This window comes from Rhinoraja longicauda, chromosome 17 (genome assembly GCF_053455715.1).
Source record: "Rhinoraja longicauda isolate Sanriku21f chromosome 17, sRhiLon1.1, whole genome shotgun sequence".
Classification (NCBI taxonomy): domain Eukaryota; kingdom Metazoa; phylum Chordata; class Chondrichthyes; order Rajiformes; family Arhynchobatidae; genus Rhinoraja; species Rhinoraja longicauda.
The window spans coordinates 16,663,275-16,787,965 of record NC_135969.1 but is presented as its reverse complement, the minus strand read 5'-3'; the positions used below and the strand labels follow the sequence as shown (position 1 = coordinate 16,787,965).

The 124,691-nt window shown below is 47.9% G+C and overlaps 2 protein-coding genes across 5 annotated transcripts; one reads left to right on the top strand and one right to left on the bottom strand.

Moving 5' to 3' along the window:
- The first annotated feature begins 3,712 nt into the window (after positions 1-3,712).
- Positions 3,713-37,351, top strand: c17h3orf18 (chromosome 17 C3orf18 homolog). Of its 4 annotated transcripts, none has more exons than XM_078414222.1 (5): positions 3,713-3,953; positions 25,266-25,626; positions 27,963-27,988; positions 31,945-32,071; positions 33,736-37,351. In XM_078414222.1, exons 2-5 carry the CDS (start codon positions 25,420-25,422, stop codon positions 33,814-33,816), a joined length of 441 nt encoding a protein of 146 aa, XP_078270348.1. In that variant the 5' UTR covers positions 3,713-3,953; positions 25,266-25,419; the 3' UTR covers positions 33,817-37,351. The 4 variants fall into 4 exon arrangements, with proteins under 4 accessions (XP_078270348.1, XP_078270344.1, XP_078270345.1 ...); XM_078414218.1 differs by lacking the exon at positions 3,713-3,953 and adding an exon at positions 4,774-5,135; XM_078414219.1 differs by lacking the exon at positions 3,713-3,953 and adding an exon at positions 4,781-4,859.
- Positions 37,352-57,478: 20,127 nt separating this feature from the next.
- Positions 57,479-121,323, bottom strand: LOC144602003 (uncharacterized). The gene is made up of 5 exons (XM_078414687.1): positions 121,207-121,323; positions 118,180-118,263; positions 116,263-116,313; positions 79,936-79,974; positions 57,479-58,329 (listed from the first exon to the last, which is right to left on the bottom strand). The coding sequence occupies exons 1-5, from the start codon at positions 121,321-121,323 to the stop codon at positions 58,273-58,275; spliced, it is 348 nt and encodes a 115-aa protein (XP_078270813.1). The 3' UTR covers positions 57,479-58,272.
- Positions 121,324-124,691: the final 3,368 nt, after the last annotated feature.

The following is a 124,691-nucleotide window of genomic DNA, read 5'->3' as shown; positions in this document are numbered from 1 at the left end:
ACCAAATAGGGCACAAAGACTCACATATCCGCATACGGACGGGCAAACCTCGAGTACACAACAGAGTACGCCGATGGATCGTATCCTGTTGCTGATCACCTGGCACCGTTTGCAACACAGTCCAATGCTGGGGCTCTTTCCTCTGGAAGGGCACCCAACATGGTCCTTGAAGGCGTTTCTCCTTCGTTCAGACCCGCGCCATACCCCCTCCCGTGCGCCAATCATTAGCCCGTCCTCCGCTATGTTTCTGTACTACCAGCAGGTGGTCCGCCCAAGCATTGCACTGTTTTGCTCAGCAAACCCAGACATAGCCAGTTATTTGGGAACATCTATTTGTTTTCAAAGGGTTTGTAATGGTATTCTGCTGATTTAGTTGACAACTCAATTTTAGCTGACATGGTCTGTTTAACCCATACAATACAGGAATCAAAGTTGGGAGAGATGGAGTGGGATGTGGAGGAAATGGGAAGTGCAGAAATGGATGAGGGAGGAGGAAGTGGTGAAGGTCGAGAAGAGAGAGGAAATGGGTCGGGGATTTAAGGGCCTGTCCCACTTAGGCGATTTTTTAGGCGACTGCCGGCGACTGTCAAAGTCGTAGCAGATCGCCAACATTTTCTTTTACCCGACGACAATGACAAGTCAGGTCAAGATTACACCGTCTTCGGAAACATCGTGAAATTCCCACGCTTATCAATGCTTCTCCGGCGTCCTAATTTTCGTTGAAATCACTGACAAGTCGGTAATTACTTGAGAGTTTTGAAATATAACATCTTGCCCGGGTTACTTGAAAACCAAGCTTCACGGTAACAAGGCATAAACTGGATTGACTTCCAGTTTACTAATAGCAGTATAAAGAAATTTCATTTTAAAAGTGGTTAAATGGATTTTTGTGCGTAGTGTGGGCATTCTTTGAAAATGTACGGGAGATGCATATCTGGTTTCTGGGTTGCATATCTGGGTTGGGAGCCTACTTTAAGTGTAATCGCTGATGGCCATAAACATCACGAAAATTCCCAAGCTAACCTGACCGTCAGACTGTCGCCTTCAATCTACCTGTCAAATGTCCTGACGATAAATAAATTGGTTAAACGCAAATATTTTATGCTATCTTCAAATGACTTTACTTAATTTAATATTACATGCTTCTAAATGCATCTAAGAGAACCTGTCAAACCTGGGGACAGCATGTGACAGCGCCCGCAATAAGCAACGATACCTGGCGACAAGCCAGCTGTCGCCGAGAAATTTCATACTAGTTGATTTCTCAGCGACGCGCCAAGATCCGCTACGATTCTTTGAAGACTCCTCACGATCATGCCCGCGACACCCCGGCGAACTGTTGGCGACAGCCTTGTCACCAGCAGTCGCCTTAAAATCACCTAAGTGGGACAGGCCCTTTAGACGCAGCACACAGCAGCATAGACTCGTTGGGCTGAATGGCCTGTTTCTGTGCAATACATTCTGTGCAAGACATATATCCTCCATGTTCTGATATGTTTTAATTTTCTGTCACACAATAAATATGCAATCAAATTGTGGAACATTTTATTTCCCTTTCTCCCACTCCATCTCGGCACAGTGGTGCAGCGGTAGATTTGCTACCTCACAGCACCAGAAACCGGGTTTGATCCTGACAACAGGTGTTGCCTGTACAGAATTTGTATGCTCTCTCTTTGACCGTATGGGTTTTCTCTTGTTGCCCCGGTTTCCTCCCACGCAGGTTTGTTGGTTAATTGGCTTTGGTAAAATTATAAATTGTCCGTGTGATCGCTGGTCGGCATGGACACGATGGGCTGAAGGGCCTGTTTCCATGCTCTCTCTGTAAAGTCTAAATCTCCCAACTCTTTCCCCAGACTAGACTCTCTCCAAGACAGATTATCAGCTCATTAATTACATTGCTACATGAGGACATTTATTGCACGTGATTTTTTTTACTGTTTCGTCCCATTGCAAAGGTAATTGCTTGCAAACTACTTCATTAGCTGTAGTACACTTTATGATGTGAAAGTGCCTAGTGAAATGAAGGTAAAAGCAGAAAATACCAGAAACACTCAGCAGGTCAGGCATCTTCCGCTGAGAGAGAAACATAATCAGGTCGTAATTAGATGGCATGACATTTGTTTCCATACTTTACCTATTCACTGAACCTGTTAATATTTGTGTGTTTTTATGATAGCATAAATGCAGCTTATAATGTTTAGTTTAGGTCATTGTCATGTGTACTGTGGTACAGTGAAAATCTTTTTTGTTGCGTGCCATCTAGTCAGTGGAAAGGCTATACATGATTACAATCAAGCCGTCCGCAGTGTACAGATACAGGATAAAGGGAAAAATGTTGAGTACAAGATAAAGTCCAGAAAAGTCCAATTAAAGATAGTCCGAAGATCTCCAATGAGGTAGTGGGTAGGTCAGGACCTCGCTTGAGTTGGTGATAGGATGGTTCAGTTGTCTGATAACAGCTGAGAAGAAAGTCTCTGAATCTGGAGGTGTGTGTTTTCACACTTCTGTACCTCTTGCCTGATGGGAGAGGGGAGAAGAGGCAGTGTCCGTGGTGCGACTCGTCCTTGTCTATGCTGGAGGCCTTGCCGAGGCAGCCTGAGGTGTGGATGGAGTCAATGGAAAGGAGGTTGGTCTGCGTGATGGTCTGGGCTGCGTCCACAACTCTCTGCAATTCCTTGTGGTCTTGGATGGAGCTGTTTCCAAACCATGCTGTGATTCATCCCAATAATACTGCATACCTTTATTTCATTGCCAGCCCCGTATTTGTGTCTCGTGATGACATCATCTAAATCATTGTGAAATACATTGAATGGTTGAGGTCCTCACTCAGATTCTCATGGAACATCGATTGTCATGTCATACTAACATCTGACTTGGATCATAACCAGCTCAAAGAAAGATGGTTATTGAGAATTGATAGATGGAAACAAAAAGCTGGAGTAACTCAGCGGGCGAGGCAGCATCTCCGGAGAAAAGGAATAGGTGACGTTTTAGGTCGAGACCCTTCTTCAGACTGAGCAGGGGAAAGAGAAACAAGAGATATAGACGGTGATATAGAGAGATGTAGAACAAATGAATGAAAGATATGCAAAAAAAGTGACTATGATCAAGGAAATAGTCCATTGTTAGCTGTGGTCTAGGTGAAAACGAGTTATACAGACAATGAAACTCACCAGGATGACAATGAAACTAGTACAACGACTAGGGTGGGGGAGGGACGGAGAGAGAGGGGATGCAAGGGTTACTTGAAGTATGAGAAATCAATATTCATACCGCTGGGTTGTAAGCTGCCCAAGCGAAATATGAGGTGCTGCTCCTCCAATTTGCATTTGGCCTTACTCTGACAATGGAGGCCCAGGACTGAAAGGTCAGTATGGGAGAGGAGTTAAAGTGTTTGGCAACCGGGAGATCATGTAGGCCCAGGCAGATTGAGCATAGGTGTTCAGCAAATTGTTAGCAATGGTTGTTGGGAATCATCGTCTCAGCTCTTTGACAACACGTCAGAAGTTCTCCAGAGTAGTATTCTTTGCCCAGTGATCTTTAGTTGCTTGACTGACTTGGTGGGTCGAGGGGCCTGTTTCCACTCTGTATCTTAATACTAAACTAATCTTTCCTTGTCATTGTTTTCAGCTGATTGTACCACAGATTCTCCTGCAGATGCATTAAACGCTGTGCGAGCTGCTGCTAGACTTGTGAAATATTAATGGGACAACTAGCAAACCACAATTTTAATGTTTGTAAATTGCAGCAAACTTGTACTGAGACAATCTTGCCTATAATCTGATAAAGTCTTTACGCCAAGATAGACACAAAAAGCTGGAGTAACTCAGCGGGACAGGCAGCATCTCTGGAGAGAAGGAATGGGTGACGTTTCTGGTCGAGACCCATCTTCAGACTTTACGCTACTCTGAATCAGCCATGGAGCCTTTCTGATGGCTCAACTGATTAAGACGGTGAGTTATTAAACCCAACGTCTCCCAGTTCATGCGCTGGTGTTGCACCCAGCGTAGCTCACAGCAATCGCAGCCGCTGCAATGGTATTAGAATTGCTCTCAGCTCCTGTGGGCTAGAGAGGAGAGGAAGGGTGGGGGGGAGGTGCAGGCCAGGATAACACGCGGATTACTCTGGATAATCAGCAACTGTTGCTGGATGCGCACGCTGAGGGATATTAGTGTCGTTCCCCCCGGTGGCACTCTGCCTGTCAAACAGGCTGGTGTGATTTGCCAAATACCCGTGAGAGTAAGGTGGCAGATGGTACGTATACCAGCGTCAACAATGGAGCAAGAGGGAAGTGACGGACTGTTTGTGTTTAAAATAAAGGTGCAGATTTAAATATTTTGATTGTCTTGTGTGTGGTGTGTGAGTGTTTTTGTGTGTGGTATGTGTGTGTGCAGAGTATGTGGTGAGTGTGTATGTGTGTGTGGTGGTTGTGTTTGTGCTTGCTGAGTGTATGTATGAGTGTGTGTCTTGTATGTGTCCTGTGTGTGTGTGTGGTGTTTGCGTGTGCGTGCGTGTGGTTGTGTTTGTTTACGTGTGAAATGGAGGGCAGTGGTTATATGTAAAGGAAGGCAGGTGACATTGCTATTGAGTCCACCATGGCACACCACGGCCTCCCCACTGACAGCGAGCGGCAAGCTGCTGCAGCAAGCAGCTCCTCTACCCTGCCAGTCTGCAGCCCGATCTGTTGACTGACAGCAGCATTATCCAGCCGTGGATCAGCTTGGAGGGAGCAGCTTGCATTGGGCAGCCAATCAATGGGTGGGTGGGCAGGCTCTGGTGCTTGGAGTGGCTGTGTGCTGAACAGTGTCTGCAGAAAGAGACCTTGACAATTCAACAATTTGATGCACTGCATTGTGAAGGTGAATCAAATAATTCTGGCATTTAATTCAGCGAGCCTGCTACCCTTCGTCCTGTTAAATTGCATTTATTTAAAGCAGCTTTTCATTTCAGCCACCCTGTGATGGTTTGAAATTGTGTTGCTGTCTGTTCTTTTTTTTGCTTCTTTTAAAATCAATTGGGATGTGAATATTTAATGGGACAACAGCCGTTTTGTACCTGGTCTTTCTCAAGATGTAGGGCATTGTTTGGTGGATAATGCTGAAGAGAATGGTTGATCTCTGTAAACAGTAGCAATGGTGAGTAACAACAGACTTATTAAGTATGAAATGCAGCATCTCTTGCTCTATCTCTCGCCACAGCTAATCCTCAAGCAAGATCCCTTGTTACTAGGCCCCGATTTATAATGTTATAAAATGTTATAAAAGGGAACTGCAGATGCTGGTTGATACCAAAGATTGACTCAAATTCCGGCATAACTCTATGGGTCAGACTTGTAGATTTTTATTTCAGTCTCATGTTGTAGTTTCACATTGTAGGAGGAAGAATTAAAACATTCGGAATAGATCAGTTAAACGCAGAGTCTCTTTCCCAGAGTAGGGGAATCGAAAAACAGAGGACATGGGTGTCAGGTGAGGGGGGAAAGATTTAATGGGTACCTGGGAGGAAACTTGTTCACACAAAGGGTGATGGGTAAATGGAACCAACAACCAGATGAGTTAGTTGAGGCAGGTATTATCGCAATGTTCAAGAAACATTTAGACAGTTACATGGATAGGAAAGGTTTAGAGGGATATGGGCCGGTGCTATTTTATGCACTGATGTCCATCGGAATGGGAACGTTAAGCCAAAGGGCCTGTTTCCACACTGTATGACTATCTCAGTCTTAAAGTAGGAGAGGCATTGATAGGTTAGACAGTCAGAACCTTTTCCCCAAGATGGAAGCAATCAGATTTTAGATTTAGAGATACAGCGCAGAAACAGGCCCTTCGGCCCACCGGGTCCGCGCCGCCCAGCGATCCCCGCACACTAACACTATCCTACACCCACTAGGGAGAATTAACCTACAAACCTGTACGTCTTTGGAGTGTGGGAGGAAACCGAAGATCTCGGAGAAAACCCACGCAGGTCACGGGGAGAACGTGCAAACTCCGTACAGTACAGCAACCGTAGTCAGGATCGAACCTGAGTCTCTGGCGCTGCATTCGCTGTAAGGCAGCAACGCTACCGCTGCGCCACCGTGCTGCAATCAAATTCTAGCTTTAAGACGAGAGGGGCAAAGTTTAAAGGAGATGCGCGGGACATGTTTTTTGCACAGAGTAGTGAGTGCCTGAAACGCGCTGTGGGGGATGGTGGTTGAGGCAGATATGATAGGGGCATTTAAGAGACTTTTGGATAGGCACATGGATATGCTGGGAATGGAGGGATATGGATTATATGCAGGCAGATAAGAATGGTTCTCGGTATCATTTCCGACACAGACATTGTGGGCCTAATGGCCTGTTCTTGTGCTGCACTTTTCTGTGTTTTATGTTCTACATATAACTTTACTTGCTCACCATGCACAAGCTCAGTTATTGCTCCCACAATCATGTAAGGGCAGCCTGGTCTCACTGAGAACAGCAGTGTTCAACTATTGTACCTTTCTCCACCTACTACACCAGGGACGGGATTGACACTCTGCATCCTTACTGTACTTCCCCAGGGCAATATAGAATGGAAACTGGCCATTCGTCCCACTCAGTCCCTGTGGATCATCAACCACCCATTTACACCATTCCTACACTAACCCCATCTTATTTTCCCCACATTCCCATGAACTCTCCTCACGTTCTAACACACACCCCTACACAAGGGACAATTTACAGTGGCCATTCGACCCAGTCACAAATACAATGTTTGTATTTCATGAAGCGAATGTATTCCAATACGATTTTGATCGGGAACTAGAGAACCATTTTAAAGTTTAGTTGGAAATTGACAGACAGGAAAAAAAGCTGTCTTGGGGGAAAAACAGTTTAATGGAAATATATTTCCAAGTAATCTCCTTGCAGTAATCAGAGACCATTGTCTCTTAAGAACAAATGATGTTAGTTACTCCTCAGGTGGTCATGGAAATTGACAAGCAATTGCTTCTATTGACAATTGAGCAATGATAATCTATTGAACAATGTATAAGTATTGGGTTATTATTGTCACACGTAACAATGTGCAGTGAAACACATTGCGTGTTAACAAGTCAAAAAAGTTATGCATGTGTTCAATCAAGCCATATACAACTACAAAATGTAGTGCAAAGAGAAAAATACCAGGTGCAGATTATTGTGAAAGCTTTACGGTCTTACATTTACAGAGAAAGTGGTTCTCTTCTGCTGCTCCGGTTTCCTTCCACACTCCAAAGACGTGCAGGTTTGTAGGTTAATTTGTTTCCATAAATTTCTATGTTGTCCCTAGTGTGTAGGATAGTGCTAGTGTACGGGGTGAGCGCTGGTCGGCGCGGACTCGGTGGGCTGAAGGGCCTGTTTCCGTGCTGTATCTCTAAAGTCACTGATATCCCAATGGGCAGCATGGCAATGATGTGATACCTTCAACCTCTGCACGGGTCCTAGTGGGACCTGCACATGTACTTCTGAAATGTCCTCCTTTGGGGAACGTGGCTTCCCATCTGCTGCAGTTGATGGAGCCCTCACATTTCTTCCATTTTCCACACATCTGTGGATCATATGTGGATTGTAATCATGTCTGATCATGTAAATATGATTGTAATCATGTAGTCTTTTTGCTGACCAGACACCATGCAACAAAAAAGCTTGGGAGAGGGGAGAAGAGGTAATGGCCAGGGTGTGACTCATCCTTGATGATGCTGGTGGCCTTGCCGAGGCAGCGTGAGGAGTAGAGTCAATGGAAAGGAGGTTGGATTGTGTGATGGTCTGGGCTGCGTCCACAATTCTTTGCAATTTCTTGGAGTCTTGGATGGAGCTGTTCCAAACCGTGCTGTAATGCACCCCAATAAAATTATTTCTATGGCGCACCTGTAGAAGTTGGTGAGAGCTGTTGGGGACATGCTGAACTTCCTAAGCCATCTAAAGAAATAGAGGCGTTTGTGTGCTTTCTTGGCATTGCTTCAACATGGGTGGTCCAGGAGAAGTTGTTAGTGATAATTACTCCTTGGAGTTTGAAGCGTCAATGCAAACTGGGGTATGTGTACCTCTTCGCTTCCTAAAGTCGATCACTATCTCCTTTGTCTTGCTGATATTGAGAGAGAGGTTATTGTCTCGACACCAGGTCACAAGGATCTCAAACCCCTTCCTGTACTCCGTCTCATCATTATTTGATATCGGGTCCACAATGGTTGTGTCGACTGTGAATTTGTAAATTGAATTAGATTTGTATATGGCTGCTCAGTTGGTGTACATGATCTGAAACTTTGCTGGTCCTTCAGGGTCTTTCCTCTCCACTGGAATCACTGACCCTGCAGCTGGTCTGACCTGGTGACGATGCAGCTGGCAGGTTTTGCACTGTTTGAATGGAAAACTACCGACAGCCGATGCTCCAGTGTTAGACTTCCTGAGCACAGTCAGAATGTCAGCACTGGGGATCCCTTGGGTTGTTTGGGACTTCAGGGATTGCACTATAGGCCCTCAGGATTGTGATCTGGATTGCATTCAGATGTGATTCAGGATTGCATTCTGAACAAAAACGATGCACCAGGTAAATCCTCACACTTGGTCTTTTCCTTCTTGGACAGTCCTTGGGGTCAATGATGAGTTGCTTCCACTATATATAATTGTAATCATGTATAATTATGATCATGATCGTAATCATGTAAATAGGATTGTAATCATGTGTGGTCTTTTTGCTGATTGGTATAGCACGCAACAAAAAAGCTTTTCACTGTAGCACGGTACACGTGATAATAATAAAGTCAACTAAACTAAATTAATCAAACCTTATTTTCCTTTCGTGAATTCGTCCACCATCTATTCAATCATGTCAGGCTTTTCAAGATGTTCTGTTATTACATCTTTCATTATAAATTGCAGCTCCTTCCATGCTACCAGGCATTGGGTTCACCGGTTGACAGTGCCCCATTTTCTCTCTTCATCCTTTCTTAAAGGGATGGGATTTGCTATTCACAGGAAAAATTCCAGGGTCTCGAGAAGTGGGAAAGATAATATTCCACCTCGTCCAGATCTCATGGAGACCAACAGGTCCCTGGGACTAGTATTCTTGCAAGCTCACCCACATCTCTAGTACATGTGGTCCTGCTATAATGTGTGATTCCATAACACAAATTGGATATAACACTGGTGATGAATTGGAGAGCACACTATTACCCGGGCTGAATTAGTTATAATGTGATTCACTCGGGAACTACAGAACCACTTTAAAGTTACTTTGGAAATTGATGAGCAGAAACAAAGCTGTCGTGAAAAAATAACATTTGTTATTGTGAGCCTGAAACTCTCTATCCTGAACCCACTTTCCCCCATTGACACAATTATCTTTATAACCCGATTTTCCCGAGTTCTGGAGTAACTCAGCAGGTCAGGCAGCAGCTCTGGAGAGCACGGATAGATGGCCTTTCGTGCCGGGACCCTTCTTCAGACTGTTCTCCAGGCAAGTGGCAGTAACTCAGAGGATCAGGCAGCATTTCTGGAGAACATCTCAGGAGAGCATTCTGAAGAAGGGTCCTGACCCGAAACGTCACCTATCCATCTCTTCAGAGCTCTTCAGAGCTCTTCAGAGATGCTGCCTGACCCGCTGAGTTACTCCAGCACTGTTCTCCAGAGATGCTGCCTGACCCTTTTGATTTGCTTCCACTTGCCTGAAGAAGGGTCTCGACCTGAAATGTCGCTTGTCCATGTTCACCAGAGATGCTGCCTAACCCGCTGAGTACTCCAGTACTTTTTGTGTCCTTTGGTGAGTTCATAAATGTACCCAACCTTCAGGCCTACTGATATTTCTGGCAATCTTTTATTTTCTTTTGTGTTTCAGTGCCTTAACAAGTATATTTATTTTGCAATATTTCTTGAAATTTGCATTGCATATTTAAACTTGCATTACTAATTTAAAAGCATTCCCACATCATATTGTTCAATGTGCTCTTCCAAAAATCACAGCACTCCTTTCATATTTTCAAACTGATTTTGTTTAGATTTACTTCACTTTCAAACGCAATATAGAATTCTATCATATCATGATTCCTCTTCCCTCTTGACAACGACACCGTCAATCAACCCTGAATGAACATTGACCTCCGATTTTAGGTAACTTCTAGTAAATTTACCTCCCATTTCTCCCCTGCCCCCCTTTCTTCTACCCCCCCCCAACAATGTTAGAGTTAGAGTAGGTGCGGCTGCTGTGACACTGAGGTAGAGTTGCTGCCTTACACCACTTGCAGCGCCGGAGACCCGGGTTCAACCCCGACAACGGATGCTGTCTGTACGGAGTTTGTACGTTCTCCCCGTGACCGCGTGGGTTTTCTCCGAGATCTTCGGTTTCCTCCCACTCTCCAAAGACGTACAGGCATGTAGGTTAATTGGCTTGGTGTATGTGTAAGTTGCCCCTAGTGTGTGTAGGATAGTGGTAATGTGCGGGGATCGCTGGTCGGTGCAGACTCGGTGGGCCGAAGGGCCTGTTTCCGCGCTGTATCACTAAACTAAACTAAGCCAAACTAAACAGACTATTCCAGCTAAAATTGAGTTGTCAGCTAAATTAGCAGCACCACATTTCAAGCCCTGCTTAGGAAAACAAGTGGATGTTTTTGAAGAATGCTTAGGCTAACTGGAAGGACCAGCAAATCACGAGGCCTCCAGCAAGGTCACAAAGATAAGCCTTTGCCTTCCGAGGGACATCTGAGACTGGCTCGGCGTCTGATAGGACACATAACTCACGCCATTATAGCACAAAGGAGGATAGCTGGTTTTGACCTGTTGTTCTTTGAGATAAAGTTATTACATAAGTGCATGCTTCCACTGTTGGGGGAGCTTCACCTTCGTGGAGAGAGAGAGAGAGAGAGAGAGAGAGAGCTTGGACAATGGTGCGTGCTGGTGCCAGCCAGTGCAGACAGGAGACTCGAATGCGCAGGGGGGAATGAGACTTGTTATTTTGTATTGTTACTTTATTGATATTGTATTTTACGTAGTTTGCTTTAATAGTCTTTTGTGCTCTTCAGGATGTGCTTTCTCCATTCATTGATACAAATCCTGGCATCCTGCATATAATTTGTTGCACCCCACTCCCTTGTGCCTCACCTGGACTCGCACCTATTTATCCTCTTCCCCTGCACCTTCCTCTGGCTTCACAATTCACAACTCTCCAATCTTTTTTGTCTCACACCTTCTGTTTTTCGTCTCTGGCCTTTGTCCAACCATCTGCCTATCAACCCCCCCCCTCCCCTCCTGTGTCCACTATTACCCGCCATGCTGTGTCCTGCCCATCCTCTCTCCCAACTTTCCTTCCCTCCCCCTGCATTCAGACTGAAGGAGGGCCCAGGAATGTTCTCCAGGAATGCTGCCCGACCCGCTGAGTTACTCCAGCACTTTGTGCCTCTATCACCTTCACCCAACCCTTTGTTATTGCACAACGCCAGATCCAAAGTAGAACCCTCATAGTTGGTCCCTCAATATATTTATGTGGATAAGCATTCTGTAAACATTTTATGAATTTCCCTTCCTCCTTGTTACAGCAAGTTTTGCTTCATCCAGCAGATTTGAAAGGTAATCCTTTTACTGATTACCGAATTACCTCTGCCATACGCTCCTCTAATGTACTGATTTATGCCACAGCTACTATTAGATTGCCTATAAATAACTTCATCCAATTCTTTCTGCTTTTTGCTTTCTCCACGTTTGACCCAAATTATTCTTCCAGATCGTGGGCGGCACAGTGGCGAAATTTGGGCGGCACAGTGGCACAACTGGTCGAACTACTGTCTCACTGCGACAGAGAGCCAGGTTCCATTCTGACCTTGGGTGCTGTCTGTTTGGAGTTTGCACGTTCTCTCTGGGACCTCGTTGGTTTGCCCCGGTTTCCTCCCACATTCCAAAGGTGTACGGGTTTGTAGGTTAATTGGCCCACCGTAAATTTCCCTTAATGTGCAGGGAGTGGATGGGAAATTGGGGTAACAGGACCAGTGTAATCTCATTTTCCCAACTACTCGTAGAGTCATAGAATCATACAGCGTAGAAACAGGCCCATCGACACCAAATTGCCCACACCGACTAACAAGTCTCACCTACACTAGTCCTACCTGCCAGCATTTGGCCCATATCCCTCGAAACCTGTCCTATCCATGTACTTGTCTAAATGTTCCTTAAATGTTGCGATAGTAACTGCCTCAGCTACCTTATCCGACAGCTCATTCCATACGCCCACTACCCTTTGTGTGAAAAGGTTATCCCTCGGGTTCCTATTAAATCTTTCTCCCCTCACCTTAAACCAATGTCTAGACACAGTCAGTTTATAGTCAGCCTTAGACCATAGTCACCTATGGTCAGACTGAAGAAGGGTCTCAACCCGAAGCGTCACCCATTCCTTCTCTCCAGAGATGTTGCCTGTCCCGCTGAGTTACTCCGGCATTTTGTGTCTATCTTTGGTTTAAATTAGCATCTGCAGTTCCTTCATACACATCTTGAGGGATTGGATAGGTGAGATGTAGGAAAAATGTTGCCGATGTTGGGAAGTCCAGAACCATGGGTCACGGTTTAAGAATAAGGGGTAGGCCATTTACGACTGAGATGAGGAAAAACTTTTTCACCCAGAGAGTTGAGAATCTGTGGAATTCTCTGCCACGGAAGGCAGTGGAAGCCAATTCACTGGATAAGAGTTAGATATAGCTCTTTGGGCTAACGGAATTAAGGGAAATGATGAGGAAGCAGGAACAGAGTACTGATTTTGAATGGCGGTGCTGGCTCGAAGGACCGAATGGCCCACTCCTGCACCTATTTTCTATGTTTCTATTAAACCTACGTCTTCTGTTTCTCGATTTCCCCCACTCTGGGCAAGAGACTCTGCATCTACCCGATCTATTTCTCTCATGATTTTGTACACCTCTATAAGATCACCCCTCATCCTGCTGTGCTCCAAGGAATAGAGCCCTAGCTTGCTCAACCTCTCCCTATAGCTCTGAACCTCGAGCCCTGGCAACATTCTTGTAAATCTTCTATGCAATCTTCACTCCCTACACATGGGTGATCAATGGTCAATGTGGACTCGATGGGCACAGGGACCCGTCTCCATGTTGTACCTCTGTTCAAATCTCTGTGTTCATTGTCCCTCTTGACCAAATGCATGTTGACACTTCCACTGGAGGGCAGTGTTGGGAAGAGTTTGGAGTAGAAACTACTTGTAATGATCAACCCATTTGAGCCTCAGGATTTAATTTTGAATTTTATCAGCCTGAGACAACAACCACACATACTGTAGATAACTAGCGAAGTTCCTCACATCTGCGCTTCCAGGGTATTTGTTATGCAATGCAGTAAATCCTTATCTTTGCTGGTGTCTTTGTGCACTGGTTCCTGAGTCACTCGGCACTTCTGGGACCTTGAGCCATAATTTTAGCTCAGCTCAGTGGAGAGATATAGTGTGGAAACATGCTCTTCGGCCCACCGAGTCACCCATTCACACTCGTTTTATGTTATCCCATCTTCACGTTCTATACACTTAGGGCAATTTACAGAAGCCAATTAGCCTGCAAACCTGTAGGAAGGAAATGCAGATGCTGGAGTAACTCGGAGGGACAGGCAGCATCTCTGGAGCCTCGTCACCTCTGGAACCACGTCACCCATTCCTGCTCTCCACAGCCTGTCTCGCTGAGTTATTCCGGCATTTTGTGTCAGTCTTCAGCCTACAAACCTGCATGTCTTTGGGACGTGGGAGAAAACCCACACGGTCACGGTCACAGGGACAACGTGCAAACTCCACGCCCGGACAGCACCCGTAGTCAGCATCTAAACCGGGTCGCTGATGCTGTGGGGCAGCAGCTCTACCGCTGCGCCACCGTGCCACTCAAAATGCATGTTCCCCCACCACATCCAAAACCCAGGATTGAACCCGGCACCTTCAGATCTTTAATCTAACGCTCTCCTCATTTTCTAATTTTCAATGTCATTTTCATGTGGATTTTGCTGTGCTGTGAAGACAAAGGTCCTTCAGCTGGTTTTACCCCCCCACCTCCCCACCCCCCCATTGAGGATGCAAACTGCTGGAAGGGTGCAGATTAGTTCCCTCCTTGGAGTGGGAGGGGGAGGGGGGGGGCGGAATCAAAGGCACGGGTTACATTAGAGTTTCCACACAGAGAGCTCTCCTTATAATGTTACGAATACAAAATATGAGAGGCATACATATAGAAAAGTACAGCACAGGAGTGGGCCCTTCATCCCACAAAGCTTGTGCCGGCTGCACTAATCTCATCTGCCTGCAAGTGATCCATATCCCTCCATTCCCTGCAAATCCATGTGCCTATCTAAAAGCTTAAACACCACTATCATCTGCGACCACCACCACTCCTGGCAAAGTGTTTCAGGCCCCTCCACCCTCTGTGTAAAAAGGATTTGCTCCACACACCTCCATTATATTCCCCCCCTCTCACCTTATAGCTACGCCCTCTAGTGGAGGACAGTTCCACCCTGGGATAAAGGTTCTGACTGCCTATCCTGTCCATGCCTCTTATAATTGGATACACTTCTATCAAGTCTCCCTTCAACCTCTGATGTTCCAGAGAAAACAATCCACCCTCTCAGTGAATGGTAGGGCTATGGGAAGTGTTGGAGAGCAGAGGGATCTAGGAGTGCAGGTGCATGGTTCCTTGAAGGTGGAGTCACAGATTGATAGGGTGGTCAAAAAGGTGTTTGGCACATTGGCCTTCATCAGTCAGAGTATTGAGTATAGAAGTTGGGAGGCCATGTTGCAGTTGTATAAGACGTTGGTGAGGCCGTATTTAGAGTATTGTGTTCAGTGCTGGGTACCACATTATAGAAAAGATGTTGTCAAGCTGGAATGGGTAAAGAGAAGATTTACAAGCATGTTTGTGTAAGGAGGAACTGCAATAGCTGGAGTAACTCAGCGGGACAGGCAGCATCTCTGGAGGGAAAGAATGGATTTACAAGGATGTTTGTGTAAGAAGGAACTGCAGATGCTGGTTTAAACCAAAGACTGACACAAATAGCTGGAGTAACTCAGTGGGACAGGCAGCATCTCTGGAGAGAAGGAATGGTATTGCAAGGGCTAGAGGGTGTGAGCTATAGGGAGAGATTGAGTAGACTGGGACTCTATTCCTTGGAGCGCAGGAGAACGAGGGGTGATCTTATTGAGGTGTATAAGATCATGAGAGAAATAGATCGGGTAGATGCAGAGCCTCTTGGCCAGAGTAGGTGAATCAAGGACCAGAGCATGCAATACTTCAAATGCAGTCTAACCAAAGTCCTCTTGGGCTGCATCAAGACTTCCTGACTATTCTATTCAATGCTCCTTGCAAAGAAGGCAAGCATACCATATGCCTTCTTAACCACCCTTTCTACTTTTGCTGCCACCTTTAGTGAGCCATGAACTTGGACTGTAAGATCCCTTTGCACATCAATGCTGTTGAGGATCTTGCCATTATCTGTATCCTCTCTCCCTACATTCAACCTCCCACAGTGCAACACCTCACACTGGCTCGGGTTAAACTCCATCAGCCATTGCTTCTGCCCGTTTCTGCAGCTGATCGGCATGGATAGGGTAGACAGTCAGAACACTTTTTCCCAGGATAGAAAAAGCAAATACTAGAGGGCAAAGCTTAAAGGTGAGAGGGGCAAAGTTTAAAGGAGATGTGTGGGGCAAATGTAATTACACAGAGGGTGGCGAATGCTTGGTATGTGTTGCCAGGGGTTGTGGTGGAGGCAGGATCATTCAAGAGACTTTAGGATGGGCACATTGATATGTATGGAATGGAGGATTATGTGTTCTGTGCAGGCAGATAAGAAATGGTCTTGACATCATGTTCAGCATGGATATTGGGGACTGGAGGGCCTTTCCTTGTACTGTAGGTTTTTTTCTAGTTTGGAGATGCAGCACGGAAACAGCCCCTTTGGTTCACCGGGCTTGGCTCACCAGTGATCACCTTGTCACACGAACACTATCCGACACACTCTGGGGGCCAATTTACAATTTTACCAAGCCAAATAGCCTACAAAAATCTGTACATCTTTGGAGTGCGGGAGGAAACCGGAGCACCGGGAGAAAGCCAACGCAGGTCACACGGGGAGAACGTACAAACTCCGTACAGACAGTGCCCATGGTCAAGATCAAACACAGGTCTCTGGCACTGTAAGGCTGCAGCTCTACTGCTGCACCACTGCGCCACCCTACTGTTCTATGTTCCATGAATCCCACTACGTTTTAATACATCAAGCTCCCAATTAAAAGGGCACATTGAATGCTTCAGTCTTCAACCCCACCCCCCCCCCCCCTCCCAACCCCAGGAGTGTTTATCATCCCTCAGTTATGTAGAACCAGCGTGGGTCACAGTTGTAGTTTAAGCCCCAATCAGCTATTGCAGTTTTCTGTAACCTCCGCTGATTTATAAATTGCACCTCATATATTTATAGAACAGAACCGTTAAAGAGCAGCTCATTTTTCAGCTCTTCTGGTGCCATGCAGCTAAATTAAAATCTGGTGACAAGCAGGCACAGTAGCGCAATGTGGGCTCTCGTTCTGTGGCCAGCCCTCGGAAGCTCGCAACTTCCCAGTCCTGTTCCAGAGACCTGGGAACAAAAATCCAGGAGGGTTGGTTTTGGGGAAGAGTTCTCACTCCTCTACATAGTAAGATCCCACGGTTATTGGTTTTTCAGTTTAGAGACCCAGCGTAGAAACAGGCCCATCGGCCCAGCGAGTCCCGTCAACCAGCGATCACCCCATACACTCACACCATCAACCAACGATCACCCCATACACTAACACCATCCTGCACATGAGGGACAATGTACAACTTTTACCAACACCAATTAACCTGCAAACTCGCACGGCCGCAGTTCCTGTACTGCAGCAACTCTATCGCTGTGCCACTGTGCTGCCCTTGTATTCTGCATGTTTGTTTTTGCATCACAGTAACCAACACATCACATTAACCTACAAACCCGCCGACTTTGGGATGTGGGAGGAAATCGGGGCACCCGGAGGAAACCCATGCAGTCAGAGGGGGAACGTGCAGGTTCCACACAGAGAGCATCCCCCCCCCCCCCCGAGGTCAGGATCGAACCTGTGTCTCTGGCATCGTGAGGCAGCAACTCTACCTTCTGCACCACTGTGCAGAACAAAGGAGGTACAAGGAACTGCAGACGCAGGTTTACAAAAAAACACACAGGGTGCTGGAAAAACTCAGCAGGCCGGGCGGAATAAGCGAATAAACGTATTTTTATATGAAAAGTTCTGATGAAAAGCCATTAACCTAAATGACAAACTCTACTTCCATCTCCACATATACTGTCTGATCTGCCATTGTCTGTGGTTTCTATCCATGCAGTATTTTACCTTTGTACTTTCACATACTCTGCAACCACCGAAGCATGCCCCCAAGGCACATTTTAGTCAATGAAGTGTCGTCATGTTTTTAATGTGGGACACACTGCGGCCAATTTGTGTTCTGCAATGTAATAGTAACTAGATAATCAACTTTAACGATACCGACTGCTTGGGAAACTTCTCGGCTCTTCCAGAAAGTGGAATCCTCTGTGTTAGTCCAGAAGCTCATTAAGGGCTCTTAGTTCAAGACATCATTCCTTTGCACTAATGTCTTGTTTTTCATTTTATTGTCTTACAGAATTTTATGCGTAATAAAGCTTTACGGTGAGAGAGCAAAGGGCATAGTTTTTAAGGTGAAAGGGGCAAAGTGTAAAGCAGATGTGTGTGTTTTTACACGAAGGCGGGTGGGTGCCAGGGGTGGTGGTGGAGGCAGATGTCTAAGAGACTTTTAGATGGGCACATGGGTGTGCAAGGAATAGAGGGGCATCGATCATGTGCAGGCAGAGGAGGATAGTGTAGCTTGGCATCATGTTGGGCACAGACATTGAGGGCCAAATGGCCTATTCCTGTGCTGTATAGTTGTATGTATAGGCTTTGCTTTGTGTGTTTGCCCGAGTCTATGCGCATGTGATGCGGTGCAAGCAATAATTTCATTGTACCTATAATTCATTCTGGCCTTGGATTCATTTCACTCCTACCATTGGGAAGAAGGCACAACCTGACGTCCAGGTTGAAGAACAGCTTCTTCCCAGCACCTGTAGGGCATCACTACACAACACTCACCTCAGCTATGAACTTCTATGGACTCTCTCTTTGATTGCACTTCATGACCGTGAGTTTTATTTTGCACCAGCATCGTGGTTATTAGTTCACAGGCCTGTTGTGCCTGTTGTGCTGCTGCAAGTAAGAATTTAATTATTCCAATGTTGGTACATATGACAATTATAAACTTTTGGCTTGACACTGTACTTACGCATTATGACATTGAAATCAAGTATGTGTAGGAAGAAACTGCAGATGCTGGTTTGCACTGAAGATAGACACAAAGTGCTGGAGGAACTCAGCGGTTCAGACAGCATCTCTGGAGAAAAGGAATAGGTAATGTTTTTTCTGAAGAAGGGTCCCGACCCAAAAAGTCACCTCCTCCTTTTCTCCAGAGATGTAGCCTGATCCGCTGACTTACTTGAGCAATTTGTGTCAGGTTTGTCGGTTAATTGGTTTCTGTAGTGTGTAGGATGTGAAATTGGGCTAACATAGAACTAGTGTACGGGCGATCAATGGTTGGGGTGGACTTGGTGGGCCGAAGGGCCTGTTTCCGCATTGGATCTTTAAACTAAAGTAAATCGGAGGAGGGGAGTGGATCAACTTCTACGGGCTGAAGACTTGGCCACTTTTGGTGGATCAAAGCATCAACTCTAAACAGGCCAGAAATGCAGGAGAACTGATCTTTCAGTTGAGCTGGAAGAAGTTAGAAGGAACAAAAGGCTCTGAGATGTGACCTGTACTGGTCTCCCCATCGTGAAGAAGAAGTGACAAAGGGTTTTGACCTGAAACGTCACCCATTCCTTCTATCCAGAGATGCTGCATGCCCCACTGAGTTACTCCAGCATTTTGTGTCTATCTTTGAAATGGATGAAAGCTTGCTTAAAAATAAATGGGTGACTTGGTGAAGCAGGTTTTTCTTTGTAAGTTCTGAGGAGTTGTGATGCATATGCAACAGGGGGAAGGTGGGGGTGGAGGGTAAGGACACTGGGCAGGCACTAACCCAGGCCCACGAGTTGTTGGTCTGTATTTATTGTTTTCCATGCGGGACTTGACTGAATAAGTGGCAGTGTTTTAAAGACTGCTGAGGGGAGGCAGCCCACTAAAAGTTAATAAAGTACATCGGATATAATTACAGCTCCGAAGCAAAGAAAACCCTTTCATTTTTTAACAAGATACAAAAACGTACACCCACCACAGCCGAGGTCTGTTTCCCCTTCTCGCACAAAAGTAAATTATTCCCTGCAACCAGCACCTACCAAACAACCCCAGAGAGGAAATATTAAGGGAGTGTGGAAGTCTGTGTGTGGCGAGTGCAGGCTTCATTTCTGATTATTTGCTAATTGTACCCTCTCCCTCTCTCCCCCTCTCCCTCTTTCCCCCTCTCCCTCTCTCTCCCCCTCTCCCCTCCCCCTCCTCCCCTCTCATATTTTTCCCTCTCTCCCTCTCCTCCCATCCTCTTTTTCCCTCTCTCTCTCCCTCTCCTCCCATCTCTTTTTCTCTCTCCCCCTCCTCCCATCCTTTTTTCCCCTCTCTCCCTGTCTCCCTCTACTCTCATCCTCCTCTTTTTCCCTCTCTCCCTGTCTCCCTCTCCTCTCATCCTCCTTTTTCTCTCTCTCCGTCTCCCTCTTCTCCCATCTTCTCTTTGCCCTCTCCTCCCATCTTCTCTTTTTCCCTCTCTCCCTCTCTCTTTCCATCCTCTTTTTCCCTCTCTCCCTCTCCTCCCATCTTTTCTTTTTCCCTCTCTCCCTCTCTCCTCCCATCCTCCTTCTCTTTTTCTCTCCCTCTCCTCCCATCCTCCTCTTTTTCCCTCTCTCCCTCTCCCATCTCTTTTTCCCTCTCTCCCTCTCTCCCTCTCTTTCCATCCTCTTTTTCCCTCTCTCCCTCTCCTCCCATCTCTTTTTCCCTCTCTCTCTCTCCCCCTCTCCCTCTCTCCCTCTCCCATCTTCTCTTTTCCCCTTTCTCCCTCTCTCCTCCCTTTCTCCTTCTCGTTTTCCCTCTTCCCTCTCTCCCCTCTAGGCTATTTGTGTTTGGCAGAGCTATTGTGCATTGCTCAATGCATGGTGCATTTTGCAAGCTACGGCCAGTTGCATTCCGTGCACCAATTCCAATGCCCATTACTCCTGCACCTCAAACCCTGTTGAAGGTTTCTTGGCGAAAGGGGTGGGAGAAGCAGAATTGGTCTTGACACCGTTTTTACAAAAGAGATCTCTGACCCCAATGTGCTATATTGTGTCAGGCTGGCCGAAGGAAAAAGTGCCTCTTCAAAATGAGAATAATGAAGTGACTCATCATGTGTCTGAAATCCATTTCGTCTCATTCTTGCTTACAGGGAAGGCACCGATTTCCCCAGAAACTTTGAAGAAAAACAGAATAGTTGACTGAACAGGCAGCTAATTGACGCTTTAAATAAAATGACTATGGTCTTGTGGTAAAGTTACTCAGGCAAGCAATGGCATTTAATTGCTTTTACAGTTGAGTGTGTTTTGTTTGTGTCTGTGAACCAGACATTCGAAGAGGAAGCCCTTGCCCATGTTTCCATGTCGCACGGCCATGGGAAGGGGCATTAATCCGGGGGTAGTGCCTCATCTCCGTTGTTCCCTTCTGCCTGCCCAAAGTGACAATGCTTATAAGTACATGTTCATATGTTATAGGGGCAGATTGAGGCCATTGGGCCCATCAGGTCTGCTCCACTATTCAAGCTGAGTATGATAAGTTTCGAATCTCGACCTCATTCTCCCCACAACCCCTGACACCCGTACTAATCAAGAACCTCTCAATCTCCACCGTAAAAACAGAAATTGACTAGGCCTCCACAGCCGTCTGTGGCAATGAATTCCACAGATTCACCACCCTCTGACTAAAGGAATTCCTCCTCATCCCTTTTTTAAAGGTACGTCCTTTTATTCTGAGGCTGTCCTCAGTCCTCTGGTCCTAGACTCTCCCACTAGTGGAAACATCCTCTCCACATTCACTCTATCCAGGACTTTCACCATTCGCTTGTTCCCCTCCTGTGCCGCGAACCTTGGGAGGTGCATCAATCTGAGCGGCACAGCGGCAGAGTTGCTGCCTCACAGTGCCAGAGACCCAGGTTCGATCCTGACCACGGGTGATGTCTGTACGTGGTTTGTATGTTCTCCCCGTAACCGCATGGCTTCTCTCCAGGTGCTCTGGTTTCCTTCCACACTCCAAAGACGTGCAGGTTTGTTGTTTAATTGGCTTCGGGGGTGTAAATAGCCCCCAGTGTGTAGGATAGTGTTAGTGTGGGGGGGGGTCGCTGGTGGGCGCGGACTCGGTGGGCCAAAGAGCCTGTTTCTGCATTGTATCTCTAGTCTGAAGTTTAAATTCTTTTAAATGCCGCTAACGTATCTACTTCAACCACCACCATTTCCAGGCACTCACCACCCTCTGCGTTAAAAAAAAACCTTGCTCTGTGCATAATTTGTAAACCTTGCCCCTCTCACCTCAAAGCTATGGCCTCTAGTACTTGATTTTTCAATAGACAATAAGTGCAGGAGTAGGCCATTCGACCCTTCGAGCCAGCACTACCATTCAATGTGATCATGGCTGATCATTCTCAATCAGTACCCCGTTCCTGCCTTCTCCCCGTACCCCCTGACTCCGCTATCCTTAAGAGAGCCTTTTCCACCCTGGGAACAAGATTCTGACTGTCTGCCCTCTCTATGCCTCTCATAATTTTATACACTTCTATCAGGTCTCCCACATAACCTCCGACATTCCAGGGAAAACAATTCAAGTCTGTCCAACCTCTCCCTGTAGCTAATATCCCCTAATCCAGGCATCATTCTGGTAAGACCTTCATACTATAAAGTTTCAAGCAGACTGGTTACTTGATTCAACCATGTCATGTGAAAAATGCCACCCTCTGCAGCGCGATCTCCCAAAATACACTTGTTGGGATTAAATTCCAGTAACTAACCATTCGCCAATATTTGCCAATGTGGGAGAAATTGGGCATTTACAAATAAATAATGCAGTTTTACTGAAAAAAGCACACACGGTAGAAAGGTTTTTTATAGACCTCCTAATATACTGACTCCTTCAATTAAACACATAAAAATCCACAGCCCCCACTCTAATGGAGCATTTAAGTTGCTCACCCACTTCATCTGCTTTCTGTATCTTTACTCAATAACTGTCTGCCGGTCACCACATGTGCTTTAGTTCGGGAACTCCCACCAGGCTCGCGATGGGGCCGGGGCCCAGAGGGAATTCCCAGCCACAAGGAGGCGGCACGGTGTCGCAGCGCTAGAGTTGCTGCCTCACAGCGCCAGAGACCCAGGTTCGATCCTCACCACGGGTGCTGTCTACATGGAATCAGGACGATCTCCCTAAGACTGCGTGGGTTTTCTCCGGGTGCTCCGGTTTCCTCCCACACTCCAAAGACGTACAGGTTTGTAGGTTGATTGGCTTCTGTAAATTGCCCCTAATGTGTCGGATAGAACTGGTGTACGGGGTGATCGCTGGTCAGCACGGACTCGGTGTGCCAAAGGACCTGTTCCCAGGATGTATCTGTAAGCTAAGCTAGAAACGATTTAAACACGCCACTGTGACTGAAAGAATAGCCATGGTGGACTTTAAAAGGGGCAACAGTAGAGTTGCTGCCTTACAGAGCCAGACCCGGGCTTGATCTTGACTGTGGGTGCTGTCATTTAAGAGGCTTCTCTGGTGATGTGGGACTTCAGGCTTCTCTATATCCTGCCCGATGGTGGCAGTGACAAGAGGGCACGCCCAAGATGGTGGCAGTGACAAGGGGGCACGCCCGAGATGGTGGCAGTGACAAAGGGGCACGCCCGAGATGGTGGCAGTGACAAAGGGGCACGCCCGAGATGGTGGCAGTGACAAAGGGGCACGCCCGAGATGGTGGCAGTGACAAGATGGCACGCCCAAGATGGTGGAGATCCTTAATGATAATTTTCTTTACTTTACACATACAGCATGGAAACAGGCCCTTCGGCCCAATGGCTCCGTGCTGACCAGCGATCACCCCGTACACTAACACTCTCCTACACACTAGGGACAGTTTACAGAGAAGCCAATTAACCTACAAACGTGTATGTCTTTGGAATGTGGGAGGAAAATGGAGAAAGCCCACGCAGTCACAGGGTGAACGTACAAACTCTGTACAGACTGCACCCATAGTCAGGATCAAACCCAGGTCTCTGGCGCTGTAAGGCAGCAGCTCTACCTGCTGCGCCACCGTGTCACCCCTTAACTCACCTGTGTTGCGATTACAAAGGTGTGTTGGGTCCAGGACACTTTATCCGACATAAGAATGAACCCGGGGCTAATGAAAGATCAGTCGGTGGCAATTCCTGCGATAGGCGAGTGAATTTTAAAAAACTTGACAAAAGTGAAACAATCTGGGGGTGTTGAAGGAGCACAGTTGTTAAACACACACAGCAGCTGCCTGGGGTTAGGTAATTGCTAGCAGTAACACAGCTAATATTTTCTCACAAGTTTAAAGTTACACGGCCAGAAGTTTTGCTGTTGTCACAGTAGAGTTTCGGGCGACACGATTTTCACCCTGAGTGGTTGAGATGTAATTGGACTCAAACCGGGAGCACGACCACACTTCCTCTCGCTGTCGCTCCCCTGGAACTTAATCGGCAGTCAATGCAATAACAACGAGGAGAAGTTAGATGTTGCTTGAAAATTGTCACTACTGGTAGATTTGTTTTTTGGGGGGGGGGGGGGGGGGGGGTGGTGAGAGGGGATGGTTGTTGGAGTGCGGGCAGGTGCACAGAAATAATAATAATGATGATATAATGGGGAAGAGCTGAAGGAGGCCATTTGTCCCAACATGTCCCTTTGACAGAAGTCTGCCGTTACCCACTTGGTCTGCGTGACTCGGCAGTGACGTTGGCGCAGCGGTGGAGTTGCTGCCTCACAGCGCCAGAGACCCAGGTTCGATCCTGACCACAGGTGCTGTCTGCAAGGAGTTCGTACGTTCTCCCTGTGACGGCATGGGTTTTCTCCGGGAGCTCCGGTTTCCTCCCACAATCCAAAGACGTGCAAGTTTGCAGGTTAATTGGCTTCTGTAAATCGTTCCGAGTGTGTAGGACAGAACTAGTGAACGCGTGATCGTTGGTCGGCACGGACCCGGGGGGGCCGAAGGGCCTGATTCCATGCTGAGGAGAGAGGGACGCACCGCTGGCAATCAGAACAAGGTGATGGCTGCAATGGGCCTTGAGGCCAGCTGTGTCTTGCACTGTGTAAAATGGCACCAGAATCTGGCGACTATTACATAAGGACTCGGCGAGCTATTTCTGTGCATGGGGTACTTAATCAGGGATTGTATATATGTACGGCAACAATCTCACTGGTCTATATGAAAAAAATGTATTTCAATGTACCTTGGTATACATGACAATAAAAGAAACATTGAACATTGTATCGCAGAACTAAACTAAACTAAACTACACTAAATGAAATTAAGTAAACTACATTAAATAAACCTATTCTTTCCTGTTCGATCCGCCAGGTATCTCACCCACCCTGTCTCCAGAAATTCATCCAGTTATCGTCCCAGCCTATTCCTAATTCCTCTCTTCCATCCTTAAAATCCTTGGGAACCAGGAATTCCACCTGCCACCCTCATGTGCTGGGCGAGCGGAAAATCCCTTGGGATTTGTGCAAGGGCCGCACAACGATCTCGCACAGCTGTCCCGCATATTTGAGATGCAGCGCAAGCGATATCTGCCCCTCCATGTGTGGAACAGCCTGGTGGCTCTCACATATCCTGCTGTTCACTGCACCGGGCGTCCCAGTCGCACAGTGCAAGTGAGAATCCGTGCACAGGAATATGTGCCATTCACTAGCCACCTGCCCATCCTTCAGTTGGAAAGGACACCAAGATCACTGGGTTTCCCTTGACCATCAGTGCAGTTTGTGTATGTCCTTACAAAGCAGGGGACCATTGCTGCATTTGGACGGGTACATGGATAGAATCGGATTAGAGAGATATGGGTGAAACGCAGGCAGGTGGGACTAGTGTAGATGGGACATGTTGGTCAGGATGGGCAAGTTGGGCCGATGGGCCTGTTTCCACACTTGCATGACTCTATGATTCTCTGACTCTTAAGCGTTTGCTTTGTCATGGAAAAAAGGTGGCAACTTTCTTCCATCTTGTTTTTCAGGGAGGGGTGTGATGTTCAGCAGGAGATCACGTCAGCATGTCCTTGCCAAGAATGTACCTTGGCATCTGTTCGGTTGAGCTCCACCACAATAGTTGGAGCGATTCTAGAAGATGTAACTGGTGACATTCAACGTTGACTACAACTACAGGCAAACATGGCAACTCCCATTTTTGGTGTGACGCTCGGAACAGAGCGCATCAACGTGACGGACAGAATAACATTGCAGACTGCCACCATGGTGACCAATGGTACCAACACAACTTCAACAGCGCTGCCCGATGCAGAAATGGGAAGGTCAAGAATAGGACTGGTGCTTGTTCCAGTTGGAGTGATCACGATAATAGCATTAGCTGTGGCCATGGTAAGTCAGTTCATTAATTGTGCCTCAAAACACTCGTGGAAATGTTTTTCAAGGTCAAGGGTAAAATCCCGACACAAAGAACTGCAGATGCTGAAATCTTGAGCAAAACACAAAGTGCTGGGGAAACTCAGCAGGTCAGGCTGCATCCGTGGAGGCAACATTTTGGGACATTTTACCCTTCTAGTCTTTGACATTTCCATCCTGGGGACAAAAGGTTCTAATTGAATAAGTGAGATATGTTACTGGGGAGGATGCCATGAGTCTCTTTGTAGACAGTACATAAGTGGGCTTTGACTCCAGCGACTCCCAGCCAAGGGTTCTGATATTCACCCTATCTATGCCTTTGTGGAGGGAATGAATGGGTGACGTTTTGGGATGGGACCCTTCTACAGACCGAAAAAGGGTCCTGACCCAAACCCATCGCTTGTCGATTCTCTCCACAGATGCTGCCTGACCTGCTGAGTTATTGCGGCACTTTGTGTTTTGGTTGAGAGGGAAACTTAGTTTTTTCAAAGAGGCGCAATTTGCAAAAAGGTCCATCCAGCATCACCAGTTCTGAGAAAACTCAGGGAAAAAATGCAGATCTTAGAAATCCGAGGCCAAAGCAGACAATGCAGGAAACACTCAGCAGGTCAGACAGACCCTGCTGAAAAGAGAAATAGACTTAACTTTCGGGTTACCCTTTATTGAACGAGGAAGAGGAAAAGGAAAAAGAAATTACCAAAATATTTTTTCTCTCTCTCTTGTTGCCAGTTTTGAAGAAAGGTCTCTGACCCAAAACACTAACGCCGTTTATCTTTCCGCAGATGCTGCCTGACCTGCTGAGTGTTTCTATCATTTTCTGCTTTTGCCTCGGATATCTAACACCTGCGTTTTCTCCCCCCTGTTCGCTGGGTTCTAATTCTGGTTGTGTTTATAGCACTGAAATATGAAATATGAAATATGAAATATGAATGTTCTGGTTTTGTCTTTGGTTACCATTTAGTGCATGCTGTTTTACACCCAAAAATTATTAAGCTGTCCCCTTGAATTTTAAGAAAATAACTGCAGATGCTGGTACAAATCGATTTATTCACAAAATGCCGGAGTAACTCAGCAGGTCAGGCAGCATCTCGGGAGAGAAGGAATGGGTGACGTTTCGGGTCGAGACCCTCAGTCTGAAGAAGGGTCTCGACCCGAAACGTCACTCTTGAATTTTAATCCCAGCCCGCTCCATTGACCCATGAAATTGGCTGTCATTTAGTACATAGAACAGTACAGCAGAGGAACTGACCCTTCGGCCCACAATGTTCGTACTGAACATGATGCCAGGTTAAACTCTGCCTGCATGTGATCCATATCCCTCCATTCCCTGCATATCAATGTGCCTGTCTCAAAGTCGTTTCAATGATGGTGAATCTGTGGAATTCATTGCCACAGCCAGCTGTGGAGACCAGGTCTTTGGGTACTTTTAAAGCGGAGATTGACGGGTTTAGTTTAGTTTATTGTCACGTGTAACGAGGTACAGTGAAAATAATTTGTTGCGTGCTAACCAGCCAGTGGAAAGACAGTACATGATTACAATTGACCCATTCACAATGTACAGATATATGATAAGGGAATAATGTTTTGTGCAAGGTAAAGCCAATAAAGTCCGATCAAAGATAGTCCGAGAGTCCCCAATGAGGTAAATAGTACTTTCTGGTTGCGGTAGGATGGTTCAGTTGCCTGATAACAGCTGGGAAGAAACTGGCCTTGAATCTGGAGGTGTGCGTTTTCACACTTCTATACCTTTTGCCCGATGGGAGAGGGGAGAAGAGGGAATGGCTGGGGTGCGAATCATCTTTGATTATGCTGGTGGCCTTGCCGAGACAGTTTGAGGTATCAATGGAGTCAATGGAAGGAAGGTTGGTTTGTGATAAAATGCTTTCTATGGTGCATCTGTAGAAGTTAGTGAGGGTTGTTGGGGGCATGCCGAACTTCCTAAGCCTTAGGAAGTAGAGGCATTGGTGTGCTTTCTTGGTCACTGCTTCAATATGGGTGGTCCTGGAGAAGATGTTGGTGATATTTAATCCTACCTAGAAATTTGAAAGTTTTTGATCAGTAAGGGCGTCAAAGGTTACAGGGTTAAGGCAGGAGAATTGTGTTGAGAGGGAAAGATAGATCAGCCATGATTGACACTGTGGAGAGAACAATCCAATTTATAGTGTTGGCCAGAATTTGCAGTATATGCCATTATTTTGGATTGCTGGTTCTTGGCTCTCTCATTAGTTATGCTCTGTTTCTGTGGTATATTTTGTCCATGATTATTTTTCTTGCTATGCTTTCCACTAAAGACTAATTTTCCTTGCATCTAGGTTCTGTACATCAGGAAGAGGAAGAGGTGAGTGTGTTTGCTGCATCTTAAATCCGATTGAGTGCGCTTTGTGGATGTCAGCATTTTTAACCTGCTTGGTTTACCCTTGGCCTGCTAATTACTCCAAGGATATTACTTTGGGAGGACAGTAAACCCTCGTTATAATGGACCTTGGGGGGTGGGGGGAGGGAGAATGGTGTCCATTATTGCCGATTGTCCGCTCTAACCGAGTGGTTGCTGGTTGATACACAAAAGAACACAAAGTGCTGTCGTAACCTGGCAGGTCAGGCAGCACCTCTGGAGAACATTGATAGGTAGTATAAGAAGATAACTGCAGATGCTGGTACAAATCGAAGGTTTTTATTCACAAAATAAAAATCTTCTTCAGACTGAAGAAGGGTCTCGACCCGAAACGTCACCCATTCCTTCTCTCCCGAGATGCTGCCTGACCTGCTGAGTTACTCCAGCATTTTGTGAATAAGAACATTGATAGGTAACGTTTCGTAACGGTCGAGACCCTTCTTCAGACTCTCGGTCCGGAACTGGGCCTGGAATCCAGGTGAGTTGTCGGCCCTGGCCTGCTGGCGGCCGGGGGAGAGACGAGGATCGGCGGAGTCACTGGTCGTGGCCGGTGTGCAGGTGAGATTGAGCGGCGGGCGCGGTCTGGAAACGGCCGAGGAAGCTGCGTGGCCCAGCAGTGGTGTCGGCGGAAGGTCCAGCCTGGGAGCGGTCGGTGCGAGTCGGGCTAGGCGCAGGTAGCCCGTCCATAGGTCTGTCTGCTATCATCAAAATCCATTATAAAGAGGTCTGTTAAAACGAGGGTTTACTGTAATTGAATTTAACTCTGCTTCCAGTGTTAACAAATGAGAGATGACAAACAGACAACAAGTCTGCTCCCCTGGAGGGTTCCCAAGTAGTTCAAAGTCTTTGTTTTAAAGTTAATCTTGGAAACCAGCCGGCTGAGTTTCAGGCTGGAGGGAGAAGTGTAGGGTTGTTGTGGCAATGATTATAGAGTCATAGAATCAGACAGCAGGAGAGCACGCCATTCTGCCTGCTATGTCCATGCCTGCGGACACAGACCTATCTATCTTCCTACACTAAAGGACACAAAGTGCTGGAGTGCAAAGTGTGAAGCCGAGAACAAGGCTCAAAGTGGGAAGTTGAGTTCATCTGGCAGCAGGTACTGGCATTAATGATCTAGTCTAGAGGGTGGCACCATGGCGCAGCGGTAGAGCTGCTGTCTTACAGCGCCAGCGACCCGGGTTCGATCCTGACAATGGGTGGTGTCTATGTGGTGTTTGAATGCTCTCCCTGTGATCGTGTGGGTTTTCTCTGGGTGCTCCGGTTTCACGCCACACTTCAAAGACGAACAGGTTTGTAGGTTAATTGGCTTCGGTAAAATTGTAACATTTTCCCTAGTGTGTAGGATAGTGCTAGTGTACGGGGTGATCGCCAGTCGGCCGAAAGGCCTGTTTCCACGCTGTCCTTCTAAAGTCTAGATTCCTTTATTTGGGGAGTCCCAGGCATCTAAGCGTAAAGCCCACTCTCCCATCAGTATTGCGCTTCTCACCATTCCCTTCATCTGTTGCAGAACAAAGAGAGGGGAAAAAAAGAGTAGAGAGGTTTAAAATGAATGGTGGCTCCTTATTAAAACCAGATCTCTTTTTGGAGATAATTATTTCCCTGATTCTGCGGTTGGAATGGATTTAGCATCGGCCCAGCCTCTGACTTTTAACGGCTTGTGGTCTCGTTCACAGAGCAGGATGTCCTGAGATCCCGCACGGACTTGCCTCCAACTGAATTTGTGCAGCTGCCTTTCAGTTTGCAGCCAACCCGGGACGAGCAGAGGCCAGGGTGACTGACACATCCTCGCCCCGGGGACTTGTGGTTTGCAAGCTCTGCCCTGCTAGGGTGACATTTACTTCCATGCGACATGGACCGCAGAAACCGCTGTCACTTGTGGCTGGCCTGTGTCTCTCCCTCTCTCTCTCTCTCCCTCTCTCTCTCTCCCTCCCCCCCTCTTCCTGCCAGCAAATCCATTCATTAATCTGCAGACACGCGTCGGATGCCATAAGGGAGGGAGGGGCCTCTTTCCCCCACCACTCCCCCCTCCTCTCTTCCTTTGGCGAAGGTCCATCTCGCCTTTCCTCCCCCATTCATGAACATACATCATTTCTAGATGAAAGAAGAGCCTTCAAACCTACCAATTGCTGCACAGTGTGAATTCAAATTGTCAAATGTGGGATAGTTTAAAATTTGCATGGTTCCACCTGAAGCTTTAAATGGCAGTGGGAGTGGGAGAGCTGGCAAGGGTAGGGGTGTGGGGAGAACTGGAACGTATGGACTACAAGAGATTGAGGGAGCCTAGGAACAGGGGTGTGAGATCCTGCCAGGATTGGTATGTCAGTGCTATAATTGCACAGTAGCGCAGCTGGTAGAGCTGCTGCCTCACAGCGCATGGTTCCTGGGTTTGATCCTGACCCCGGGTGCTGTGTCTGCATGTGTGGTGTTTGCACGTTCTCCCTGTGACCGCGTGGGTTTCCTCTGGGTGCTCCTGTTTCCTCCCACTCCCCCAAACCGTGCAGATTTGTCCCTGAGTGCACAGAGAGTGCATGACAATGTGGGATAACATGGAACCAGTGTGAACGGATCTCTGGCACTGGTGCTGAGGTCTGAAGAAGGGATCAAACCCAAAATGTCACCCATTCTTTTTCTCCAGAGATATTCCCTGAACGGCCGAGTTACTCCAGCACTCTGTGTCTCATGATTTGAATCCAACTTCTTGAAGAGTTGCGGCCAGTTTTAATGTCTTTGTGATTATCATAAGCTTGATCCTGTAACCTGGTGTACATCAAGCACTGTAACTATCCAGTCAGTAGAGCACTGCTCAACAGTGTTAAGCTCATTAATTAAACAACCCCAGGGACTTGAGATCAATACATTCATAAATATCCAGACAACACTATAATAGGTCCAGCACTATCTGTCTAAATCCCCACGCCCTCATTACAGCTCTGGGGGGGGCAACAGTATAATGCTGCTTTACGGAGCCAGCGGGCCGGGTTCAAACTTGACCAAAGGTGCTGTTTTTGCTTATTCTCCCTGCGACCGCGTGGGTTTTCTTCGGGTGCTCTGGTTTCTTCCCACATTCGTAAGACGTGCGGGTTTGTAGATTAGCGGCAAGAAGTCTGAAGTCTGAAGAAGGGTCTCGACCCGAAACGTCACCCATTCCTCCTGGCCTGAGATGCTGCCTGACCCGCTGAGTTACTCCAGCATTTTGTGTCTACCTTCGGGTTTGTAGATTAATTGGCTTCGGTAAGTTGTAAAATTATCCCTAGCATGCAGGTTAGATTGCTAGTCAGCCTAGGTTTAAAGGATTGGGTCGAAAGGCCTGTTTCTGCGCTGTACCTCTAAAGTCTAAAATCCAAAGGCCTGTTTCCGTGCTGTATCTCTAAAGTCTAAAATCTAAAGGAGGTTGTCTTGTTGACCCTGCATGCATACAGGCAAGTGTTGACCCATCATGCTCCTGATATATACCTTGTACATTTGTTTTACTTTTTGAAATACAGTGTGGCAACAGGCCCTTTGGCTAACCGAGTCCGCACCGACCAGCGATCCCCTGGTACACTAGTTCTATCCTACACACTGGGGGCAATTTACAATTTTCACCGAAGCCAATTAACCTACAAACCTGCACGTCTTTGGAGTGTGGGAGGAAACTGGAGCACCTGGGGTAAACCCACGTGGTCACAGAGCAAACGTACAAATTCCGTACAGACAGCACCCGTAGTCGGGATCGAACCGGGTATCTGGCGATGTGAGGCAGCAGCTCTACCGCTGCATCACAGTGCTGCACGTACCGTAGACGGCCAAAGAAACCAAAACACCATAAAAATATTGGTTTCCTCCATCATCAGGGCATGGAAGCCAGTTGCAAATGGTGTAAAAATGGTTGATTACTGTTGCACTTTTGTCGCCACCAGGCTGGAGAAACTACGCCACCAGCTGATGCCAATGTACAACTTTGACCCCGGCGAGGAGCAAGACGAGCTGGAACAGGAGTTACTTGACCACGGACGAGATGCAACCTCACAGGGGCTACAGAGCAAGGTGAGGCTGGCAAGCAAGTGGAGGCGTCATCGATCATACAGCGTGGAAACAGATCCTTCGGCCCAACTTGCCCACACCGCCCAACATGTCCCATCTACACTAGTCCCACCTCCCTGCATTTTAATATTAAGATTTAATAGGAACCTGAGGGGTAACGATATTTACACAAAGGGTGGTGGGTGTATGGAACGAGTTGATGAAGGAGGTAGTTGCGGCAGGTACTATGACAACATTTAAATACATTTGGACATGCACATGGATTGGAAAGGTTCGGAGGATATTGTCCAAATGTGGGCAGGTGGGACTAGTGCAGATTGGGGCATAGTCAAGTCAAGTCAAGTCAAATTTATTTGTCACATACACATACTCGATGTGCAGTGAAATGAAAGTGGCAATGCCTGTGGGTTGTGCACAAAAATAATTACAGTTACAGCATATAAATAAAGTTAATAAGTTACTAAACATAGCACAAAAAGTGTCGACAAAAATTTAGTCTCTGGGGTTATCAAAGTTGACAGTCCTGATGGCCTGTGGGAAGAAGCTCCGTCTCATCCTCTCCGTTTTCACAGCGTGACAGCGGAGGCGTTTGCCTGACCGTAGCATCTGGAACAGTCCGTTACTGGGGTGGCAGGGGTCCCTCATGATCTTGCTTGCTCTGGATCTGCACCTCCTGATGTATAGGTCCTGCAGGGGAACATCTTGGTCAGTTTGGACAGGTTGGGCCAATGGGGCTGTTTCCATGCTGTATGACTCTATGACTCAAGAACATCCTTGTCATCTTGGGCATCCCCTTCATGGCTTGTTGATCAGAGACTGAGCCCACTCCATCAGGTTTGCTTCATCTCCCCTGGATTCCTCCTGAAGATGGTGCCTTTTGCTAGTGCATGACTGCTGGGCATCCACTGGCACAGTCTGTTGTATGTCATAGAGTGATACAGTGTGGAAACAGGCCCCTTGGCCCAACTTGCTCACACCGGCCACTAGTCCCACCTACCTGTGTTTGGCCCATATCCATCTAAACGTATCCTATCAATGTACCTGTCTAAATGTTTCTTAAACATTGCGATACTCCCTGCCTCAACTACCTCCTCCAGCAGCTGATTCCACACACCCACCACACTTTGTGTAAAACAAGTTACTCCTCGGGTCCTTATTAACGTTTAGTTTAATTTAGTGATACAGCATGGAAACAGGCCCACCAAGTCCACATCAACCATCGATCACTCGTTCACCCTAGTTCTGTGTTATCCCACTTTCGCATCCATTCCCTAGACGCAAGGGGCAATTTTACAGAGGTTGATTAACCTACGAACCTCCTCGTCTTTGGAATGTGGGAGGCATCCGGAGCACCCGGAGAAAACCCACGCGATCACCAGTAAGGCGTGCAACTCCACACTCAGACAGCATCCAAGGTCAGGATTGAACCCTGGGTCTGTGATGCCGTGAGGCAGCAGCTCTACCCGCTGCGCTACTATGTGCGATCATTGGGAATTAACAGAGGAAGCACGAGTAGGTTGGCAGTGGGGATTAACAGTGAGGGCTTGCCGTGCCGATTCGCAGTGAGACATGGCATTGTGATTGAAAGCGTGCAAAGCACTTGCCTTAAAGCCGGGAGGGACATGGATATTCGTAGAGATTGCTCATTCCCCTCTTGCTTTCTCCAGATCTTGATGCCAAGTCAAGCGTCCTTGCAGAGGCCCAGTAGACTGGTGTTCACTGACGTAGCCAACGCCATCAATGCCTGAGCAATACTTCAGCTCCAACACGGATGGACGATACATATGTGATCACGCGGTGTGCCTCCAGTCCTGTGTACATTCCTATGGATGCCTGCACCTTCTCACGGACGTCCAAACCAGTTGTGGGTCTCGGCCACTTGGGGTAATTTTGTGTGTCCTTAAGTTTCAAGGGAAGTTTTGGACCACGGCTGGCACCAACGAGGACATGTCGGGCCGGGTCCAGCGAGGTCCACTGCGCCGCACCTCTCCACAAGGCAACTGGTTTCATCCACCTTGGTCATTACCAGGCGCTAGGGGAAGGGAGGTAATGTTAAGCTCACCAACCGCCCTCCCACCTCCTCCAGCCCACGGGGGAGGAAGTCCTTGCTCCCATTGCCACTTGGGTTGCAATGGTCATTTGCTTCCCCTGCCAGCCCAACTGGTGGTCGGATGGAGCAGCGTACCCTGCCCAAACCCTGGCACTGCTGTGACTCCTGCTGGTGCCGTGGGACAGGGGAAGCCTGGCTCTGAGGAGCAACTGGCCCGACCAGTGTCCTCACGCTAACTGATTTAAGAAACAGCCTCTCACCTTGCAAGGTCTTCAGGCACGCACATAACACTGAATCTCCAAAGTCTAAAGTCTAACACCAGCATCCTGCTGTTTCATTCACCCCTTCGCACTCTCCCCTTCTCTTCCTCACTTGCCCCTGCCCATCTCCATCAAGCCCCTTTCCCTTCACTGCCGACTGCAACGTCACCACCTCCAACCTCTGCAGGAGATGCCACCATCTCCGCTGGCATACTGCCCACCAGGACCAATCCAACGAGACCTGAGCAAAGATAGACACTCGGTGCTGGAGCAGCTCGGGCGGGTCAGTCCGCATCTCTGGTGAAGATGGATGGGTGATGTTTCGGGTCGGGACCCTTCGACAGAGCTGAGCAAGCATTTTTTAAACAGCTCACAGGTGAGACGGAGCTACACAGCATGGAAACAGGCCCTTCAGCCCACCTTGCCCTTGCCAACCAAGTTGGCGTCTTCAGTTAGTCCCACTTGCCTGTATTTAGCCCAAAGACCTCTAAACCCTTCCTATCCATTTATTTGTCCTAAAAAAGTCATAATTGTGTCCGCTTGTATAGCTTCCTCTGGCAGCTCATTCCAGATATGGACCACCCTCACTGATATCCCTGGGTTCCTAAAAGTAATGACCAGAGTTAAAGCTACTGCTTTTTATGTTTGGGTGACCACTATCTGGTATTTTACCACCAACAACTGGTTACATTGAAGACAGACACAAAATGCTGGAGTAACTCAGCGGGTCAGGCAGCATCAATGGAGAAAAGGAATAGGTGACGTTTCGGGTCGGGATCCTTGTTCAGAAGAAAGGTTCCGACCCGAAACGCCATCTGTTCCTTTCCTCCAGAGATGCTGCGTGACCCGCTGAATTACTCTGGCATTTTGTGTCCCTCTTCGGTGTAAACCACATCTGCAGTTCTTTCCTACCTAACTGGTTATGTTGACGCTTGTTCTCAGTGAGGTGCATAACTCACGGCTGTGCTTATATTGTGGCCACATTACCAGTGGACCCTCACTCCTTGGTCAGAAGGTTGTGGACCTACTTTAGTTTTTTAAATCTGGGCTGGCGGGATGTACTGAGGTCTGGGGAGGGCGCAGAACTGTCAGAGGTGTTGTCTTTTGTTGAGACTTTTGAAATGAGACGCCATCCGCACAACACACTGCCGCGGTGAAGAAGAGATGGGGTTGCTATCTATCACTAGGAGTCTGCAGCTATATTTACTTCTCAATCGCCAAGCCAGATAAACTGCTCGTTATCACATTGCCACCTGGTTGTACTTGCTCTGTTCAACTCGGTGGCTCCGTTTCCCAAGTTGTAACGGAGGCTCCACCTCAGAAGTACAGGCCCATCACCGGGTTTCCCGGCAACTGATGGTCCGGCACCTCCTTTAATCCAAAGTTACGAGAGCGCGCTTGAAATGCCGAGGCCGGGTGAGGCGGCCGACCTCAACCTCATCAAGACTTCCACTGCCGGATTTCCGCTCGGCGGGTCAAATTTGTCTCCGGGGATCCAGGGCTCTGGAACTGCAACCCGGCCGGAGTCGGTGGATCCGTTCCCGTAGCTGACCTCTGAGCCCACTTTGCGGGCCGCTACCGGTTTACTCCTCTCAGAGACTGTGGTCCGTCAATACTGATAATCCGGCAAGGCTCTGGAACCAAGGGTGCTGGAAAATCGGTGGTGGACCTGTACTTCATTTAGGATGTGTTGAAAACATAACAAGCACTATATAAATGCAGAATGTGATGCAAATTGACGTAATCAATGCAGGCATCAATGATATCTAATTTGATAATATCTAACAACGACGCCTGAATCTGTCTTGCCCAGTTACACCATTTGTTTCTTTAAAATCAGATAGTTCTGTTGGATCTCATGGTTGGTGACAGAGCCAGCATTCATTGGCCATCCCTCATTACCCTTAATAAGGTGGTGGTGATCCACCTCTCAATTTGCTGTAGTCCCTTTGTGTTGTTTGTTACAGAAGATGCCCCCTAATTTGCCCCAGTTTATCCCTTTCATTGTTGTGTGTGGAAAAGGCTCAATGTTGACCAAAGGCAAGGGATGGTGGCTTATTCCACCAGGATTTCACTCTTGACAATCGCTGGCCTCTAAACTCAGCATCGCAGTAGCCACCACCATCCGCCCACTTCCCTTGATAGTATCTCACTAGTCCAATCTCCAGTCACCCATCTACGCCATGGAAACACACCTGGAATCAATGAGACCCCAAGCTTCTTCATTTGGCTACAAGGACCACGCCTTCTCTGAGCAGTGACTGGTGCTGCTGGTCTTTGATGGTCAGGCATGGCTCAGTTTGATGGTGGCAACCATAAGGCCCCAAGGCCCAGAATCATAGTCTTCTCAAATTCGACAAGTTGTTTTCTCTGATAGACACAAAACGATGGAGTAGCTCAGCGTTTCAGGCAGCATCCCTGAAGAAAAGGAATAGGTGACGTTTCGGGTTGGAAGCCTTCTTCAGATTTGACGTTTCACATCGGAACACTTCCTCAGTCCGACCCGAAACGTCACCTATTCCTTTTCTCCAGAGATGCTGCCTGACCCGCTGAGTTGCTCCAGCATTTTGTATCTATCTTCCATATAAACCTGCATCTGCACTTCTTTCCTGCACAAGTCGGTTCCTCTTCCCAAATGCAAAGAAGGTTGTGCTGGGCTCAGTGGCAGGGAAGTTGGGCTGGTGGTGGAGACGGGGTCGGCCGCTGATGATATGTAGGCCATACAAAATTCCTTGCCTACCAAATGAAAGCCTGAGAAGATGGAGGTCTCTATAATATATGTATATTCTCCCTTAGAAAGTGGGCTGATTATCTCCAGGTTTTGTCGTAGCTCTGAGGGAAAGGAGAAATTGGAAGATTACAGGGCTATTGTACCAGCACACAACACAGTGATACATCATTTAGATACCTGTATCTCAGCTTTGTTGATCTTAGTCCACTTATTTATCTTCAGTACATGTAAGTCAGTGTATTTCCCAATATTAAAAACTGAAATAAATCTATGGTTATTCTTGAGCCATTGCCTTGTTTAAGTGTGTGCTGTGTGTTACTGCTGGGTTTTGGGTCTCGTAACACTGTGCTGCATTTCCTTAGCAAAGTAACATCAAGTTGACCAGGAGTACATCTGTGCTTCATAGAGTCATGCAGCATGGATATGTGTTCGTCCCACTGTGTGCTCCCTCAATGATTCAATGGCACTTTATTGTCATATGTACTGAGGTGCAGTGAAATGCTTTGTTTTGCATACAACCTGGTAAAATCATACATCAGACTACAACTAGGCACTACACAAAGAGTCAAGTACAGACAGTTACAATGTACAAAAAATTAATCGAACAGTTTTATCTTCCGACTGCCGCCGCTCGTCACCACGGACGGCTCGCCCCATCTATCTTGTCGGCCCTCCTCGCTCTTGGTGGCCCAGATCCCCCCCCCTCTCGGCGGTCCCCCCCCCTCTCGGCGGTCCCCCTGGCTCTCGGTGGTCCCCCTCCCTCTCAACGGCCCACCTCCCTCTCAGAGGTCCCCCTCCCTCTCGGTGGTCCCCCTCCCTCTCGGTGGTCCCCCTCCCTCTCAGAGGTCCCCTCCCTCTCGGTGGTCCCCCTCCCTCTCGGTGGTCCCCCTCCCTCTCGGCGGTCCCCCTCCCTCTCGGTGGTCCCCCTCCCTCTCGGAGGTCCCCCTCGCTCTCGGCGGTCCCCCTCCCTCTCGGCGGTCCCCCTCCCTCTCGGCGGTCCCCCTCCCTCTCGGCGGTCCCCCTCCCTCTCGGCGGTCCCCCTCCCTCCCGGCGGTCCCCCTCCCTCTCGGCGGTCCTCCTTCCCCTGGCTCTCGGCGGTCCCCTTCCCTCTCGGCGGTGCGGGTCCCGTCGGCGCCGGTGGCTCGGGACCGAGTACGGAGTCCGCGGCGGGCGAGCCGGGTCTACCGCTGGTCCTCCGTTGTCGGTCTGTGGCGGGAGAGCCGGGTGATCCTCAGTCCTGTGTCCGTGTTGAGCGAGTCCTCGATCCGAGGCGGGTGAGCTGGGCCTGTTGGTCTGCTTGGCCGTTGCATGCTGGGACACTCCCACTGTAAAGAGGAGTCAGTGAAGTCCACTGTAGGATGTACATACACGTGAGAGCGGTGGGGCTCAGACAAGTGCTGTGTGGTTTATTCAAGGTGTCTTCATGAACTCACTGTACTTCCCACTGTTACAGCTCAGTGAACCGTTAGGCAATGGCACACCTCTTAAAGGGTGCGAAGCTTCAAAACAACAATTAATGCAAAAAATCAACATTACTACTTACCCTTTCTTAGAAAAATACATATTTATTGTGGGTTTAGATTTATTATTGTCACGTGTACTTAAGTACAGTGAAAAGCTGTTGTTTCCATGCTCCAGTCTCCTCCCAAGTCTTTCTTTCTTTCGTATGTCAACTACAACAATCAAAAGTGGCAACTGGTGCTTCAGAGTACCGTAGTTGACGCTTTGCTGCAAAGTTTGCCAGTTCTGTAGAACTACCCAGGATGGATGACATAAAGCAGCTCCCACCCCTCCTCCAGAGTACAATAGGCAGAGTAAAGGGGAGGTTGCAAGGTGCAGAATAGAGTTCTCAGCATTGCAGCGCATCATCTCCAAAGATAACGTCTAATGTCCACAATAGGGCAGAGGTGAATTGGACAGTACCCAAGCTTCTGGCAGGATAACAGAGGGGAAGAAGCTGTTCCTGATGGTGCAAACATTCTGCCGGATGGGTGTGGGGAGAAGGAGAGTGGGACAAGTCTTTGATTATGTTGGCTGCTTTTCTGAGGCAGTGTGAAGTGTAGAAGGAGTCAATGGTGGGGAGTCTGGTCTGTGTGATAGACTGGGCTACATCCACAACTCTCTTGGGCAGAGCTGTTCCCAAACCTAGGTGTGGTGGTAGCTGACAACACACTTTCTATGGTGCATCTGTAATCATTCGTAAAAGTCGTTGGAGACATGCCAGATTTCCTCATGTGCCAGAGGAAGTAAGAGGGATGGGTGTGCTTTCTTGGCTGTCACTTCAGTGTGTTGATCCACGACAAATCTTTGGTAATATTGACTCCAAGGAGCTTGAAGATCTCAACCATTTTGATTTCAGCACCATTGACGCTGATTGGGACAGCTATTCCACCATGCATCCTGAAGTTACAAAATGGGATCAATGTAGGATTAGTGTAAATGGGTGGTTAGTGATTGGAGCGGACTCAGTGGGCAGAAGGGCCCATTTGCGTGCTGTATCTCACTTTAACCTTTTCCATGCTGTGTTAATATTTATTATGAATATGAGGGTGGCATTGCCAGGGCCAACCTTTGATACCCGAGAGAGCTGCAACTGAACTGAAGAAGTACTGAAGGTACTGTCATGTTTGGTAGACACATCTCAAGGGCCTGATCAGATATACCCGAGGACATTGCGGGAAACTAGTGTGGAAAATGCGGGAGCCCTGGTTGAAATTTACAAGTCGTCCTTAAATGCAGGAGAGGTGCAGGAAGACTGGAGGGTGGAAAATGTTGTGCCTCTTTTCAAGAAGGGCTGCAGGAAAAATGCTGGGAACTATAGGCCGGTGAGCTTAACATCTGTTGTTGGTAAGTTACTGGGGAGTATTCTGTGGGACAGGTTATACGGGCATTTGGATGGGCAAGGGCTGATAAGGGATAGTCCGCATGGTATAATACATGGAAGGTTGTATCTCACAGATCTGATTGATTTTTTTTGAAGACATGACCAAAAAGGGTGATGAGGGCAGAGCTGTAGATGTGTAAGGCATTCAATAAGGTTCCGCATGGTAGGCTGCTCCGGAAGGTTAGATCGTATGGGATCGAAGGAGAAATAGCTGAATGGAGAGCAAATTGGTTCCAAGCAGAGGGTAATGGTAGAAGGTTGCTTCTCGGACTGGAGGCCTGTGACTGGTGGTGTGCCTCAGGGTTCTGTGTTGGGCCCGTTACCGTTTGTCATCTACATCAATGATTTGGATGAGAACATACAGGGCAAGATTAGTAAGTTTGCTGATAATACAAGTTAGTGGTTTTGCTGATAGTGAAGATGGTTGTGAAAGATTGCAACAGGATCTGGATCGATTGGCCAGGTGGGCGGAGGAATAATTGATGGAATTTAATACCGAAAAGTGTGAGGTGTTGCATTTTGAGACATCGAACAAGGGCAGGACCTACACAATAGACAATAGGTGCAGGAGGAGGCCATTCGGCCCTTCGAGCCAGCACCGTCAATCAATGTGATCATCGCTGATCATTCACAATCAGTACCCTGTTCCTGCCTTCTCCCCATACCCCCTGACTCCGTTATCATTAAGAGCTCTATCTAGCTCTCTCTTGAAAGCATCCAGGGAATTGGCCTCCATTACCTTCTGAGGCAGTGAATTCCACAGATTTACAACTGTCTGGCTGAAAATATTTCCTCATCTCTGTTTTAAATGGCCTACCCCTTATTCTTAAACTGTGGCCCCTTGTTCTGGACTCCCCCAACATTGGGAACATGTTTCCTGCCTCTAACGTGTCCAATCCCTTAATAATCTTATATGTTTCAATAAGATCCCCACTCATCCTTCTAAATTCCAGTGTATACAAGCCTAGTCGCTCCAGTCTTTCAACATACGACAGTCCCACCATTCCGGGAATTAACCTTGTGAACCTATGCTGCACTCCCTCAATAGCAAGAATGTCCTTCCTCAATTTGGAGACCAAAACTGCACACAGTACTCCAGGTGCGGCCTCACTAGGGCCCTGTACAACTGCAGAAGGACCTCTTTGCTCCTATACTCAACTCCTCTTGTCATAAAGGCCAACATGCCATTAGCTTTCTTCACTGCCTGCTGTACCTGCATGCTAACTTTAAGTGACTGATGAACAAGGACACCCACATCTCTTTGTACTTCCCCATTTCCTAACTTGACACCATTCAGAGTAAATGGTAGGCCTCTGGGTAGTATTGTAGAGTAGAGGGATCTAGGAGTACAGTTGCATGGTTCCTTGAAGGTTGAATCGCAGGTAGAAAAGGTGGTCAAAAAGGCTTTTGGCACTTTGGCCTTCATCAGTCAGAGTATTGAGTATAGAAGTTGGGAGGTCATGTTGCAGTTGTAAAAGATGTTGGTGAGACCACATTTAGAATATTGTGTTCAGTTCTGGGCACCATGTTATAGGAAAGATATTGTCAAGCTTGAAAGGGTTCAGAAAAGATTTACGAGGATGTTGCCAAGACTAGAGGGTGTGAGCTGTAGGGAGAGCTTGAGTAGGCTGGGTCTTTATTCCATGGAATGCAGGACGATGAGGGGAGATCTTATAGAGGTGTACATAATCATGAGAGGAATAGATCGGGTAAATGCACAGTCTTTTGCCAAGAGTTGGGGAATCGAAGACCAGAGGACATAGGTTCAAGGTGAAGGGGAAAAGATTTAATAGGAATCCGAGGGGTAGCTTTTTCCCACAAAGGGTGGTGGGTGTATGGAGCAAGCTGCCAGAGGAGGTAATTGAGGCTGGGACTATCCCATCGTTTAAGAAACAGTTAGACAGGTACATGGATGGGACAGGTTTGGAGGGATATGGACCAAGCGTGGGCAGGTGGGACTAGTGTAGCTGGGACATTGTTGGCGGTGTGGGCGAGTTGGGCTGAAGGGCCTGTTTCCACACTGTATCACTCTGTGACTCTATGACTCTGTTACTGCTACCTGCCTGATGAAGATGCTGTTGAGTAGGGAGTTCTTGGAGTTGGACCGAGCAACAAGGAAGGAGCGTTGGGATTGCCACAGAAAATGGAAAAGGTGAGGCAAGTTACTGAAGTTTCACATTTAACGGATAAAGAATTAACCATGATTCTCACAGTGGCGCAGCCGGTAGAACCCCTTCACAGTGCCAGGGACCCGGGTTCCAACCTCACCTCGGTTGCTACAACAGCATTTAAAAGACACATGGCCAGGTACAAGGATACAAAGGTTTTGAGAGAAATGTGCCAAACGCAGGCAAATGGGACTAATCTAGGTGGGGCATCTTGGCTGGTGTGGACGAGTTGGGCCCAAGGACCTGTTTCCATGGTGTGTGACTTTATGACTATGAGCCAGAGACCCGGTATTAATTCTGACCTCGGGCATGGTTTGTGTGGAGTTTGCATGTTCACCTGGTGACCGCGTGGTTTTCGTCTGGATGCCCTGGTTTCTTGCGACGTCTCAAAACATGCGAGTTTGCAGATTAATTGGCCTCTGTAAATGTGCTGCTCGTGTGTAGGGATTCGATGCAATAGTGGGAAAACATGTGTGAACTGACGATCGATGGTCGGTGCGAACTCGGTGGGCCGAAGAGTATCTCTAAAACTAAAACAACATAGAAACATAGGTGCAGGAGTAGGCCATTCGGCCCTTCGAGCCAGCATCGCTAGTCAATATGATGATGGCTGATCATTCAAAGTCAGTACCCCCGTTCCTGCGTTCCCATATCCCTTGATTCTGTTAGCCCTAAGAGCTCTATCTAACTTTCTCTTGAAAACATCCAGTGAATTGGCCTTCTGTGGCAGAGAACTCCACAGATTCACAACTCTGGGTGAAAAAAGTTTTTCCTCATTTCAGTCCTAAATGGCCCACCCCTTATTCTAAAACTGGGACCCCTGGTTCTGGACTCCCCCAACATCGGGAAAATTTTTCTTGCATCTAGCCTGTCCAATCCCTTAAGAATGTTATATGTTCCTTTTAGATCCCCTCTCACCTTCTAAATTCCAGTGAATGTAAGTAAGCCCAGTCGATCCATTCTTCTATTGTTGAGAGCTAAAAATCTTGAACACTTTTTAAAACGTGAAGAAAATGCGTGGAAATATAAAAAGAGAATGCTCTACAATACAAAGAAATATAGTTTTATTAAAGATGATATAAAGATAAAAATCAGAAAAAAAGGCTTAAAAAACTTCACTTTAAAATCATACACTGTAGAGGAACAGACAGACAAAATTATCTCCCAAAATATATATCTCAATTCTAATGTTGTTCCATCTCATTCAGTGCATTTCGTAATTAATTCATTGTATTATTGCGACACTTTGTGGTTGCTGAGGTAATTTGAGGTCTGGCAACATTTTTAATAAAAACAAAAGCATCACCTCAGAGGTAGTAAACAGATCCTGCACACAGCGTTAGCGAGGGTGGCCGTGTTCACATGAGAGCAGGAGACACAGCTCTAACCAGGTCTGTAGGGACTTCAAGTCCTTGCCTGTTCTGGAGAGGTTGACTGAAAATGGCCTTGATATCAAGTTTTGAGGAGGTGCGTTTCATTTATTAAACCTCCTCTTTGCCAGGTTTTCCTTCAGCCCTTTGGTTTTGGGGAATGCAAAATGTGTTTTCAGACCAAAATGTAATAAGAAGGAACTGCAGATTCTGGTTTATACCAAAGATAGCCACAATGTGCTGGAGTCAGCGGGTCGGGCAGCACCTCTCGAGAAAACGGAGATGTTATCCAGAGATGCTGCCTTCACCCACTGAGTTACCCAGCACGTTGTGTCTATCTTTGCTTTCAGACCAATTATTTTTTTCAGATCAAATGCAAGTCCCTCCTGCATGCACTAACGAGTTCTACCAGTTTCCATCTCTCATTTTTTTGTCCTCCATTGTCACCAGCTTGTACCCAGGGTAGGGGAATCAAGAACCAAATGACATATGTTTTAGATGAGAGGGGAAAGATTTAATAGGAACCTGAGGGTCAACCTTTTTCCACAGAGAGGGTGGTGGGTATGTGGAACGAGTTGCCAGAGGACATAGAAACAAAGAACTGGAGATGCTGTCTTCTAGGTACACAAAAGGCCTAGATAGAGTAGATGTGGGGAGGATGTTTCCAGTAGTGGGAGAGTCTAGGACCAGAGGGCACAGCCTCAGAATAAAAGGATGTACCTTTAGAAAGGAGATGAGGAGAAATGTCTTTATCCAGAGAGTGGTGAATCTGTGGAATTCATTGCCACAGTCGAATTGTCAAGACATTCTGTATATTTAAAGCAGAGATTGATAGATTCTTGATTAGTAAGGGCATCAAAGGTTACGGGGAGAATGGGGATGAGAGGGAAAATGGATCAACCATGAGCGAATGGTGGAGTAGACTGGATGGGCCGAATGGCCTAATTCTGCTCCTGTGTCTTATGGTCTTGCACTTTGCACTCTCGCTTCATCATCCTGATTCCAGCTGGACAGATCTCATCGGCTGGTCCCAGCCCCTTTGACCCTTGAAGGTTCCCTGCTAGGTGATGGCCTCTCTCGCAATGTCCCTGCACACTGCACCTCAGTACAACAGCCTTGCTCTTTCCCCTTTAAGTCAACGCTCGTACCGACGGATCGAGGCATTGGGCAATCAGTTTTACCTCACTCTGACGAGAACAGTGAGAGGAGATGTTGGAAAAGAACACAGCGAGAGAGAAGGTGTTAAACAAGGAGAGATCATCGCATGATAGCGGGGAGATGGAAGAGAGGGTAGGGTGAGGGGAAGGGAGGGCAGAGTGGAGGGGGAGAGAGACTACGATAACTTTACATCAACCCATAGGGTCACAGGGAGAGCAAGTGGTAGAATCAGTGGGGAGTTGATGGAAATGAGGAGAGAACGTGGAAACCGAATAGAGAATGGGACAGCAGTGACTCGATGGGCCGAAGGGGCCTCCTTCTGTCGTGGGGAAATTTGGACATTCCCTTCGGGAAAACCTGGCACAGAGGAACTGGCAGGGGGAGAAATTAGTTTGCAGTCACCACCAACATAAACTGGAGCGTACAAATCTCCAGCAGCTCGTGTTTAATGCTGGCAATTGAAGACAAATTTCTCACCCCCCCCCCCCCCCCCCATCCCCTCCTTGGTCTTAAAGTGGCAAACGCACCCCGTGTTTTTCAATCAGGTGAAACAGAACAAATGTAATGTCCCCACAGCCTGGTCAAGCATTGCCCTTTTAAACGAAATCACGGAGAATGGCATACAACCGGTTGCAATAGTTGGAGGTCAGGTCGCCCAGTGACAGGGTTTCCATCCTCTGCACTACCCGCGATCTTAAAGCAGTTAGCGTCTCGAGTTAACCAGCCAACCGCCTGTGGTTACCATCCAGCCCCCGCACACCTGCACCAGAACTCAAACATAGCTCCAGGAAGCGGAGGCCCAAGAAAGAAAAAAATGACAAGCTGTTGTTTCCAGTTTCCCAGTCACGCATTAAAACCAGCAGGGGCGACTGAAAGTGTGTCGGGCAGTGCCCGTCATAACGCAGAGGGAGCGGATCCCCGTCCCCTGGGTGGGGATGGGACGGGTGTGGGTGGGGAGAGGGGACAGGGCTCTCCAGACCACGTAGAAGCCTTGATTCTGGCAGTGCGGTTGGCGAGATGGATTGGTGTGTAAGACCCAGGGTTAGTTGGTTGGAGACCGTGCCAAGGAGACCCACCTCGCAGTTTGGTAGATAAATGATCAAGGGCTGCTCAGTGGCAAAGACCATTGATGAGTGCAGAACCCCACCTGGGTTCAAACCAACCTTTGGCCCATGTATGCCTTTCACTCCCCCACTCAACCTCACACCCGTCATGTGGGTTTTCATGGAACGACAGCTTGCCATCTTGACATATAAATGAAAATGATTATGCCTGTGCCTCATCTAGACTAGGCCATGAATGCCTCAATGGGTTAGGGAGTGGAGTGAAACCTAGGTCTCATTTACTTTAAATAGGCTCCATTTCCTTGGCGATTGGTTTTCAAAGCCAATGCAGTCCCATTGATCAGCTCTGGATTGCTCTGTTCATTCGGGATACAAGTGATGGGAATACCAATTAGTTAACTTTCAGTGTAATCTACCAATGTGACTTTGACCAGAATGAATCAGCTCATCCAATTTAATGTGCGTTCAGCACGGCCTAAATGGCACTGAAAGTGACGACATCATCAAGAAGTGATGACATAATCAACTGGAAGTGATGATATAATCAACTGGAAGTGATGATATAATCAACTGGAAGTGATGATGTCGCCAACTGGAAGTGATGATGTCGCCAACTGGAAGTGATAAGCCAACTGGAAGTAAGGATATGGCATGAGTTGTGGCCATTCAGCCCATCATAAAAACAGGCTAGGTTTTTGCAAGAGCAAGCCAATCGAAAGGGAAGCAGGAAGGGAGAAGGGAATGGCAATGTTTTGGTTCCGGGAGCATGGGCGAGTGTAGGTGAAAAGCAGAGGCAGTAACCATACATACTGAGTGAGAGCATAGACAACAACACAGATGGAGCCCTGGTTGGTAGCACCTCCTGGGCTTTCCCACATCAATACCACCAATAATGAACTGTGAGGAGGTGGAGGCAGTAGTACAGAGGTATCTTCCAGTAAACAGTTGTGATCAATAAAAAAGAAGTCAAACAGATGCTGCAAAACCAAGAGTAACGTTATAACAAGGACAAGCAAGTGTCCCATCGATCAAGCTTTGGTTTGACTCAAGTTTTCGTTGTATAAAAAGCGCCAGGCAAATAAAAGTTTGCAACAAATAATAATTAAAAAACACAATATTTTGTGTCAGACAGAAATCACGAACCACAGCTGAGACCTTTAAGCTGATGTGCTGCCTCCCATTCAATAAAGAGTTAGATTTGTTTGCGAGTGTTGTGGCTCTCAGCTCCAAAAAGGATTGCTCCTGTCGATTTGGCCCAGAGAAAGGGACTGACTGATAACATTGACTGACTGCAGAGGCCAATAAATCAACTTGTGTCCAAGGGCATCATTGATAGCATTCTTTACATGCGGGAAGGGAGGGCAGTGCTAAAGTATTCTCCCTTCTACGTTTAGCTTAAAGCTCCCATTAATTGCCCATTCAACAGAAAGTTGTAAGAGCCTCTGCATCTATGAGAGCTCTGGAGAATGGGCAGCAGAGGAGGGGAAGGGGCTGTAGTTGGGTCGGTTGGCAGAGCTGCCGCCTCATAGCGCCAGAGAACCCGGACTTGATCCTGCCCTTGGGTTCTGTCTGCATGCAGAGTTTGCATGTTCTCCCCGTGACCGCGTGGGTTTCCTCTGGGTGTTCCGGTTTCCTCCCACATCCCGAAGACGTACAGGTTTGTAGGCTAACTTGCCTCTGTGATGTGCTCCTGGTTTGTTTGAGAAAACCGTGAATGAGTTACTGATGGTCGGCGTGGAGTCGGCAGGCCGAAAGGCCTGTTTCCATGCTCTATCTATCAATCAATCAATCAGAGTTGGTATGAAGGCCATGACACAGTGTGGTAGGTACTACCAGGAGCATCACAGGAACTGACCTCCCCACCGTCGATGGCATCTATGGGAGGCGTTGGGTGGGAGATGCAAATGGCCACTACATCGGCACCTAAAGATGTTCAGTGTTCCTCTTCACATCAACTAGTCTTGGAAAGTCACCCCGGACAGAGTATTTGGAAACTTGAAACCTGTTCACCATGGGCTGATCTGGGATCGGGACCTTGGACACAATGATCCCTGGGTGCTATATTCACTCACTCCCACGTTGCCGCCAACCCTCTCCTACTGTTCACCCCCGTGACACTTGCGGTTCCTTGTCAAAGCCAGCCCCATTTTAATCACGCAAACAAATGTAACTGTTCAGGAAACGCAGTGGGGAAGGGGACTCGGGGCTGGGAGATTGGAAGGATGGTTCACCAGCTGAAAGTCCAATTGTGATTTTACAAATAGCTCCACATTCAAGCATTAAAATGAACAAACCCAGCAGCAACGACTGCTGGTTTCGTCTGCAGTGCTCTGCTGGGTGTGAATCATACTGAGTTATAGATTGGTTTTCACAATGTTAAAGTACAGTCACAGTTGTCCAGTATATAGTCAAAAGAATAAAAACAAAAGGATTGCAAGCCATAAACAGAGGTATACAGTCCCTCAAGCACTTAACCCACCCGCCCCGACACACCCTCACTGTAGCTGAACGCTTCTAATGTTACAATGAGTTTACAATGGTGAGGAAAAACTCGTTAATTCTGTTAACCATACAGAGAGATAGATTCAAGTTCGGCCTGGCCTTGATCTCAGCCAGTTCGATATGAGAGAGGTTTGAGTGTGAGTTCTCACAGAGTTACAATGAAGAGGAGTAACAATTAAATTAAAAACAAAAAAAACAACCTTAAAGGGGTCAGTAGAATGCACATGGAACGTGTGTCAAGTAATATCGAGGAATTGAGGTTTCTTCGAATGACCTTGAAGGGTTCGGCACCTAACAGGGATCCGACTTACCGAACAGGGTAACTGAGCTAGTTGTGGCTACTTTCCTTTAGTTTCGTTTAGTTTATTATTGTTACGTTTACCAAGGTACAGTGAAAAGCTTTTTTGTAGTGTGCTAACCAGTCAGCGAAAAGACCTAACATGATTACAATAAAGGGAATAACGTTTACTGCAAGATAAAGTCTAGTAAAGTCCAATGAAAGATAGTCTGAGGGTCTCCAATGAGGTAGATGGTAGGTCAGGACTGCACTCTAGCTGGTGATAGCATGGTTCAGTTGCCTGATGACCGCTGGGAAGAAACTGTCCCTGAATCTGGAGTAATTATCTATCTGCTGGAAAGAGAAGATGATTGCGGTGTGTGGCGACTCTCTGCTTGCTGGTCCCAGAGGAGGATCTACTATCATCTGATACAATCGCTCTACACCTGGAAATCTCTTTTCCATCTGCAGAAATCTTGCACCATATCTAATTGTTCCAATGATCAGTCTGTGGAACTGATGTGCTACAATGCTGAGAACTATATTCTGCACTCTGTATCTTCCCCTTTGCTCTACCTATTGCACTTGAGTTTGGCTTGATTGTATTTATATATAGTATTTTATAGCACTTGCTATATAGAAATATATCTATCTATCTATGTGTGTGCGTATGTATACATACACACATACATAAGACACATATCTATATATATATCTATATACTTGCTATACACATATACATACCTGATATATGTATACACTTGATAACTTGATGTATATCACACTATATATATATATACACACACACATACATACCTGATATACTGTTGATATTGATTCTATTTATATATAGTAATGTATAGCACTTGAGTTTGACTTAATTGTATTTATATATAGTATTATTGCATCTGACTGGATCGCATGCAACACAAGGCTTTCCACTGTACCTCAGTACAAGTGACACTAATAAACCTAAACCAAGCCTTAGCACATCCCAAGTTGGTGTTCTGGGCTCAAGTTCGGCATGTGGGAAACAGTCACTCTGCAGGGCCCTTTTGCCATGAGTTAACTGGATGCTACAGTGGTCTCTAATGCCCAATAGTCAAAGGTTCAGTTGACCAACTGTTTGTCAATAAAGCACTTAGCATTCCTGACATTAAAACTTATCTAACTCTCTCATTTAGCCTGGCATGAAACAACATTAATTCCACAAAAGAAGTAATTAAGGTAGCTAGGGATTGTTCAATTCACCTCTACCCGATTGAGGATATTGGACTTTGTCTAACGAACTGATGCACTATGATGTGCTACAAAACTGAGAACTATATTCTAGACTCTGTATCTTCCCCTTTACAATATCTATTGTTGTTGAGTTTGAACTGATTATATCTATGTATGGCATATCACATCTGTTTGGATAACATGCGAAACAAAGATTTTTACTGTACCTAATAAACCTAAACCTAAATCTAACTGATCCTGAAAAAAATCCTCAACTATTTTCACCCTAACTTGTCAACCCTTCAATATCTTCACGCTTTCTTTGGTTTCTAGGCTGTTACTTGAAAATCCTTTTTGGCCAACATATCCTTGCAGCCGTTTCCCTCACTACCTTGGTCATTGGGGGGGTAAGGTGGCACAAGGACATTTTGGCCTAGAAGGACTTTCTATTCATGAGTGGGGTGGGTGGATTAGGACAGCTCCCCTTCACAGCAAGGTGGGTGTATGGTGGGTATATGGACTGAGTTGCCAGAGACGGTCGTTGAGGCAGATACTATAACAACACTGAAAAGACATTTGGACAGGTAAATGGATAGGAAAGGCTTCCAGGGATATTGGCCAAACATGGGCAGATGGGACCAGTGTAGATGGGCATCTTAGGACAGCATCCCTTCTGGACCCTTACCAAACAATCGGACCCAACAAGGTCAATGGAAGATGGCAGCAGAAGAACAATGTGCCGTTATGGTACCAACGAACAGTCAAAGCACTGCTTGTGAATACCTTGTGGGGTTGAGACCCACATTCATCTCCACGTCCCACAGTACAATCTAGGGACCTCTTAAGGTCAACGAGTATAGAGGTGGCACCCATTGTAAAATGCCACGGTCTGCCGTTGTATTCTTGAGGTAGGTACATGTGAGTGAGGATCAGTTAACAACTGTGCGTTTCCTGATATCTGCTTTACAATGTAACAACTGAGACTGGAGGTGAGTTTGGTTGATCCTGAGGTGGTTTCGACTGATTCTGGCCATGAATTAGCCTCTGAAGCTCACAGCGAGAGCTCCACTGACATTCGGAAGGTAGGGGAGAAACCAGAATGCTGTTCTTGTGTGAAGGAAGAGGGCAAAAGCGCTCAAGTGATTAGCCGGAGGAGTGACCTGATTTATTTGTGGTGGGGGAGGTGATGAGCGAGGGGCGGAGGCTAGGGGGGTGGGGGTGGGGGGGATAGACATAGATAGGGTAGACCATCTTTTTATCCATGCTTAAAATGTTACTTAAGATAGGTACAAAGTGCTGGAGTAACTCAGCGGGTCAGGCAGCATCTTTATGGGTGATGTTTCCGAAGAAGGGTCCCAACGAGAAACGTCACCCATCCTTTTTCTCCTGAGATGTTGCCTGACCTGTTGTGTTACTGCAGAACTTTGTGTCTATCTTTGGTATAAACCAACATGTGCAGTTCCTTGTTTCTACTCTAAAAATGTTACTTACTACATTTAAGGCAAGAAGGGGGAATTTTAAAGCAGGTGTGGGAGGCAAGTTTTTGTTCTATACAGAGAGTTGCAGGTGCCAGGGGAGGTTGTGAAACCAGATGCAACAACAATGTGCAGGAGGATGAGGGGGGATCTTACAGAGGTGTGTAAAATCATGAGGGGAATATATAGGGTAGATGCACAGTCTTTTACCCAGACTAGGGGAATCAAGAACCAGAGGACATAGGTTTGAGGTGAGAGGGAAAAGATTTAATAGGAACTTGGGAGGCAAGTTTTTCACACAAGATGGTGATGGGTGTATGGATTGAGCTGCTGTAGGAGGTAGTTGAGGCAGGTACTATAACAACATTTTAAAAACATATGGACAGCTACATGGATAGGAAATGTTTAGGGGATATGGGCCAAACATGGGCAGGCGAGACCAGTGATCTTGGTCGGCTTGAGCAAGTTGGGCCTGTTTCCATGCTGTAGGACTCTATGAGTTATGAAGCCTTTTGATAGGAACAGAAGCAGGCAGAGAACAGAGGGATGCAGAACAATGTAGGCAGATGGGACTTGTTAGCTTGGGGTCATGGTCAGCACGGATATAGCGAGCCTAAAGGCCTGTTGCAGTGGTGCGCTATGTTCAAAGGGAATGGTGATATTTCAAGCAGAGAGACTCCCACGGTGGAAGACATGGAGAAAACTCATCTTGGCCACCTTGGCTGACCACGTGGATAGCCGCTGAAGGCTACGTGATGGACACAGGTCTTTGGTCAGTGGCTTTACCCTAGGACAACGCTTCCCAACTGGGTTGGTAAAGGTGTTGTCCTGCATGGCTTCACAGGCAACCTGGGCCTGGAGCGCTGTCCTAATCCTGTGTTAGATTGGGAAGCGCAGACGATTGGGAGGGGCTTTTCAAAGCCAAGGATTTGGATGAATCAAGGCAGGCACTTGAGGCACAGGTTGGTTGGAATGAAGGGACAGTTTTAAGGGGTGCATGGCCACTTTTGTGCCTACATTCCAAACACTGGCTGAATTTAAAAAACTTTAGGTTTAGTTTCGGGGCACAGCGTAGAAACAGGCCCTACGGCCCACCGAGTCCGCACCGACCATCGATCAGCCAGCCACACCAGTTCTATGTCTGACACATGAGGGACAATTTATAGAGGGCCAATTAACCTACAAATCTGCATGTCTTTGGAATGTGGGAGGAAACTGGAGCACCTGTAGGAAACCCATGTGGTCATGGTGAGAACATAAAACTTTGTACATTGTTCATTACTTTTACCTCGTGAAAATGGAGAAATAGTGAGAGTACACGGTCTACTTGTCTTAACACTGGAAAGGGCCATTGCTTGTAAGGATGTGATTTTGGCTGGAAATTCTGATCTAGTCAGTGCAAGGAGTATAGGAAGCAGACGACAAGGTAGCGGTGAGGCAGATTGTGTGTTAGAGACCGAGAATGAATTTTGGGGAGAATAATCTGGTTTAGTTTTGGGGGGGGGGGGGGGGCAGGGAGAAGATTTACCAGCACAGTGGTGCAGTGGTAGAGTTGCTGCCTTACAGCGCCAGAGACTCGGTTCGATCCTGACCTCGGCTGTTGTCTGTGTGTGGAGTTTGTATGTTCTCCCCGTGACCACGTGGGTTTTCTCCGGGTGCTCTGGTTTCCTCCCATACTCCAAAGAAGTGCAGGTTTGTAGATTAATTGGATTCGGTAAAATTGTTTAAATGATCTCTTAGTGTGTAGGATAGTGTTAGTGTACGGATTGATCACTGGTCGGCACAGGCTCGGTGGGGAGAAGGGTCTGTTTCCATGTTGTATGCCTAAATTCTAAAGTAGGAGAAAGAAAGAGAGCCTAGACCATCATTTGATGAGAGAAACACACACTGAGAGGGACTCTGAGGTTCATGAGGAGATGTGTATGATGATAATAATACAGTACAGGTTGTGTGTATATGTCTTGCTTTCTTGTTCTTAATGTCTCAGATGCTGGATACACACTCTGAGGTAGTTATGGATTGTGACCAAATGCAGTTTAACTATCATCTTTAAAAAAAAAAGTGCACGAGTAAAAACTGACCAAGGAGAAAACTAAAACAGTTTGATGTTCCTGAATTGGCTGAGTTACCTGAAAAAAAATGCTCTTTTAGAAAACAAAGAAGAAAGTCATCTTCTCACTGTCTCGAAATATTGGTTTGCCATCCAATTCCTGGCCTACCCAGAGGATGCTTCCCTCACTGGAGAGAGGGCGGGCGGAGGATGCAGATTCCCCCCTCCCTCCCTAAACCCCCCATCGCTGCTGCGTCCTTTCTCCTTCCCGAGTGACACTGCCTCGAGAAGGAATCGGCCCCCACCCTACGCCCCCCCCCCCCCGCCCGAGGGGCCCTCGATCAAAGGTCAGATCCCTCGAGCACACCTTTCCCCTCAGCTCACTGCAGCCTCTCACCGAGCAGCGGTGGGACCACTATAGTACGTGGTACACGACCCGGTCTACCTTTCTCCATCGGCACTCTTGCCTTGAAACAAACTCTTCCTCACGGACAATCCAAATTGCCCTTGACTAACTCTACTTTCACTGCCTCTGTGGCACATGCTGATGGCATCATCGAGAGATGTGACGGGGGGTCAAGCAACGCTGCACCTCACTGCTTCTCCTCACCTTTCAGGCTCGTTGTTGGCCCGAACCCAAGGCCTTGATCTATAAGAAGGAGGCGCCAAACATGGGCCACCTTAGCCTTGCCAGTTTAGTCTAGTGTAAAGATACAGCGTGGAAACAAGCCCTTTGGCTCACCGAGTCCGCACCAACCAGCGATCACCCCATACACTAGTTCTATCCTCCACCTCATGGACGATTTACCGAAGCCAATTAACCTACAATTCTTTGTGGAAAAAAAATTAAAATTTGACCCTAGGCTGAATTATTTTGTTTTCTTTGGACTGGTTAAACGACAGAACTCTTATTTAAGACCATTTAAATAAATTAGTTTAGTTTAGAGATACAGCGTGGAAACAAGCCCTCTGGACCAATGGGTCCCTGCCTACAAGTGATCACCCCGTACACTAGCATTATCCTACACACTAGGGATCCTTTACAATTTTTACCGAAGCCAATTAACCTACAAACCTTTGGAGTATGGGAGGAAACAGGAGAAAACCCACGTGGTCACGGAGAGAACGTACAGACAGTAACTGTAGTCAGGATCTAACCCAGGCCTCTGGCGCTGTAAGGCAGCAAATCTACTGCTGCGCCACTGTGCCACCCTGATCAAATTGACTTCTAATTTGTTTTGTGTATGAAGGAACTGATTTAAACCGAATATTGACACAAAATGCTGGAGTAACTCAGCGGGAGAGGCAGCAACTCTGGAGAACACGAATGGGTGACTTTTCTCTGGTTTGCAGAAGCCCTGGTATCTCCCAATGTTGCCATCAGCATTAACCCTGCAAGGACAATGGTTGTAAGCCACATCAGCCAGCTAGCACCAATTTTTGTAACTGCCCCACGAAGAAGCCACCACCCTCTTCCAATTGACCCTGGCAGACAGCCTCTTGGTGGGGATCTGTCCTCTCTTAGTACAAAATTGAAGCTGCTTCTGGCATTCCACCCTCCTCCTCCCCCGAACCCCACTGCTCTCCCCCAATTTAAAGCACACCAACACCAGACTCACCATCTGCAAACGGAGGTTTTCTGCTGTGGCCGAGGGAGCCTTCAAACCAGCATTAGCATTGCACAACTCATGCGTGACTCTCAAATTATTCAATTGCCCCCTTTCCTCTGCTAAATCTTAGCTCTCTTTGAAGCTTGAATGCCTCAGTGGTAAACTGCAGTAAGCTGTGGTATTAACATTTCCAAAGTTTGACCATTTATATACACAAAGTTAATGACACATCTATCAACTATCCTCATTTCAATCCCAATCTTTGGCTTCCCAAACATACTTTTCTGGGATTGCTGAGAGTAAACAGTAGCTAATTTGTGTGGCTATAATATTCTGTTTAGAAAGAGGAGGCTTATTCACTAACTGCTTTTTAGCAAAATATCCTACACTCAAGCACAGACACGCTGGCACATAAAATGACAAACCTTACTTCAAAATACATCAGCTTTAAAACAGTCTGTGGCATGGTAGGAACTAGCAGTGGGCACAAGGCTATGGGAAGTCACTATTGAGTGTAGCACAGGCCTACCACAACTGCTAAACCACACCTGGACTTTGGGACCCCAGTCCTTGCCGATGCCCTCGAACGAGTGGTTGAGGAGCTGCCAATGAGAGGCAAAGTAGGACAATTCGACAATGCCATCTCTCACTGGTTCCAAGTGACCGCCTCAGCGTGGTAACATACCAGGGCTACTCATTGTCATGGCAACAGAAAAAATGCCCACCCCCTCAAACACTGAGCAATTTGTCACTCCACCCCACTATTTTGGAGGAGAATAATATTGCCTCCCCCCTCCCCACCTGAATGTTCTAATATCCCTCCCATTTCTTGATTAGCACGGGTCTCAGGGGTCATCAGGAGAAGACAGGAAAATGGGGTTGAGAGGAAAAGATAGATCAGCCATGACTGAATGGTGGAGTAGACTTGATGGGCCGAATGGCCTTATTGTGCTCCTAGAACCTATGAACGTATGAACTTAGGAGAGAAACTAGAAAATTACTCAACTAGCAAGGGTAAGGTGGCCTGTGTTTGGTGCCCCCTGAGGGAGGGAAATTAGTAAATTGGGGATGGGGGGGTGGGGAGGGCAATATGTTTCTCCAGTCAAAATTAATTCTCAAGTAAACCAGATTGAAGATATGACATGACGTTAGGGAATTCAGTTAACCGGTCACGTGGAACTAATGGGAGGTTGCCTGCTGCGGACCCATCTCCTGCCCCGGACCCAGGCGCCATGCCAACAGAGTTTATGGTCAAGAAAACCAGTCGAAGTTTGGACTGAGCTCACGCACACGCAAGGCAGCCAAACACATAACCGGTCAAAGCAAAACAGTAACAAACAAACAAAAAATATATACCAGAGCGCCCTTTTCCCCCGAAGGCAAGACACGAGGGGCAAAGGGCCAGCTAGTCTCTTAAAAAGCTCTCTGAAGAGAAAAAAAAAAGCAAAGTTCTTAATAAGTTACAGCCCAATATCCCTTAGCTGCTTTGTCAGGTGTCATTCCCATGTGAAACATTGGTAACTTAGTCATTTACCCATCTTAGATGAACCTTTCAAAGGTTTAGTTTAGTTCAGTTTAGATATACACCGTGGAAACAGACCCTTCGGACCATCGAGTTCGCGCCGACCAACGATCCCCGTACACTAACACTATCCTGCACACACTAGGGACAATTTACAATTTTTACCAAGCCAAATAGCCTGCAAAACTGCACGTCTTTGGAGCATGGGGAGAAACCAGAGATCCTGGATAAAACCCATGCAGGTCACGGGGAGAACGTACAAACTCCGTACAGACATCACCCCCAGTCAGGATCGAACCCGGGTCTCTGGCGCTGGTCATCTCTCTGAGTTAGAATCCTAATTAGCCACTGTTTCTTTTTAGTTTAGTTTAGTTTAGCTTAGAGATACAGCGTGGAGACAGGCATTTCGGCCTACCAAGTCCATGCCGATCATCGATCATCCGTTCACACTAGTTCCATGTTATCCCATTTTCTCATCTCCTCCCCACACAATTGGGGACAATTTACAGAGGCCGATTAACCTACAAACCTGCACGTCATTTGGGGTGTGGGAGGAGCACCCAGAAGAAACCCACACGACACAGGAAGAACGTACACAACTCCACACTGTGGAGAATAAAACCTGAACTTCCACCACCATCACCGTGACAGAAGGGACTTGGTTTAATTTGGGTGAAAGATCTGCATTGCTGGCAAGATTGGGTTATGACGTAAATTCAAAACTATGGCCTTTTTTCACCTGCATCCAAACCTACCCTTGTCAAATGTGGCTGGGACATTTGCCAGTTTCCCTTCTACCAGCTTTAAGCCCCCCCCCCCCCCCCTATTGTGTTAGAACATGGAGAACTGGAGTCTGAACAGGATATTTGCAAATCCTTCCAATTGTCTGCTCTGTGTGGCGAACGTTTGTTTATTTAGTTGAGAGATGCAGCATGGAAGCAGGCCCTTCGGCCCACACTGTCCACACCGATCATCGATCACCCGTTCACACTAGTTCTATGTTATTCTCACTGTCCCATCCACTCCCTACAGGCTCGGGATCCATTTTTACACAGGGCCACTTAACCTACAAACCCGCACGTCTTTGTAGGACGTAGGAGGAAACCAGAGCACCCGGAGGACACCCACGCGATCACAGGGAGAACGTGCAAACTCCACACACACACACACACATGCACAGACAGCACCCGAGGTCAGGATCGATCCCGGGTCTCCGGCGCTGTGAGGCAGCAGGTCTAGTACTGCGCCACTGTGCTGCCCCTAGTTAATGAATAGGTTGGCCAAACTTGGACTGTTTTCTCTGGAACGTCAGAGGTTGAGAGGCAACCTGATAGAAGTACAGGCATCTTGCGTTTGACATTCCTGAAAAGCAGTGTGTAATTTAAACCTGAGGACACTGGGCATTAGTTGTTGCTGCTCACCACTGTGCGACCCTTAAACTAAACCAGGAGGAAAAAGCCACCAAAGAGATCGATATCGCAATGACACCTGTCAACACAGCTAAATTAGGTTGTTCAGTAACTATGTTAAATATATTTCTTAAAGAAGAGAGAGAGAGAGAGAGAGAGAGAGAGAAAAAAAACCCTGTGCCCACGTGACTGAATTTGTAAACTGTTGCTTATTAATATTCTTAAGAATAGAAACCCATTAAGACCTTTCCCTTGTGACCGAAATGACACGTCAGAAAGGCTTCAGACCAGTTTCTGAAGTCGGCTGTCCAAATTGGCAGTGGCACAGTTGCGGCAGAAGGAGATTTATAATTAAAAGGAGATTTTAAAAAAAGATTTCTTTTCGTTGCAATCTTCATGGCTTGCTAGGCAACGGTTGCCCAGCCAATGAGGTAGAATATTACTGTGAGGTGGTCAGTTGCCTCCTGAGGTCGATGGTTCCTCTGCTCCCTCTTCTCCAGCCTCTTCCCTCTGCATCGGAAACACAAAGAGAAAACGGTGTTACTGCCACTGCCTTTCTCTAACCCACCCCAGGGGAGTCGAGAACCAGAGGACATGCAGTAGGTTGTAGGTGAGGAGGAGGGACAGATTTAATAGGAACTTGAGGGGGTAACCTTTTCACACAAAGGGTCGTGGGTGTATAAAACAAGCTGCTGGAGGAGGTAGTTGAGGCAGGGACTATCGCAAACATTTAGCCAGGTACATGGATAGGACAGGTTTAGAGGGATATGGGCCAAATGCAGGCAGGTGGGACTAGTGTAGATGGGGGAAGTTGTCCGGTGTGGGCAAGTTGGGCTGAAGGGCCTATTTCTAAGCTGTAAGACTCTATGACTCTATGACTCAGGTTCACCACGTGAATTAGCTATGGGTATTAACTATAGAGATATAGTGCTGATTCGAGTCCTTCGACCCACCGTGTCTGCGCCGACCAGCAATCACACGTTCAACTAGTTCTATCCTGCACACGAGGGGCCATTTACAGAAGCCAATTAACCTAATAGCCTACATGCCTTTGTAGTGTGGGAGGAAACCGGAACACTTAGACAAAATCTACACGGTCACAGGGAGAACGTACAAACTCAGTGCAGATAGACAATAGACAATAGGTGCAGGAGTAGGCCATTCGGCCCTTTGAGCCAGCACCACCATTCAATGTGATCATGGCTGATCATTTTCAATCAGTACCCCGTTCCTGCCTTCTCCCCATACCCCCTGACTCCGATATCCTTAAGAGCTCTATCTAGCTCTCTCTTGAATGCATTCAGAGAATTGGCCTCCACTGCCATCTGAGGCAGAGAATTCCACCGATTTACAACTCTCTGACTGAAAAAGTTTTTCCTCATCTCTGTTCAAAATGGCCTACCCCTTATTCTTAAACTGTGGTCCCTGGTTCTGGACTCCCCCAACATTGGGAACATGTTTCCTGCCTCTAACGTGTCCAACCCCTTAATAATCTTATAGGTTTCGATAAGATCCCCTCTCATCCTTCTAAATTCCAGTATATACAAGCCTAGTCGCTCCAGTCTTTCAACATATGACAGTCCTGCCATTCCGGGAATTAACCTAGTAAACCTACGCTGCACACCCTCAATAGCAAGAATATCCTTCCTCAAATTTGGAGACCAAAACTGCACACAGTACTCCATAGCACCCGTAGTCAGGATGGAAGCCGGGCCTCTAGCGCTGTAAGGCGGCAACTCTACTGCTGCACCACCCTGCTGCCCCTAATTAACAAAGAGGCGAGGTTGGACAATTTGGATTGTTTTCTCAGTAACGTCAGAGTTTGAGGGGCATCCTGAGAGAAGCACAGGCTCCTCGCATTTTACATTCTTGAAAAGCTACGTGGAAACTAAACCTGGGTTCCCTGGGCATTATTAATTGCTGCTTGTGAACGCTTTCTGTGCGTTAATGGACTGCCTTGTTTCCTACAGAACAACAGGAACCTGGAGTAGGGGGTATTAGCTACTGGGAGAGGTCGGACACACGGAGGCTACATGGAGGCCCGATATAAAATATAAAAGTATATAAATGTATGAGAGGCATTGATGGATGGAAAAATCACATACTAGAGGGCATAGCTTTTAGCTTAGTTTAGATGTACAACATGGCCCACTGAGACCAAGCTGACCATTGATCACCCGTACACTGGTTCTATGTTATGCCACTTTCACATCATACACACTAGTATGGCGAGTCCGAAAACTTGTTGGTTGTAGAAGAAGTTTATTGCAGCCGCAATATTCGAATACAAAGTTAAACAACAAGGTAAAGGACAACCATCAGAAACTTACTGTCTTCTTCGAAGACTTCGCCGAACTGAACATTTCGGGCGCCAAAAGCGCACATGACAACGCTGGCCAATCAGCGATGTCGCTCTCTGGACCAATCCCTACGGTCGCGCTCACACGTGACCTTGCTGGCCAATCTGAGGGTTCGACGACCCAGACCATTCTCTATGGTCGCTACATGACCCCCCCCCAGAACCCGAGGTACGGAACCTAGCAGGGAGCCGGATTTCGCGACCATAACGAGTAAGGAGAGGGGCAGCCTGAACCACAGGAGCAGGGGATTCCGGACTTGGAGGAACTGCCGGAACGGGGGGTCCTGGAGGAACTGCCGGAACGGGGGGTCCTGGACTGAGCGGAACTGACGGAATTCGGCCTCTCCTAGGGGTTTGGCCAACCATGACTGGTTGATCCGGATCCAAGTGTGCAGGTTTGAGCCGGGACACCGAGACGAGCTCACTCCTGCCGCACATGTCTAAGGTGAAGGTAGCCGTTCCCTTACGCAAAACCCGGAACGGCCCTTGATAGACCCTCTGCAACGGGGCACGATGGGAATCTTTTTGCAGAAACACAAACTCACAGTCCTTCAGGGAAGGCGGTTCATGTACCATGGGGCACCCATGACGTGAAGTCGGAACTGGAGCCAGGGAACCCACCCGTGCCCGGAGAGATGCTAAGACTGATGGGACTGGAGGCAGCTGGTCTGAGGGTTCCGGAAACAAATCTCCGGGTACTCGAAGTGTCGAGCCATATACTAGCTCCGCGGACGACGCACCGAGATCTTGCTTAGGAGCAGTCCGGATGCCCAGAAGAACCCAGGGGAGTTGGTCTACCCAGTCCGGGCCTTCAAGCCTTGCACTGAGGGATGCCTTAAGTTGGCGGTGGAACCTTTCTACAAGTCCATTTGCCTGGGGGTGGTATGCAGTAGTGGGTTGTAACTTGGAACCGTACAGTTCTGCGAGCGCGGCCCAGAGGGACGAAGTGAACTGCGGCCCCCTGTCAGTGGTAATAACTGCCGGGACCCCGAAACGAGCTACCCAATGGAGGGCCAAAGTCCTGGCACAAGAGGCTGCCGAGATATCAGACAATGGGAAAGCCTCTGGCCACCGGGTGAACCGATCCACCACCGTGAGGAGGTGGGTGTAGCCCCGGGAGGAAGGCAAAGGCCCGACCAAATCCACGTGGATGTGGAAAAAACGAACTGCTGGGACCTCGAACCCCTGTACGGGAGGCTGGACATGGGGCTGGACTTTAGCGGTCTGACAGGGAACGCAGGAACGCGCCCAACCCGCTACCTGTTTCCGTAGGCCATGCCAGACAAACCGAGCTGCCACTAAAGCAGAGGTGGAGCGGATGGACGGGTGCGCCAGCCCATGAATGGCATCAAAAACCCGGCGCTGAAGGGAGGGCGGTACTACCGGCCTGGGACGGGGAAGGGAAACATCACACCAGACTTTGGTGCCTTCCGACCCGCAGGCTACCTGAGCCAACTTCAATCCCGAAGTGGTGGACTGGTATGCCGAGGCGGTATCCGCTAGAAGCTGTGCCTCCGCAAGCTCCTGGGGATCCACCTCGCAGTCCACCGCCGAAATAGGGGAAAAAGCAGGTCTAGACAGGGCGTCAGCAACGGCATTAAGCTTACCCGCGACATGACGGACATCGGTGGTAAATTCGGAGATAGCAGTCAGGTGCCGCTGCTGGCGGGCCGACCATGGGTCAGACAATTTGAAAAATGCAAATGTTAATGGTTTGTGGTCCGTAAAGGCTATAAATGGGCGGCCCTCAAGGAAATACCTGAAATGACGAACAGCTAAACAGAGGGCCAGAAGCTCTCGGTCAAATGCGCTATACTTCAGCTCGGCCGAATTTAGTTGCCGGCTGAAAAACGCCAAGGGCTGCCAACGGCCACCGACCTGCTGCTCCAAGACCCCGCCCACCGCCACGTCAGAGGCGTCAACCGTCAGGGCCGTGGGGGCGGAGGGGCTCGGGTGGACCAACATGGTGGCGTCTGCTAATGCTGTCTTAGCTGCTGTAAAAGCCGACTCTGCGGCCGGGGACCATATCAACTCTACCGGTTTTCCCGCAAGGCACTGGAAGAGCGGGCGCATGACTCGCGCAGCTGCCGGAACGAACCTATGGTAGAAGTTAACCATACCTACGAACTCCTGTAGTCCTTTTACTGTGGTGGGCCTGGGAAATGCCCGGATAGCCTCCACCTTCTCGGGCAAAGGGGAGGCGCCGGCAGGGGTAATTCTGTGCCCTAAAAAATCAAGAGAAGGGAGGCCGAATTGACACTTGGAGGGTTGGATAATGAGCCCGTGGTCTTGGAGCCGCTGGAACACAGTCCGCAAGTGGACCTGGTGTTCCTGCACTGAGGGGCTGGCGACCAGGATGTCGTCTAAATAAATAAACAAAAAGGGTAAACCCCGACCCACACGGTCCATCAGTCGTTGGAAAGCCTGTGCCGCGTTCTTTAAACCGAAAGGCATACGCAACCATTCAAACAACCCGAACGGAGTAATCGTGGCAGTTTTCTGTATGTCCTCCGGCCGCACCGGAATCTGGTGGTATCCTCGCACCAAATCGATTTTGGAGAACACCACCGCTCCTTCCAGCCCAGACGAAAAGTCCTGTAGGTGCGGTATGGGGTAGCGATCAGCCGTGGTGACAGCATTGAGACGCCGATAATCGCCACATGGTCTCCACCCCCCAGATGCCTTGGAGACCATATGCAACGGCGAGGCCCACGGGCTGTCGGACTGACGAACAATGCCCATTTCCTCCATCTTCCTAAATTCCGCCCGTGCCACCACCAGTTTGTCTGGCGGTAGTCTCCTGGCCCGAGCGAAAACGGGAGGGCCCTCGGTGCAGATGTGATGGACCACGCCGTGCTTGGCCGAAGGCGTGTCAAAACGTTGGATGAGCAGCTCTGGAAACTCCGCCAGGATCTCAGCATACGAGTCAGGGGCCGCGACGACGGCCTGGACAGTAGGGCTGGGCGGGGAGGCGATTGTCGGAGCGACGGGCTCCACGCTGGCGGAGGGTCGGAGGTCGTTACCGCGGACATCAGGGACCAGTGAAAAAGCCCAGAGAAAATCTGCGCCTAGGATCGCTTGTCTGACGTCTGCTATGATGAATGGCCATTCGTACGTGCGGAGGCCTAACACAAGGGACATCTTCCGTATACCGAAAGTGCGAATGGGGCTGCCATTAACCGCGATGAGGGTGGGACCTGTCTTACACGTTCTGGTTTCGAGGTCGGTTGGCGGCACTATACTGACGATGGCTCCCGTGTCTACCAAAAATTCTGTGTCCGTGAATCGATCGTGGACGTAGAGGCGTCGGTTCTGGCCAATCGCAACTGCCCCTCTGTACGATCGGCCGAGGCATTTCCCGCGAAGGTACAAGGTGAGCGGCAGTTGCGGGATTCTCTACCCCATCGTAGGTGATAATAGGACCAGCCGCGCTTGTGCGGATCTTTTTGGCGGGCTTTCGGAGAACTGGCGGGAGACGCGGCGCCATCTTGATGTCGCTGTGGCGTGGTCACTGATGTCGAGACCTTGTTGATCGAACCGCTTGCCTTGTTTTTAGCCGCTATGAGCGCGTCCGCTTTCGCTGCATATGCTTCGGGGTCCTTAAAAGAACAATCCGTGAGCAGCAGTCGGACATCCTCAGGAAGCTTCTCTCGGAATGCCTGTTCGAACATGAGGCAATCCGTATGCTCACCGGCTAGCATCATCATCTCGGCCATGAGAACGGACGGCCGACGATCTCCGAGGTCCGGTAGGTGCAGAAGTCTTTCAGTGCAATCATGCCTATTAAACCCGAAGGTTCGCAGTAACAATTTCTTCATTGCCTCGTACTTGCTTTCCGCAGGCGGATTAACGATGAACCGCATCACGCGTGTGGTCGTCTCCGGTGATAGAGCGCTGACGAGATAGTAATACTTCGTCGAGTCGGCCGATATGTTCTTTATATGAAATTGGGCTTCGGTGTGGACAAACCAAGATTGCGGCGAATGTGTCCAAAACAACGGAAGGTGAACGCTTACCGCGCTTAACTCCGGTGTGCCAGGCGCGGCATTCAACAACGAGGCGTCGTGTTCCTGCATAGTCGGTGATCGTCCAGATCACATCGGGGTCACCAATATGGCGAGTCCGAAAACTTGTTGGTTGTAGAAGAAGTTTATTGCAGCCGCAATATTCGAATACAAAGTTAAACAACAAGGTAAAGGACAACCATCAAAAACTTACTGTCTTCTTCGAAGACTTCGCCGAACTGAACATTTCGGGCGCCAAAAGCGCACATGACAACGCTGGCCAATCAGCGATGTCGCTCTCCGGACCAATCCCTACGGTCGCGCTCACACGTGACCTTGCTGGCCAATCTGAGGGTTCGACGACCCGGACCATTCTCTATGGTCGCTACACTAGGGGCAATTTATAGAAGCCTATTAACCTACAAACCTGCATGTCTTTGGAATGTGGGAGGAAACCGGAGCACCTGGAGAAATCCCACGCGCTCACAGGGAGAACGTACAAACTCCGTACAGACAGCACCCGTAGTCAGGATCGAACAGGGGTCTCTGGTGCTGTGTGGCATCAGTTCTACCGCTGCGCCACTATGCCATCTCAGCTAGTTTAGTTTAGGTACGTTTATTGTCACATGTACCGAGGTACAGTGAAAAGCTTTTGTGTTGTGTGCTATCCAGTGAAGGGAAATACTATACATGATTACAGTCGAAATGTCCACCGTGAACAGATACAGGATAAAGGGAATAATGTTTGGTGCAAGATAAAGTCTAGTAAAGTCCGATTAAAGATAGTTCTCAGCTGAAAGGTGACAGGGGCAATGTTTAAAGGAGATGTGTGGGGCAGGTTTATTTCCACCGAGGGTGGTGAGTGCCTGGGACTAGGGTGGTGGTGGAGACAGGTACAATAGTGGCACTCAAGAGATTTTTGGACAGGTACATGGATATGCAGGGAATGGAGGGATATGGATTATGTGCAGGCAGATAAGGGTTGGTCCAGGCATTATGTTCAGGACAGACATTGTGGGTTCTTGTGCTGTACTGTTCTATGTTCCATGTTTTATAAACCACTGCATTGCCTGCATTGTTTTGGGGACTATCCTGAAGGACACTATAGAAATGCAGGTCTTCCATTCTGCTGTCTCTGTGAGAGGCGAGATGGCAGGAATCTTCAAGATCCAATAGTCTGTTCTTTTATCTTTACAGAGGAGGCTGAGGCACCCTTTTCAAATGCTGGTATCTTTCCACTTACAATCCCCTCTTGGGAATAGATACAGCTTATCAGAGAGTCCAGCTGTATCACGGTTGTGATAAAACGCGGTCAAACAGCGGATAACAGATGGTTGCATGGGGGAGTTTAAAGTTCTCCTACACACTCCTTATCAAAGTGTTAGGATCTGAGTATAGTGCTTTGTCAAAGAGCTTTTGCTACAGAAACTCTACCTTCAAATATTAATATGTAGAAAGGAACTGCAGATGCTGGTATATTGCGAAGATAGACACAAAGTGCTGGTGTAACTCAACGGGTCAGGCAGCATCTTAGATACAAAGTGCTGGCGTAAGTCAGCAGGTCAGGCAGGATCTTAAATACAATGTGCTGGAGTAACACAGCGGGTCAGGGAGCATCTTAAATACAATGTGCTGGAGTAACACAGCGGGTCAGGCGGCATCTTTTTAAATACAATGTTCTGGAGTAACTCGGCAAGTCAGGCAGCATCTTAAATACAATGTGCTGGAGTAACACAGCAGGTCAGGCAGCTTCTTAGATACAAAGTGCTGGAGTAACACAGCGGTCAGGCAGCATGTTGATTGCCTGTCAGCGTCTATCGTCAAATACTAACAAACCCACTCAGGCACCGCAATGCTGCCCTGTCAGTGGGCAGTATGTAGCTCCACACTCTCAGGCCATTATAAATGATCCGGCAGCTCTGTTTTGAAGAGGGAGACAGCACAGTGGCATAGCTAGTGGAGCCACTGCTGCAGATGTCATCTACTGACGCATCATAGAAAGTATTCTATCGGAATGCTTCATGGCATGGATTGGGAACAGCTCCATCCAAGACAATAGACAATAGACAATAGGTGCAGGAGTAGGCCATTCAGACCTTCGAGCCAGCACCGCCATTCAATGCGATCATGGCTGATCACTCTCAATCAGTACCCCGTTCCTGTCTTCTCCCCATACCCCCTCACTCCGCTATCCTTAAGAGCTCTATCCAGCTCTCTCTTGAAAGCATCCAACGAACTGGCCTCCACTGCCTTCTGAGGCAGAGAATTCCACACCTTCACCACTCTCTGACTGAAAAAGTTCTTCCACATCTCCGTTCTAAATGGCCTACCCCTTATTCTTAAACTGTGGCCCCTTGTTCTGGACTCCCCAAACATTGGGAACATGTTTCCTGCCTCTAATGTGTCCAATCCCCTAATTATCTTATATGTTTCAATAAGATCCCCCCTCATCCTTCTAAATTCCAGTGTATACAAGCCTAATTGCTCCAGCCTTTCAACATACCACAAGAAGTTACAGAGTTATGGATGCAGCACAGACCATCACACAAACCAACCTCCCTTCCATTGACTCCATTTACACCTCGGCAAGGCCAGCAGCATAATCAAGGACGAATCTCACCCTGGTCACTCCCTTCTCCCCTCTCCCATCAGGCAAGAGGTACAGAAGTGTGAAAACGCACACCTCCAGATTCAGGGACAGTTTCTTCCCAGCTGTTATCAGGCAACTGAACCACCCTACCAACAACAGGAAAGCAGTCTCTGACCCTCCCATCTACCTCAATGGAGACCTTCGAACCATCTGTAATTGGAAAACGAAGACAGACACAAAAACCTGGAGTAACTCAGGCAGCATTTCTGGAGAAAAGGAATAGGTGAAGTTTCGGGTCGAGACCATTCTAGGACTTTATCTTGCACTAAATATTATAGTCTTTATCCTGTATCTGTACACTATGGACAGCTCGATTGCAATCATGTCTTTTCGCTGATTGGATAGCATGCAATATAAACTTTTCACTGTACCTCTGTACACGTGACAATAATAAACTACACTAAACTGCCTCACAGCGCCAGAGACCCGGGTTCGATCCTGACTACAGGTTCTGTCTGTATGGAGTTTGTACATTCGCCCTGTGACTGCGTGCATTTCCTCCAGGTACTCCGGTTTCCTCCCACATCCCAAAGACGTGTGACTTGGCAGGTTAAGCCGCCATTGTAGTTGACCCCAGGTGAGTGATAGAACCTGGGACGAGACGACCAGAATAAAACTGGAGAGTAAAGACGGGATTACATGATTGATTGAAAGATCCGGCATGGAAACAGGCCCTTTAGCCCGCTGAGAGAGGGGGAGAGAGCTGGGAGAGAGGAGGGGACAGGACAAAGCCTGGCGAGTGATAGGTGGTTACAGGTGAGGGGGGTTGATAGGCAGATGGTTGGACAAAGGCCAGGGCTGACAAGACAAGAAGTGTGAGACCCAGTGAAGGGGTTGCAGTGTGACTGAGCACAACCACAGGCTGTGTGCCTGGCAGGAGCCCCGGGCTCGCTGTGCTTTGACTCTTGTGACGAAGCAGAGCAAGTGTGGTGGCAGGGCGGCATTGCTTGAGGGATAGTTCCCACGGTTCTTGCCAACTCAGTACGAGAGACTCCCAGGCAGTGACTGGTGCCAGCTGCATACTAATGGCACTGCAGAAAGAGGATCTGTGTGGCTCTAATCCCATCCGTACAAATGTAGAGACATTAAGACCAATGAAACGCTGCAGTGGGAACACAATGCTGCCTTGTTTGCTGGCGAGAGGGCAGAATTAATCAGAGCACAAGTTCCAGCCGCAGCCTTCCGCACGGGAACACCAAGGCCTGCGTTTCGCTTATGATCTCAGTGGGTCCCGATCTGCCTTGTGGCCAATGACGCCCGGTCACGGTTGCAATGTGGGAACCGCGCGTCTGATCTGTACACAGCAAGCTCCCACAGGCAGCAATGTGATTGAACATGGAAGAGGTACAGCGTGGAAACAGGCCCTTCCCCCCCCCCCCCCCCCATAGAGTCAGGCAGCGTGGAAACAGGCCCACTGGCCCAACTTGCCCACACCGACCAAGAAACCCCATCTACACTAGTCCCACCCGCCCACATTTGGCCCATAGCCCTCTAAACCTATCCCATGCAGCATGTACCTGTCCAAATGTCGTTTAAATGTTTTTATAGTACCTGCCGCAACTACCTCCTCTGGCAGATCGTTCCACATTTAATTTAGTTTACTTTAGTTTACTGTCACGTGCACCAAGGTACAAAAGCTTTTGTTGCGTGCTAACCAGTCAGTGGAAAGACAGCCCACGATTATTATCAAGCCACATTAGTCCACATTACTCACTACGCTCGGTGTGAAAATGTTGCCCCTCAGGTTCCTATTAATTTTTTCCCCTCTCACCTTAAACCTATGTCCTCGGGTTCTTGATTCCTCTACTCTAGGGTAAAAGACTATATGTTTTCACCCTCTCTATTCCTCTCATCATTTTATTCATCTCTACAGGATCACCCCTCATCCTCCTGCGCTCCAAGGAATAAAGTCCTAGCCTGCTCAACCTCTCCCTATAGCTCAGCCTCTCGAGTCCTGGTGACATCCTCGTAAATCTTCCTCGCACCCGTTCCAGCTTGACAAGTTGACAAGAGAGAGAGAGAGAGAGAGAGAGAGAGAGAGAGAGAGAGAGAGAGAGAGAGAGAGAGTGGGGAGAATATCAGGCAGGGATAGAGAGAGAGGAGAGTGAGTCCAAAATCAGCAAACATCAGGAATTGATAGGCAGATGCACATCTGCACAGATGTCATTGGTGTTGTGAACAGCCTCGTATCCCAATCCCATATCGTCAGCTTCAGCCAAAAACCAGCTCAAAGTCTCCAGCCCTCAAACTCAGAAGATTTACCACTCGCTGGACAAAGAGATCGAGATCGCTCTCTCTTTGAAATGATAAATGCAAAGTGCTGGAGTAACTCAACGGGTCAGGCAGCATCTCTGGAGAAAAAGAATGGGTGACGTTTCGTGTCGGGACCCTTCAGGTCTGAAGAACGGTCCCGACCCGAAACAGACCACAGCTCCCCACCACTGACTCCGTCTACACTTCACGCTTCCTCCGAATGGCAGCCAATGTAATCCAAGACTTGGAAAGATGATGTTTCGGGACGTAACCCTTCTTCAAACCCATTTTCTTTCTCCACAGATGCTTCCTGACCCGCTGAGTTACTCCAGCACTTTGTGTCTCTCTTTGTTTATAAATCAGCTTCTGCAGTTCTTTATTTCTACATTTTGTCTCTCTTTGAAATGTTTATTTCAGATAATCCCCCGGATCTATCCCCTCCAAGCAGGGCATGCAGCTGCTGGGAATCACTCTCTCAGTCCTGTCATATTCCCTCTCCTGCTGGGGTCTGGAAGCAGCTCAGATGAGGCTTGTAAATGTTGCTGGAACTAAGTACAAGGATTATAAACTGAAGATTGCACCTCAGGGGTTAACATTACGAGATGTGAATCTAAAGCTAGAGCAGATGCAATGCGCCAAGATAGAGATCTCTATTTTCTTCCAAGAAACCCTTTTAGAAGTCCATGCAAAAGGATGTTATACCTTTAAACGATGTAATTTGAAACGCACTCACTCACAGGGCCCATCTCCACCCACCCACATAGACAGTCTGACAGACATGGACACGATGCACACGTATAGAGTCGTTCTTAGCCGCACACCCCATACACACGGAAACACACGGACGTGACTAAACACGCAGAGGAACACGCACATGCAGGGTGAAACACTTGTATGTGTGGACTGCCACAATGCACGCACACACTCACTCACTCACTCACTCACTCACTCACACATGCACATACACCCACCCACACACACACACACACACTAGACTTCCCACTATTGCCTCCATTTATACTTCATAAGTTCATAAGTTATTGGAGCAGAATTAGACCATTTGGCCCATCAAGTCTACTCCGCCATTCAATCATGGCTGATCTATCTTTCTCTCTCAACCCTGTTCTCCTCCCCATAACCCCTGACACCCGTACTAATCAAGAATCTGTCAATCTCCACCTTAAAAATATCCACTGACTTCGCCTCCATCGTCTTCTGTGGCAATGAATGCCACAGATTCCGTTTGTGCTGGTCGCAGCTAGCCGAAACTTTAAACTTTAGAGATAGAGCGGGGAAAGAGGCCATTCGACCCACTGAGTCTGTGCTCACCAGCGATCACCCCGTACACTAGCACTATCCTGCACACAATTTACAATTTGCAGAAGCCAATTAACCTACAAAGCTGTATGTCTTTTGAGTATGGAAGGAAAGAGCACACCCAGAGAAAATCCACATGGTCACAGGGAGAATGTACAAACTCTGTACAGACTACACCCTCCCCCCCACTTCTATATATATAGAGAGAGATCTCTCTCTCTCTCTCTCCCTCTCTCCCTTGCATCATCTAAGCCAGCCAAGTACTGACATTACTCATTCACAATATTGATTCCTCGAGGATATGCAGGTGAACTGTATCAGACACACTCACTCACACACACACACGCGCGCACACACACACACACACACACCCCATACGCTAACACACTAACACTATTCTACACACTAGGGGCAATGTACAATGGAGTATGGATGAAAACCGGAGCACCCGGGGAAAACCCACACGGTCACAGAGAGAACATGCAAACTCCACACAGACAGCAGCCGAGGTCAGGTTGGAATGCCGGGTCTCTGGGTGGAGGAGATATGTTCACCACTGCGCCATCTTTTGTTTAAGTTTCATTGTACGTCAACGTATTTCATTGGTTGTAAAACATTTTGGGATGTCTCAAAATTGTGCTATAGAGTTGCAAGGAACTGCAGATGCCGGAATCTTGAGCTAAACACAAACTGCTGGAGGCAGGTAGCAGAAATGTGGAGGGAATGGAATCAATCTGAAGAAGGGCCCCAACTCAGGTATGTAGGTTATGTAGGTTAATTGGCTTGGTGTGTGTGTAAGTTGTCCCTGGTGTGGGTACGATAGTGTTAGTATGCGGAGATCGCTGGTCGGGTGCGGACTCAGTGATCCGAAGGGCCTGTTTCCGTGCTCTATCTCTAAGCTAAACTAAACTTGAAACGAAGATAGACACAAAAAGCTGGAGTAACACGGACAGGCAGCATCTATGGAGAGAAGGAATGGGTGACATTTCGGGTCGAGACCTGCCTTCAGACAGGTTAGGAATAAGGAAACGAGGGATATAGGCGATGATGTCGAGAAATAAAGAAGATAGAGAGATAAAGAGAAACTTTGCTTGTTCATTCCATCCGCAGATGCTATTGTACATATGACAATTATAAACCTACCCCTAAACCTGCAACAATCCCTTCTTCCAGCAACCATCAGGTCTTGAACACTATACAACACTAACCTTAGCAACTACCATCTGCTTTGTACTCTGTCTTTGGTTGCACTAATTACTTCATTTTTGCACTATTGTAGTTAGATTGTATTCGGCTATTAATTTATTGTAGTTTTGATGTTTATATATTGTCTGTGTGTGTTATTGCCTCTACAGGTCCGTTATTTATTCACAAAATGCTGGAGTAACTCAGCAGGTCAGGCAGCATCTCGGGAGAGAAGGAATGGGTGACGTTTCGGGTCGAGACCCTTCTTCAGACTGTCAGTCTGAAGAAGGGTCTCGACCCGAAACGTCACCCATTCCTTCTCTCCCGAGATGCTGCCTGACCAGCTGAGTTACTCCAGCATTTTGTGAATAAATACCTTCGATTTGTACCAGCATCTGCAGTTATTTTCTTATATTACAGGTCCGTTAAGCTGCAGCAAGTAAGAATTTCATTGTTACTTTGTCGTTACATATGACACTTAAACACTCTTGCCGAAAGTTAAATCTTTAAACTTTAGACCTTAGAGTTATAGCGTGGAAACAGGCCCATCAGCCATTGAGTCCGTGCCGACCATCGATCACCCGTACACTAGTCCTATCCGACACACTTGGGACAATTTACAGAAGCCAATTAACCGACAAACTTGCACGTCTTTGGGAAGTCAAGTCAAGTCACTTTTATTTGTATAGCACATTTAAAAACAACCCACGTTGACCAAAGTGCTGTACATCAGTTCAGGTATTAAGAACGAACATACAATGGTACACAAACATAACAGCACATACATAAACAGAAGTGGGAGGTTACCAGAGGACCTGGAGAAAACCCACACGGTCACAGGGGGAACGTACAAACTCCGTCGTCAGGATCGAACCTGGGTCTCTGGCGCTGTAAGGCAGCAGCTCTACCTCTGCGTCACTGTGCCGACTCGGAAAGGGCCAGCCCAGCAACCCTGACTAAGGACAGATTGCTGAGGAATGGATCTGTCCAACGCGCAGGGGCGTGGGGTGCCAAGAAAAATATTAAACAAAACCTTTTGACCAAAAATAAACTTCCAGCAAGAATCATTGTATGTCACCAGCATTACCAGCAGATGTGTCAAAACCCTGTCAACTAACCCCAAACTGTGTGGGGGTGCGGGGAATGTAGTGGTGAATCCTGGCTGCTTGTGGGATACATGATCATTACCAGAAACCCATTGGAGGCCCAAATATGTTTTTCATTAATGTTGATCTCCGGGACCCTGGCTGGTGAGACAGTTTCAGGACAATGGTCGACATTGATCAGCATCCTGGAGGTTTGGACTTTGCAATGCCTCCAAGAAACCACATTACCTTATGGGAAACACTGGGTCTTATGGATAACACTAGTAATTCCTACTGGGTGACACCCACAGCCAACACGTCCCATCTTCCGACACAGCAGCAGAACAGTGTCCATCACTGCCGTGCGAGGTGCCGCGGGGCGCAGGCCATCCCGAGGTGCCCGCCCGAACTCTCTCTCGTCTGTGGGCGGGACCATGAGCTCGCCACTAGGCCCGTCAGTCGGTGGGATTTTGCCCAAAGGCCCGTCAGTCGGCGGGACCGGAAGGGAGCTGGAGACGCCGGACGTGAGGAGCAAGGGCCAGTAGGAGGGTGAACCGGGGTAAGGCCTCCGGCGCCTTCAAGCTCGGCTGCTGGAGGCACCCCCCGGGGGCACAAAGATGGCCGGGCGAGGAGAGGAGAGGAGAGGAGAGGAGAGGGACGTCGGTTTCGCGGGAACTGCTCCAGTACATCGAGCGTGCGGGCCGACCCGACAGTGGACTTTGAATAATGGCGCCAAAAAATGGCAGTGCCTGCATGTGTAATATATGCAAACAGAATTTCACTGTGCAGTTGCACATGTGGCAAATGAAGCACCACTGAACCATTGAGTCATTGAACCAATATCAAGCACACCGCTTATACATAAATATCAATGACTTCCCTGCAGCTTCCCTGTGGTTGTTAATCCGAAGCTGTAAGTTGGCAGTCGGCAACTAATTGGACAAAAAGCTGCTTTGCTCCATCATGTCCATATCGACCATGAGTTATACTAATCCCTTCTAGGGTGGCACAGCCAAACTTGAAGGCGCTGGAGGCAATACACAGTCTGTACATTCTCCCTGTGACCAAGTGGGTTTTCACCGGGTCCTCCGGTTTCCCCCCACATTCCCAAGACATGCAGGTTTGTAGGTTAGCTAGCTTCTGCAAATTGCCCCTAGTGTGTGGGGTAGAGCTAGTGTACAGGGTGATTGCTGGTCGGCATGGACTCGGTGGGCCGAAGGCCCTGTTTCCACTCTGTATCTCTACACTAAACTAAAGGTTTTGGGTCGGGACCTTTCAGTTTTGAGTCGGGATACTTCTGCAAGTGATAGGTGGATACAGGAGGACCACTGAGACTGCGCCGACCATCGATCACCCTTACCTTTAGAAAGGATATGAGGGTGAATATCTTTAGTCAGACGGTGGTGAATTTGTGTACTTTACTGCCACAGAAGGCTGTGGAGGCCAACTCCATGGGTATTTTTAAGGCAGAGTTTGATAGATTCCCGATGAATACGGGTGTCGAGGGTTAAGGGGAGAAGGCAGGAGAATGGTGTTGATAGATCAGCCATGATTGAATGGCGGAGTAGACTTCCTGGACCAAATGGCCTAATTCTACTACCACAACGTAAAAACTTATGAACTATCCATGTTCTCCAGAAGTGCTGCCTGAACGGATGAGGTACGCTGGCACATTTGTGGGTATTTTTCCCTCTCTTTCTCATTCTTTTCAAGCAACGGCGGCGAAAGAAAAATCAAGACCCATTTGTCAAAGAGAGCCCACCGTGTTAGCTTTGACAGTGAGTTAGAGGCGCTGGTAAAAGCAAGTGCCCCTGTACACACTGGAGTCGTCTGTTAGTAACAGGAGTCTCTTGCTCTCTAACCCCCACCAAACAATTAACTTCCTGTCAGTTTGGGAAGCAATTCAAAGTAATGGAGCCCGGAGGAAATTGTACTCATTTTATAGCAGGTTGATTGAAACCAGAGGCTCCGCAGTGCTATTACTTGTTTAATCTAGGAGTTGAAGGTCTTCCAGTGAGGAATTCTATCTGACAACTGGCTGGTGAGGTTTGAGTTCAGGAACCTTTTAGTGATTTTGTTTGTGCGCCTGGCGGAATGTGATGGAAGTAAGTGGCAATGGAACATCCACTTCCAAAGGAGAAAAGTTATCTTTCTGATTCGGCTCGGCGCTCTTTGTTGTTCTACCACACACTGGCTGCCTGCTTCAATAGTTTGGATGAATTTTTTTGCGCTCTTTCAGCACAGTCTCTCTCTGTTCCCTCTCCACCAGATGTAGTCTGGCTTCTAACCAGCGTGCAGGATAGAGCTAGCCTCAATAACAATAGTGGCACGGTGGCGCAGCGATGGAGTTGCTGCCTTATAGCGCCGGAGACCTGGTTCGATCCTGACCATGGGTGCTGTCTGTACGGAGTTTGTACGTTCTCCCCGTGACCGTGTGGGTTTTCTCCGGGTGCTCCAGTTTCTTCCCACACTCCAAAGACGTACAGGTTTGTAGGTTAATTTGGCTTCGGTAAAATTGTAAATTGTTCCTCGTGCGTGTGCAGGGATCGCTGGCCGGCGTGGAATCAGTGGGCCGAGCGGCCTGTTCCCACACTGTAACTGTAAATTAAACTAAACTAGTATGTACGGGTAATCAATGGTCAGCAAGGTCTCGGTGGGCTGAAGGGCCTGTTTCCATGTTTCATCTCTAAACTAAACTGAGCTATTGAACACTACAAACACCAACTAAACCACGAACTATGACCTATCTTGCTTGCACTAGGGATTTTGGCCTTTGGTTTTGCACTAATATTGTTTTTTGTTTACATTTATTGAACCTTTTTGTTTATTGTGTTATTTATGAGTTACTGTGCTTACAGATCTGTGCTACATCTGCAAGCAGGAATTTCATCGTTCCATTCTCCGTACATGTAACAATTAAACACTCTTGAGCTCAGGCCTCTGGTGTGGTTACTTACTCAATTTTCTTTTCTACGTTATTACAGAATCCACTATCAAAGGGCAAAAATATATTCTCGTCCAATTCTATAAGCCAATTTCCTTCCATTGACTCCAATGAAATAAAAGGTCCTAAACACAAGAACATGTGAGACATGGTCACCATGTTATAGGAAAGATGTCATCAAACTGGAGAAGGTTTACGAGGATGTGGCCAGGACTCGAAGGCCTGAGCGAAAGGGAGAGGTTGAACAGACTAGGATTTTATTTCTTGGAGTGTAGGGAGATCAGGGGTGATGTTATAGAGGTGTAAATCATGAGAGGAATAGATTGGGTAAACACAATAGATTGTGTCCAGAGTTGGGGAATCGAGAACCAGAGGACACAGGTTTAAGGTGAGAGGGGAAAGATTTATAGGTACCTGAAGGGTAACCTTATAGACAATAGACAATAGACAATAGGTGCAGGAGTAGGCCATTCAGCCCTTCGAGCCAGCACCGCCATTCAATGCGATCATGGCACAAAAGGTGGTAGAGTTGCTGCCTTACAGTGCGAGCAACCCAGGTTCGATCCTGACCTCGGGTGCTGTCTGTACGGAGTTTGTACGTTCTTCCTGTGACCGGGGTGGGTTTTCTCCGGGTGCTCCGATTTCCTCCCACACTCCAAAGACGTACAGGTTTGTAGCTTAATTAGCTTCGGCAAAATTGTAATTTGTCCCTGGTGCATAGGATAGTTCTGGTGTACGGTGTGATCACTGGTCGGCGCGGACCTGGTCGGCCATTTCTTTATTCCAGAAAATTATCGCTCCTTTACCATGGGACCCAAACACTTTCAACCTATCTTTCCTTTTCCATCGGGCAACTGAATCATCCTACCACAACCTGAGAGCAGTCCTGAACTACCGTCTACCTCACTGGTGACCCTTGGACTATCCTTGATCAGACTCTGCTGGCTTTTCCTTGCACAAAACGTTATTCCCTTATCATGTATCTATACACTATAAATGGCTCGATTGTAATCATGTCTTGTCTTTCCGCTGACTGGTTAGCACGCAACAAAAGCTTTAACTGTACCTCAGTACACGTGACAATAAACAAAACGGAACAAAACTTTGGCATTCCTCTGCTGGTTTACTGCAGCCTGTTTTTATTTCTTGCTGAATCTCTCACGCATTCTCCTCTCCCCTTCCAGATCAATGCCTTGGACCTTGGCTGAGTTTGGAAATTAACTCAGCCCTAAACTTTGCTGCTTTTTTTGGCAAAGCTGAACCTATTCCTTTGATCATAAACTATCTTTAACTTCTCTTGATAGCGCCGTTTTCCTGTTTTTGTGCCTCGACAAGGATATATATGACTTGTAAGCTATATATTAAGCCTTTACATCTGAGCCAATGCTAGTTTTATTACCTATACATTTGAATCTGCTTTCTCTGTCTACTGTAGCCAACTCTCGCCTCATCCTTTGCTGGTTTGCTTTATTCTGATTTAAGACCATGTTTCATAACGAACTAAAATGCTTTCAATATTTATGTAAAATTCCATCCTATTTTCACCATTCGCTGAGGACCTCTTGATTGTAGATCATCAATTATCATCATCGCACGTACAAAGACCGTACAGACAGCACCCGCAGTCAGTATCGAACCCGGGTCTCAGGCGTTGTAAGGCAGCAACTCTACCCTTGCGCCACTGTGCCGCCCTTTCATAGAACAGAGAACGTAGAACAGCACAGCACAAGAACAGGGCCTTCAGCCCACAATATCTGTGCCAAACATGATGCCAAGACCATCTTTTATCTGCCTGCACGTAATCCATATCCCTCCATTCCCTGTGCATCAACATGCCTATCCAAAAGTCTCTGAAATGCCACTATCGTATGTGCGTTCATCGCCATCCCGGCAGGCACTCACCAGTCTCTGCGTAAAAAAACATGCCCCGCACATTTCCTTTAAAGGTTGCACCTCTCATCTTAACGCTCCGCCCTCTAGCATTTGACTTTTTCCATCCCGGAAAAAAGTTTCCGATTGTCTCCCCTCTCTATGCCTCCCGTGACATTACACACTTATATCAGGTCTCCCTGCAACCTCCTGTATCCCTTCAGTTTAGTTTTTCGTTTTAGTGATACAGCATGGAAACAGGCCCTTTGGCCCACTGAGTCTGCGATGACTAGCGATCACCCCGCACACTAGTTCTATTCAACAGACCAGGGATAATTCACAGAAGCCAATTAGCCGACAAACCCTTACGTCTCTGGAGTGCGAGAGGAAACCGGAGCACCCAGAGAAAACCCACGCGGTCACAGTGGAAACGTGCAAACTCCGTACAGACAGCACCCGTGGTCAGGATCGAACCCGGGTCTCTGGTGCTGTGAGGCAGCAACTCTACCGCTAACTAACTAATGGGAAGGTATCAACAGTTCCTCCCACCACCGACTTGCTGGAATAATTAGCAGGGCTGGGGGTGAGCGAGGTGGGGACACATCACTGAGTTGCCGCGGTGATATCTGCCCCGACAGTGCCGGCCCATCCACCACCCGCTCTTTGTGCTTTCAGCGATGGAATTCCCCATCTGTGTCGAATTAATCAAAATGAAGACCACATGAAACAGCTACAGTTCAAGGAAGCCTTTGCGAGAATGATTTATTAAAAAAGCAGGTCACCCAGAACACCAAAGTGGTTTATAAAGGCTATGGTCTCAATGCTCAAAGTGTCCTCATGGTTGTTTGTTAAACCATTTCCCATCTTATCCCACCAGACTCCCGACACCCCCCATACTCCTGCAGGAATGAGAGGGTGGTTTCTATTATTAGATTTATTTATTAATGAGATATGGTTGTTATTGCACATTACTAATTTTTCCTTTTACAGGGCCATGACTAGTTTTCCAGCATCTGGTGGTTGCTCCCCCTTTAATCTGGAACCTTCTACACCACCCCCCGCACCCCCCGGAAGTCCCCCTGAAAATGTTGTGCTCCGGCCAGGCCAGGCGGTCGATCTCTACCTCATCGGGACTTCCACTATCGGCGGGTCAAATTTGCCCCCTGCGGCCGGGGCTCTGGAACTCCGGCCCGGCTGGAACCAACAGATCGGTTCCCATAGCCGACCTGCCATCCCATGAGGTCACAGGGAGAATGTACAAACTCCGAACAGACAGCACCCGTAGTCAGGATCGATCCCGGGTCCCCCCCCCCCCCCCCCCCCCCCCCCCCCCCAAGGCCGTGACATCTGTTGTTCCGGCAAAATGGATAATCCCAAAAGGCTCTGGGTGCCAGAAAAATCGGTGGAGGACCTGTATTCATTTAAGAGATGTGGGCTTTGCAGTCAGAGCTAGCGTTTAATAGCCATGTGCGGTGGCTGGCAGAAGATAGGACTGTTCGGTGAACTTTTGTAACTTAGTTGGGACCAGACACGTGGTGACACTTGTGTACTGCCTAAGTGAGGACTGCTGTATGATTTTACCGGGTTGTATGCAAAACAAAGCATTTCACTGTACCTCGGTACATGCGACAATAAAGTATCATTGAATCACTGACGTCTTTCTGGCAATCCAGAACATACAATGAATGGTTGGTGAAACAGTTCAGAGAAACTGACTGCTTTGAGAAAGATCGACAGTGAGAAGTTATCGATGTGAAACCACTTAGATTTATAACAATAGTACCAGTATAAAGGAAAGTACAAACACCATCTGGAACTGCAGTGTATTCCAGGTATTCACTACTCTCAGATTGAAAAAGGTCTCCCTCACCCTCAGATGCCTTCCAAATCTCTTGCCATCACCCTAAATCTACGTCCTCTGGCCTTCTCTCTCCAAGCTATGTAATTCAGTGATGTCACACTTAGTTCAGTTTAGTTCAGAGATACAGCGCGGAAACAGGCCCTTCGGCCCACCGAGTCCGTGCCGACCAGCGATCGTCCCTACACTAGCACTATCCTACACACAAAGGACTATTCACGGAAGCCAATTAACCGACAAGCCTGCACGTCTTTGGAATGTGGGAGGGAACCGGAGCACCCGGACAAAACCTGCGCGGTCACAGGGAGAACTTACAAACTCCGTGCAGACAGCACCCATAGTCAGGATCAAACCCGGGTCTCTGGCGCTGTGAGGCAGCAACTCTACCTCTGCGCCACCGTTCCCTCTTAACCCCGTACATTCCAGGGAGAACAGACCTTGCTTCTCCAATCTTTGCTGATGACTGAAATGCTCCATCCCAGGCAACATCCTTGTGATGGCTCGAAGGGCCGAATGGCCTCCTCCTGCACCTCAGTCTTGGTGGCGTGAGGGTACGCAGCTTTTAAAAGTTGTCACCATATCGGTGGCTTACCTGAGTTCCGTCCTGCTCCTCCTGTTGTGTCCGCTGAGGCTGACAAAGAAAAAGAAGGCACAGTTAAGAAATGGTCTAGAGAACTACAGTAGATAGACACAAAATGCTGGTGTAAATCAGAGGGTCAGGCAGCATAGCATCTCTGGAGAAAAAGGATGGGTGACGTTTTGGGTCGGGAATCTCCTTCAGACTGCAGTTCCTTGTTTCTACTCCCAGGATGTATTTTGGAAGTTTCAATAGGATTTTTTTCTCATTCTTGGTCGGCATGGATATGTTCGGCCGAAGGGCCTGTTTCCGTGCTGTATGACTCTATGACTGTAATATATTGCAATCGGCTAAATCTCCACCTTAAACTTTAGACTTTAGACTTTAGAGATACAGCACGTCGCCCACATATATCCTTTGCACTCTTAATTAGTTCAGCCCCTCACTGTTGACCTTCAAACACACCTCAGCCCTAGAATATAGAACAGTACAGCACAAGAACAGGCCTTTCAGCTCACAATGTCTGTGCCAAACATAATGCCAAGATAAACTAATCTCATCTACATGCATGTGATCCATATCCCTCCATACCCAAGTGCGTGCCATCCATCAGCACTATCCCACACACTGGGGACAATTTACCATTTACAGAAGCTAATTATCCTACAAACCTGTACGTCTTTGGAGTGCGGGAGGAAACCAGAGCTCCCGGAGAAAACCCACATGGTCACGGGGAGAACGTACAAAGTCCTTGCAGACAGCATCCAAGGTCAGGATCGAACCCGGGTCTCTGGCGCTGTAAGGCAGCAACTCTACCGCTGCACCACTGTGCTGCCCCTACTTGTGTGGTAAAACCACCATTGCCAGTTCTGCTGTGCTCACCATACGGCAAATACATTCTACTTTAGGTAAGGAGACCACGGACGAGCACAATACTCCAGGTGTGGTCTCCTGGATAACCTATATGTTTTCGATCAGACAGTATTTGTAATAAAAGCTAACGTATCCTTTGCCCTCTTAATTGGTTCTGCCCCTCACTGTTGACCTTCAAGCACTCCTCAGCCCTAGAATATAGAACAGCACAGCACAGGAACAGGCCTTTCAGCCCACAATGGCTGTGCCGAACATAATGCCAAGATAAACTAATCTCATCTACATGCACGTGATCCATATCCCTCCATACCCTTGTCCCTATCTAGAAACCTCTTCAAAGCCACGATGTCACAGTCATAGAGAGTCTATAGAGTCATACAACAGGCACTTTGGCCCAACTTGTCCACACCGATCAACATGCGTCATCCACACTATATAGACTTGAGGGTATTTTTCTGTCTTTGCACTATTATAGCACTGAAGATTTTTTGTTGTTTATTATGGTTTTTACAGAGTACTACAGCGGGCCAGTAGTAGAGTTGCTATCTTATGGTGCCAGAGACCCGGGTTCGATCCTGACTACAGGTGCAGTCGGTACAGAGTTTGTACGTATTTCCCATGACCTGCGTGGGTTTTCTCCGAGTGCTCCGGTTTCTTCCCACACTCCATAAAAGTACAGATGTATAGGCTAATTGGCTTGGTAAAATTGTAAATTGTCCCTAGTGTGTGTAGGATAGTGTTAGTGTGCAGGGATCGCTGGTTGGCGCAGACTCAGTAGGCCAAAGGGCCTGTTTCCGCGCTGTATCTCTAAACTAAACCAAATCAAACATAAACTATGTTTATGTTATCTGTTGTGTTGCTGCAAGTAAGGATTTCATTGTTCCATCTCGGGACATATGATTATAAACCACTCTTGACTCTATTCCAGGAAGGCCTTAGTTCCACTTGGAGATTGTGTTTGGCTTCAGAATGGGAAGTCACCGTGGCTCCACACCCTCTCCAATGGAATGTATTTCAAATTTCCATTTCTTTTCATCTTTTCTTTCGACACAGTCGGTCCACAGACGATCACAGCAGTCCCATTGGTCTAATTAACAAAGTCATAAAGTATAGGACCAGGCCAGTGTGCTGGTACGTGGCAGAATCTGGGAGAGTTAATGAGAAGCTGGGGAGAATAAGACAGTGCTTGACAGTCCACAGAGATTTAGAGTCATACAGTGTGGAAACAGGCCCCTCGGCCCAACTTGCCCATACAGACCAACATGTCCAACATAGGCTAGACCCACCTGCCTGCATTTGGCACATCTTTATACAAAAACTTGTTTGTTTGTTTGTTTGTTCCTGAACTACAGCCAAAACGGTACACGATAGCTCGACAATTTTAGGCCCACCTTACTCACCGTCATTCCTTTGGTGCTAATGGAAGAAGTTTCATTGCAATCGGTGTTATATTTTTAAAGTTATTCACGTTTTAAAGTTTAAATCTATCTCCTAGGGAGGGAGGGGGGGAGGGAGGGAGGGGAGGAGGAAGGAGGGTAAAGGGGGTTGAGGGGGATGGAGTGGGGGGAGGGGAAGGGGGAGGGAAAGGGGGAGGTGGAGGGGGAGGGGAAGGGGAGGGGAGGGGGAGGGGGAGGGGGTGGGGGGAGGGGGGGAGAGGAGGGGAGGAGGGTGGGGGGGGGTGAGGCAGGGGAGGGGGGGGGGAGGGGGGAGGAGAGGGTGCTGCACCAATGCAGGAGAGATTTGGGCCCAACGGGTCCATTTGGTCTAGTATCCTAAACCTGTCCTATCCATGTAGCTGTCTAAATGTTTCTTAAATGTTGCGATACTACCTACCTCAACTACCTCCTCCGGCAGCTCATTTCATACACCCACCACTCTTGTAAAAAGGTTGCCCCTCAGGTTCCTATTAAATCTTTCCCCCCTCACCTAAACCTATGGTTCTCCATTTCTCCTACTCTGGGCAAGGGACTCTGTGCGTTTACATCGAAGGTATCACAAAATTCTGGAGTAACTCAGCAGGTCAGGCAGCATCTAGGAGAGAGGGAATGAGTGACGTTTCGGGTCGAGACCCTTCTTCTGATCTGAAGGTCTGAAGAAGGGTCTCGACCCGAAACGTCACCCATTCCCTCTTTCCTAGATGCTGCCTGACCCGCTGAGTTACTCCAGCATTTTGTGATACCTTCGATTTGCACCAGCATCTGCAGTTATTTTCCTACACTACTGTGCGTTTACATGATCTATTCCGCTCATGATTTGAAGGAGTAAGGAGGCCTTTTTTTGCGTTGTATGATTCTATGTAGTTGACCACAGCAAAGGCTGCTGGATGGTCAGTGGACAGCTCGGGGAATAAAGAAACCCATGACATTGGTTGCTGCTGACTCTGACTGGCTTGGGAATGAATTGTGAAATTCTGTTCGCCCCATTACAGGAAGGATGTGCAGGCTTTGGAGAGGGTGCAAAAAAAAAGGTTTACCAGAATGTTGCCTATAAGGAGATTTTTAGTTTAGTTTAGAGATTCAGCACCAAAACAGACCATTTGGCCCACCGAGTCCATGCCGACCACCGATCCCCGAACAGCAATATCCCATACACTAGGAGTAATTTACAATTTTTACCGAAGCCAATTAACCTACAAACCTGTACGACTTCAGAATGTGGGAGGAAACCGTAACACCCGGAGAAACCCACACGGTCACAGGGAGAAGGTACGAACTCCATACAGACAGCGCCCGTAGTTAGGATGGAACCCGGGTCTCTGGCGCTGTAAAGCAGCAACTCTACCGCTGCGCCACTGTGCGCCGTCAAATGTTGGACACGCTTCGATTGTTTCACTGAAGCGTCAGAGGCTGAGGGGAATCCTGATAGAAGTGTATAAAAATATTAGAGGCATAGATAGAGTAGACAGTGGGGAACCTCTTTCCCTGGGGTGGTGTATGTCAAAGGCTAGAGGGCGTAGATTTGTGAGAGGGGCAAAGTTTGATGGTTGTGTGCGGGACATGTTGTTTTTAAACACTGAGGTTGGTGGGTGCCTGGAATACACTGCCAAGGGTGATGGTGGAGGTCAATATGAGAGTGGCATTTAAGAGACTGTCAGAGAGGCACATGGACATGCAGAAAATGGAGGGATATGGATCACATTCAAGCAAATAAGAGTCTGTCTACTCATGATCCATACTTAAACATTGACTGTGACCCGACAGCCAAACGAGTCTGAAGAACGTCAACTATCCATGTTCTCTAGAGATGCTGCCTGACCCACCGAGTCACTCCAGCATCTTGTGCCTTTTGTTTTGGTAAACCAGCTTCTGCAGTTCCTTGTTCCCACAGATATGAGTCAGTCTTGGCATCATGCTTGGCACATGAACATCCTGTGGGCCAGAGGGCTTGTTCCTGTGCTGTACTGTTCAATGTAGAAACAAAGGATTGCAGATGCTGATTTACACTTAAGATAGACACAGAGTGCTGCAGTAACTCATCAGGTCAGGCAGCATCTATGGAGAAGAGGGATGGGTGACGTTTTGGGTTGGGACCCTTCTCCAGACTCCAAAGAGTCAGACCTCAGTGTGAAGCAGGGTCCAGACCCGAAACATCGCCCATCCATTTTTTCTCCAAAGGTGCTGCCTGACCCGTTGAGTTACTCCAGCATTTTGTGTCTATCTTTTATTTCTATCTTTTATTTGGGACTAGCCTGCATAAAACAGACTGTGTTTTCGCTGTCACCAAGTGCGATAATGCTGTTTTCCTTCAGCTAATAAACGATCATCAGATGGGATCTAACTCCAGCCCAGGCTTATAGACAATAGGTGCAGGAGGAGGCCATTCGGCCCTGCGAGCTAGCACCACCATTCAATGTGATCATGGCTGATCATTCTCAATCAGTACCCCGTTCCTGCCTTCTCCCCATACCCCCTGACTCCGCTATTCTTAAGAGCTCTATCTAGCTCTCTCTTGAATGCATTCAGAGAATTGGCCTCCACTGCTTTCTGAGGCAGTGAATTCCACAGATTTACAACTCTCTGACTAAAAACGTTTTTCCTCATCTCCGTTCTAAAGGCCTGGCTTGTATCCAGGACTTTAGTTTCATGTACAACGACCTGCTTGCTTGCCACAGTGTCCCCCTCCCCCTCCACCTCCCCCCACCCCACCCCACCCCGCCAATTCCTTCCACTCCCCCCGGCCTACAAACATGCACAAGCAGTTTTTTTTGGCAGGCTGGTCTGAGTTTTATGAATGGCCTGGTTTCCACCTTCAAACACCACTCATCGCAAGGAATGGATTTTCCCAGGCTCACTGGAACGCCAGATTAAAAGCAAAACAAAAAATAACGAGGATGTTGCCAGGACCCGAGGGTCTGAGCTCTAGGGAGAGGTTGAGCAGGCTGGGAGCCTATTCCTCGGAGCGCAGGCAGATCATATAGAGGTGTACAAAATCATGAGAGGAATAGATCAGGGGTAAACACACAGAATCTCTTGCCCAGAGTAGGGGCATTGAGAACCAGAGGACTTAGGTTTAAGGTGAGGGGGGAAAGATTTAATAGGAATCTGAGGGGCAACCTCTTTACACAAAGGGAGGTGGGTGTATGGAATGAGCTGCCGGGGGAGGTAGTTGAGGCAAGTCTATTGCAACGTTTAAGAAACATTCAGACAGGTACATGGATAGGACAGGTTTAGAGGGATATGGGTGATGCGCAGGCAGGTGGGACGAGTGTAGCTGGGACATGTTGGTCGGTGTGGGCAAGGTGGTCTGAAGGGCCCCGTTTCCACACTGTATGACTTTATAACAAAACATTTGAAAGCAGGCAGGTGCTAGTTTTTCAAAAAAAATGGCTTTGGTTAGAGCAATTAGTGAGAGTCCACAATCACCGGCAGACATGAGACGCTCAAAGCCACGGATTTTTAACCTCTTTCGGAAAGAGATACATGAAATATTTCTCTCCTCAAACATAAATCTGCTCCCACATTAAGTCCCAAAACACCTGTTGTTATGTATTCTATCCTTGCAGAGTGAAAGTATTGTCCGGTTCAAATAAAGCCAGGTTTTCAGCTATGCCTTTCCCCAGCCCATCAGATTATGGGCAGCACATTGGCGCAGCGGTAGGGCTGCTGCCTCCGAGGGCCGAAGACCCGGGTTTGATTCTGGCCTCGGGTGCTGACTGTACCCGAGTTTGCACATTCTCCCCGTGACCGCGTGGGTTTTCTCCGGGTGGTCCGGTTTCCTCCAACATTCCAAAGGTGTGCAGGTTTGTGATGTTAACTGCCTTTTGTAAATTGTCCCTCGTGTGTAGGATGGAACTAGTGTAAGCAGGTGATCGCTGGTCTGCATGGAATCGGTGGGCCGAAGAGCCTGTTTCCAGGCTATATCTCTGCACGAAAGTAAACTTCAGCCCTTGGCAGCTGAAGGCACACGGCGAGGTGATTAAATTGGGAGATCTTCGTGTATCTGTTCTTGTTTTTGTTAAAAAGAGGAAAAAAAGAGGTCATGGCAATGTGAGAGGGAGTGTGCAGAGTGCCACAAAATCTGAGCTGAAAGATAAATTGAATTTATTTGCCGCAGCTGTTAGTTCACCTGTTGCCCTGTTTGTCGTCCGTCTCTCATTGGGGCTTCGTCAAAATAAAAAAAAACATCATTTTAAGAAAATGCCCTGGGAAGATCAAAAATGTTCCAATGGTTTAGTGATGGGCTCATTGTGAAGCAACGTGTGGCGAGATTGAATGCTATGTGGGAATTGGCTGATAGGGGAAGAGAGAGAGAAAGAGCACATTCAGTTTTGGAAATGGGATTCGGAGTTTCCGACAGCTGTTTCTATAATCAAAAATTGGATGCAGTCACCCAACAGTCACGGTTAGTTCCAACCCCGACAACATGAGGGATTAAAACATTAAACAGGCCAACTCCGCACAGGAGAATCCAACAGGAACGCTCGCTGGACGAGAAAGGATTTTCCTCTTTCCACTCGGAAACTAGTGGCTCCAATGCAGAGAGGTGTGGACGCGGGCGGCCAGGACCATCACTCAAGCCCACCTCCCTTCCTTTGACTCCATCTACACTTCACGCTGCCTTGGCAAGGCCACCAGCATCATCAAGCACCAGTCTCACCCTCACCCCGGTCACTCCCTCTTCTCCCCTCTCCCATCAGGCACGAGGTACTGAAGTGTGAAAACGCACACCTCCAGATTCAGGGACAGTTTCTTCCCAGCTGTTATCAGGCAACTGAACCATCCTATCACCAGGCACAGAGTGGTCCTGAACTACCATCTACCCCATTGGACACCTTCAAACTATCTTCAAACGGACTTTACCTTGCACCAAATGTTATTCCCTTAATCCTTCTTCAGTCTGAAGAAGGGTCTCGACCCGAAACGTCACCCATTCCTTCTCTCCCGAGATGCTGCCCGACCTGCTGAGTTACTCCAGCATTTTGTGAATAAATCGATTTGTACCAGCATCTGCAGTTATTTTCTTATATTTTCCTTAATCCTGTATCTGTATGCTGGATGGCTTGATCGTAATCATTTATAATCTTTTCACAGTTTAGTTTAGTTTAGTTTAGTTTAATTTAGTTTAGAGATACAGCAATCCACTGACTGGATAGCACGCCACAAAAAGCTATTCACTGTACACATGACAATCCTAAAATAACCTAAACCAAACTAAACTAATCCCAAGTTGTGCCCAATCCCTCAGAGCAGGAGGAATGAGATGCAATACATTTAGGAAATCAAGGCCCAGCAACTACAATCAGGCACCAAAACTGTCAGAGAAATCACCGCTGGCCATTCCACGCATCAGTTCTCGTTGCATGTAATATAAAGGAACTGCAGATGCTAGTTCAAACCAAAGACAGACACAAAATGCTGCAGTAACTCAGCAGGTCAGGCAATATCTCTGGAGAACATGGATTGGTGACGTTTCAGATCGGGACCCTTCTTCGGACTGATTGCAGGGGGGTATGGGGGAAGAAACTGGGAGAAAAAGAGTGCCAGGCAAACCATGTCCGGCAACAGAGGACACACAGGTGAGGAGGTTCCCTGACAGGCAATGATTCCCTTCACGCATCCTGTCCCTGCACTCTCCCTTGATCCAACAGCATGTCCAGTCCCATTCTGTTTAGACACACAGCGTGAAAACAGGTCCTTTGGCCCACCGGGTCCGCGATGACCATCGATCGCCCATTCACACTAGTTCTATGTTATCTCACTTTCTCACCCACTTTCCACACACTAGGGGCAATTTGCAGAGGGCCAATTAACCTACAAACCCACGCGTCTTTGGGATGTGGGAGGAAAGCGTAGCACCCGGAGGAGATCCTCATTGTCACAGGGAGAACGTGCAAAATCCCAACAACTAGAGAGCAGTACTGAGCTGTTATCTGCCTCACTGGAGGCCCTTGGACTAACTTTGATCGGACTCTTCTGGAATTGATCTTGCACTAACGTTATTCACATGATTCCCTTTATCTTTATCTGTACACTGTGTATGGTTAGATTGTAATCGTGTATTGTCTTTCCACTAACTGGATAGCATGCAGCAAAAGCTTTTCACTGAACCCCTGTACCTGACAATACACTAAAGTCAAACTGGCACAGCACCCGAGGTCAGGATCGAACTCTGGGTCTCCGGTGTTGCAAGGCAACAGCTCTACTACCACTGTGCCACTGCGTTGCACCAGGTGCTGGTCTGCAGGCTTGATCATTTCAGCTTGAACAATTTATGAAGTGCAGTGGAATGAAGAATCATTTCACTTCTCCTCCCCGCCCAGCTACAGGTGGGGAAGTGAGAAAGCCCATTGCTACGGTAATGGTGGCATTGAGGAAACTGGTCATGGAAGGGCAACCAAACATCAACACGGGGTTTCCACCTGTAGAACACCTCTGGTCTCCTCAACCACACACACCCCTGCAGAAGACCACAATGTGTGTGCTGAACACGATGGCAAGTTAAACTGATCTTATCTCCCTGCACATGATCCGTATACCTCTATTCCCTGCACTCCCATGTGCCTATCTAAAAGCCTCTTAAATATGAGATGTTGGAGGAAGAGCAGGAATTGGGCAGAAGGGCCTGTTTCTGTGCTGTATGACTCTATGACCATCACCACTAAGTCACCCACGTTCATTATGTTTAATAACAGGGTGACTGAGATAAAGAGCAGTGGCGCGGCAGTAGTGTTGCTCACTTACAGTGCCAGAGACCCGGGTTCGACTCTGACTACAGGTACTGTCCTGTACGGAGTTTGTACATTCTCCCTGTGACTGCCTGGGTTTTCTCCGGGTGCTCCGGTTTCCTCCCACACTCCAAAGACGTACAGGCTTACAGGTTGTGTAGGAAGGAACTGCAGATGCTGGTATAAACCAAAGATAGACACAAAAAGCTGGAGTAACTCAGCGGGACGGGCAGCATCTCTGGAGAGAAGGAATGGGTGACGTTTCAGGTCAAGATCCTCCTTCTCGACCCAAAATGCCACCCATTCCTTCTCTCCAGAGATGCTGCCTGTCCTGCTGAGTTACTCCAGCTTTTTGTGTCTTCCTCAGGTTTGTTAGGCTTAGCTAAAAATTGTAAATTGTCCCTAGTGTGTAGGATAGTGCTAGTGTACAGGGTGATCGCTGGTCGGCAGGGAGCCAGTGTGCTAACCGGCTTGTTTCCACGCTGTATCACTAAAGTCTCTAAAGCCAGAATAATCGGATGTACAACCAGAGCGTTACTATAATCGGCACACTGGGAGTTTCCAATACATTGGTCAAATGCCAAAGGGAGGGATGTCTAATCGTGCGGAAAATAACATTGGCAATCTAATGCAAACACTATTCTCATCCAGCTCTTCAAGCCAATTCTAGAAGCAAAGGCACCTCAAGACAATAAGCTTCACAAGGCAAGATGCTAGGAAAAAGGGATTGCTTACAGGCACCTTGCAGAATGTCGAAGATGAATTATCAAGGAAATTGTGAATATATACTTAATAATCCGGCACATTGGTCTTCACCAGTCAGAGTATTGAGTATAGAAGATAGGAGGTCATATTACAGTTGTGCATGACGTTGGTGAGGCCACATGTCGAGTATTGCATTTGGCTTTGGCCACCATGTTATAGGAAAGATGTTGTCAAGCCGGAAAGGTGCTGAAAGGTTCATGAGGATGTTGCCAGGCCTCGAGGACCTGAGCTCCAGGAAGTGGTTGGGCAGGCCTGGACTATATTCCTTGGAGCGCAGGACGATGAGGTGTGATCTTATAGAGGTGTACAAAATCACGAGAGGAATAGATTGGGTAAACGCACAGAGTCTCTTGCCAAGAGTAGGGGAATTGAGAACTGGAGGACATAGGTTTAAGTTGAGGGGAGGGGAGGGGGGTGAAGATTTAATAGGAACCTGAGGGTAAACATTTTTTACACAAAGGGTGGGTGTATAGAATGAGCTGTCATACGAGGGTGAGCCAGGTATTACTATAACTTTTAAGAAACATTTGGATAGATACATGGATAGGATGGGTTTAGGGGGATATTGTCCAACACAGGCAGGTGGGACTAGTGTAGATGGGGCATATTAGTCGGCATGGGCAAGATGGGCCGAGGGGCCTATTTCCACACTGTATGACAATGGTAGTGTTTAAGAGGCTTTTGGATAGGAACATGGATATGCAGGAAATAGGATATGGATCACATGCAGGTAGAGAAGATAGTTTATCTTGGATAGGCACAAAATGCTGGATTAAACCAGTTTGGCATCATGTTTGGCATGGACATTGTGGGCTGAAGGGCCTGTTCCTGTGCTGTACTCTTCTAGGTTTCGATGTTCTGTGTGTGGCATTGACTCAGTGTACAACAGGTAGCAAAGAGCCCTTGAATAAAGCACACAAACGCACTGGAAGCCCTCAGTGCCTCCTGAATCAGTCTGTACACTCTGCAATGGACTTGATTAGAAGATCAAAGCTCATTGAGTACATCTACCTAACAGCGTTCAAGGAAATACGTTTTTGTAAGCAATTTGTTAAGGGCTTGTGATTTTTTTTTGTTGCACGTTGGCTTGCTCACATCATTGGCCAGGAATTTAATCCTTAATTACAGGAGATTCCAAGGAAATCCTGTGGTTCGTTCTTCTGCCCATTTGGCCGTCAATACTGGTTGAAATGAGCCAGAAGTCAGACTGGGCCGGTCATCAGTCAGGGACTCCTTGGCAACTCACAACTTAAATGCTTGTTCGAGCTGCGCGTGGTTTAAGTTTAGTTTAGGTTGGTGTCGTTTATTTTCACCTGTAGCCATCAGTCTGAAGAAGGGTCTCGACCCGAAACGTCACCCATGCATTCTCTCCAGAGATGCTGCCTGTCCCGCTGAGTTACTCCAGCATTTTGTGTCTACAGTGAATAGCCTTTGTTGCATGCTAACCACAGCGGAAAGACAATATATGATTACAATCAAGCCTTCCACAATGTACAGATGCACGATAAAGGGAATAACGTTTGGTAGTCGATAAAGTCGAGTAAAGTCCAATTAAGAATAGACCGAAGGTCTCCAATGACGCCCGGCAGCTCTTTCCCAAACACCCACCACCCTTTAAAGAAGGTCCATCTGTCTCCTCAGATTCTGGTGAACTTCTACCGCTGCACTATCGAGAGCATCCTTACTAACTGTATCACAGTATGGTTATGGCAACTGCTCTGTCTCCGACCGGAAAGCACTGCAGAGGGTGGTGAAAACTGCCCAACGCATCACCGGTTCCTCACTCCCCTCCATTGAGTCTATCCAGATTAGGCGATGTCTGCGAAGGGCGCACTGCATCGTCAAGGACAGCTCTCACCCCAACCACAGATTGTTTACCCTCCTCCCATCTGGGAGGCGCTACAGGTCTCTCCGTTCCCGGACCTGCAGGTTCAGGGACAGCTTCTTTCCTGCGGTCGTTACCTTACTTAACTCTGCGCTTCGGTGATTGCTGCCATCCCCCCACCCCACCCCCCCCTCGGGCACTCCTCCCATCAGTGACTGATCTCGCTCACCGGAATTTCCACTACCGCTACTGAATTACTGTATATATTATATGTTTTACTATTCCATCGCATGCACTCTGGTTAAGATGCTAACTGCATTTCATTGTCTCTGTACTTGTACACTGCACAATGACAATAAAGTTTGTATTGTATTGTATTGTATTGTGTAAAAAGTTGCCCCTCTGGTCCTTAATTAATCTCTCCCCTCCTCACCTTAACCTATATCCTCTGGATTCTCCTACTCTGGGTAAAAGATTCTGTGCATTTACCCTATCTATTCCTCTCATGATCTTATACCTCCTATCAATTCCCCTCATGCTTTTATATACAAGTGTTTGAAAGTTCTAGTTTTTGGTTTAAGTTTTAGAGATACAGCGTGGAAACAGGCCCTTCAGCCCTCTGAGTCCGTGCCGACCAGCATCACCCAGACACTAGTCGTATCCTACACACCAGAGACAATTTAGAGAAGCCAATGAACCTACAAACCTGCACGTCTTTGCATTGTGGGAGAAACCGGAGCACTCGGAGAAAACCAACACGGTCACAGGGAGAACGTGCAAACTCCATACAGACAGCATCCGAGGTCAGGATCGAGCGCAGGTCTCTGACACTGTAAGGCAGCAACTCTACCGCTGCGCCACTGTGCCGCCCCTGTAGTTTCTTAATATTCAATTGATGTAAAGTTTGAGTATGAGATTCAGGAATTGGGTACCATATAACTTTAGCCCAGTAGCGCAGCTGGTAGATAAAGCCACTGCCTCAGCGCCAGAGACCCAGGTTCAATCATGACCTCGGGTGCTGTCTGTGCGGAGTTTGCACATTCTCCCTGTGACCGTGTGAGTTTCCCCGTGTGCTTCTGCTTTCTCCCACATCCCAAAGACGCGCAGGTTTGTGGGTTAAAAATACCCGAGGACTTGGCCTCCACTGCCGTCTGTGGCAATGAATTCCACAGAATCAACACCCTCTGACTAAAGAACTTCCACAGCTCCTTCTTAAATGTATTCCTTTTATTCTGAGGCTATGGCCTCTGGTCCTGGACTCTCTCACTAGTGGAAACAACCTCTCCACACCCACTCTATCCAGGCCTTTCACTATTTGGTAAGATTCGATGAGGTCCCCCCTCATCCTAAACTCCAACGAATGCAGGCACAGTGCCATCAAATGTTCATCATATGTTAACCCAATCATTCTTGGGATCATTCTTGTAGCTTTACCTTAAAAGCTTGAAGGTGAGAGGAGCTATGTTTTAAGGAGATGTGTGGGGAAGTATTTTTGAACAGCGATAGTGGGGGATGGGGGGGGGGAGCTGGAACAAACTGCAAAGAGGTTTGGTGGTGGCGGTAGACATGATAGTGGCATTTAAGAGGTCTTTAGATAGGCAACAGGGATATGCGGGGAATGGATCAAAAGCAAGCAGCGGAGATTAGATGTGGAGATTACATGTTTGAAATGGACATTATGGTCTGTTCTCGTGTAGTACTGAGGGAACGCAGGAGTTACTTGAAATTAGAGAAATCATCGTTCAAAGCACTGGAATGTGAGCTGCCCAAGCGAAATATGAGGTGCTGTTCCTCCAATTTGCCCGTGGCCTCACTCTGACAGTGGAGGAGGCCCAGGACGGAGAGGTCAGTGTGGGAATGGGAAGGGGAGAGTTTAAATGTTTGGCAACCGGGAGATGGCGTAGGCCGATGCGGACTGAGCGTAAGTGTTCAGCAAAACGATCGCCCAGTCTGCGCTTGGTCTCCGCGATGGATAGGGGGCTACACTGAGAACATTGGTTGCGAAGCCTCTCTACCAGGATGAGGGCAGGTTGAGGGCAAGTGGAACACACATCCCCTCCTAAAAACCTTCAAGGTGGAGGAGGTCATGAGTGTTTGTTTTGGTGCCGGTCTCCTGAGTAAGAGTGAAAGTGGAATGGAACGTTCCCTTCCCCTTGTTCCAGTTTATGCATGTCTCCGCGCATGTACATTTTCTATTTAAGTAGGTCTGGATCTATTTGCGGACAAAGTCTAGACTTGAGGCAAGTTTACGGAACCCTTCCTGATCTCATTGGCAGAATCATCCGAGAAACAAGGAACTGCAGATGCTTGTTTGTTTTTAAAAGGCACAAAGTGCTGGAATAACTCAGTGGGTCAGGCAGTGTAGAGTCAAAGAGTCATAAAATATCACAGCTTGGTAATAGGCCCTTCGGCCCAACATGCCCATACTGACCCCATAACCCCAGGCACCCATATTAATCCAGAATCTGTCACACTCTGCCTTAGAAATATCCATTAGCGGCCTCCACAGCCTTCTGTGGCAATGAATTCCACAGATTCACCACCCTCTGACCAAATAAATTCCTCCTCTTCCCCTTTCTAAAGGAACGTCCTTTAGTCCTATGGCCTCTGGTCCTAGACTCTCCCATGGGTGGAAACACCCTCTCCACATTCACTCTATCCAGGCCTTTCACTACTCGGTAAGTTTCAATGAGGTCCCCCCTCATCCTTCTAAACACCAGGGAGTGCAGGCCCAGTGCCGTCAAACTCTCATCGTACGTTAACCCAATCATGTGTAGGAAAGAAAACTGCAGATGCTGGTTTAAATCGAAGGTAGGCACAAAATGCTGGAGTAACTCAGCGGGTCAGGCAGCATCTCTGGAGAGAAGGAATGGGTGACGTTTCAGGTCGAGATCCTTCTTCGGACTGATCATTCCTAGGATCATTCTCGTAAACCTCTTCTGGACCCTCTCCAACACCAGCCCATCCTTCCTCAAATATGGGGCCCAAATTTGCTCACAACAGTCCAAATGCGGCCTGATCAGTGCCTTGAAGTACCATTGCAAAAGACTGTGACTGTCTACCCTATTTGTGTCTCTTTTAATTTTATATACTTCTATATGGTATACCCACAGCATCTGATGCTCCAGAGAAAACAATCCAAATTTGTCCATCTCACCTTCCAGTTAATACCCTCCTGGTGAATCTCTTCTGCACCCTCCCCAAAGCCTCCACATCCTTTCAGTAATGAAATGCACAAACCACTCCCAATATGGCTAATCACCAAGGCAAAGAGGGTGAAAAACTCAACACTGGTAAATGGGATTAGTATTAATAGATTGATGGTTGGCATGGACCAGGTGGGCCAAAGGGCCTACTTCTTTGCTGCAAGTCTCTATGCTAATCTTTAGCAGTGCATTGACATCTTTACAGTTTATCTGAAGGGGCCGACAAGGTACGTAGCGCATCTGTAATGCACACCTACGAATCGAGAGTCATAGTCCATAGGTGACATAAGGTAACGGGGGAAAGATTTAATAGGATCCTGAGGGGCAACCTTTTTTACACAAAGGATAGTGGATATATGGAATGATTTTCTGGAGGAGGTAGTTGAGGTGGGTACTATCATAAAGTTTAAGAGACATTTGGACGGGTACATGGATAGGATAGACTGGGATAGATATGGGCCAAATGCAGGCAGGCGGGTCTAGTGTAGATGGGGCATGTTTGTCGGTGTGGGCAAGTTGGGCCGAAGGGCTTGTTTCCACGCCTTATGACTCACTGACCATGCATCACCAACTCGCACCAATGGTACAGTGGCGCAGTGGTAGAGATGCTGCCTTACAGCACCTGAGACCCGGGTTCAATCCTGACTATGGGTACTGTCTGTAAGAAGTTTGTACATTCTCCCTGTGACTCCGTGAATTTTCTCCGGGCGCTCCGGTTTCCTCCCATACTCCAAAGACGCGCAGGTTTGTAGGCTAATTGGTTTTGATAAAGATCGTAAATTGTCCCTAGTGAGTAGGATAATGCTAGTGTACAGAGATCGCTGGTCGGCACGGACTCAGTGGGCCAAAAGGCCTGTTTCCATGCTGTATCTCCAAACTAAACTAAACTCATTGTTGCACTGGGATGATCAACAAAGGATTGTGTGCTTGAGTCCCTAGGCTGGGGGAAACCCCAGCATTCTGGTGTAGAGGTGAGAGCATAGTTGGAGCCAAGTAGCTTGATTCGGTTGATCATCTGCGAGACGCCATGTTGGATCTGGGCCAGTTTGGTATCACTCTTCCGCTGGATAGATGGCGGTGCTGGCTCGAAGGGCCGAATGGCCTACTCCTGCACCTATTGTCTATTGTCTATTATCTATTGATACTGGACCAGACCATACAGCCCTCGCCAGCAACACTCTGGTCAAACCCAGGTTAGACCCACTCCGGAAAACAATGACAGAGCTAACTGCACCTCCACCGGTCACAGAGAGTTGACTTGAGTTTGAGTTCAGTTTTTTGTCATGTGTACCGAGGTACAGTGAAAGGCTTTGTTTCACATGCTATCCATTCAGATCAGGTAATACTGTACATTAATACAATTGAGTCTAATTAAGTACAGAAGGGTACAGCTAAGGGGAAGATACAGAGTGCAGAATATAGTTCTCAGCATTGTAACTCACCAGTTCCACAGACAAAGCTCAATGTTCGCAATGGGGTACAGGTTAATTCGACAGTAACCCGTGGAAGAACCCTTCAGAAGCCTGATAACAGAGGGGAAGAAGCTGTTCCTGAGTCTGGTGGTGCACGCTTTCAAGCTTCTGTACCTTCTATCCTGCCCTGGTTTAACTTTAGTTTAGTTTAGTTTATTGTCACGTGTACCGAGGTACAGTGAAAAGCTTTTGTTGCGTGCGATCCAGTCAATGGAAAGACGATACATGGGTAGAGGGATAGGGTGGGAGGGAACAATACACAGCCCCTTTAACTGAAAGACAGAATGGAGCTGAAAATCTCACACTAGGCAGGCCCGGCATTTCCCAGAGAGGATGTTTGAGTTGGCAACACTTTGAACTGAGTACTCAGACACTAGAACAGACACAACTTCCTGTGTAGAGGGAGCGTGCTTTTGTAAGTTGGTGACACAGTAACTAGTGTAACTGTGAGACAGAGCATGCGTGTGTCAGTGTGAGTGCGTTTGTCAGTGAGTGTAGGTAGGTGTGTGTGTGTGTATTTGAGTGCGTGTGTCAGTGAGTGTGTATGCCAGTGAGTGTGTGTGCCAGTGAGTGTGTGTGTGTGTGTGTGTCAGTGAGTGTGAAAGAGAGTGTGTGAGTGGGAGTGGGAGTGTGTATCAGGCACCAATCTATTTTGGACAAGGTAGGTTCTTTGACTAAGTCAGTCCGATATTTCACATGACCACTGCAACTCCTCGTTGCCAAGCTCCCCCCACCTCCCCCCCCCCCCCCCCCCACTGTGGAACATTCCCTCCTTTGCTGGGGGATTCATGGACAACATGGTGGTGAATCTGCAGAATTCATTGTCACAGAAGGCCGTGGAGGCCAAGACAATGGATATTTTTAATGCACCGGTTGACAGATTTTTGATTGGCAAGAGTGTCAGGGGTTAATGGGTGAAGGCAGCAGAATGGGGTCGAGAGGGAAAGGTAGATCAGCCATGATTGAATGGCAGAGTAGACAATGGGCCGAATGGCCTAATTCTGCTCCTATAATTTATGAACAATACATGGGGTCGTCAGAAGGTTGGGACTTTTGGGTGATTCTTAATGGATTGTCCATCCCACCCCACCCCACCCCAATCCAAGGGGCACCAGTGACCAGTTGTGCCCTGAGCTCTCGCTCCACAGTTGGTGCAGTCAGAGAGCAGTTGTAATCAGAGAGCCCATCCTCCAGGAGACTGGTGAGTGGGTGGAGAGTCAGCTCACACCGTCGCTCACCTCTGCCTTAAAAATCATCACAGACCGTGGGCATCACAGCCCTCTGAGCAAGAGAGGTCCAAACACTCTCATTGATTTCATCAGGAAGCAAACTTTACCTCATCTTTCTCAACTGGGGAAACCCCCTTATCATTAAAGTGACAACCCTGGCTTTATATTCACTATACCATTGGTGATTGGATGATGATGATGATAGTGATTGGCTAATGATGATGATGATGGTGATTGGATGATGGTGATGTCTGGATGATGATAGTGACTGGATGATGATGGTGATAGGATGATGATGTTGATGATGATGATTGGATGATGATGTTGATGATGATGCAATCATACCATTGATTAGAGGAAGGTCCCACAATCCTCCTCACCATTGGAGGATGGCCCTGAAATCCTTCATTCCAGTGGTTAATGGATATTTCTGCAATCCCGCAATCGCAGTCGACACCACCATTGTGGGCCGGATATCAAATAATAATGAGACGGAGTACAGCAAGGAGATTGACAACCTCGTGTCCTGGTGTCGAGACAACAACCTTTCTCTCAATGTCAGCAAGACAAAGGAGATAGTGATAGACTTCAGGAATGAAGCGATACACATACCCCAGTTTGCATTGACGGGGTCATGGTAGAGATGGTTGAAAACTTCAAATTCCAAGGAGTCAATATCACCAACAACATCTCCTGGACCACCCATGTGGAAGCAACAACCAATAACGCACACCAATGCCTCTATTTCCTTAGAAGGCTTCGGAGCTTCAGCACGTCCCCAACAACTCTCACCAACTTCTACAGATGCACCGTGGAAAGCATTTTATCAGGATGCATCACAGCATGGTTTGGGAACAACGCCATTCAAGACAGCAAAAATTGCAGCGAATTGTGGACGCAGCCCAGACCATCACACAAACCATTTATACCTCATGCTGCCTCGGCAAGGCCAGCAGCATAATCAAGGACGAGTCGCACCCTGGCCACTCCCTCTTCTCCCCTCTCCCATCGGGCAGAAGGTATAGAAGTATGAAAATGCACACCTCCAGATTCAGGGACAGTTTCTTCCCAGCTGTTATCACGCAACTGAACCATCCTACCATAACCAGAGCGGTGCTGAACTACTATCTACCTCATTGGTGACCCTTGTACTATCTTTGATCAGACTTTACTGACTTTATCTTGCACTAAACACTATTCCCGTTGTCCTGTGTCTGTACACTGTGAATGGCCAGATTGCAATTATGTATAGTCTTTCTGCTGACTGGTTTGCACGCACCAAAAGCTTTTCACTGTACCTCAGTACACGTGACAATAAACAAAACTAATCCTCCTCGCCACTGGTTACAGGAGGGACCTACAATCCCCCATGTCATTGGGTGGAGGATGGTAGTGCCATCTTACAGGCTAATGATTGGAGGATGGGCTTGCAATCCTCCAAGCCATTGGTCAGCGGTTGGCACTGCAACGCTCCTCTCTATTGGCTGTAGCGTGATGTTTAAACAGCATTGGTCACAAGGTGAACCATTGGAGACCATCTGCAATGTAATTGGTCAGTGCATGAGGAGGTCAACTTCAGTGTGATTGGTTGCTGAATACTGAATGGTGGCTGAGTTGATGTATACCTCCACCTGAGGTTTTGCTGGCTTACAAAGAAAAGACACAAAGTGCTGGGGTAACTCAATGGTTCAGGCAGCACCTCTGGAGAAGATGGATTGGTGACGTTTTGGGTTGGGGACCACCTTCAGACAGCTAAACAGGTGAGGGAATGTGTAGGAAGGAACTGCAGATGCTGGTTTATACCGAAGATAGACACAAAGTGCTGGAATAACTCAGCGGGTCAGGCAGCATCACTGGAGAAAAAGGATGGGTGACGTTTTGAGTTGGGACCCTTCTTCAGACATGGGTGATGGCTAAGTGGGTGATGTTACTAGACTGAGACTGTTAACTAGCCAGTCCAATTTCGGGCGTGGCTAACGTTAAAACGACTTCCAGCATGATTCACCCAGAAATGATGACGATAAAAGAAGGATCAAAACGAAAGGGATTCATTTCAAGCCTGGCGCGATGTGCACACAAACACAGGCAAACTGGCCAGGATCTGACACCGACATGTTGCCAGATGAGTCGGGATCTGGCAGCTTTAGTTCCTGTGTACAGGATGCAGGAGTGATGCATCCACCAGTCATCCCAGCACTGCTCCTGACCCAGGCATCAGCCTTGCCCAGCGTGTACTGGGCAGGCAGCAGAACAGAAACACCACACACACACACACACACACACACACTCCCATAATCACAGGTGGGCGCACACACACACACACACTCACACACACACACACACACTCACACACACACAATCACAGGTGGGCACACACACACACACTCACATGCACACACACATACACGCACACATGGGCACACACTCACACAAACTCTCACTGTTTCTCAGACACACACATACATACACATCCACTCGCACATACGTACGCACACGCACTCGCACATACATGCACACACACACACATACATATGCACACACACACACACACACACACACACACACACACACTCATACACTCACATACACAGGTGGGCACACACTCATACACACACTCACACACTCATACACACACACACACACACTCATACACACACATGCACATATCATACACACACACAAGTGGGCACACCCATGTGCACACACAATCTCACTGTCACTCAGACACACACACACACACTCACATGCACACACTCATACACACACTCACACACTCATACACCCACTGATACACACAGGTGGGCACCCCCATGTACACACACACTCTCACTGTCTTTCAGACACACACACACATACATACACACGCACTCGCACATACATACGCACACACACACACACATATGTGCACACACACACATACATATGCACACACACACACACACACTCATACACACACACATGCACACACTCATACACACACACAGATGGGCACACCCATGTACACACACACTATCACTGTCTCTCAGACACACGCACACTCTGACACACCCTCTCACAACACTCACACGCTCACATACACTCTTACACATATTCCCGCAGCACAAACATTCACACACTTTCTCATACACACTCATGCATGCACTCTCTCGCACTCACATGCACACGTGCACCTATGTACTCACACTCACTGTCTCAGACAACACACACTCCTACACACACACACCTACCCATACTCTTTTACACACACACACGGTGGAGTTCAGTTGCAAGTGAAACTAGCCAGTCAAAAGGAACCCGATACCGACACTGCCCTCCTCAAAGCTGCTGCAAGCTCCCGCTCTCATCGAGCCGCCCGCCCGCTCCCTCTGTGTGTTTACTTCCACCCACATGAACGATTGCGGAGTGAATGAGACAGCTTGGTGGTTTTCCGAATCTGTTCTCAGTTGTGTGTTTTGGAAAAGGACCAATCTCACCTCACGGGGCTGTAGCTCGTGCACGCTTGCTGCCCGTCGCCTCTGACGCACTCTACCTGAGAGAGAAACCCCACCCCAAACATCGCCCACCCACTCAGCATCTGAGGAAGGGTCTCCACTCAAAACATCGCTCACCCACTCAGCATCTGAGGAAGGGTCTTGGCTCAAAACATCGCCCACCCACTCAGCATCTGAGGAAGGGTCTCCACTCAAAACATCGCCCACCCACTCAGCATCTGAGGAAGGGTCTCCACTCAAAACATCGCCCACCCATGCAGCGTCTGAGGGTCTCAACTCAAAACATCGCCCACCCACGACAGGGTCTGAAGAAGGGTCCCAACCCGAAACGTCACCTGTCCATTTTCATATTCGAAGAAGGGTCAGACCCTAAATGATACCTATCCATGCCAGTGTCCGGGGAAGGGTCTCGACCCATAACGTCACCCATCCTAGTCAAGGTCTGACAACAATGGGCTATTGTGGACTCCATTCTTCCTAAGGTTATGTGTTGCCAGCCCTGTTTTGTTCTGGCCTTTTCTTGTCTCCAGCTGCCCCCTCCCCCTCCCCTCAACACCTGTATTTTTCAGTCTGCAAAAGGTTTCCGACCAAAAACATCACCTATTTCTTCTCTCCAGGGATGCCGCCTGGCCCACTGAGTTACTCCAGCATTTTGTGCTCCACAGAAGAGACCTACAGAAACTTAAACCTAGTGATTGCATCTTGCTTGGGATGAGTTCCCAGACTCCAATCAGTCCCACTTCCCATTGCAAAGAAACTCGGTGTGTAGAAAGGATCTGCAGATGCTGGTTTATACTGTAGACACAAAGTGCTGGAGTAATAGGGTCAGGCAGCATCTCTGGAGAAAAAGGATGGGTGCCATTTTGGATCGGGACCCTTCTTCACATGAACACACACACATGCACACACACACGCACACACGCACACACACACACGGGCCTGACAGTGTGCCTATATTTGTTTGTACGTCGCACCAGGCTTGAAATAACATCCCTCTCACTGTGATCCTTCCTTTATTTTTCCAGGAGATAAATAGGTAATAATTCAACATCGACGCATGGGGGTGATTGTTAGATTTTAAACTGAAGAATTCAGGCACTGATTCTTATGAGTTTGAGTTTAGTTTGAGTTGGAGCTTAGTTTATTGTCACGTGTACTGAGGTACAGTGAAAAGCTTTTGTTGCGTGCTAACCAGTCAGCGGAAAGACTATCAATGATTACTATCGAGTGCACAAACACATGATAACGGGAATAACGTGAATAACGTTCAGTGCAAGTTTAAGCTCGTCAGACTGAACATCCGAAGGGTTAATCTTCAAGAGTTTTTCTTTTGCTCCGTAGATATTTGGCATAAAATTATAAGTTAAATAAAAACCCAATGATTCCCTCGTTAGCTTCAAAAATAAGTAGTTTCCAGCTTCCGGATCTCAGAGACCACTCCAGGGACGTGGACACACCCCTTATCCAAGATCTAGTCATTGATGGAGGGACCGCAGACTGAAGGCTGGAGGCTTCTCCAGGCATGGAGACAACCTCGCTGGTCACCGCGCTGCCAAAAACACTGCTGTAAATCTCCTCCAAACCCAGTGACTTCAGTCCAAAGGAATCCTGGCACCAAACTAAATAAAAATCCTGTGTGTTCCTGGTGTGGCTAGCTTGGCCAGGAATCTCCGGCTCTCTGTTTCCCAGCCAGATTCCCCTTCTCGCTTTCTCCACAGGCCCGATGCCAGCGAGAGGCTGGAATGTGCTCCAAATGTAACTCGGGTCTCTCGTTCCCTCCCTCCCTCCCTCCCTCCCTCCCGACCTGTGGGTCCCGCAACATTCACTCTGATCTTGAACCCGGCACCTCTGTCACCATAGCCAGGACCGCAGGGCCAGGTCACACTCAAATACACGTACATACACTCACACATACACACATTCACACGCACACACATTGCACGCACGCACGCACACAATCACACACACACACGCTCACGCCCTTACACACACACACACATGCAAGCACACACATGCACATGCACGAATGCACATACCTGCGCGGGACACACATTCACGAGATACACAAACACACGCACAGGTTTGAGTGAAGAGACACAGACACACACATGAGACACATGCACACGAGACAGGCAAACATGAGAGCCACATACACGAGACAGACACACACTCATGAGTGGAGATATACACACACACACAAGATGCACATACACATGAGACGCGCACACACACTCATGAGTGGAGATACACATACGCGCTCGCACACACACACACACACACACACACACACGTGGGAGATACACATAAACACACACGGGAGACACACACACAGCCCCCTGCCTCACGTCTACTGCCCCGGTGTTGCCCCCTGTTGCTCTGACGTGGAGGCACAAAGAACTGCAGATGCTGGTTTCCCCCAAAAAACCACAAAGTGCTGGAGTAACTCAGCGGCTCAGGCAGCATCTCTGGAGAACATGGGCAGGTAACGATTCGGGTCGGGACCCTTCTTCAGACCCGACACCTATCCACGATGCCCAGAGAGGCTGCCTGACCCGCTGAGTTACTCCAGCACTTTGTATCCACCTTTGGTTGCAAACCAGCATCTGCAGTTCTTTGCCTCCACAGTACCGGGTAGGTGGTTGCTATTCGCCTGTGCTGGTCCTCAACCCTGTGCTAAATGCACCATCGCTCCCCACCGCTGAACACCATCCACAGCCAATGAACTCAGTCACCTATTGCACGAAAGGAATGCGCAAAACGGTGAGAGAAAATGCGGGCAACGCGTCTCCAACAAGTGGCAGGGTTTCAAGTGAGATTCATAATATTTGGGCGGTCTGGCCTGCTCGCTAGCCACAGTCTACGCTGTTCTGCAGCTGCTCTCCCTGCACAGTTTATATTCCCCACTCCAGCAGTCCAAAAATATTCAATCCCCGAGCACTGCCAGTTCTTAAACAGGCAACGACCGTGTTAAATTAAGCAGCCGTGACCACATAAAACCCACGTAGTCCACCCCCTCACCCCCCCCCCTCCCCCACCACCAAACCCTCTGACAGCACAACACTGGGATGGAACAAACTATTTGGGATTCCCTTTTTTTACAAACAAATAAATGGACAGTATGTTCTGGAGTCCGATATTTACTCTGCGATAGTTAACGTGGAACACAGAACAGTACAGCGCAGGAACTGGGTCAGGCAGCAACTCTGGAGGATATGGATAGGTAACGTTTCAGATCCGAACCCTTCTTCAGACTCTGAAGAACCTGCCGAACTGCATTAAACCTTGCAATTGAGCCCACCTCGACCGCTTCCTCTGACAGCTTGTTCCATGTACTCATGGAAAGAGGGTGGAAACAGGCCCTTCGGTCGACCGACCATGACAGAGGTGTAATGCTGAGGCTCTACAAGGCGCTGGTCAGGCCGCATTTGGAATATTGTGAGCAATTTTGGGCACCATATCTGAGGAAGGATGTGCTGTGCTCTGGAGAGGGTCCAGAGGAGGTTTACAAGAATGATCCCAGGAATGAGTAGGTTAACCTATGATGAGCGTTTGTCGGCATTGGGCCTGTACTCGCTGGAGTTTAGAACAATGAGGGGGGGACATCATTGAAACATACAGAATAGTGGAAGGCTTGGATAGAGTGGATGTGGAGAGGATGTTTCAGGGAGAGTCTAGGACTAGAGGTCATAGCCTCAGAATTAAAGGACGTTCTTTTAGGAAGGAGATGAGGGGAAATTTATTTCGTCAGAGGGTGGTGAATCTGTGGAATTCTTTGCCACAGAAGGCTGTGGAGGCCGTCAGTGGATATTTTTAAGGCAGAGATAGATAGATTCTTGATTAGTACGGGTGTCAGAGGTTATGGGGAGAAGGCAGGAGGGAGAGATAGATCAGCCATGAGTTGAATGGTGGAGTAGACTTGATGGGCTGAATAGCCTAATTCTACTCCTATCACTTATGACCTTGCCCATGCCAACCATGTTAGGCCAGTCCTCTTTGTCTGCATTTGGCCCATGGCCCACTGAACCCTTCCTATCCATATATCTGTCCAAATATCTTAAAAAATCACAATGGTATTTGTTTCTATAGCTTCTCTGGCAACGCATTCCAGATATGGACTACCCTCTGCATGAAAACGTTGTCCATGAAGTTTCTCTTAAATCTCTTCCCTCTCACCTTAAGCCAAATACCCTCTAGTTTTAGAAATTCCCACCCTGAGAAAAAGACAGTAAGCGTTCACTTCAATAGGTTCATAAGTTCACAAGTTCTAGGAGCAGAATTAGGCCATTCGGCCCATCAAGTCTACTCCGCCATTCAATCATGGCTGATCTATCTTTCCCTCACAATGCCATTCTCCTACACACTCCGTATAGACAGCAACCGTAGTCGGTATCAAAGCCAGGTCTCTAGCGTGGTAAGGCAGCAAGTCTACCGCTGCACCACCGTGCGGCCCCAAGTCATTGGTGGGAACACACTTGGCGTACTGTGTGCAGTTCTGTTTACCCAGCTCTTGAAAGGATGTCAGGGGTCATGGGGGGAAGGCAGGAGAATGGGGTTAAGAGGAAAAGATAGATCAGCCATGATTGAATGGCGGAGTAGGCTTGATGGGCCGAATGGCCTAATTCCACTCCTATCATTCCTAGTTGGAAAGGGTGCAGAAGAAATTCACTATGATCTTACCTGGGATTGCTGGCTTGAGTTTTTGGGAGAGGTTGGACAGGCTTTTTTCTTTGGAATTTACGAGGCAGAGAGGTGACCTTAGGCCTGGATAGAGCAGATGTGGAGAGGATGTTTCCACCAGTTGGAGAGGCTAGGACCAGAGGCCACAGCCTCAGAATAAAAGGACGTACCTTCAGGAAGGAGATGCGGAGGAATTTCTTCAGTCAGAGGGTGGTGAATCTGTGGAATTCATTGCCACCGAGGGCTGTGGAGGCCGTGTCAATGGATATTTTTGAGGTGGAGATTGATATTCAATCTTGGCTGATCTATCTTTCCCTCTCAACCCCATTCTCCTGCCTTCTCCCCATAATCCCTGACACCCGTACTAATCAAGTTCTAGGAGCAGAATTAGGAGAATGGCATTGTGAGGGATGTTGTAGGAGTTTTGTAGGAGAATGGCATTGTGAGGGAAAGATAGATAGCCATGATTGGATGGCGGAGTAGACTTGATAGGCCGAATGGCCTAATTCTGCTCCTAGAACTTGATTAGTACGGGTGTCAGGGATTATGGGGAGAAGGCAGGAGAATGGGGTTGAGAGGGAAAGATAGATCAGCCAAGATTGAATAGCGGAGTAGACCTGATGGGCTGAATGGCCTAATTCTGATGGTATCACTTATGAACGTAAATTTATGGGAAAAAAAACGTTCCATTTGGCAGAAAATATAAAACATCTCCAGGAGCGAGAGCACCCTCAGTGGGTCCAAAACAGTAAAGTATTTCAAAGGGTGGATTTAGAGCCAAGGTCTTAAAAATCAGAGCCAAGCCATTTACGAGTGAAATCAGGAAATATCCGTTCACACAGGGGAGTGGATATTAGGAGTTTTCCAACAATAAGAGTCATGGGAATTAGCCAGTCCTGGATTGGGGGGAAATCCTGCTTCACGACGAAATCGTGGGATATGTACTTAGTACTTCGAGATACCGAGTCCACCCTGACCATCAATCACCCATTCACACTAGTTCTATGTTATCCCACTTTCCCATCCACTCCCTACACACCAGGGGGCTGTTTATATTAGAGACACCCAGCTTGGAAACAGGCCCTTCGGCCCAACATGCCCATGCCAACCAACATGTCCAATCTACATTAGCCCCACCTGCCTGCGTAAGGTCCATGTCTCTCTAAACCTATCCAATCCATGTACCTGCCTCGACTGCCTCCTCTGGCAGCTCGTTCCATACATCCACCACCCTTTGTGTAAAAAAAGTTGCCCCTAAAGTTCCTATTAAATCTTTCCCCCTTCACCTTAAACCTATGTCCACTTCTCGCTTCCCCATCTCTGGGTAAAAGACTCAGTGCATTTACCCGACCTATTCCTCTCATGGTCTTATACAGTTCTATAAGATCATCCCTCATCCTCCAGAGCTGCAAGGAAGAAAGTCCTAGCCTGCTCAACCTTTCCCTATAGCTCAGGCCCTCGTCTCCTGGCAACATCCTCGTTAATCTTTTCTGCACCCTTTCGAGCTTATTGGTTTAGAAACATAGAAACATAGAAAATAGGTGCAGGAGTAGGCCATTCGGCACTTCGAGCCAGCACCGCCATTCAATAATGATCATGGCTGACCATCCAAAATCAGTACCCCATTTCGTTAGCCCTAAGGGCTGTATCCAACTCATTTATTACTGTCACGTGTACCGAGATACAGTGAAGAACATTGTTCAGTGCGCTCTCAAGGCAATTCATACCATGCATGAATGCATGAGGGCAGCGCACAGTGGCATAGCTAGTAGAGCTACTGACTCACTGCATCAGACACCCAGGTTTGATCATGACCGCCGATGTACGTTCTTCTTGTAACCATGCGAGTTTCCTTCGGGTGCTCGGGTTTCCTCCCACATCCCAAAGACGTGCGGTCTTGTAGATTAATTGGCCTCGTAAAGTGAACTCTCACCTACTTCTCCCCTCACCCTTCCCCTCCCCCTACATTCATTCCTCTGGTTTCACAATTCGCAACTCTTCAATCCTTTCGTCTCACACCTTCCGTTTTAATCTCTGGCCTTTGTCCAACCATCTGCCCATCAAACGCATGCTCACCTATTACCTGCCACGCTTTGTCCTGCCTCTCCCCTTTTCCTGTTTTCTTCCCCCGCCTCCCCCCACCCCACCTTCCTCCCCTCCTCTGCCCCCCCCCCACTCCTCCGCTCCCTACAATCAGTCTGAAGAAGGGTCTCAGTCTGAAATGCCTCCTATCCAAGTTCTCCAGTGATGCTGCCTGACCCACTAAGTTACTACATCATTTTGTGCATTTTCTTTGGTAATCCAGCATCTGCAGTTGCTTGTTTCTACTGTAGTTTAATTTGCTACTGTTATCAGTCCACTGAACAATCCTCAAATAAGCTAAGGGTGTAGTCACGAACCCCGACCCTCCAACCTACGACACAGCAGCCTTGCACTTTTTACACAAGTTTCTCTGCAACTCCAATGCTACAATGCTGTAACGCTATATTTTTCCATTGTACTTGTGTAGGGTCGCTGGTCATGTATGGTATGCTGCCTGACCCACTGAGCTACTCCAGCACTTTGTGCCTTTTTTTGTTGTAAACGAGCATCTGCAGTTGCTTGTTTCTGCTAAGTGGTGGAACAAGTGGTACATGTTAATACGGCACGGTGGCGCAGCGGTAGAGTTGCTGCCTTACAGCACCAGAGACCAGAGATCCTGACTAAGGGTGCTCTCCGCGCGGAGTTTGTACATTCTCCCTGTGACCGCGTGGGTTTTCTCCGGGTGCTCTGGTTTCCACCTACACTCCAAAGACGTACAGGTTGGTAGCTTAATTGGCTTTGGTAAAATTGTAAATTGTCCCTAATGCGTAGGTTAGTACGGGGTGGTCGATGGTCGGCACAGACTCGGTGGGCTGAAGGGCCTGTTTCCGCGCTGTATCTCTCAAGTCTAGTCTGAAGCCTGTAGCAGCATTCTAATCCAGAATATATTTTGCCAATGATATATATTTTTAACTGTTTCCACGCTGCGTCTCTCTGGCACTGCCCCTGGACATCGTTCCCTCACTCTCCGTCCGTCCCTCCCCCACGCCAGTCGTATTGCTAGTTTCACTGATGTAGCCCTTCATTATCACTTCTTGCGCAGCCAACAATAGACCATTGTGGGCCCCACCTTTCTTGACTCATCGGTGCCGGCTGCGATTTAGGTTCTGTCCCCCATTCATACCACTAGTTCCCCTCTCCCCTGGCTCTCAGTCTGAGGAAGGGTCTCGGGCCGAAACGTCACCCCGCTCCTTCTCTCCAGAGGTGTTGCCTGTCCTGTCTGGGGGCTGGCTGCCTGTGTCTGTCATGGCTGCCCCTTCAAGGGCCTGCTGTTGTTCAAGGCTGGGCCACAGACTCCGCCTGAGAGACCAGAGGGAATGTGGCAGCTATTGTTCCCCTTATGCGGCATCCCTGGAATGTGAGTCCTGGCTGAGCTTTTCCTCCCCTAATTGAACACATTTCCTCTTTCCCACTGCCTGCTCGGCACGCAGTCCTCAACCTGTGAGATTACTGTACCGACCTCAGCGACGGCCCACAAAACCTTCCTTGTTTAACGTGTGGAAAGGAACTGCAGATGGTGGTTTACACTGAAGACAGACACAAAATGCTGGACTAACTCGGTGGGGTCAGACAGCATCTCTGGAGGAAAAGGATGGGCGACGTTTCAGGTCGGGACCCCACTCCAGACCCCGAAACGTCAAACATCCTTTTTCTCCAGAGATGCTGTCTGACCCGCTGAGTTAGTCCAGCATTTTGTGTCTGCCTTCCTTGTTTAATGTTGCTTTTCCCGGCAGCTAATGGGGCAAATTCCTGGAGAAATTCTTAATTAGACTTTGGAGATATAGTGCGGAAACAGGCCCATCGGCCCATCTAGTCCGTGCCGACCAGCGGCCATCCTGTACACCAAACTACACACACTTGGGAGACAATATTTGCAACTTACCGAAGGTAATTAACCTACAAACCTGTACGTCTTTGGAGTGTAGGAGGAATCCGGAGCACCCGGAGAAAACCCACTCAGTTACAGGGAGAACATACAAACTCCGCACGTGTAGTCAGGATCGAACCCGGGTCTTTGGCACGGTAAGGCAGCAACTCTACCGCTGCACCACAGTGCCGCCTCTATCCCTAAACCTTTTTTTCCCATTCTTTAACATTCCCGGAGCGGGATTGAAGTACGGACCATGGAGCACGAGGATAGGAAAACTGCCTTTAAAATGCAGTTGGATTTTTCACTGAGAGGCAATTAGTTCAGGAAGTCAATAGATTCCAGGCAGGGTTTGCAAACTGTGGTGGGGTGAGGGTTAATCCACAGGACGGCAGAGTGGTGCGGCAGATGGAGCCTCTGCCTCACAGCGCCAGAGACCCAGGGCCGTTCCTGAGCTTGGGTGCTGCCTGCGTGTGGAGTTCGCCCGTTCTCCCGGTATGGCCGCACGGGTTTCCTCCGGGTGCTCCGGTTTCCTCCCACATCCCAAAGACCATCAATCGCCCATTTACATCAGTTCTGTGTCACCTCCGGGTTTTGTCGGCTAATTGGCCTCTGTAAAAGCAGCTCTACCGCTGCGCCACCGTGCCGACCTCTCCACACCCTGCACTGCCCGGATGTAAACCCCACCCTGAGAGCCATCTGCTACCAAGAAGCTTGTGAGGAACACACACGGCAGAAGGAGCCCAGGGAGAGAGCGGGGATAAAGCACCAGACGAATAGGCCACCCAGTTTGCTCAGGCATTCACGCCAATGTTGAGATGAAGAGACGGAGTAATCCTCAGAGGTGACGACAAGAAGGTTAATCTTTTCACCCCTGGTCTGCATCCCAGCAATGGAGGAGCGCCTCTCCCTCCCTGAACCTGATAGCCTCTGCTGAGGGAACTTCGCAACTTTCACCAAGACATCAGTTTTTAAACAGGGGCGACGCTGTGGTGCAGCGGTCAAGTTGCTGCCTTACAGCGCCAGAGATCCGGGTCCGATCCTGACCACGGGTGCTGCCTGTACCGAGTTTGTACATTCTCTCTGAGACCGCGCGGGTTTTCTCCGAGTGCTTCGGTTTCATCCCACATTCCAAAGATGTGCGGGTTTGTAGGTTAATTGGCTTCGTTAAAATTGTAAATTGTCCCGAGTGTGTAGCATTGTACGGGGTAATCGTGGGCCAAAGGACCTGTTTCCACGCTGTATCTTTGAAGTCTGAACTAAAGTCTGAAGTTTAAATAATCATTCATTACAATTTCATCTCAACCCCCCCCCCCCCCCCCCCACTCTCCCGGTCCCTTGGAGCTTACAGCTCAGGTTCTGGTCTCTCCCATAGTCCCAGCTTATAACTACTCCACTCATGAGTTATAGTCATACAGCATGAAAACAGGCCCTTCGGCCCAACCCGACCATGCCAGCCAGCCATTATAACTCAGCTGGTTTCATTTGAACACTGAATTCTCCCATTTTAGGTAACCTCTAACAATATTCCCCCTCCCCTTTCTCCTCCCCGCCCCTCCCTGCCCCCCAATGCCCCATCTGCACTCGCATCTATTTACCCCCTCCTCTTCCTCCATTCCTTCCTCTGGCTTCACAATTTGCAACTCTTCAATCCTTCTCTCACATCTTCTGCTTTAATCGCTGGCCTTTGGCCCCATCATCGGCCTATCAAACTCTCCCCTCACCCGTGTTCACCTATTACCTGCCACGGTTTGTCCTGTCCCTCCCCACTCCCAGCTTCCTTTCCCTCCCCACCCCCTCATCATCAATCAGTCCCAAGAAGGATCCTGACTCAAAATATCGGCCTCTCACCACAGCTCAGGTCCCTGGTGTCCTGGTAACATCCTCGTAAATCTTCCCTGCACCCCTTTCCAGCTTGACATCTTGGTGAATCTTTTCTGTGCCCTTTCCAGATTGAAAATATCAACTCAAAACATAGCGGCAGCTGTTCCTGCAGCTGCTGAGGCCTAAAACTGTTGAATCCCCTCCCTTAAACTCTCTGCTCCTTTAAACCATGATCCCGTTACATGGATTGTTACCAAATTACATCTGACCACATCTGCAGTGTGATGAGCAGCAACCCCTCAGAAGGATGCAGAGATACTGGAAGGAGCAGGGTGGAAATGTTACCAGAGTCTATTTCCTTATCATCTACCATTCTACATTTCCTTACCACCATCTGCTTTGATCTGTCGTTTTCACACCTTGTGCTTCCATATCTCTAGACTCCCTCTGCCCTGACTCTCAGTCTGAAGAAGGATCTTGACCCAAAACGTCCGCCACCCGTTCCATTCTCTCCAGAGATGCTGCCTGTCCCGCTGAGTTACGCCAGCATTTTGTGCCTATTACCAGATTGATACCTGGACTCTCAGCTGACACTGTTCCCTTACGAGAGAGGGACATCCTTGGCAAAACCAGGATTAACTGCCCACCCTGGCTTTCATTTCAGAGGGCAATTGAAAGTCAATAACATTGCATGGCCTTCAGACCAGACCAGCAAGAGAGGCAGATTTTTCTCTCTGAGGAATATCAACGGACTCGATGGGTGTTCCTTTTGACTGAACATTGAAAGATACAGCATGCAAACAGGTCCTTCAGCCCAACAGGTGCACGTCAACCATCCATCACCCACTCACGCTAGTCCTATGTTATCGCACTTTTGTATCCACTCCCTACACACGAGGGGGCAATTTTACAGAGAGCCAATTCACCAACAAATCCGCGACGAGGCTTGTATACACTGGAATTTAGAAGGATGAGAGGGGATCTTATTGAAACATATAAGATTATTAAGGGGTTGGACATGCTAGAGGCAGGAAACATGTTCCCAATGTTGGGGGTGTCCAGAACCAGGGGCCACGGTTTAAGAATAAGGGGTAGGCCATTTAGAACGGAGATACGGAAAAACTTTTTCACTCAGAGAGCTGTAAATCTGTGGAATTCTCTGCCTCAGAAGGCAGCGGAGGCCAATTCTCTGGATGCTTTCAAGAGAGAGCTAGAGAGAGCTCTTCTTAATGATAGCGGAGTCAGGGGGTATGGGGAGAGGGCAGGAACGGGGTACTGATTGTGAATGATCAGCCATGATCACATTGAATGGCTGTGCCGGCTCGAAGGGCCGAATGGCCTACTCCTGCACCTATTGTGTATTGTGTCTTTGGAATGTGGGAGGAAACCCACACGGTCACAGGGAGAACGTGCAAACTCCATACAGACAGCATAAAATCATAAGGGGAATAGATAGGGTGAATGCAGAGTCTTTAATCCAGAGTTGGGGAATCCAGACCCAGAGGACATAGGTTTAAGGTGAGGGGTGAAAGATTTAATAGGAGCCTAAAGGGGCGACTTTTGTCACACATTCCGACGGTGCCTATAATCTGAGACATTAATACTGTTTCTTCATCCACATGTGTTGCCTGACCTTCTGACTATCTCCAGCATTCTTTTTTTTTAAAAAATCTGATTTCCAGCGTCTGAGGTTTTTTTTCTCCTGATTTTCATTAAAATTTACCAGAACATTTTTCCTGCATTAAAAGGATTTCAACTCCACAAGAAGCTGGAAACGTTCTCCCTGGGTCAAGAAGAGATTTAATGGAAGATTTCAAAATCATGACCAGATTAGAATTTGGATAGAGAGAGGCAGATGGTTGAAGGGCCAGCCAGAGCAGGCAGATTTCATATCTGGGAGAATGTTATGGGGGAGAGTGCAAGGAACCATGACCAGTGTGCTGCCTGGAGTAGAGACATTCAGCAACAGGGAGTGGTTGCACAGACTTGGATTGCTTTCTCTGGATCGTCAGAGGTTGAGGGAGTCCTGATCAAAGATACTAGAGAAGCAAGATAGACCACTCGACCCTAAAAACCATAGTATGCCGTGCGGCACGGTGGCCCAGCGGTAGAGTTGCTGCCTTACAGCGAATGCAGCGCTGGAGACTCAGGTTCGATCCTGACTACGGGCGCCGTCTGTACGGAGTTTGTACGTTCTCCCCGTGACCTGCGTGGGTTTTCTCCAAGATCTTCGGTTTCCTCCCACACTCCAAAGACGTAGGTTAATTGGCTGGGCAAATGTAAAAATTATCCCTAGTGGATGTAGGATAGTGTTAGTGTGCGGGGATCGCTGGGCGGCGCGGACCCGGTGGGCTGAAGGGCCTGTTTCTGCGCTGTATCTCTAAATCTAAATCTAAAATCTAATGTCATGGCGCCATTTTAGTAGGCAGAAACTTGCAGAAAAAGTTTAAAAGAAAAATAACAAAAATCTGTGAATTGACAGATGAGATATATTCTGCATTTTTATTGTATCATCACACGCACTGTTCCCACAAAACACTGATTACACTGCGAGAGGCATTGCGAACGGTGGGTTTTGCCTACTAAAATGGCGGCCAATTCGCTCTGTTGCGTACTACACCAGTGTAGGCGATTTCAATGGAGTGGTCCATCTTGCTCCTCTAGTATCTTTGGTCCTGATAGAAGTGTATAACATTGAGAGGCATAGAAAGGGTAGACAGTCAGAGCCCTTTTCCCAGTGCGGAAATGTTCAACACCGGAGGGCACAGATATTATGTGAGAGGGGGAACGTTTAATGGAGATGTGTGGGGCAAGTTACACAAGATACATGGGGCCTGCAACAAACTGCCACAGGTGGTGGTGGAGGTAGATACGATAGTGGCGTTTAAGGGGCTCTAAGATAGGCACATGGAAGTGTAGGGAATGGAGGGATATGGATCATGCATAGGCAGAGGAGATCAGTTACACACATGTGCACACACATGCACGCACACACGAGCACACTTGTGTGTGCGCACGTGCACAAACATGCACACACATGCGCGTGCACATGTGCGCACACACACACACACACACACACACACACACACACACACACACACGCACACACACACACACCTTGTTAAAAAGCTTCAGTGGGGCTAATTGAAAGCACACTGCCTGACAATAAATGTCAAAAATCACCACCTGTAAAAGCCCAGATGGGAAATAAGTTTCAGTTGTTTATGGGGGAGGTTGTTGTGATGTTTTAATTGCATTCTGATGCATACCAATTACTGCCATTGGTATCCACAACATTGCATTCACTGCCCTTCTTACAATTAATTAAAAACACATCAAGAATTCCCCGTAAACTCCTTTATTCCCATCTGTTTTGTGAACGGGGCATTTGGATGGGAGGAATCACTTCAAAGCATCACTTTCATTGTCGCAGTTTATAGAGTCATACAGCATGGAAACAGGCCCCTCGGCCCTATTTACCCACACCGACCAACATGTCCCCTCTAAACTAGTCCCACCTGCCTGCGTTTGGCCCATATCCTTCTAAACCTGTTCTATCCATGTACCTGTCTAAATGTTTCTTAAAAATCATGATAGTTCCTGCCTCACATACTCCGGCAGCTCATTCTATACACCCACCACCCTTTGTGTGAAAAAGTTATCCCTCAGGTTCCTATTAAATCTTTTCCCCCTCACCTTTAACCAATGGTTCTCAATTCCCCTACTCTGGGCAAGAGACTATGTGTCTACCCGATCTATTCCTCTCATGATTTTGACAACCTCTATAAGATCACCCGTCATCCTCCTGTGTTCCATGGAATAGTCCTAGCCTACTGAACCTCCCCCTGTAGCTCAGGCCCGCGAGTCCTGGCAACATCCTCATAAATCTTCTCTGCACCTTTTCTTAAGAGTTGGTCCTCTGTCCTTAGACCATTGCAGCCCTGCGGGTAACTAATCTCCTTGGAGATTATAGCATCAGATGCTGCGAGATATCGTCCAAAACTGTTTGAGATGTTAACCAAACCCTTAAATCATGTTGCAAGCCATGTTAATCCATGGGATTAGATGGCCATAAAATCATAAGATCATAAATGATAGTAGAATTAAGCCATTCGGCCCATCAAAGGTCTACTCCGCCATTCAATCATTGCTGATCTATCTCTCCCTTCTAATCCCATTCTCCTACCTTCTCCCCATAATCTCTAACACCCATACTAAGCAAGAATCTATCTATCTCTGCCTTAAATATATCCACTGACTTTGCCTCCACAGCCTTCTGTGGCAAAGAATTCCACAGATTCACCACCCTAGTTCACATAATGGATAAATGGGAGCATGTTACAGGCAGGGATGTAGAATCTGCAAACGTTCATAAAAAGCTACTCAAGGCAGTAAATTCTGACATCAGAGATGCCCACATCTGTTCAACAGAGAAACAACAATCGAAGAAAGATCTTTGCATGGTTTAGATACAGGTCCACCACAAATGTTCCAGCAACTGATGGTGTCCCCTCCCCCCCCCCCCCCCCCCCCCCCCCCCCCGCTCCTTTAATCTGGGCAAAATCCCTCCCCGGAAGTCCTGCCGATCACTGGCGCATAAGCCAGGTGAGGCGGCCGATTTCGACCTCATCAGGATTTCCGGGCCCGATTGGAGGGTCGGATTTGCCCTCTGCGGCCGGGGCTCTGGAACTCCGACCCGGCTCGTAGTTCTAACGCAGTCAAAGGCCTGAGTAGCCAAAGCACCTTTCCACATTGCTCTTACCACCAATAGTGCACAAGTAAATGAACACAAGCATCACAGTCCCAGTGGTCCAACAACTAGGAAGCCATCTTGTTGAATAAGGCTCGTCGCCATTTTGTCACTCACCCATTTCCTTGGTCTTCCTCTGGGCCGTTTGACTCTTGGTGGCTCTACTCTCTGCGAGAAGAAATCCAGACAGCAGCAAGTTAGTTCAACTACATTAACAAGAGTGCCGATCATGATGCCAGGTCCATCTCTTATCCACTTGCACAAAATCCATATCCCTTCCAGAAAGCCACCACTCTGCGTAAAAAGGTTGTCCTGCACATTTGATTAGTAAGGGTGTGAGGGGTTATGGGGGAGAAGGCAGGAGAATGGGGTTGAAAGGGAAAGATAGATCAGCCATGATTGAATGGCAGAGTAGACTTGATGGGCCGAATGGACTGATTCTGCTCCTACCACTTATGAACTTATCTCCTTTAAACCAAAGATAATAGAGCAGAGCAAGATAGACCACTCGATCCTAAAAAACGTAGTATGTCGTGGCGCCATTTTAGTAGGCAGAAACTTGCAGAAACATTTAAAAAGAAAAAGAACAAAAATCTGTGAATTGGCAGATGAGATATATTCTGCATTTTTATGGTATCATCACACATACTGTTCCCCCCAAATACTGATTACACTGTGAGAGGCATATCGAATGGTGGGTTTTGCTTACTAAAATGGCGGACGTTGCGCTCCTTTGCGTACTACACTTCACTATAGGCGATTTCGACGGAGTGGTTCATCTTGCTCCTCTAGTATCTTTGCTTTTAAGCTTTGCCCCCTTCACCATAAAGCTATCTCCTTAAAGCTATTGTGGTTGATAGTATTTATGTATACTATATCTGATCGGTTTGCATCACAAGCCACCATACTTCAGTGCAGGTGACAATAACAAAACAAAACCCTCATTCTTCTTCCAAAAGCAACGTCCTTTTATTCTGAGGCTATGGCACTCTGGTCCTAGACTCTCCCACTAGTGGAAACATCCTCTCCACATTTTATCCAGGACTTTCACTATTCGGTAAGTTTCAATGAGGTTCCCACCTCATCCCTCTAAACTCCAGTGCGTACAGGTCCAGTGCCTTCAAAACGATCAGCATATGTTAATCCAATCATTCCTGGGATCATTCACGTAAACCTCCTCTGGACACTCTCCAACACCAGCACATCGTTCCTCCAATATGGGGCCCAAAACTGCTCACAATGCTCCAAATGCGGTCTGACCAGTGCCTTATAAAGCCTCAGCATTACATCCCTGTTTTTTGTATTCATCCCTCTTGAAATAAATGGCAACATTGCATTTGCCTTCCTTACTACTGATTTGACTTAAAAATTAACTTTTGGGAATCCTGCACCAGCACTCCCAAGTCCCTTTGCACCTCTGATCTCCCTCCTGTCTTCGATTGCTGCCTACTTTCATAAGCAACCCAGCATCTTTCCTGAGCATTTTCCCCGTGGCAGCCCTCAGATGGACAAATGAACAATGGCAAGGTCAGTGGCCGCTTTAGACAGGTACAGGGATAAGCAAGGTTCGGAAGGGTAAGGGCCAAACACAGGCACATGGGACCAGCTCAGGTAGACAACTGGATCACCAAGGCCAAGCTGGGCCGAAGGGCTTGTTTTCGCACCATTTAACTCGATGACCCCAGGGGGCGGCACAATGGCACGGAGCTGCTGCCCTACACTGCCAGAGACCCAGGATCGATCCTGACTACGGGTGCTGCCGCATGGAGTTTGTACCTTTCTCCCTGTGACCTGCATGGGTTTTCTCCGGGTGATCCGGTTTCCTTCCACGCTACAAAGGCGTGCAAATTTATAGGTTAATTGGCTTTGGTAAAAAAAAATTGTAAATTGCCCCTAGTGTGCAGGATAGTGTTAGTGTACGGGGTGATTGCTGGACTCAGTGGGGGGAAAGGCCCTGTTTCCGCGCTGTATATCTAAAGTCTAAAGACTGTAAAATGGCAGAAGAATGTAAAGTGTTCCTTTGGTCCCAGGTACCTTTTGCACGGCTCGAGGTTCCTTGTTCTTACTGCCTATCGGTCTTCCTCGAGGTCGTTTGGGCGTGGGAGGACCAACAGGTTCCTAAAGGACAGAATCACAGAGTTAAAATGGAATAGAGAACAGTACAACACAGAGACAACGCGATGGCATTGCTGCCTTACAGCGCCAGAGTCCCGGGTTGAGTCCTGACTACACGTGCCATATCATATCATATCATATCATATATATACAGCCGGAAACAGGCCTTTTCGGCCCTCCAAGTCCGTGCCGCCCAGTGATCCCCGCACATTAACATTATCCTACACCCACTAGGGACAATTTTTTTTTTTTTTTTAACATTTACCCAGCCAATTAACCTACATACCTGTACGTCTTTGGAGTGTGGGAGGAAACCGAAGATCTCGGAGAAAACCCACGCAGGTCACGGGGAGAACATACAAACTCCTTACAGTGCAGCACCCGTAGTCAGGATCGAACCTGAGTCTCCGGCGCTGCATTCGCTGTAAAGCAGCAACTCTACCGCTGCGCTACCGTGCCGCCCATCTGTACAGAGTTTGTACGTATCTCCTCGTGACCACGTGTGTATTTCCCGGGTGCTCCAGTTTCCTCCCATATTTCAAAGACGTACAGTTTTGTAGGTTAATTGGCTTCTGTACATTGTAAATTGTCCCTAGTGTGTAGGATAGTGCAAGTATACGGGGTGATTGCTGGTCGGCACAGACTCAATGGGCTGAAGGGTCTGTTTCCCTGTATCTCTAAAGCCTAAAAAGTAAAGACGTGCCACTCGGCTGTGCCAAGACCAACTGTTATCTGCCTGCACATAATCTACATCCTTCCACAGAGTACTGCTAGGATTCTTTGCTTCTATCTCAGATTTTCAGCATCAACGGCGGCACGGTGGCGCAGCGGTAGAGTTGCTGCCTTACAGCGAATGCAGCGCCGGAGACTCAGGTTCCATCCTGACTACGGGCGCCGTCTGTATGGAGTTTGTACGTTCTCCCCGTGACCTGCGTGGGTTTTCTCCGAGATCTTCGGTTTCCACCCACACTCCAAAGACGTGCAGGTTTGTAGGTTAATTGACTGGGTAAATGTAAAAATTGTCCCTGGTGTGTGTAGGATAGTGTTAATGTGCGGGGATCACTGGGCGGCGCGGGCTTGGTGGGCAGAAAGGGCCTGTTTCCGCGCTGTAGAATCTAAATCTAAATAAATCTAAACACTTTGATTGCCACCAGATGAACTGGACTTGTTGCCATCACAAGGAACTGCAGATGCCGGTTTACCAAAAAAGACACAAAGTGCTGGAGTAACAACAGATCAGGCAGAACCTCTGGAGAACATTGATGGGCAACATTCTGGGTCGAGACGGGTCTGAAGAAGGGTCCCGACCTGAAACATCGTCCATTCATGTTCTCTAAAGATGCCGCCCGTTCTGCTGAGTTACTCCAGGACTTTGTCTCTTTTTTAGACTGGTTGTAATTATTTTCTCTGGCCATTGGCGGTGCGGCAGTGCCTCTTTGGGTGTGATGGTGAAAGTGCAGCTTGGCAGTTTTATAATGACATTTTCCATCAGATACGTGGATGCTGTTGTTTACAATGGAAAATTATGATAAAGGTAAGATTCTATGAAAATATGTTTCGAGATAAACTGTACCGAAAAGGAACCAACCTCAAAAACAATAGGTTTCACACGTCTAACTAACATCTGAGCTGGTGTATCTAATGGTGGGGTCTTCGAAATCAAACTGTAGGCAGCAATAGTTTAGTTAACAAAACGTGTAGGAAGGAACTGCAGATGCTGGTTTATACCCAAGATAGGCAGAAAATGCTGGAGTAACTTAGCAGGTCAGGCAGCATCTCTGGACAAAAAGGATGGGTGACGTTTCAGGTCGGGACCCTTCTTCGGACTGTTTTAGTTTAGCTTATTGTCACATCTAACGAGTCAGCGGAAAGACTATACATGTGCTATCCAGTCAGCGGAAAAACTCTATATGATTACAATCGAACCGTCCACAGTGTAGAGATATAGAATTGGTCTTTCCACTGGCTACCCAACACATCTGAAGCAGCCCCAACTCAGAACGTGCTTTGATGCCACTTTAGGTTTAGGTTTATTTTTGTCACATTTTCCGAGGTACAGCGAAGAGGGATCTCGATTCCTTCTCTCCAGAGATGTTGCCTGTCCCGTTGAGTTACTCCAGCATTTTGTGTCTATCTTCTGTGAAAAGCTTTGCTTTGCATACTATTCAAACAGATCAGCTATAACATACATGAATACAATCAGAGGAAGTCACATCGATTTCCACTCTTGTTCTACCACTGGTTTTAATTAAGTTGTGAGTCTCAGCTCAACGGGTTTGTGGCTTTGATTGTTTTAGTTTTAGTTTAGTTTGGAGATACAACGTTGGAACTGGTTCCTCTGCCCACCCAGTCGGTGCTGACCAGCGATCACCTGCACACTAGTTTTATCCCACACACTCGGGACAATTTACAGAAGCCAATTAACCTACGTCTTTGGAACATGGGAGGAAACCGGAGCACCTGGAGCACCAGTGGTCACAGGGAGAACGTGCAAACTCCACGCAGACAGCACCCAAAGTCAGGGTCGAAACTGGGTCTCTGGTGCTGTAAGGCAGCAACTCTACCACAGCACAACTGTACCGCCAACACTTAACTGTTTGATTGTTTTAGTTTTAGTTTAGTTTTGAGAGGCAGCAAGGAAACAGGTCCCTCGAGCCACTGAGTCCACGCTGACCATTAATCACCCGCTCACACTAGTTCTCTGTTATCCCACTTTCTCATCCGCTCCCTACACATGTACAGATGCCGATTAACCTACAAACCCACAATTTCTCTGGGATGTGGGAGGAGACTGAAGCACCCGGAGGATACACACGCGGTCACAGGGAGAACGTACAAACTCCGCACAGACAGCACCCGAAGTCAGAATCGAACTGTGGACCCTGGTGCTGTGGAGCAGCAGCTCTACCCGCTTCACCACTGGGAGGGAGAATGGCGCTGGCTTACTTGAGGCTGCTTCTTTGGCCGTCCGCGGCCCCTCCTCACGGGCTCGGCGGGAGCAGGTTGCTTGGGAGCTGCGGCCCCTTGCTTGGCTGGCCCCTCTCTCGCCCCGCTGTTGCTCATTGCTCTCTTTCTCTGGCCGGGGGCGGGGGGGCAGGGGGTGGGGATGAGAGGGTGGGGTGGGGAGTTGGGGGGAGGGCGTGGAAACTTCCTGAGATCTTCAGAACGAAGACGGCCAGCGGTGATATTGCAAATGACCAGTGTTGCCCCCGGTGTATCGGTGACCTGGCTGATGGTCAACTCTTCCGTTCAGTTCAATAAAGCCACGTCACCTGCAAAACAAAGAGAAGGAAAAAAACAGGTCACCTCAGAAGTTCAGGCACCCCTCTGGGAGATTTCTGCTAACAACTGATGGCACTGTGGTGCAGCTGGTAGAGCTGCTGCCTCACAGCGCCAGAGACCCGGGTTCGATCCCAACCTACGGTGCTGTCTTTGTGCAGTTTGCACGTTCTCCCGGTGACCACGTGGGTTTCCTCTGGGTGCTCCGGTTTCCTCCCACATCCCAAAGACGTGCGGGTATGTGGGTTAATTGGCCCCCTGTAAATTGGCCTCAGCGTGCAGGGAGTGGATGCAAAAGTGCGATCAAGAATCTTTCAAAGTGCCAGCATTTCAACGAGAGATTGGAACTCATACAGCAGAAAGATGAACAGTAGTCATGTTAGATACATAAGGTGTAAGTGGCAGAGTGGCACTGCAGTAGAGTTGCTGCCTTACAGCGCCAGAGACCCCGGTTCGATCCTGGCGACAGGTGCTGTCTGTACGGAGTCTGCATGTTCTCCCTGTGACCGTGTGGGTTTTCTTCGGGTGCTCCGGTTTCCTACCTGTAATTTCCACCTGTATTTTATATATATACAAACGTTTCTATGAGATATACCCAGGCAGAATGAAGTGTGGTTGGACATGAGGACTGGAGAAGTGCAGCTAACTTGAGATGTTGAGATGTTTATAATAGCTTTAGACTTTAGTCGTATGTTGAAAGACTGGAGCGACTAGGCTTGTGTACACTGGAATTTAGAAGGATGAGAGGGGATCTTATTGAAACATATAAGATTATTAAGGGATTGGACACGCTAGAGGCAGGAAACATGTTCCCAATGTTGGGGGAGTCCAGAACCAGGGGCCACGGTTTAAGAATAAGGGGTAGGCCATTTAGAACGGAGATGAGGAAAAAAGTTTTCACTCAGAGAGTTGTAAATCTGTGGAATTCTCTGCCTCAGAAGGCAGTGGAGGCCAATTCTCTGGATGCTTTCAAGAGAGAGCTAGATGGAGCTCTTAACGATAGCGGAGTCAGGGGGTATGGGGAGAGGGCAGGAACGGGGTACTGATTGTGAATGATCAGCCATGATCACATTGAATGGCGGTGCTGGCTCGAAGGGCCGAATGGCCTACTCCTGCACCTTTTGTCTATTGTCTATAGTCTTCAGAGATAGAGCGCTGGAAAAGTCCCTTCAGCTCACTGAGTCATTGCTGAATAGCGATCCCTGTACACCAAATCTATCCTACACAATTGGGGCAATTTACAATCTTTATCAAAGCCAATTAACCCACAAACCTGTATGTCTTTGGAGTGCTGGAGGAAACCGGAGCACCCGGACAAAACCCACGCGGTCACAGGGAGAATGTACAAACTCCACACAAACAGCACCTATAATCAGGATTGAACCCAGGTCTCTGGCACCGTGAGGCAGCAACTCTACCGCTGTGCCATCGTGCCCTTATCTGCTCAGATCTGACTCGAAACCTACCTACCTAGCCTGCCTCAGACTTTCTGCTGAGAGACAATCAAAACACCAGTCGACACTTTATAAAACCAGGTCGATCAGAACAATCAATTATTCACCAGTCTCCTCTTCTCACACGATATCTCATTCTGAAGATTGTGAGCAGCCTTCCTGCCCGCTCAACATTACAAATGTTACTTTTGAGATGTTGAATTGATAAATCACTTGTCCACACAAGTTTGGGTTCAGTTTCAGCCCCAGCACAGAGGAACAGGGAATGGACGGTAATGAATGGAAGTGATGAACATTAATTAGGAGTTATAGGCATAGAGTCATACAGCATGGAAACTGGCCCTTATCCATAGCAACCAAGATGCCCCATCTGACCACCTTTTGGTCCATATCCCTCTAAATCTTTCCGATCCATGTACCTGTTCAAATGGCTTTTAAATGTTGTCATAGAACCTGCCTTAACTACCTCCTCTGACGCCTCATTCCAAATACCACCATCCTCCGTGATAAAGTTGTCCTTCAGATTCCTGTAAAATCTTTCCCCTCATAACTTAAGCCTATATCCTCTGATTCTTGATTCACCTACCCTAGGTAGAGACTGCACATTCACCCTATCTATTCCCCTCATGATTATATACATCTTTATAAGGTCACTCTGCAGCCTCCTGGCCTACCCAACCTCTCCCTGTAGCTCAGGCCCTCAGGTCCTGGCAGCATCCTCGTAAATCTTCTCTGCACTCTTTCCAGCTTAATGGCATCCTTCCTACAGCAGAGCGACCAAACCTGAACACAAAATGTTTATTAAATGAGTCATTAAAAGTTGACTCACTCTGACACCAATGCTGGATTATACATCAAAAGCCAATGGCCCTTCAATGCTTCATTCCCCTTCAGGCGAATGGTTTGTACTGGAAAACCATAGTCTTTCCCCAGTAGCCCTGCAGATTCTTACTTTTCACGTATTTATCCAATTCCATTCTCGGGAAAACTATTTCCTCCCTATCGACAGCAAATAATTTGAACTCCTCCTCCATTTCATTAACTGCATACACTTGCTTAGAACACAAAGTTCTGGAGTAACTCAACGGATCAGGGAGCATCTCTGGAGTCTAGGACCAGAGGGCACAGCCTCAGAATAAAAGGACTTACTTTTAGAATGGAGATGAGGAGGAATATCTTTAGCCAGAGGGTGGTGAATCTGTAGAATTCATTGCCACAGATGGCTGTGGAGGCCAAGCCATTTGTTTTTGTAAAGCAGAGATTGATAGTTTTGTTTTAGTTCGGTTCAATTTAGAGATACAGCGCGGAAACAGGCCCTTCGGCCCATCGAGTCCGCGCCAACCAACGATCCCCGCATCCCCAACACTATCCTACACCCACTAAGGGCAATTTTTACATTTACCAAGCCAATATACCTACAAACCTGTACGTCTTTGGAGTGTGGGAGGAAACGGAAGATCTTGGAGAAAACCCATGCACGTCACGGGGAGAACGAACAAACTCCGTACAGACAGCACCCTCAGTTGGGATTGAACCTGGGGTCTCCGGCGCTGCATTAGCTGTAAGGCAGCAACTCTACCACTGCGCAACCATGGGAAGGAACTGCAGATGTTGGTTTATACCGAAGATGGACACAAAAAGCTGGTGAAACTCAGTGGGTCGGACAGCATCTCTATAGAAAAATAAGAGATGAGGTTT

Bases quoted from the DNA above. Each gene is read 5' to 3' on its own strand.
- c17h3orf18 (XM_078414222.1), top strand. From the start codon at position 25,420: ATGGCAACTCCCATTTTTGGTGTGACGCTCGGAACAGAGCGCATCAAC. The intron at 27,989-31,944 runs GTGAGTGTGTTT...TGTCGCCACCAG, and splicing joins TACATCAGGAAGAGGAAGAG to GCTGGAGAAACTACGCCACC. The intron at 32,072-33,735 runs GTGAGGCTGGCA...TGCTTTCTCCAG, and splicing joins CACAGGGGCTACAGAGCAAG to ATCTTGATGCCAAGTCAAGC.
- LOC144602003 (XM_078414687.1), bottom strand. From the start codon at position 121,323: ATGAGCAACAGCGGGGCGAGAGAGGGGCCAGCCAAGCAAGGGGCCGCA. The intron at 118,264-121,206 runs GTAAGCCAGCGC...TCTGTCCTTTAG, and splicing joins GGCCAAAGAAGCAGCCTCAA to GAACCTGTTGGTCCTCCCAC. The intron at 79,975-116,262 runs GTGAGTGACAAA...TTTCTTTGTCAG, and splicing joins GAGGAAGACCAAGGAAATGG to CCTCAGCGGACACAACAGGA.